Source organism: Bufo gargarizans, chromosome 2 (genome assembly GCF_014858855.1).
Source record: "Bufo gargarizans isolate SCDJY-AF-19 chromosome 2, ASM1485885v1, whole genome shotgun sequence".
Lineage (NCBI taxonomy): Eukaryota > Metazoa > Chordata > Amphibia > Anura > Bufonidae > Bufo > Bufo gargarizans.
The window spans coordinates 343,172,809-343,316,987 of NC_058081.1; the positions used below are offsets into that span (position 1 = coordinate 343,172,809).

Below are 144,179 nucleotides of genomic sequence, written 5' to 3' on the forward strand. Positions count from 1 at the left end.
TTTCCGTATTTCCGTTCCGTTTTAACATAGAACATGTCCTATTATTGCCCGCAAATCACAGTCCGTCGCTCCATTCAAGTCAATGGATCCGCAAAAAAAATCGGAACACATACGGAAATGCATCCGTATGTCTTCCGTTTCCGTTCCGTTTTTTCCTGAACCATCTATTGAAAATGTTATGGCCAACCCAATTTTATCTATGTAATTACTGTATACTGTATATGCCATACGGAAAAACGGAACGGAAAAACGGAACAGAAACGGAAACACAACGGAAACAAAAAACGGAACAGCGGATCCATGAAAAACGGACCGCAAAACACTGAAAAAGCCATACGGTCGTGTGCAATAGGCCTATGACTGCGTCCATGTATGTGGAGAGTGGGTGTATGACTGCGTCCATGTATGTGGAGAGTGGGTGTATGACTGCCTCCATGTATGTGGAGAGTGTGTGTATGACTGCGTCCATGTATGTGGAGAGTGGGTGTATGACTGCGTCCATGTATGTGGAGAGTGGGTGTATGACTGCCTCCATGTATGTGGAGAGTGGGTGTATGACTGCGTCCATGTATGTGGAGAGTGCGTGTATGACTGCGTCCATGTATGTGGAGAGTGGGTGTATGACTGCGTCCATGTAGGTGGAGAGTGTGTGTATGACTGCGTCCATGTATGTGGAGAGTGGGTGTATGACTGCGTCCATGTATGTGGAGAGTGGGTGTATGACTGCCTCCATGTATGTGGAGAGTGGGTGTATGACTGCCTCCATGTATGTGGAGAGTGGGTGTATGACTGCGTCCATGTATGTGGAGAGTGGGTGTATGACTGCCTCAATGTATGTGGAGAGTGCGTGTATGACTGCGTCCATGTATGTGGAGAGTGTGTGTATGACTGCATCCATGTATGTGGAGAGTGGGTGTATGACTGCGTCCATGTATGTGGAGAGTGCGTGTATGACTGCGTCCATGTATGTGGAGAGTGCGTGTATGACTGCGTCCATGTATGTGGAGAGTGTGTGTATGACTGCGTCCATGTATGTGGAGAATGCGTGTATGACTGCGTCCATGTATATGGTGAGTGCGTGTATGACTGCGTCCATGTATGTGGAGAGTGCGTCCGTGTATATGGTGAGTGCGTGTATGACTGCCTCCATGTATGTGGAGAGTGGGTGTATGACTGCGTCCATGTATGTGGAGAGTGGGTGTATGACTGCGTCCATGTATGTGGAGAGTGGGTGTATGACTGCCTCCATGTATGTGGAGAGTGTGTGTATGACTGCGTCCATGTATGTGGAGAGTGGGTGTATGACTGCGTCCATGTATGTGGAGAGTGGGTGTATGACTGCGTCCATGTATGTGGAGAGTGGGTGTATGACTGCCTCCATGTATGTGGAGAGTGTGTGTATGACTGCGTCCATGTATGTGGAGAGTGGGTGTATGACTGCGTCCATGTATGTGGAGAGTGGGTGTATGACTGCCTCCATGTATGTGGAGAGTGGGTGTATGACTGCGTCCATGTATGTGGAGAGTGCGTGTATGACTGCGTCCATGTATGTGGAGAGTGCGTGTATGACTGCGTCCATGTATGTGGAGAGTGGTGTATGACTGCGTCCATGTATGTGGAGAGTGGGTGTATGACTGCGTCCATGTATGTGGAGAGTGGTGTATGACTGCGTCCATGTATGTGGAGAGTGGGTGTATGACTGCCGTCCATGTATGTGGAGAGTGGGTGTATGACTGCCTCCATGTATGTGGAGAGTGGGTGTATGACTGCCTCCATGTATGTGGAGAGTGGGTGTATGACTGCGTCCATGTATGTGGAGAGTGGGTGTATGACTGCGTCCATGTACGTGGAGAGTGCGTGCATGATTGCGTCCATGTATGTGGAGAGTGTGTGTATGACTGCATCCATGTATGTGGAGAGTGCGTGTATGACTGCATCCATGTATGTGGAGAGTGTGTGTATGACTGCGTCCATGTATGTGGAGAGTGGGTGTATGACTGCGTCCATGTATGTGGAGGGTGGGTGTATGACTGCGTCCATGTATGTGGAGAGTGCGTGTATGACTGCGTCCATGTATGTGGAGAGTGTGTGTATGACTGCGTCCATGTATGTGGAGAATGCGTGTATGACTGCGTCCATGTATATGGTGAGTGCGTGTATGACTGCGTCCATGTCTGTTGAGAGTGCGTCCGTGTATATGGTGAGTGCGTGTATGACTGCCTCCATGTATGTGAGAGTGGGTGTATGACTGCGTCCATGTATGTGGAGAGTGCGTGTATGACTGCGTCCATGTATGTGGAGAGTGCGTCCGTGTATATGGTGAGTGCGTGTATGACTGCGTCCATGTATGTGGAGAGTGGGTGTATGACTGCGTCCATGTATGTGGAGAGTGCATGTATGACTGCGTCCATGTATGTGGAGAGTGCGTGTATGACTGCGTCCATGTATGTGGAGAGTGTGTGTATGACTGCGTCCATGTATGTGGAGAGTGTGTGTATGACTGCGTCCATGTATGTGGAGAGTGTGTGTATGACTGCCTCAATGTATGTGGAGAGTGTGTGTATGACTGCGTCCATGTATGTGGAGAGTGCGTGTATGACTGCGTCCATGTATGTGGAGAGTGCGTGTATGACTGCGTCCATGTATGTGGAGAGTGTGTGTATGACTGCGTCCATGTATGTGGAGAATGCGTGTATGACTGCGTCCATGTATATGGTGAGTGCGTGTATGACTGCGTCCATGTATGTGGAGAGTGCGTCCGTGTATATGGTGAGTGCGTGTATGACTGCCTCCATGTATGTGAGAGTGGGTGTATGACTGCGTCCATGTATGTGGAGAGTGCGTGTATGACTGCGTCCATGTATGTGGAGAGTGCGTCCGTGTATATGGTGAGTGCGTGTATGACTGCGTCCATGTATGTGGAGAGTGGGTGTATGACTGCGTCCATGTATGTGGAGAGTGCATGTATGACTGCGTCCATGTATGTGGAGAGTGCGTGTATGACTGCGTCCATGTATGTGGAGAGTGTGTGTATGACTGCGTCCATGTATGTGGAGAGTGGGTGTATGACTGCCTCCATGTATGTGGAGAGTGGGTGTATGACTGCGTCCATGTATGTGGAGAGTGGGTGTATGACTGCGTCCATGTATGTGGAGAGTGGGTGTATGACTGCGTCCATGTATGTGGAGAGTGGTGTATGACTGCGTCCATGTATGTGGAGAGTGCGTGTATGACTGCGTCCATGTATGTGGAGAGTGCGTGTATGACTGCGTCCATGTATGTGGAGAGTGTGTGTATGACTGCGTCCATGGCTGCAGTATGAAAGGTACAGAGGCTAAAATACTTGTGGATATGTAGAGGTAAATCAGACTCGTCCATTACAGTTGCAGCGCAGGTTTTATAGGGGTTGAGTTGACTATAAACTCCGTCAGCAACTGTAAATGTTAAAAAACAAAGTTGTGCTAAAAATGACAGTAAATAAGTCACCAAATAGCCATATAAGAGGGGTTAGCACAGGAGGAGGCGGTTTGTGAAGAAGTGTGTGTGTGGGGGGCCCCGTACAAAAGTTTGCTGTGGGGCCCAGTCAGTTCTAGTTACGCCTCTGCTGTGGTGTGTCAATTAAACCAGGAGGGGGACCAGCCAGCGTGACTTCTTGGGGCAGCAGCTCCGCACCCATAACTCTTTGTTTGCAACTGAATTAATCCTTTCAAGTTATTGTTCTTCATTATGCAGAAGCGGGCAGAAGACAGATTGTTGTCACCATTCCAGGTGACAGGTTGGCAGCGGTATGGTGGAGGACTAGATCTTGGTGACAGGTTCTGTTTAACATGAAAACTTGGTTTAAACAATAGGTCATTTTCTGAAGAACATTTCCCTGGGCTTCAGGCTACATAAGGACCTAAGAGCTGGGATAGCAAATGTGGAACAAGATCGCAGTCTATAGGAATACATCGAGTCGTGTGGGAGTTGCGTGTACAGACATCTTTGAAAATTCCCATGTAGCGATTGTATAATAAAATGTGAAGGAGACTAGATATAGGGTAAAAGTTATTTTATATATATATAGATACAGGGGGTTATTTATCAAACTGGTGTAAAGTAGAACTGGCTTAGCTGCCTATAGCAACCAATACAATTCCACCTTTCATTTTTGACAGCTCCTTTGGAAAATGAAAGGAGGAATCTGATTGGTTGCTATGGGCAACTAAGCGAGGTCTACTTTACACCAGTTTGACCCCAGTAGTTTTTAAGAATAGTTCATTTACAGGTGTATTTACATCCATCCCATTCATTTCTCACACATTGTAATTGAATCATTTTATACACATCTCATGTCAGGTAATAGGTTCAAGTTTAACACATGCATTTTCTTTTTTAAGATTGATTTCCATTAAGGTTTTGCGTCGTTCCTGTTGCAGCCAATAGAGCATTTCTGTTTTGTCCCACTTCATTTTGTCAGCATATGGTCTGCCCTGTAATACAAAAAAATATTAAAATGTGAGATTTCTTAAAGGGTTTTACCACTCGTGGCCTCTCCTCTGGATTCGCCATCAATAGTGTTGCGGAAAGTTGTTGCCAAAACACAGGGTTGCCGATTGTGCTCTGTGCTCACCACATGGTCCATCACCATGGTGATGGATCATGTGATGTATCATGTCATGAGCACAGTGACGTCACCACAGGTCCTTTGACAGGTCCTGAAGAAAGAACAGGAGACCGGCAGCTACGCGATCAATTGGAGGAGGTGAGTTATTTTTTAACCCTCAATTGACCTTCTACTAAACATTCTGTATTAAAGAATGCTATTATTTTCCCTCATAACCATGTTATAAGGGATATAATACAGTGAATTATATCCCTGCACAGTATAGAACATGCTGCGATTTTCACACAAAGCACAAGTGATGCGTGAAAATCACTGCTCATGTGCACAGCCTCATAGAAATTAATGGGTCCGGATTCAGTGCGGGTGCAATGCGTTCACCTCACGCATTGCTTCCATGCGGAAATCTCGCCCGTGTGACCCCAGCCTAACTGCTTTATGGCCACAGTGTGAATTGAAAAATGGTGACTACAAACATGATGGTGTACTGATGTGTATTGAAAAAGTGGTAATAAAAAAATATCACGTGAAATGGAAAACAACAAAAAAAGCAATTCTGCCATGTTTTTTGCGGTTTATATTCATTGCATTTAGGGTCCATTCACACGTCTGCAACTGTTTTGTGGTCTGCAATTTGCAGATCCGCAAAACACAGACACCAGCCATGTGCATTCTGCATTTTGCGGACCGCACATGGACTGCACTATAATATAAATGCCTATTCTTGTCCGTGGCTGCAGACAAGAATAGGACATATTCTATTTCTTTGCGGGGCCGTGGAACGGAAGTGTGGATGCGGACAGCACACCATGCGGACCCATTTTGCGGACGTGTGAATGGACCCTAAGTGCACTAGCAATGATAAGATAAACTTATTCTTAGTACGATCATTTCAGTAGGATTACGGCAATTTATATAGTTTTCTTATGTCTTAAAAAAATAAAGACGATTTTCTTGACATCACCATATTCTGACTCAGCATATTTACTTCTATCTACAAAGTGTGTGAGGACTTGTTTTTTGCAGAGGTAGCTGTAGTTTTTATTGATGCTGTTTTAGGTAGACACAGTACATGATGTGGCTTTCACCGTGCAGGAAAAATATTTTTATACACTTACTAGTTTGCATGTGGACTACACCAATTATGTTTGTTTTTTTATTGTTTTCTTTTATATGTAAAATTAGGAAAGGGGGTTCATTTGAATTATTAATATTTTTGTGCTTTTTAATATTTTATAATTTTTTTTTTTTTTTTACTTAGGACTTAAAGGGAACCTGTCACCGGGATTTTGGGTATAGAGCTGAGGACATGTGTGCTTTTATGGTGTAAAAAAAACAAACGGTTTGATAGATATGCAAATTTACCTGAGATGAGTCCTGTCCCTGACTCATCTGCAGGACAGGACTCATTTCAGGTTAATTTGCATATCTATCAAACCGTTTTTTTTTTACACCATAAAACCACACAGAGCTATGGGGACTGGGTATTGCGGATGTGCTAGCAACCCATGTCCTCAGCTCTTTACATCAAATCCCGGTGACAGGTTCCCTTTAAACATGCAATTGTTTGATTGCTCATACCATAGACTGCAATAGCATACTGTTGCAGCCTATGGGATTTTTCTGGCTTCCTATATCCCTGATGCAGGCAGGGCTTAACAAGCAGTTTACTATGGCAATCTTCACAAGGCCCCAAGCTGCCATAGTAACCATTCATTTTGCCATGCACGGTCCTGTTGGAGGACAGAAGGAGCCCCATCCCTCTGTCTATCAGATGCCATGGTCACTACTGCCTGTTCTTCTGAGGGGTTAAATGACCGGGATCAGAGTTATTTCCAATCCCAGTCATTGTGGCTGGTTACAAGGCTACTTTCACACTAGCGTTTTTGCTGGATCCGGCAGGGTTCCATTACTGATAATACAACCATCTGCAACGGATCCGGTTGTATTATCTGTAACATAGCCAAGACGGATCTGTCATGAACTCCATTGAAAGTCAATGGGGGACGGATCCATTTTCTATTGTGTCAGAGAAAACTGAAACGTCCACATTGACTTGCATTGTGGGTCAGGACGGATCCGTCTTGCTCCGCATCCCATGACGGAAAGAAAACCGCAGTATGTTGCGGTTTGCTCTCCGGTATGAAAATGTAACCAAACGGAACTGAATGCATTTTGGAGCATTCCGTTCTGTTCAGTTACGTTTTGTCCCCATTGACAATGAATGGGGACAAAACTGAAGTGGTTTTTTTCTGGTATTGAGACCCTATGACGGATCTCAATACCGGAAAATAGAAACGCTAGTGTGGAAGTAGCCTTAGCTGTATTACAGGGAGGAGAAGAGAGGGCTCCATACTAACCCTGCATGCAAAAGATGTACAGGTACGTGACTTTACGTTAAGGGGTTAAGGTGCTATGTGGCTCGATGTCACCCCTGCCTGTAATATAATTTTATACCTTAGTTATATCTTCATTTTTTTTGACAGAAAGAAAAAAAACAGCATGGGAAATGCAATCTACAAATCCTGACAATTATTCTTTTGTCACAATGCCCATCATTTCCTTCACCTTAGGGTACTTTCACACTTGCGTTGCTGGATTCTGGCAGGCAGTTCCGTCGGATCCGGCAATATGTATGCAAACGGAAACCATTTGTAGACGGATCCGAATGTGGATCCGTCTCACAAATGCATTGCAATACCGGATCCGTCTCTCTGGTGTCATCCAGTATTTATTTATTTTTTAAGGTCTGCGCATGCGTGGACCGGAAGACCGGATCCGTCAGTGCGGCAATTTTAATGGCACTAATACATTTCAATGGAAAAAAATTCCGGATCCGGCATTCCGTCAAGTGTTCAGAATTTTTGGCCAGAGAGAAAAACACAGCATGCTGCGTTTTTTTCTCCGTCCAAATACCGTAAAAGGACTGAACTGAAAACATCCTGATTGGATTGCTTTTCTTTCAGAATGCATTAGGATAAAACAAATCGTTTTTTTTCCGGTATTGAGCCCCTGGGACGGAACTCAATACCGGAAAACTTTGACGCAAGTGTGAAAGTACCCTAGATAATAGATTCTGACTAAGGAACCTCAGAGGCTTCATTCATATCTGTAGTGCACAGCTCCTATGTAGAACTATGTGTCCCCATGGATACAGATTACAAATAATCTTCCGTCTCCTATTATTATTGTTCTTATTATACACAATAGAAGAGGGACAAGAGTAGCACATGTCTGCAGGATTGACTACATGCAGCGTCTGTATGTAGTCTGTAACTGTGGAGTCACAGCACTCTAAGGGCTCATGCACACGACCGTAATGGCTTTTTCAGTGTGTTGCGGGCCGTTTTTAACGGATCAGTTTTTCAGTTTTTTTGTTTCAATAGTGTTTTCGGTTCCGTTCTGTTTTTCCGTTCCGTTTTTCCGGAATTTACAGAACGGAACTGTATACTGGCATTCACACTATACAGTAATTACATAGAAAAAATTGGACTGGGCATAACATTTTCAATAGATGGTTCTGCAAAAACGGAACAGATACGGAAGACATACAGAGTTCATTCCGTATGTGTTCCGTTTTTTTGGCGGACCCATTGACTTGAATGGAGCCACGGAACGTGATTTGCGGACAATAATAGGACATGTTCTATCTTTGAAGGGAAAAACGTAAACGCACATGGAGACACTTCTGGTTTTTTGCTGACCCATTGAAAGGAATGGTTCATCATAAGTAACGCATACTGAACTACATAAACAGCCAGTATACTGAACGCAAAAAACGTTTGTGTGCATGAGCCCTAAATCACTGGTGTATAAAATGCACTTTAGTAGTACCGGGCAGATAAACTGCCCCTAACGAGCGCAGATCGACGATACACAGGAATTTGCCTTGGTACCGAGGGGGGGCCCAGAGATCACTTTACTGTCTCTGCTGCAGCTGATGCCATCCAAGGTACTGTTTGGAAAAACTCACCTTATAGCTGACTGTGTCACTAAACTTCTTCTTTATAATGTGTAATATTTTACATATTTCAGGCTCTATTTCTGTCATTTGTCTCTGCAACTTTTTCCTTTTTCTAGACTCTTCCATCCTTGCCATCGAAGTTCCTTCATACCCTATATGAAGTACAGTTTTGCAGGTATTTTGGTGAAATCATTAAAAAGCTGCTATTTTACCATAGTATACTCTGCAGAAAGGGGCGGACTAGGAACTTAAAGTGGCCCGGGAAAAAATACTAAAAGTGGCCACGGATCCAAATTGATGGAGGGCAGGACCAGTAATACCATATTGTGGCAGATTATACCACCCCAACAGAGCCAGATACCACAGTCCGTCACAAAATACTGCCAGCAGCACAAATATGTCCCCCAAAAACTTCCACTGGCCGGCTGTCAGGAGGGCTCAGGTCTATGGCCAATCCGCCCCTGTCTGCAGACAGATGTGATATCGCACTCTTATTACCACTTTCCCGCTCTATTAGCTACAGCCACGTAGCCAGTACATTGGCTCAGGAGGACTGCTGGTATCCATTGTATTACCGTGCTCACTATGAATAGCTGCTGTCCTGTTTACGTCGCCCACTGCTTTTTTTTCCAGTGGGTCTGGCCGCAGGTCTGCTCTGTCCCTCCACGCAGGTTATGGACTGCTTCCTCTAAAGGTCCCTTCTCCCCTGCCCATAAGGCACGTGCGTGTTCCCTCTGGCTCTTAAAGGGGCTTTCTGAGAGTTTTTTACTGATCGTGGGGGTCTGACACCCTGGATCCCCGTCGAGCAGCTGTTTGAGAAAGCAGTGGCGTGCGCAGCTTTACCTAGGCATGTGTCATCCCGTTCATCGGTCACGAGGCCTAGGCGCAGCTTGAAGTTAATGGAGCTGATCACGATACCAAGCACAGCCGCTATACAACGTATGGTGCTGTGCTTGGTGAGCAGGGAGAAGGCTATGGTGAGTGCCGGTGCCTTTTCAAACAGCTGTTTGGCAGAGGTCCTGTTTGTCAGACCCCCCACTGATCAGATACTGATGATTTATCCAGATGGTAGGTCATCAGTAAAAAAAAGCTATCGGAAAACTCCTTTAAAGGGCCAGCACGCACACTAATCTTTACCAGCCAATTCCCGTGGTACTTATAGGGAAGCTGTCGCTAGCAACCTCCCTATCAAACCATAGACACATAGCTGTGATTTACCTGATTAATACACTGCATTTATTTTGTTCATCCGAGGCTCTATTCCTGAGTAAGCCTTCATGCACACGACCATATGTATTTTGCAGTTCGCAAAATGCAGATCCGCAAAATAGGGGAAGAGGCCTTCAATAGTATAATCCTGGATTACCCCTTTAACGATAGGTCATCAATATCTGTTTGGCAGGAGTCTGACTCCGGGCACCTGCGCCGATCAGCTGTATGAAGAAGTGGCTGTGCTCTGTGATCGCTTAGGCCTTTTCCTAGGTCATGTGACGTCACATTCATCAGTCACATGGCCTAGGCGCAGCTCAGCCCCATGCAAGTGAATGGGCCTGAGCTCCAATACCAAACACAGCTGCTATCCAATGGACATCACTGTGCTTGCTAAGCGTCGCAACTGCCTCAAACAGCTGATCATCGGGGGTGTCGGAAGTCTAACCCACACTTTCTCATATTGATGACCACAATTCTGAGGATAGGCCGTCATTGTAAAAAAAACTGCAGAACCCCTTTAAGTTTTGACAGCTAGAATATTGCAGCTTGCATCTCTGTTTCTTATAAGTCCAGAACACGTTATCAACAGAAGCCATGAGGCTAATGTGAACACCGCCTGAATGAACACAAATTAAGTTACTGTAACCATACCAGATAAATCCTTCCAAGACTTAGGAAAAAAGGTATAAATCACCACTACACATGGACTGAATGATCAAGACAAGATCAGTTTCACATGTAAAGTCCTCCTCTCCTGCACCTTAAGTAGACACTTTAGTGATACCACAAGAGAGTTTATATTTTGGTGATTCTCCGGCGAATAGGTTCCCTAATCATCCTCATGGCCCAAAAGAAGCCAAGTAGGTGAAGCCCTGGGCTGAGCAATTTACATGGTGTGTGGTTTTTGTTGATGAGTTTGTTTCATCCTTTCGTTTGTCAGTAAAATAAGCCTATCCTTTTTGACCAACATGCATTCCCTTGAGGAACTGGTGAATATTCTTTATTAAAGGAGCCTATGAAGACCTATGCTCAGGATAGGTAATTATCTGATCTGTGGTGGCCCAACACCTCCGCCAATCATCTGTTTGAAGAGTCAGTGGCGCTCCTTGCAGCTTACCGAGCACAACACCTTCCACTGGATATCGGCTTTGCTTGGTATTACTGCTTAGACCCATTTACTTTAATGGGACTGAGCTGCGCCTAGACCAAGTGACTTCACTGTCCTAGGAATAGGCCGTGGAACTCATGGAAGGTTTGCAAGGAGTCAGACCCCCCCCCCCCCCCCCCCCTACTACATCAGTCAGAATAGGCTAATGAAGATAGACCATCGATATTAAACACCAGGAAAACCTCTTAATTGAAGATCTTGGTGCTGTGAGAGTCCTGTGGTAAGGAGGAGGAGGATTAGAAGATCCGTTCACAGGAGAATAACTAACATAGAAACACTCTTGTGGAACTGCATCCAGTTGAGCAATACTAAAGTGTCTACTTCAGGCGGAGGAGAGGAGGACTGATTTTGCCTAATCATTCAGCCCACACTAAGCGGAGAGGTGTAACACTGTTCATATTCAATTCTGGGAAGACTCTCTTGGAGGCTTCATTGTTTGCTGTCACCTACTCTTTTGTGCCTTGTCTGCTGTTCTTCCAGCTTTGCATATCATTTTTTGTATTTTGCTAGGATAAGGTACACATTGGGACAGTAGTTTCAGTATTTGGAGACGAAAAGTATGTGGCAGAGAAAAGCATGAAGCTTACCTCTGTGGAAAAATCTATTAGGATCAGATGCTGCCCTCTCAAACATCTCCAGCTCAGCTAAGATCTTCTCTCTTCTCTTGATAAGTGTTACTGCTTTTTCCCACATTTTTATAGCCTGAAAAAGTGGAAACATTTACATTCATGATGCATGTTAATATTTATGGAACCGCCAGGGGCGTAGCTAGAACTGACTGGGCCCCACAGAAAATTTTTGTACTGGGCCCCTCCCAAACTTAATGGACGCACTCATACACACACTCGCCACATACATGGACGCACTCATACACGCATTCACCACATACATGGATGCACTCATACACGTACTCACCATATACATGGACGCACTCATACAGGCACTCACCATATACATGGACGCACTCATACACGCATTCACCACATACATGGACGCACTCACCACATACATGGACGCACTCATACACGCACTCACTACATACATGGACGCACTCATGCACGCATTCACCACATACATGGACGCACTCATACAGGCACTCACCACATACATGGACTCACTCATACAGGCATTCACCACATACATGGACGCACTCATACAGGCACTCACCACATACATGGACGCACTCATACACGCATTCACCACATACATGGACGCACTCATACACGCACTCACTACATACATGGACGCACTCATGCACGCATTCACCACATACATGGACGCACTCATACAGGCACTCACCACATACATGGACTCACTCATACAGGTACTCACCACATACATGGATGCACTCATACACTCACCACATACATGGACGCACTCATACACGCATTCACCACATACATGGACGCACTCATACAGGCACTCACCACATACATGGACGCACTCATAAAGGCACTCACAACATACATGGACTCACTCATACAGGCACTCACCACATACATGGATGCACTCATACACTCACCACATACATGGACGCACTCATACACGCACTCACCACATAAATGGACGCAGTCATACAGGAACTCACTACATACATGGACGCACATATACAGGCACTCACCACATACATGGAGGCACTCATACACTCACCACATACATGGACGCTCTAATACAGGCACTCACTACATACATGGAGGCACTCACTACATACATGGACAGACTCACATACGCACTCACCACATATATGGACATATATACTGTGTATATATATATATATATATATATATATACACACACACATTACATACACATGAACTTTCAAGTAGTTATACACCTATTTCTACAGACAGACACTTACCTTTCCTGTAGACAGCTGATGTCTGGTCCTCACAGGCAGCCTGGAGAAGTAGGTGCCATCACCCCTCTGTGCCATCCAGTGACAGCAGTAGTAGGTTTTAGGCGGGACCAGTCTCCCTCCATAGTCCCACTCCCAGTCCCTCCTCCCCACAGCAGGACAGGTAAGGGGGTGGGGAAATTCATTCCTTTCCTGCACTGCGGTCTGCGGGCGGCGCTGGTGCCAGGCTGGCTCCGCCTCCGCTACGCCCCCGTTCCGGCCCCCTCCACCGCATCCGCCGGCCTACCTCATGTTGGACCGCCCGCGCCCCGCCCACTACACTGGGCGGGCGGTCGGCCCTGGCTGCCTGTGAGTGCTGTGATGTATAAAAAATAAAATAAAAATGATGCGGTCCGGACGGGCGGGCCCCCAGTGGCGTAGGGCCCCATAGCCACTGCTATGGTTGCTATGGCGATCCCTACGCCACTGGGAACCGCCCATATCCAATCTAGTAATCAGATAGTAATGATATTTCCTATGGCAGTGCCATGAATGTCACATATTGGAATATCCCTTTAAGGCCACATGCACACGGCCGTTGGGCAATTGCGGTCCCCAATGCACGAAAGGGCCGCACAACGGCTGTGTGCATGAGGCCTAAATCAATGGATGGTTTATCATGTCTCATTGTCTCAATATGATTTCCCCGGTTATCACTGCTGATCTTGGAGTTACTAGCACGGGCACTCCTTGCTATCAGATTTGCTCCTAGGCATCTTCAATCTAAAAAGGTCAAAGACAAACAACCCCTTGGGTAACTGCACATGCTGCGGATTACACATGATTACGTGCAGAAAAATAACAGTGTAAGGGTACATTCACACAACCGTATATTTATGGGTCCCCATCTGTTCCGTAATTTTGCGGAACGGATTCAGACCCATTCATTTTAATGGGGCCCCAAAAGATGGGGACAGCACACTGTGTGCTGTCAGCATCCACACTTCCGTTCCGTGGCCCGCAAAAAAGATAGAGCATGTCCTATATACAAGAGTAGGTATTTCTATCATAGGGCTGGTTGTGTGCGTTCCGCAAAATGCAGAACACACACGGCCAGTATCTTGGATTTGCAGACCACAAAACTCATATGGTCATGTGACTGTAATCTAAGGGCTCATGCATACGAACGTATTTTCTTTCCGTGTCTGTTCCGTTTGAGGACCGTATGGGGAACCATTCATTTGAATGTTTCCACAAAAAAAGGAAGTTACTCCGTGTGCATTCTGTTTCCGTATGTCCGTTCCGCAAAATAATAGAACATGTCCATTTATTGGCCGCATTCCGTTTTGCTAAATACGGAATGCACACGGACATCATCCGTATTTTTTGCAAATCCGTTTTTTGAGGACTGTAAAACACATACGGCCGTGTGCACTAGCCCTAACACCGAGTTTAAATATGACTGAGAGTCCAGCTGAAAAATACATTGCGGTTTTTGGTGTGTTTTCCCCAGCAAAAAACACACAAAAAACTACAACAACATAAACCACATGTACCTACAGTTTTTACCACAGAAAAGACAGCAGATTTCACTCTCTCCATTGCAAAGGGTGAAATCCGCTGTATAAATTGACATGCTGTGGATTACAAACATGCAATACCGCAGCTTTTCTGCTGCATTGTTTTCCTGCAGCATGTGGATGAGATAAATCACTTTGCTGGTACCGTACAACACTGCAGATATACCGCACACGCAAATCTGCCATAGCAAATCCAAAGCTAATCAGTCATGTGGGACCCCTGCCTAATACAGTACCAACAACGTGAATGAGATTTGAGAAATCTTTTGTACACTTTTCTTTCTTCTTCCATGCAGAAATGGACCTTGAAATCCATAGAATGACAATGGTTTGAGTGATTGTGCAGCTTATTTGGAGTAGTTTCCCCCCATAGGGGTTAACATACACTGAAAATCATAACAAAATCCACAACAAAAATGCACCAAAATGACAATAAATAGTGGGGATTTATGTGCGTTTTTAATGTGGATTTTCTGCATACAAGTCCAAGTCTGCATGCATATATTATGCTAGTTGCAAAATCGTGTTCTGTTGCATATTAATTCAGGGGATCCAAGTGTCAAGATCGTTATTACAGGTGCGAAGCTGCACCCCTATTACACCCTTGTGAAACTGGGCTAACCCCCAAATTTTGGAAATATGTGCACATTACCTCTTGCAGTCGCTCTCGGTATTCATTGGAACTATATTTAATTGCCATATCCAGTCTCTGGCTTTCTGGAACATGAAGTACAGTCCATATGGCATTTATTTTTTTCTGCATATCTTCATGGCAATGTGTAGGCTCTACCTATAAATATACCACATATATAAAAAGGGAAACGTGCATAAAAGGGGAGTTCATATTTAAATTGTAGTTAGACATGAGAAAGTATGGCTTTTAGGCCCCTTTCACACGGGCGAGTTTTCCACGCAGGTGCAATGCGTGAGGTGAACCCATTGCACCCGCACTGAATCCGGACCCATTCACTTCAATGGGGCTGTGCAGATGATCAGTGATTTTCACACATCACTTGTGGGTTGTGTGAAAATCACAGCATGTTCTATATTGTGTTTTTTTCATGCAACGCAGGCCCCATAGAAATTAATGGGGCTGTGTGAAAATCGCAAGCATCCGCAAGCAAGTACGGATGCGGTGCGATTTTCATGCATGGTTGCTAGGAGATGATAGGGATGAGCAATCCCGGACCCCATTAAAGTAAATTCACTGTATTATTTTCCCTTATAACATGGTTATAAGGGAAAATAATAGCATTCTGAATACAGAATGCAAAGTAAAATGTCTTTCATGACCTGCAAAAGGACCTTTGATGATGTAATCACGCTCACCGGTGACATCAGCGCAGGTCCTGCTGAATGAATATGGAAGATCTTCTATCTTCATTCAGCAGGACCTGCGCTGACGTCACCGCGCTCACCACGTGGTGAGCGTGATTACGTCATCAAAAGTCCTTTTGCAGGTCCTGAAAGAAGACAATGCCGGCTGCGCGAACAAGTGGATAGGGTGAGTTAATTATTTTTTCTTTTTTTACCCCTCAAGCCACATTTTAGTAAGCATTCTGTATTAAGAATGCTATTATTTTCCATTATAACCATGTTATAAGGGAAAATAATAAAATCTACCCAACACCGATCCCAAGCCTGAACTTCTGTGAAGAAGTCTAGGTTCGGGTCTGGGTACAACAGTCAAATTTTTATTACGCGCGTGCAAAACGCATTGCACCTGCGCGATAAAAACTAAACATCACAATCGCAGTCAAAACTGACTGAAATTGCATGCGCACTCGCACGGATTTCCCGCAATGCACACGCGACGCGTCCAAAGCAAATCCGTGAAGCCTGTGTGAAAGAGGCCTTACTGTAACTCCATCACTGTAGCATGGCATTTGTAGACATGGGGATCTGTAGTTTTATTTCTAGTTACAAGGTTAGGGTCCATTCACACGTCCTGTTTTTTTTCATCCTGAAAAACGGTCCGTTTTTTGCGGATCCGTTGTTCCTGAAAATGTTTCCGTATGTCATCCGTTTTTTGCGGATCCGCAAAAAACGGAAACATGTATACATTTCAATAATCAAATAAAGTTGTTTGGATTTCTTTGAAAAAAAATTAAAAAAAATTTGTTATGTGTTTCCAGGAACGGAATCCGCAAAAAACGGATGACATACGGAATGACATCCGAATGTCATCCGTTTTTTGCGGATCCATTGACTTTGTATTGTACCAGGATCTGATTTTTCAGGACAAGAATAGGACATGTTTTATATTTAAACGGACATGCGGAACGGAACAACGGAAACGGACAGCACACATTGTGCTGTCCGATTTTTTCCAGGACCCATTGAAATTGAATGGGTCCAGATCTGGTCCTGATCTGTTCCTGAAAAAACGGAACAGATCAGGAAAGAAAAAACGGACGTGTGAATGGACCCTTAAATTCAGCTCAGCTTACTCGGCTATTTTTGGAAGTCCCATAAGGAGTGAAGGAAGAGAGCTGCACGTATACTGTTCTCTCCATTCCCTATGGCAAGCAGTGAGCCTCATTCTTGAGACAGGGGCAGATCCCAGAGGTAGGAATACCCCACTAAACTTTACCAAAAGACTCTAGGGTTCCTTATGGGTAGAATTTATGGTATAAACATTTCAAATTCACTTTTTGATTTAAAATAACTGTTGTTATAATTAGAGATGAGCGAATTTCATATTTTTAAATTTGTTCACGCTTTGTTTACTGGTAAAAGCAGAATTGCGTTATGAATTCCGTTACCACGGACCATAATGCAGTTCTATGACAGAATGCATAACAGAATGCCTTTAGAGGCATTCCGTTATTCATTCCATCATAATAGAAGTCTATGGGCTGCATAATGGATCCGTCCAGTTTGCGTTATGCAGGAGAGGACTCATCATCAGAGCATAATACATAGTCTGGACTTCCTACATTACACATCACACACAATGCTAACAGACTTCAAAAGGGTTGTGCAGCCAATACATACCGATAACCTATCCGCAGGTCCGACTTCCAGCACCCCCGCTGATCAGTTGTTTGAAGAGGTGGCGGTGCTCATACAAGAGCTGCTTTCTCTTCAAGATTACACTGTGCGTCGTCAGGCTTGCAGCGGCAGCCCAGTAATTACAACGTCTAGTATGTGAATTGAATAAGCACTTGTAATTACACTGTGCCGCAGAGACCTCCGAGACAATGCGCAGTGGAATCTTGAAGAGGAAGTAGCATTCACACGAGCGCCTCCTCTTCAAACAGCTGATCGGAAGGGGTGCCAGGAATTGGTCCTCCACTGATCAGATATTGATGACCTATCCTGAGGATAGGTAATCAATATGTACTGGCTGCACAACCCCTTTAAATCAACAGTGCATTCAGGGGAGAGGATTACAAACCTGCAAAGCTGTACATGCCATAAAAAGCTATTGATATACACATTAATGCCTCCCTGACATCCATCATATACGTAAAGCAGGTTTCAGAGACAGTACCATAACCAGTGGGTAATGACTCCTATTACATACATTTAACCTCTCAGATGCCATGTGCAATTGCGACGATGGTATCTGAGAGGTCTCTCCGACGATCAAACGCCCCTGCTACGTGATAATAGGAAACACACTGTTACTATGGCAGCCAGGAGCCCTGTGTCGCTAAAACATAGGATTATTACCATAGACTGCAATACCATTTTATTGCAGTCTATATAGTATAAGTGATATAATGACTGCATGTTCAAACCCCCAAACAAATAGAGTTAAAAAGTTTTAAAAAATTCAAATCACCTCCTTTCCCTATTTTACAAATAAAAATAGGCAAAACCTATAAGTATCACATGTTCAAAAATGGTGTAACAGAAAAAAAAAATCTATATGCCCAAACTAACATTTTTGGTCACTTCGCCTCTCTTAAAAAATTGAATAAATGGCGATCAAGAAGTCATACATAACCGTAAATTGTAGTTAAAAAATCTACAGGTTGCCCTGCAAACAAAAGGGCTTACAAAGCTCTATAAATTTTGGCTGTTGATGCTAAAAAAAAATATTTTCAAAGTTTTCTATAGTTTTGAAAGTAGTAAAATATAACAAAAACTATAAATGTGGCATCACTAATTTTGTACTGACCCACAGATTAAAGGCAACGTGTCATTTTTACCACACAGTGAATGCGGTGATCACACATTGGAGCCTTCTGTCAGAGGTGTATATGTAGGACCTGTCAGATGGATGGCCAGAGTTGGCTATATGTAAGAATGGCAGGCTATCAGTGCTCTTTATAGAAACAACTGGAATACATCAGCACTTTGTACTCTGCAATGGCGTGAAGTAGTTACATTACATTTCAGCATTACCTCATTTGGAATCTCTATTGATTCATTTATTTCACATTCTGCATCTGCAAGAAAAATGGTAGGACACTTTGAATACAGCGATGAAATACAAGACTGTCTAATGTAGTTGATTTGAAGGAACAGTTGGTCAACAAAAGAAATGATAAAAAGGTGATTTCTGTACATGACTAGTTTGCGATCTGACAACAAAACTTTCCCTATTACCGGCACTATTTTGTGTTCCTGACTACAGTTTTTGATGGCCACACATCTTGTTTAGCCTTCGGACAAATACTAGTGCCTAATCCTACCATACACATGATCACCTGAGTGCCAGTGTATCTCCCTTGAGAAGAATAAAGAAAACTTGCCAGTACTTTTTTCCACTAACATCTGCCACCGGGGTACAATCAGAAAACCAGCATAAACACTAGATGGTCAGTAGGTCCTGTTGTAATCATCTAATGTGTATGAACACCTTACATAGAAAAGCTAGCGGTATATTATCAGTGTTGTTTGACATGATATTCCTACTCTTGAATGACTAATAAAAATGTAAACTAATAAGACTAGATCAGAGAATGGAAACCACAATGTCGAATGAATAACTGTTCTGCCTCACAAAACCTGCCTTCTAAGTTTACATAGGTTAGATCTTGCCTTTTTTGGCTACTAACACTTGAGTCTTGGACCATGTTCTCACTTCACTGCATCACTTCTGCTGCGTAAAGGGGGTGGGTCATGCAAAATATTCTACATTTTTAAACCAGCACCTGGATCTGCATACTTTGATAATTGGATGTAATAAGAAAATTATTATAGAAAGTGAGCTATTCAATCAAATGTATCTTATTATGTTGGCTTGAAAAGCCTGAAACATCCTGTTATTATGTGACATCCTGCTCTTCTGTAACATCCTGCTCTTCTGTAACATCCTGCTATCCTGTACCATACTGTTATCCTGTACCATACTGTTATTCTGTAACATCCTACTCTTCTGTAACATCCTGTTATTCTGTAACATCCTACTCTTCTGTAACATCCTACTCTTCTGTAACATCCTGTTCTTCTGTAACATCCTACTCTTCTGTAACATCCTGTTCTTCTGTAACATCCTGTTATTCGATTGTTTCAGCTTATTATTCTGTTTTATTATTATTCTCCGCCCACCTTTTTCCAACACTACTCCTCCTACAGTTTTGGGGTTACAAACGCCAAACTTTTCACACTTCTTCCACCTATAGTGAGGTAAGTTGCTTGTGCTTTAATAAGCGATCTCACCCTCTGGGCCCCTGCGGCAGACCACCGAAGACTCCTTTTTTACCATTGACTTTGACAGGGAAAATTTTCAAATCGCTCCCACTCGCACAGTTTTGAAGCTACACTCCCCAAACTCGGACCACATATTGTTGGCGTCAACCCAAATAAAAGGGTAAATTTTGAGGTGACACCCCCAAAGTGAGCGGAGCTAGAAACGGCCAATGAAAATTTAACTATTTTCTATACACTACTCCTTCCACAATTTTAGGAGTACAATTACCAAACTTTGCACACTTGTTCGGCACATACCCAAATAGGTTGCTTTTGCTTTGTTAACCGATTTTTTTTACATCAATCATAGAATAACCCCTTTAGTGGGTTGTTCACTCCTTTACTATTGATGGCCTATCATCAGGATAAGCTATCAATATCTAATCAGCAGAGTTACAACATCCTGCACCCCTGACAATCAGCTATTCCATTGTGCAGTGGACAGAGCTTGTAATTCAGTGCTGCCCCTATTCACTTCAATGGGAGCAATGCAACAGTAAGCATCTCCATCCTCTACATAGTGGTCGGAAGAGTGTAGCTTCAACTTCTGTCACCATAGCTACTCTGAAAAAGCTGATTGGCGGAGGGTGGGGGGAGGGTGTTTGACCCCCGCTGATCAGATATTGATGGCCTATTCTGAGGATAGGCCATCAATAGTAAAGGAGTAGACAACAGCTTTCATTTTGCTATACCACAGCAGATGCTGAATTAAGGTAAATAAGATGTGTCTTGAAAAGTGTGGTTTTTTTAGGGCTTTGTCCTTTTTACCACAGTTTTTACACGCATTAAATCAAAGCGATTTTCCATTAAAGCAGATCTTAGGACATAGAACTGTTTCTTTAAACAGCAGCATTATAAACTACTTTTCACTCTAAAGTGTATTTTCATCAATTACTCTAGCTTCCATTTTTCCTTGGATTTTTTTTTTCTTTCCAAATTTACCTAATTTGCAGTTTTCTCTTATCCCCCATGCTTGAATCCTACTTCCTGGTTTGTCAGGTGCCTTAGGGCAGTGAAATGTGTTCTCACATTATCTGATCATGTGACACTAACCACGCCACTTGTTCCACCAACTATGCCGTCTACGTCCTACATTACAATGCTCCTATACAGGACATAACCAACAACTTTAAATCTACACTGATTTGTCATAGCGTGCAATGGTAGGCTAATAACTTTTGAAAAAGGCAGTTTTGATAAATGGTGGTATTTGGAGAAGCGATCTAACAGTGATATGGGTTGGGCTTGAGTGGCACAACCCCTTTAAGTTTGGACTTGGCCAGAAATCAACAGATATACTATCACCTAGGAAGATTAGGTCATAAATGACAGGGGCCATACTTATACTGTGTATGTATATTTGTTGATCAGAAGAGCTCAACATTAGTATACTGAAACATCTGCTTGCCATTGAGCAACCCTTCTCATGTACAATACGGAGATGAGACCCTATATGTCTGATCTACTGATACAGGGAGGGTTTGGTGCTCATTACAGCAACGCAGACTCAAGCAAAACGGACTTCAAAAATTTCCTCAAGATAAACTCCCTAAACCATCATAGCAATGTATAAAAACATATATAGTGCGCACATGGATTTAATAGTACTAGCTTTGTTCTATGATATCCGTCTGCTCTCCAAATCCATATGTCTGTTCCGCAAACTATAGAACATGTCCTATTCTGGTCTGCAAAATGCTTTCCGACCCACTGACGTAAATGGGAGAGATTTATCTAGACTGGCGTACCCATACGCCAGTTTTCATTTCCCTGCGCTGGCCTAATTTATGAAGAGGCAGAAGTCAGAAAATGAAGGCTATGCCAGCCAGGGGCTGGGGCAGACTTCAGCTATGACTTAGGCCAGTTTCTGACGTAAGTTATAGTAAATCCGGTGGACCGTGTGTGTCACGGCTGAGGATGAGGAAAACCCTCAGCCGTGCGATGCCAGAAGATGTTAAGCGCTGCTTGGCCAGGACGGCAGAATTAGGGAGCAGGTCGCCTCCTATCGCGTCCCTAACCTGACCCTGACTCCTAACCATATGAGCCAACCCTGAAGGTGGGAGGGCTCATACACAGGATGCCTTGGGGTCCCTGCTAGCCCTCAGGATTGCCCTGGAACAAGGAGCAGGGTAAGACGACCTGTTCTTCCTAGGCACGGAGGAACAGGAGTCTCACTAGCCAAGCTGCAAAGGGAAAAGAACATAAAACGGCCTATGGATATGGCAGGAGGATGAAAAGCAGTTCCACACCTACCTGCCACAGACACACAGACTGGATCCCGTGCAATACAAGCAAGTGTCCACACTCAAACACCAATGGACACAGCACACACACAAACACACAGGAACCCAGATCCATAGGTGCATAACATAACAAAGGAAAACATCAAGTGGACATCAACATAAACCTAAGAGTCACAGTTTGTTTATGACCACAAGGGTGGCCCCCACTGGCAGATGGAAATACAAGGAGAGTGTCTCCAGCAAAGCATGGCTGAAGCACCCCTCAGCTTCTGATCTCCAACAAGGCTTTATAGCCCAAAGTGGCCACACCTACACAGACACACCCAGTGTTCAAACACACAGAAGAGAATTAACCCTTCCAACACCAGGAAGTGTAGTGAGACCACATAAAAGGAAATACACACAAATACTCACTGCAGCTGTTACCGATGACAACGACATGTGTGGCAAACGTGTCCTGGGAGCCGGCCAAAAGGCCGAGACACTGCCACCACATGTACATCAAACCAAACGTTGCCACGGGCAGTTACAGTGAAGGGGAAATGTCACAGTGCACACCAAACATTCAAAGTGCATAGATACACACACACAACTCCAAGGCAACCGCACACATACCTGTTGTCCGTGGCAACCGCACTTGAGTGCCCCCAGCTGCGGTTGACACAACAAACCATACCGCGGGCAACTGTATGCGGCTCCCAGGGAGTCACGGCCATAAACATGGTCGTGACAGTGTGAAGCTCTGCCCCTTTCGATAAGCCCTGCCCATTTCCGTTTGCCACTTCGGAAAAGTGTCAAGAAGCCTAAAAAGTTGCAAATTATGGTGCACATATGGCGTGCACCATAATGTGCAACTTTTTAATGCCACAATAGTGGCATATAGGGGTTAGTACATATCCCTCAAAGGGTCTGCAAAACAAATGTGGATGGCACATGGATTGTATCGGTATTTTTCAGACTGTACATGAGGCCTTATACTACATTTTTCTAGCAAAATCCCACCGACATAAAACAGTGTTAATCAGTAATTTGTTTCAGGAAATACATTTTATCAATGTACTGTATTTACAAGTAATAGGACTAAGGTAAAAATTAACAGCAGTTTTATGATGGTTTTCCCATCATAAGCATTGATGACAAAGATTAGATATGCCATAAATGTTCCATAGATCGGAACCCATACATTGAGACCCTTGCTGATGTCTAGAAGTCAAGGCCCAATTCACTACCGGAGTTTTTTTTTTGTTGTTTTTTGCGTTTTCATTTTTCTTCCCTATTTTCCTTAAGCCATACCCCATATGTATAGGTTTTGTATGTCTAAATAGTGTAAAAATACATTTCTACTTTTAAACATCACCATATTCTGACCCCCATAACTTTTATATACGTATGTCTACTGATCTGTGTCTGGGCTCATTTTTTGCAGGAAAATCTGTAGTTTATTGATATCATTTTTGAGTGTGTGTGACTTTTTGATCACATTTTATTAATTTTTTTGGGGTACGAGAAGCAATGAAAGAATGGCAAATTGGCCATTTTGACCCTTTTTCCCGTTACGCCATTCGCAGTACTGGAAAATGTTTTTTATATTTTATTAGTACAGTTTTTTTCAGTAGCGGTGATACCCATGGTGTTTACATTTGTTATTTAGTTGTTGTTTTTTATACAGAAAGGGGAGTGATTTAAACTTTTATTTTTTTTTATATATTTAAACTTTTTTTTGTAATGATTTTGAAACTCATATTGGAGCCTATAAATTCTGTTTTTTAATTTTTAATTTTGTACAATCATTTTTTTAAAATTAAGTTTAACTGTCAATTGCTCATTTCTTATGTTGGCCTGCCATCTGGTAGTCAAAATAAAAATTGCCGCATGTATACTATAAACCTCATCAGCGAGTTTCATAGTATTCAGAGCAACTACCGACAGCCCCATTGGCCACGGGTTTTTGATCACGGCATCTAAAGCCTTTAATTACCGTGATCGGCAATACTGCCGGTCACAGTAATTAGCCGCAGGTCTTCAGCGGGCGCCATGTTTACACATCGGTACAGCACTGGTAGCGAAAGGGTTAAATGGCATCTGTCAGCAGATTACTACCTATGAAGCTGGCTGACCTGTTGCATGTGCACTTGGCAGCTGAAGGCACCTGTGTTGGTCTCATGTTCATATGTGCCCGTATTGCTGAGAAAAATTATGTTTTAATATATACACATGAGCCTCTAGGAGCCACAGGGGCGTTACCGTTACACCTAGAGACTCGGCTTTCTCTGCAACTGCCATGACCTCCCCACTTTAATTGACAGGGTCAGGCGGTGACCTGTCCCCTGTCCCTGGAGAGGACATGTCAGTTGCAGAGAGAGCTGAGCCCCTAGGTGTAATGGCGACACCCCCGTTGCTCCTCGATGCTCATTTGCATATATTAAAACATAATGTTTCTCAGCAATGCGGACACATATGAACATGAGACCAACACAGATGTCTTCAGCTGCCAAGTGCACATGTAACAGGTCAGCCAGTGTCCTAGGTCCAAATCTGCTCACAGATGGTTTTTTATATATAAGCAATGGAAATAACTATGTTAATTCAAAGGTAGATAGTAATTAAAAAAAGTGGTTACCCTGTAAAGGTGGTTCTGATCCGAGACCCCCAAGCATGACGCTGTTGACATTCCACATGCCAGGAATGTAGCACTGCTTCTGTTCTCTAAGATCAGCAATCTTTTTGTCCCGTTGCCTATATAGAATATGTTGAATATATGTTATTAGCACTAAGCACACAATGATTTTCCTGTGAATAAAATAAATGCAGCCCTGTTATGAACCCCCACTGTATCTGGCAAATTAATTTGGCACGGGGAATGCAGAAGAGAAAACAACTAAAACGCTACAATCTAAAAGCTTTCCTTTGTTCCACAGGGGTTTTTAATTAACACAAAGTACAAATGTTCTGAACAATCTCAGCCCTGTGGATGTATTAAAAAAGAAAAACCTTTCAGCTGCTGCTATAAAGTGTTCCCATCTGATTAGTAAAGGCTCGGCGGTATAAATAATATTACTCCAGCAGGATAAATCAATCTGCCTTTGAAAGCAAAGCATTACAAATCAGAGTCCCAGTAGTCAACAATCAACGATGTGACAAGAGTCTGTAAAAGACAAGGCAGGAAAAAGAAATGGTTCTGGGGTATCACATATTAGCCATAGTCCATTCACAGAGGTATTTCTTTCTTCCCCTCAGAGACAGGAAATGCTAAAGTGAGTTGTAACAATAATCCGTTGTAGATGCCACTTCAATCCAGAAATTTAAAGGGAAGGTATCATTTATATTTTCTATTATGAATTAAAACCAGATTCTGAAATATATTCTATTTTTCTAATCTGTTTTAATTTTATGATTCGCTGGAATATGACACCAATGTCAGATAGGTGTGGGTCCCAGAGGTGGGACCTGCACCTATCTCTAGAATAGGGCCCCCAAAGTGAATGAGGGCACACCCCCTATTTACTTGTAAGGGAGTTCTGAAAATAGCCGAGTGCCAGCTCAGCTATTTCCGGAACTCCGAGAGAGGTGAACGGAGAGGTGGCTGTGCATGTGCTTTGCGTTCTCCATTCGCTTTTATACGAATGGAAATGGCCGAGCTCACTTGCTTGGCTATTTTCGGAACTACCATAAAAGTGAATGGAGAGCACACCGTGCATGCGTAGTGTACTCTCCTTCGCTTTGGGGGCCCCAATCTAGAGATAGGTGTGGGTCCCAGATGTGGGACACACACCTATCTGACATGTTTGAAACAATAGCTGAATGTATATGAGCTGACATGTAACCTCATGATCTACAGAACCACAATGTTACAGACAATGGTTGTGGAACCACCTTGCCAACCAATAGATTTGGCTTAGCCTAAACCTAAGGGTGTTATCTTGGTGGCTCCCTGGTGTCACTCTTTAACCCCTATGCAGGGATCTTGTCTTCTCTGCAGGGAACAAACCTGGCTACTAACTCTTGGAGTAGCCTCTGTATGATTGGGCTGCTGGCCCACAGGATAGGGACACGGTGCATGGCATGGAGGGATCAGGCAAACTCATAGTCAATAACAGGCTGAGGTGAGGATGGGCAAAGTTTGTGTGAAATAGTTCAAAGGTAAGGTAGGTGGCGCAGGATCTTTACAGGGAACAGGCATGTGTCAGGTCAGGCGGCAGAGAAAGGCAGAATCCGTGAATCAGGCAGTATACAAGAAGACACATAGATTATAGCATCTTTGCAGGATCTAGCAATCTAGAGGAACCTATTGCTCAGGCAAGGGTGGAATGTTGCCCATACCGGCCCAGGAGTGCATGACAGCAGCGGCTACAAACCGCTATTGTAACGCAAACACACAAATTAGCCTGGAAAAGGTCATGTGGTTCCATACAAATAAAACTTGAGTTCCTCAATGAAGTGCTATGCAATAATAATTTACACTTTAATAATCTACTTCCTGGGCTTATTTTCTCCTGAGATCTTAACAAGTCAAAGGATACCTCAAACATTAGTAAACATCCAATATGATTTTCTGACTTGAAAAGCTGACATTGAAGTTTGTGATCTTGGACTACCTTGCTCTCAGGGATCACCATCACTGCGTGAGTTCTAAGTAATGCCAAATGGCTAGGGGCAACTGACAGATTAGACAGTACTGCCTTACATTTACCATAATTTGCATAATTTATGGACATTTAAACAGGAAAACCACAATATTTGTGTTGTCTTGTAAAACATGAGAAATGTGGTGTTTTTTGTCTCTAAACATATATTACATATTGCTTCTGGTCAGCATCTATACTGCACATCTATGCTAGAGGTGACAAATGACCATATAGATAAAGCTTAAATTAACCTTGAACACCATGCTTGGTTTTTAATCTAATTATGTTACGACTTACAGTAAAATAGTACAATTCTAGAAGGAGCTATGGAGCTCTACTGTTCATAGATTGATATAAATTATAAAAACAGTATGCAGTAAATTCTCACTAGTAATTTTTGGAGAAACGCAATTATTCTCGGGGTTCTTTGGCCTTTTTTCAGTTAGGGTAAAAAGCATTTTTCAGCCATATCACCAACAGGTGAAATTAAAAACATTACAAACCTTTTCCTTTCTTCCCTCTTTATTTTTGCTGTAATTTTAGCCTGCTCTTCATCCTCAGAATCACTGTTATACAGATGGTATACCACCTTCAAGTAATCCACATCCTGAAAAAACACCTCAAAAGTTCATATATGTAGTGCTGAACGAACTGTGCAGGCTCCATGCACTGCAGGACAGGTCCTACACCAGTGTGCAGGAGCCCGAAATCTAGAGCTTCTCCACATTGGCATCTAATATATAAAGCTGAGTGTATATATGTATGTGTATAAAGGAATCCGCACCGTCACATTTACAATCACAAAATTTTGCACAGTCGCCTCCTGTGACTCGGGCAACGTCATAGACTTATGTTTTGAGTGGAAATTTTCACCCCACACTTTCCAATTATTTGCCAAACAATACACTTAGTAACCTAACCGCCAAACTACAGGAGCCGTTGTCTGTTGTGGCAGTTAGCCTGGATATTCATCAGGTTGCATATAGCAACCAATCACAGCTCAGCTTCTATTTTGCTACAGGTCATTAATATGAGCTCTGATTGGTTGCTATAGGCAACAAAGGACATTCTTAGTATAAAACAGCTGATGTTTGAGTTAATATGATTTCCATTGCGACGCTTAGCCAACATTGTGGTAGAGGCTGATGTAACTCACATGACCTTAAGGCTTCATTCACACGTCCGTGGTGTGTTGCGGACCCGCAAATTGCGGATCCGCAACACACCCGCCCGGCACCCCTATAGAAATGCCTATTCTAGTCCGCAAGCTGCGGACAAGAATAGGACATGTTCTATCTTTTGCGGAGCTGCGGACCTGAAGATCGGGGCCGCGCTCTGCAAATGCGGATGCTGACAGCACACTGTGTGCTGTCCGCATCCATTCCGTCCCCGTAGAAAATGAATGGGTCCGCACCCGTTCCGCAAAATTGCGGAACGAATGCGGACCCATTTGCGGACGTGTGAATGGAGCCTAAGTGTATACTAATTCTGTGGGGTTTTATATACTGTCAATTAAAGACAATAATCCCTGCTGTGGAGGTATTTGTTAGGGGGGCGGGTGGGGTGTTGTGGAGGTCACTGTTAGGGCTCGGTCACACGAGCGTTGTGGAGATCACATTTGTGGAGGTCACATTTTAAGGAGGTGGGGCACTGTGGGGGGGTTAGTGTTTAGGGGTGGGGGGCTGTAGAGGTCACTGTTATGGGGGATACTGTCGATATCTTTTTATGACACACAGAAACATTAAAAGAAATAGATTAAATATAGCCGTGCAAAGCCGGGTCCTTCTGCTAGTAATTTATATAGTTGAAATCTCAGTATATGTACAAACAGCACAAGATGTGCCAACTGAATTAGTTTTCAGTCAGACTAACATATGAAATGCAAGTCTCTGCCCCATGTGTTTAAAATACAATCAATGTAGTGATCAGACAGCATATAACAATGTATTACTTGTGTACCCTGTAAGTCATCTACTTATATCTAATGTATGCATAGATTTTACAGGTACAACTAGTCCATCCCTTAGGGCTCATGCACACGAACGTATGCGTTGCGCAAAAAAATAGAACATGTCCTATTATTGTCCGCATTATGGACAAGGATCGTACTGTTCTATTAGGGGCCAGCTGTTCCGTGGTGTGCATGAGGCCTTATGTGTCTCTATAGGTCCTGTCTCCATGACCACAGTTATCTTGGGCTTTTCTGAGACTTTAAAAGCCTTACTAAAACTGTTCTGCATACCTGTATGGATAGGTATTTCATGTAGTCATCAGTGTTAACAATGGACTTCCACCAAACAAGCCAGGAATTGCAAATTCTGGAAGCATCTTTGTCAGTCGGTATGTGCTGAACCACACTTAATACCAGAAGAGAAGGAACATAATTAGACATGAGATAGATGAACATAGACGACCCTTCTGCTGCATGTGTTATCCTATTAATAGCCACAGCTGCATTCACTATTGCAGACTGCTGAGCTCAACTCTCTCAGCCTAACCTGCTTGTTCAGTGACTGTAGTGATTTGCATTTCAGAAGATGCTGTCTTAACACTAGGCACTGTACAGCCATCAGATGTAGGTAAAAAATATTTTTCTCGAAAATGCATTGAAACAGAGTGCTTATAAAATGTTAGTTAAAGAGGACCTTTCACCACTCCTGACATGCCTGTTTTAGTAGCTTCATGCATTCCACATGTAATGACAATTCTGGAGCATCTATTCTTATGGCTCTATGTTGTGCCATTCCTTTATTATTTCTACTAGAAGTTATGGATGAATTACTAGCAGTCTGCAGTAAGGGTACAGAGGGGAGGTAACCAGTTGGGGGGGTCCCTGCACAGACCGAAAATAGCAGCACTGATTGGATAGAGTCAGTCTGTGCAGGGACCCCCCCCAACTTGTTACCACCCCTCTGTACCCTTACTGCAGACTGCTAGCAATTCATTCAGTAACTTCTAGTAGAAATAATAAAGAAATAGCACAACATACAGACGTAAGAATAGATGCTCCAGAACTGTTATTACATGGGGAATGTATGAAACTATTAAAACAGGCATGGCAGGGGTGGTACAGGTCCTCTTTAAAGGCTATGTACACCTTTAGGGGGAATTTTTTTTATTGCATTATACTTATTTTGAGCTAAAAATCATTTCTTCGATTGGTCTTTATTAACAATATGGAATGCTTTTTTTCTGTACAGAGCTCAGATGTTCTACTAGCTGTAGATTTTCTGCCTTTTCCATCATCTGAGGAGCAGACAGAGGACTCCTTATCTCTGCTCCTACATTAAAAACACTCCTTATAGCTCATTCCTTATCTTACTGATAAGAATGTGGCCTAAAGGGTAATTGTCATTTTTTATTTTTTTATTTGCTAGTTCATTAGAGCTAGGCATGTATACCTGAGTTAGTCTGTCAATGATTGTCAAAAGATCTGTAATTACCTTATAATACCAGCTTTCATTAATGTCCTCTGTCCCTTTCCACTGCTCCCTTAAAAGATTGTTGCTAGGGCTTGTCTGTCTTCCCTTTAGTGTAAACAGAAGACAGAAGGGCGGTCCTTTACACTGCATGCCTGCATTAGGCTTCAGAGTGAGGAGGCGTGTCTCTCAGTAATCCAATCTGATTGGCTGGAAGGGAGCTGCTGGCTACATCAAGTGTGTATGGGAAGTGAGGGAAAGCAGTTTTGGCCTCAGAGAACTGGCAGAGGAGCCATCTTGAGAAGAATCTCATATTGTAAATGTTTAAACAGCTGTAACTAAAAGAAAAACTCAAGGAAAACAGTGGTATGTGAAGAAACTATAGATTGCTTTATGCATAATGCTGCTACAGCAGTAACATATGCTAAAATAGATTTTTTGATGCAAACATGACAGTTACCCTAAGTGTTCATGACCTCTCAGTAGTTTAGCGATAAGGCTTATTAGATGACCTGCACAAAGTGAAAGTAGCAGTCATACAGTTAGAAAAATAGTTAACTCTTTCTGACTGAACAGCTCAATATATTTAATAGAGGCCAATTGGAAATATGAATTTTAGACAAAAATAAGTTAAATGCAATCAGAAAAAATAATTGACTCCAAAGGTGTACATAGCCTTTAAGGCTTTGTTCATATCACATTTATAATGTACATTTAGCAAGTATGCTGGAAAAGCTCCCATTGCATGTGCTACTCTGGGTGCTGAGACCTTCACCAATTGCTGAAGTATAGGGACAGAAGCATTAGGCTACATTCACACGTCAGTATTTTCCTATATCCCGATTTTCGGTCCGTTTTTTGCGAATCCGTTGTTCCTGAAAATGTTTCCGTATGTCATCCGTTTTTTGCGGATCCGCAAAAAACGGAAACATGTATAAATTTCAATAATCAAATAAAGTTGTTTGGATTTCTTTGAAAAAAAATTGAAAAAAATAAATAAAAGTTGTTATGTGTTTCCAGGAACGGATTCCGCATAAAACGGATGACATACGGAATGACATCCGAATGTCTTCCGTTTTTTGCGGATCCATTGACTTTGTATTGTACCAGGATCCGAATTTTGCGGAAAAGAATAGGACATGTTTTATATTTAAACGGACATGCGGAACGGAACAACGGAAACGGACAGCACACATTGTGCTGTCCGATTTTTTCCAGAACCCATTGAAAATGAATGGGTCCAGATCTGGTCCTGATCTGTTCCGCAAAAAACAGATCTGTTCCGCAAAAAACAGATCTGTTCCGGAACAGATCAGGAAAGTGAATGTGAATGGACCCTTAGGCCTCTTTAACACTACAGTATGTTGAATTCAGTGTTTTGCGTTCCGTTTTTCACGGATCCGTTGTTCCGTTTTTTGCTTCCGTTGTGGTTCCGTTTCCGTTCCGTGTTCCGTTCCGTTTTTCCGTATGGCAAATACAGTATACAGTAATTTCATATTAAAAATTGGGCTGGGCATAACATTTTCAATAGATGGTTCCGCAAAAAACGGAACGGATACGGAAGACATACGGATGCATTTCCGTATGTGTTCCGTTTTTTTTGCGGACCCATTGACTTGAATGGAGCCACGGACTGTGATTTGCGGCCAAATATAGGACATGTTCTATCTTTTCAACGGAACGGAAAAACGGAAATACGGAAACGGAATGCATACGGAACACATTCCGTTTTTTTGCGGAACCATTGAAATGAATGTTTCCGTATACGGACCGTATACGGAACGCAAAAAACGGACCGTATACGGAACGCAAAAAACTGTAGTGTGAAAGAGGCCTCAAGCTGAGTATTAGGCCCATTGATTCTGCATGGGTCTCCTCAGAGGTGAATGGGCTCAAAGACAATCTACGTATTCGTACACCACTTGCTTAGCTCTCCGAGACCCCTACGGTTATAAAACTCATAGCTATACATTAATCATAGTCTGCTCCTTGAATATCAGGAGAAATCTTAAGTCATACTTTACCTTTCACACTTATCACTGGAACCAAGTGAGTCCAGTTCCTTGTTAATGATACGCTGGCTTGTCTTCTTTGTCAGTGTTGAGGAAGCTGCACATACGGAGATATCCACCTTTGTTGCATAAGGTTGAAGGTCTAAATCCTTAAATTTAAAATACAGAACATGGCAGATCGGCTTGGCACCCACAGAACCTGCACTCTGGAGGTAGATGGAGGGAAACGTGGCAATACCTCTAACAAAACTGTTATAAACCTTGTTAGAAAAATGATACTAGATGTTTAAAGGCTCGGGGGTTGTCCAGGACAGGAAATCTGTCACCAGTTTTGTGGTGCCCTAACTGGGAAATCACCAGTGCTCCAGAGCCACCAGTCTTTGTTGCTGTTCTGCAATGGTGACTTTCTGATCACTGCAGCAATAATGTGTGGGTGGTCGCAACATCATCACTGCAGAACATCCATCAGTGGGAGCACTGAAGTCAAGGTGGGCTTTCCAGGTAATACTTATTTTGTTATTTTTGTCCTGAACAACCCCTTTTACTTTGCACCTCACTGAGGGCAGCATAATGTAGTGACAGACCCACTGTGATGGCATTCAGTACTTTTATTGTACTGACCTGCCAAAGCTGCAAAAGAGAGGAGCCCGATGAAAGAAACCTGTAAATCATCGTTCGGAGGTGTGGGGGGGCAGTAAGCAGCATTAAACTCGTCTCCCTTGCAGTGCACTGCTGTCTTTTGGCAGGTCAATACTATAAAAGTACTGAAGACCATCACAGCAGTGAAAGACCACTGCAATCAACAGGTCTGTCCCTACATTATGCAGCATAGTGCAGCTGACAGGTTCCCTTTAAGGTGGACACAAACATTAAAGGTGAAGAGGGATCAGGAATGTTGAATTTTAACATGGCGTATCTTATGTTCTCACGGGACAGAGGTGTCCCTCTCCACATAGAGAACATACACAAACATGTGTATGGGGGGTTTGGAGGAGTAGTTATTGGCCATGTTAAAGTTGCTTGTGTGCACCCAGCCTTGAATTAAATATTTAACAATCTTATTGATGTGCCCACACTATTCAATATGACAGTAATCTACTAAATATGGGTCCATTCACACGTCAGTATTTTTACCTTTCCAGATAAACGTTCCTTTTTTTGCGGATCTGTTTTTCAGTACAACCTTCAGTTTTTTTACTAACGTGCTTCCGAATCCGTTCCGTGTTTCCGTTATTCCGTTTTTTTCCCCATCCATTTTCCTGTCAACGGATCCGCAAAATCAGATGACATTCGGATGGTTTTGTGCATGTCACCCGCATTTATGCGGATCCATTGACTTGAATGGACAACAGACCCGAAAAATGGACAGAAAGTAGGACAAGCTTAATTTTTTTTTAGGATCCGCATACTCGAAAATAGGAAAACGGAACGGATTCCGTGATTCGGACAGCACTATGATTGGTGTCCACATTTTTGCAGAGGCAATTGAAATTAATGGATCCGAAAAAACGTTCCGATTTAATTCGGAACGGAAACAGGAGTGTTATGACGGACGTGTGAATGGACCCTAAATTTGCTTTGCTCTTTTTACGCAAAGGCTTTTGGAAATGTACATAAAATAGGCATTTTCATGCTGTTCTAAAGCAGGTGGAATTTGAGATCTCAACGCTTAGAGGCATGGATAAACTACACTTGTTTTCTGATGTTTCTTCAGTCATATAACATGAATGAAATACCTGGTCAAACCTCAGGTGATCTGTCGAAATATTCTTAGCTAATTCTGTATAAACTTCTTGAAGTTCTTGTCCAACAGACAGGTTTTTGTCCAACCTCTTCACAGTAGCGGCCTCAATCTGTAACAGGAAACCTTTTAAGATTACAAATTGGAAACCTATGATTCTTTTTCATCAGTGTAATGAGCCTGTTTTTCTTGTGTGACTGCATAGAAAATGAATTTTGACAAGTGGAAGTGCTCCCAGTGAGGAACCATAAGTGGACCTTGGAACAGCGTGCAGATTTTAAAAGCAGAGACGTGGGGACAAGAGTGGGAAACATGGGGCATATGTATGAATGTCCCTGTCAGTTTTACATGAACACAAAGCGGCATATCAAATGTACTGCAATGCAAGATACTGTATATAGGGGTTAGTTCAGACGTGGAGGATCTGCAGCACATTACAGTACAATACAGGGAGTGCAGAATTATTAGGCAAATGAGTATTTTGACCACATCATCCTCTTTATGCATGTTGTCTTACTCCAAGCTGTATAGGCTCGAAAGCCTACTACCAATTAAGCATATTAGGTGATGTGCATCTCTGTAATGAGAAGGGGTGTGGTCTAATGACATCAACACCCTATATCAGGTGTGCATAATTATTAGGCAACTTCCTTTCCTTTGGCAAAATGGGTCAAAAGAAGGACTTGACAGGCTCAGAAAAGGCAAAAATAGTGAGATATCTTGCAGAGGGATGCAGCACTCTTAAATTGCAAAGCTTCTGAAGCGTGATCATCGAACAATCAAGCGTTTCATTCAAAATAGTCAACAGGGTCGCAAGAAGCGTGTGGAAAAACCAAGGCGCAAAATAACTGCCCATGAACTGAGAAAAGTCAAGCGTGCAGCTGCCAAGATGCCACTTGCCACCAGTTTGGCCATATTTCAGAGCTGCAACATCACTGGAGTGCCCAAAAGCACAAGGTGTGCAATACTCAGAGACATGGCCAAGGTAAGAAAGGCTGAAAGACGACCACCACTGAACAAGACACACAAGCTGAAACGTCAAGACTGGGCCAAGAAATATCTCAAGACTGATTTTTCTAAGGTTTTATGGACTGGTGAAATGAGAGTGAGTCTTGATGGGCCAGATGGATGGGCCCGTGGCTGGATTGGTAAAGGGCAGAGAGCTCCAGTCCGACTCAGACGCCAGCAAGGTGGAGGTGGAGTACTGGTTTGGGCTGGTATCATCAAAGATGAGCTTGTGGGGCCTTTTCGGGTTGAGGATGGAGTCAAGCTCAACTCCCAGTCCTACTGCCAGTTTCTGGAAGACACCTTCTTCAAGCAGTGGTACAGGAAGAAGTCTGCATCCTTCAAGAAAAACATGATTTTTATGCAGGACAATGCTCCATCACACGCGTCCAAGTACTCCACAGCGTGGCTGGCAAGAAAGGGTATAAAAGAAGAAAATCTAATGACATGGCCTCCTTGTTCACCTGATCTGAACCCCATTGAGAACCTGTGGTCCATCATCAAATGTGAGATTTACAAGGAGGGAAAACAGTACACCTCTCTGAACAGTGTCTGGGAGGCTGTGGTTGCTGCTGCACGCAATGTTGATGGTGAACAGATCAAAACACTGACAGAATCCATGGATGGCAGGCTTTTGAGTGTCCTTGCAAAGAAAGGTGGCTATATTGGTCACTGATTTATTTTTGTTTTGTTTTTGAATGTCAGAAATGTATATTTGTGAATGTTAAGATGTTATATTGGTTTCACTGGTAAAAATAAATAATTGAAATGGGTATATATTTGTTTTTTGTTAAGTTGCCTAATAATTATGCACAGTAATAGTCACCTGCACACACAGATATCCCCCTAAAATAGCTAAAACTAAAAACAAACTAAAAACTACTTCCAAAAATATTCAGCTTTGATATTAATGAGTTTTTTGGGTTCATTGAGAACATGGTTGCAGTTCAATAATAAAATTAATCCTCAAAAATACAACTTGCCTAATAATTCTGCACTCCCTGTACATGCGGGTTTCTGAAAATGGCATCCACATGTAGCAGAAATTGTGTGCAAGGAAAAACGAGCATGCGGCAGTTTTTTAAATCCACAGTCTGGTCATTTATTACTGTGAATATTACCCCTTCAATGTATAGTGGTGAAAGCCAGTTTTTGACTCAGCAGCAAAATCTGCATACAAATTTTGCTGTGTACTTGATGACGATTTTTGTCAAAAGATGTGGCGGAATTTGGTAGAAATGGCAACTGATAAATTTGCTATCTAGGAAACTACACCAAGCATATTATTTGTTATGGTCAACACTAATGGTTTCCATTAGTTTCAAAACATATTTCCCATTTCAAGATCAGCAGTTATTTCACGTATTTCATGTATTACTACTGCCACCTACAGGTACTTGAATGAATTGCAAATGTGAAGATGCTTGTGCAAATTTACTGTATTTAGAAAATGGAATGTGAAGTCAATATTTATAATAAAAAAAACTAGAAATAAAGAAATTCTTATATCATTTTCATCCACAAGGCCAGGCTTCTTGTGTTCATAATACATTATTTTTCAATCACATGTACATTTTAGAGGAAATTATAACATAAAATATACCATTGGTGGTGGAGAATATTGCACCACCCTAGTTGCAAACAAAACACACGGCTTCAAATGGAGCATGCCATGTTTTTTTTCTGTGAGATCTCCACAAATCCGACAGAAAGAAACTCCATATTGGAGATATTTGGAGAGCACAGTAAGACCCCATGCACCAATATGGATGTCCTTTTACATCTCCATACAAAACTATTGGATGCAGAAAATCACATAACAAAATAAGTATCACTCACCTGGAAAATCGCCGGTGCTCCAGTACAACTGTCTGACAGTTTTTTTACTACCTTCTAGAGATTTATTCAGAAGAACAAGAGTACTTACCTCTGATGCAAAATCATTGTACAGTGGGGGGTATTTTGGAATTTCGGTTAAATCCGTATATATCCTGTCAGAGGCCTGAACATCTGCTTTTCTTATGAGTGGTCTGTTAGGAATCTGCACGTCAATTGTGAAAAGCTGAGGATGCAGACAATTTTCTGTCTTACTCTCTTTATGTTGTTCTGAGTCCTTGTTTAAATCCTAATGAGAAGATAATGTAGCTTTCAGTATAAGAAATAAAACAGATCAAGCATTTTTACATTTAAAAGGGGTGTCCCCTGAAAAATATTCTGCAGTTTTCAAACCAGTATCTGAATGCCTTTGTAACTGCATTAATTAAAAACTTAGTATAGCCTCTGAGCTATTCAATAAAATATATCTGTATAGCGCCACCTGCTGTTTGTTATTTTTCTTATTTCTCTGTCCACCTTGCTGAGGTGGCCACACATGCTCAGCTCCATCCTTCAACTGCCTCCTGAGCTGTGATAGGTAGAGAGTTGCAGCTTGAAAGAAAACTAGTAGAACCACTGGAAAAATGAATGAGGAGATCTCTGGATTCATGTGAGATCCAGGTCTGGTTCTAGCTTTGTTAGAAAGAGATTGTCATGTACTATATTATGTCTGATTTTAATTGTATATATTAAAGGAGTTTTAATCCTCAGTATAGGTCATCAGTTTCTAATCAGTGGGGATCTGACACCCAGGACCCCCGCCGATCAGCTGTTTGAGAAGGCAACCTTGCTTGCAGTGGCACTGCTGCCTTCTTTCAGCTCACCAAGCAGAGCACCGTACAGCCCCATTCACTTTAATGGGACTAAGCTGCGCCTAGACCACGTGACTTTAAGAACTTGACATCTCTTGACCTAGGCAAAGCTGCAAGAAGGCTGCATCGCAACTGTGAGCACCACTGCCTTCTCAAAGATCTGATCATAGAAACATAGAATGTGTCGGCAGATAAGAACCATTTGGCCCATCTAGTCTGCCCAATATACTAAATACTATGAATAGCCCTTGGCCCTATCTTATATGAAGGATGGCCTTATGCCTATCCCATGCATGTTTAAACTCCTTCACTGTATTTGCAGCTACCACTTCTGCAGGAAGGCTATTCCATGCATCCACTACTCTCAGTAAAGTAATACTTCCTGATATTACTTTTAAACCTTTGCCCCTCTAATTTAAAACTATGTCCTCTTGTGGCAGTTTTTCTTCTTTTAAATATTCTCTCCTCTCTTACCTTGTTGATTCCCTTTATGTATTTAAAAGTTTCTATCATATCCCCTCTGTCTCGTCTTTCTTCCAAGCTATACATGTTAAGGTCCTTTAATCTTTCCTGGTAAGTTTTATCCTGCAATCCATGTACCTAGTTTAGTAGCTCTTCTCTGAACTCTCTCCAAAGTATCAATATTCTTCTGGAGATATGGTCTCCAGTACTGAGCACAATACTCCAAATGAGGTCTCACTAGTGCTCTGTAGAGCGGCATGAGGACCTCCCTCTTTCTACTGGTAATTCCTCTCCCCATACACCCAAGCATTCTGCTAGCATTTCCTGCTGCTCTATGACATTGTCTGCCTACCTTTAAGTCTTCTGAAATTATGACCCCTAAATCCCTTTCCTCAGATACTAAGGTTAGGACTGTATCACTGATTTTATATTCTGCTCTTGGGTTTTTACGCCCCAGGTGCATTATCTTGCACTTATCAACATTAAATTTTAGTTGCCAGATTTTTGACCATTCCTCTAGTTTTCCTAAATCCTTTTCCATTTAGTGTATCCCTCCAGGAACATCAACCCTGTTACAAATCTTTGTGTCATCAGCAAAAAGACACACCTTACCATCGAGGCCTTCTGCAATTTCGCTGATAAAGATATTAAACAATATGGGTCCCAGAACAGATCCCTGAGGTACCCCACTGGTAACAAGACCTTGGTCTGAATATACTCCATTGACTACAACCCTCTGTTGCCTGTCCTTCAGCCACTGCCTAATCCATTCAACAATATGGGAGTCCAAGCCCAAAGACTGCAATTTATTGATAAGCCTTCTATGTGGGACAGTATCAAAAGCCTTACTAAAGTCCAGATAAGCGATGTCTACTGCACCTCCGCCATCTATTATTTTAGTCACCCAATCAAAAAAATCAATAAGATTAGTTTGACATGATCTCCCTAAAGTAAACCCATGCTGTTTTTCATCTTTCAATCCATGGGATTTTAGATGTTCCACAATCCTCTCCTTAAGTATGTTTCCATTAATTTCCCCACTATTGATATCAGGCTTACTGGCCTATAGTTGCCCGATTCCTCCCTACTACCTTTCTTGTGAATGGATACAACATTTGCTAATTTCCAATCTTCTGGGACGACTCCTGTTGCCAGTGATTGGTTAAATAAATCTGTTAATGGTTTTGCTAGTTCACAGCTGAGCTCTTTTAATAGCTTTGGGTGTATCCCATCAGGCCCCTGTGACTTATTTGTATTAATTTAAGCGGGGGTCCTGGGTGTTAGACCTCCACTGATCAGACACTGAAGACCTATCCAGAGGATTGTAGTACCTACTATTATATGGGGCTTTTTCCATAAACACGAACACCATGTGAACTATACCGGAGTGCCAACTAACTTTCACACAGCATACTATCCAGAGGATAGGTCATCAATTAAAAAAATCTCAGAAAACGCATTTAATTGTGAGATAACCAAACTGTATATTGACTAAAGTACCCTGCACATGACCATGGATCTTACTTTTGGAAAGGCTTTCAAATAATTAGTCATATTTCTTCTCTGTGTGCAAAATCACAAATCCTTAACCCAATTTCATGTTCATATACCTCCATATGTAATACATCTGTACTTGCACATCTTGTAGCTTCCTTATTAATTCTGTATTTCACATCATAGTTAGCATTTTCTATTTTAAGTTAAAGGTCATCTGTCAGCTGGAACTATCTATAATGTCTGCTTTGGCCTAAAGAGTGTAAAAAATGGTAACTTTCTTTTTGCCTACCATTGCTGCATTCTTGAGAAGACACACTTGATATATAGAGCCACCACTGTTCTTTTCCAGCTCATCCCTTTCATGGTTGATTGACAGGACCAGGCGTTTGAATCCCCCTCTGTCCTGATAATCTCATGCCTACAGTATGTAATTGGCACATGTGCAGTAGGGCATGCTCTTCCCGCCCGGCAGAAAACAACTGTACTGCACGAGCTGATTATGTACAGCATGGCACAGGCACAAGATTACAAGGCTGGGCGAGAGGAGGATTCAATCTTGTCAATCAATGAGAGGGAGCAGCTGGAAGGCAACAGTGGCAGTGCTAAGGTGCACCAAGGGGCTCAGGCCCACCCTCGGTGCACGTAACAGTTCATTCGCGTATGAATCAAAGCTCTTTTTCTTTGGAATGCAGCAACAGAGGATAAAAAGATACAATTTTATTATACTCAGCATACCAGCCATTAAAGCAGATAAAAGTATTGTGTCAATTTTATTTAACCATGTGAAATGTGCTACAGATTAATATTAGCTCCCCAATACAAACCATATAACTATGGATATGACACAAATATACAGTGTTTAACATGAAGTATGGGCACTTAAATAACGAAGACAAATTTCCACAAGAATATAGAATACAAATAACTGAAATGAAGCTGGATATTTAGAAACCAGTACTGAGCCTCCATGTGATTACAGGATGAATCTCAAGTTGGGTAGTGATTGGATTGTTGTTACCCTAATAAATGCAACTGTTTGGGAAGCCTAATAAGGTCTAAGACGGTATAGCACTATGTCTGCTTCTTAGATTGACGCTGGGTTCAGACCTGAGCGTACTTGAACGTACGCTCTGTATGCGCGATTGTACGGGCGTTTGCAATCGCGCATACAGAGACAAGCGAACGCCCATTGTCGCGCGTTCCCGCTGAAGTCTATGCACGGGAACGCGCGACAAGACGCCCCAAAGAAGCTCCTATACTTCTTGGGGCGTCGGGCGTTTTACAGCGCGATCGTACGCGCTGTAAAACGCTCAGGTGAGAACCATTCCCATAGGGAATCATTGGTTCATGCCTGTTGAGCGTTTTACAGCGCGTAGGAACGCGCTGTAAAACGCTCAGGTCTGAACCCAGCCTTACTGAATGGTGAAAGTCATGGACTGGTACTGGTTTTGTAAGTCTGCACTGGGCCTTTGAAAATATGGATGATCACATGCTGTCTAAAGTGGAGGTAGAATACAACTAACTTAACCACTGTCCATGAGAATACCAGTCAAGTGCAACAAGTGATATTAGACTGTAAGATCTCATGCACACGGCCGTTGTTTTTTGCGTCCACAAATTGCGGCATCCGTTTTTTTGGAAGGATCCGTTTTTTTTCCACAGATCCCTTGTAATAAATGCCTATCCTTGTCCGCAAAAGTAGGACATGCACTATTTTTTTTTTTTTTTGCTGAAGGGAAACACGGACAATGGACGCGGAACACAAACGGATGAACTATCAGCATTTTTTTGCTGACCCATTGAAATGAATGGGTCCCCATCCTATCCGCCCCAAAAAACGGAACGGAGGCCGAGAAAAACAACTGACGTGTACATGAGGCCTAAGGCTTCATGCACACAACCATCATTTCCTACAGTGTGCTATCTGTATTTTTTGCGGCTAGCACACTGACCCATGCATTTCTATTTGGTATCTGTACTTTGTGGATCCATTTTTTTTTTTGCAGGCTGAAATAAGAACACGGTCGTGTGCATAAAGCCTAACTGGAGGAATCAGCCATTTTATAATTGTTTGCAACACTTCGTATTAGTGAATAGGGTATGCCTGTAAATCCACTAATACTCTAAATAGTTTGATCATTCTCCCTTCAGGATCCACTCCTACTTTTGACTGCAAAGTGTGAACTAGATTCACCATCTGTTTAAGGAAAATTGACGTTGATATGGCTCAGATAATATAAAACTAAAATATATGCTGATCACTGCATATAAACTATAGCGAGTAAAACGTGTGAACCCACCTGTAATGCAGCTTCCATTTTCTGGCGTTTAGCTGCATTCGTGTTTCCAGGAGCTACAGCTCTTATTAAGGGAGGGATCTCCTCTTCAGTACAGGAGCTTTCTCCTTGGTCAGACGTCTGCAATACGGAGTCTTCTGTTAACCTTAAAGACATAAATATCAACAACACTTTTCATCATTAAAGCCAGTTATAAATAAAGGGGTAAAACATAGTAATTGTAAAATTATTTGAACTTTAAAAAGAAAACCCCAGTGTGGAGATGAGTATTATTATGGTACATCAATACTCAAAAATCAAAACTTAGAAGTAGGGCTAGATATGTACTTTGTTCTATCACTATCTGCTGTGTCTTTCTCCTTGTGTTAAACATTTTACTGCACTGGTGATCTGAGATCAGTTATACAGAGATGCAGGGTGGCCAAAGGTCTGTAGCCACAATACGGATGCGGCAATGGGAGCCTATTGCAATTACATGAAAAGCCTTTCTATCAGAGAGATTCTTGACAGTGCAGAGGGCGTGGCAGTTGCAGAGAGAGCTGAGCCTCTAGGTATAGCAGCAACACCCCTGTTGCTCCTAGAGGCTCATTTGCATATATTAAAACATAATTTTTTTATAAAAAAAATGCAAGCACATATGAACATGGGATCAACACTGATGATTAACACAAAAATGTAAGTACCTTCTGAGATCGTCTTTTATGGGATCGTCCTTGACTACCACTTCTTCCGCTGCACCAAGAATCTCTGGACATTCAGCTGCACCTTGTTTAAAGATTATCCTCAACTCATCAGCCAGGAGATGGCCAGTCCTCAAATTAGGGCAGGAAGCTGATTTCTACAATATATTGATGCAACATTTTACAATTTAACACTTAACTGCACAAATAAGGGCCCATGCGTACAGCTGCATTATGTCTCTGTACGAAGCCATAATAGAGCATACATAAAAGTCTACGGGGCCTACTGTATGTCAGTATGAATCCCATTTCATATGTAAGCATGCTTTATCACATGCCATATTACAAAGGCATTGTCCCCTCGAGGCAATGATTTTCGAGACCAATAGCTGTATATGGCCTCAAATGGGGTTCCGTTGTTCCGTGATCCGTGTCTGTTTTTGGTTCCGTGTGTCTTTCTTTATTTTTGGAGGATCACCAGACATAAAGGAAAGTAAAAAAAAAGTCTAAGACAGGTTTGCCATGCAAATGATAGGAAAAAAACGGACGCGGACGACAATCTTGTATTGCCTCCGCGTTTTTTAAGCGGTCCTATTGACTTGAATGGGTCTGCGAACCATTTTCCACGAAAATAATAGGACAGATTATATTTTTTTGACGGACTGGAACCACGAATCACGGACGCGGATGGCAAACGGGGCATTAGCCAAGTTTTCAACTGACCCATTGAAAATCACAAAAAACGGCACAACGGACATGGAATAAAACACTGGTCGTGTGCATGAGGCCTAATGCTGTGCCGTAAGGCACATGGCCTCTTTATAGGTCCAATGTACCCATCTCTGCCTTATTATTAAGCCTAACCCTAAGGGTTGCGGCCCACAGTACGCGGGGCACCGACCGTGTGCACCCCGCATCATGGATGTGGAGCAATTCCTTGAATTAGTCCGCAAACCTGGAGATGCGGAAGCACGGATCAGAACCCCATGGAAGCACTATGGAGTGCTTCCGTGGTGTTTCTGGCCGTGCCTCCGCACCGCAAAAAAGCGGACCGCAAATTGCAGCCCACAGCACGAGCCCAGCCAGCACACGGTCGTGTGCATGAGCCCTAACTGAGTGAAAGCCATTAATATGTCAAACATCCAGAGATTTCAAAAAGTCATCTTGCCCTAGAAGCACCTGACACATTGTACTGCACCGCACAGGGTAACAAACCAGAGAAAACAGTAGAACAACCTTCAGACTTGTGCGCCTTGTATGACTGCGCCTGTCTTTTACTACATCATCTTCTTCATGTAGAAACAGACAAGGGGTGGTTATCGCTTCACCTGTGCGAAAACAAGCAGACATGGCATTGTTACCAGGGACCATATTCCACATTACACTAATGTGTCACAATCTGATATTGTACTTGGCTCCGGTGAAGATGGAAGAAATGGAAGAACTGAAATGGATAGTATAGTCAATTTATTTGGTTGACAAAAGCCCAGAACAACTACCTGAAAGTGAATCAATAATTCTAACACTATGGACATAGAGTAATACCATGTGTATACTGAATATCAGTGCTACTCACAGTGGATATTTTTAGTAAATCGGTAGTCGTCTTCTCTAGGAATCAGCATGTACACTTTTTTTAAGTCCAGTCGCTTTATGTTTGCAAGCTGCAAAGATTAAACATATTTTCTATATAAAAATATACAAAGATATGAAAATTTGCCATATATTAGGAAATCAGAATTTAGAACAGTGGCCAACAGATGGGAATTCAGTTTGTTTTAGGTACAGGCATAAAGTTCTTTTTCTTTCTTCGTTGCAGCACCTATTTTTCAAAAGTGACAACATGGAGTGCAGCCATATTGGTTACTGGTCTGAATCAGTGTTTCAAAATCTGAATGGACACGCTATTAAAATTTACATTTTACCTTCAATTTAAAGGGGACAACCGATATGGCTGCTCCGTTGTCACTTTCACAAAAATGCCTGATATAATGAAACAGAATAATGACATCAATGCAACCTAAAGAAATGATTTCCCAAATTTAAAATACAGGTCACAATCGAACCAGGTCCACAAATACACCACCAACCATGGATAAAAGGTGCTAAACCAAATATTCAAAAAAAAAATCCATCTTTATCAGAAAACTTGCTAAAAAGACATATAGCACAAAAATTAGCCACATACATGAAAAAATATCTACATAGGGTGAGCCAGACGCCGTCACAGATAACAATGGTGATGAAAGCATATACAAGACTAATCCACAAAACAGTAAGTAAACACGCATGTAATGGGTTACCCTCAAATTCAGCTCACCCACCACACCTGATGTGTGGTTCACCGACGCCTTTGTCTGGGTTCGTTGACGAAACGCACATCAGCTCTGGTGGGTGAACTCAATTTGAGGGTGCACTGTTTCCTGTATGGTTTGTGGATTAGTCTTGTATATATGCCTTATTTGCTACTGTTATTTGTGATATCTGCAGGCTTACTCTACGTGGATGTTTTTTATCATGTATTTGGCTCATTTGTGGGCTATACGTGTTTTCTAATAAAGATGAATTTTTAAACTTAAATCTTGAATCAATTATTTGGTCCATAGCACCTTTTTCCCAAGGTGTATAGTGAATACAGTACCTCCTTTAAAGAGTGATTTTTATACCCCCAAATCAGCGACAAATATGCTGTATTTGAGCTACAGGTATTTTAATTATTGGTGTTTACTAGCAATGAGAAATGTCAAAGGTTTTCCAAAATTAAAGGTGTTGCCTGAGTTAAAAAAAAGTTTTTGTAAAGGAAGCTATTAAAATAGCTTCCTTTAGCGCCATCGACTTGATCCTCCTATGAAGGCTGCTACATCAGTTTTGTGACATCAAATTGATGCATGTTTTGGCACATGCACAATTTGCACAAAATTTTGCAGCTTTTGGTCCCCCCACCCACCCCCCACACTTTCCGAAGTGGAGTGAGAAGTTGGTTTGTTTCATAAAATAGAACATTTTTAAAGGGAATCTGTTGGCTCTAAAACACCCCCAAACTATAGTAAGCGGTGTATGGTGTAAGTGATGCTGAGTCCGGTTATGTCAGTTTTCATCTTTATACTCACTTGCATTCTGATGCTATGCTCCCAGCAGTAAAATGCATTGAGACGACTCCCATGCTGATGCGAGGAGTCCTCTCAATGCATTTTATTGCTAGTTTGTGGGAGTCAGAATGCAAGTGAGTATGAAGATAAAAATTACATAACCGGAGTCACTTACACTGTACACCGCTTAGCGGTAAAGAGATCCGGTAGATTGTTCTGGTAGGGAACAGCCTGCCAAAGTTCTCTGGGTCCAACATTGCCGGATGCGACCTAAATGGGGACAAGCAGAGATCTGGCTGCAACCTGGCAAATATGCAGTGAATCGGCCAGACAAAAACTGCTGCGGGTTATAGCCTTGTAAGACAATTATATATGTATATTTTTATACACAGTATATCTTTTATACACAGTATATCTTTTATACACAGTATATTTTTTTATACACAGTATATCTTTTATACACAGTATATTTTCATACACAGTATATTTTTATACACAGTATATTTTTATACACAGTATATCTTTTATACACGTTACCTGCATCAGGTCTGTTTCTCTTTTCTCTTTATGCACTGTAACCTCAGGTCTGCCCAGCCTTATGAAATATTCCATAGTAAAATTCGATCTGTACTTCTTATATTGACATTTCTTCCGATCCGCATACTCTTGACCGTAGAAAGCTTCACTGGTGTCAATATGCAATATCTGTTTGTCTTCTAATTCCTTTATCTCAGTAATTAGGTAATGTTTGACTGAAAACACATTCATACTAAAAGAAAAGGAAATCTGCATAAGGATTTTAGTGGTTACTTTGATTACAAACAAACACTTTTACGGGTCCATAGATGGCGCTGCAGTATTGACTGCTTGTCCCCTTTCTGATGTGTCAAGTGCAATGTCTAAATCAATATACTTTTTGTGTTTGGAAATGATTGGACGTGGTCATCTGAGCCACACAACACCTCCATGACAGCACCAAACCTTCAACTTTATCAACTGTTTAAAGTATACTGAAGGGACTTTTCTCCATATAGGTGTCACCACCAGATCTTTGAGAAGTTCTGATAGACGTTCTTCAGTACCTCCTGCATGATCTTCTTTTGTTTTGCTTTCGTTTTGACATCTCTCCTCCCTCTCCCAGCTGTCATCTATTAGCAGTAATCGCCTCCCTATATATCTCCTCCCCATACTGCCTTACCTTGCGGTTTATATTACATCCTGGATTGTGTTCTCTGCTAGAAGTTGCTGCAGCTGGGTTTTCAGATAAGTCTATTTCTGTATTTGTTGTTTTCCTGTTGGCTTGGTTCTAGGTGACCCTGACTCCCTCCGTATTAAGTGTAGGGAGCTGGTGGTCGTGTCCCCTCACTATTATAGGGTTTGCAGGTGTCATTCAGTCTAGGTATGTGGACATGCAACCTTCTATCACTGAGATCTTTGCATGGGCTGAGAAGACAGGGAGAGCTTCAGGGCTTTAATAGGGGTCACCCTTTTGTTCCTTATTTTTGGATCAAGCCAGTTGGATCCTTATTTGTAACTTCATGTTTTCTGTTACACCATCCGTGACAATAGGCCTCCTTTAAAATGTTCAAACAGATGGCGAGGCACAGCTGCCCAGTCATACAGAACAAATGCAGTGAGGATACAAGATGCAGCCTAAATTCTACAGAAGAAATCATTATGTAGTGTGACCTTGATTTTCACTTGAGAAAGTTTTAAGAGAAGTTTGGAAATGCTGCACCCACAAAGCTGGGTAGAGACCTCCTACAAATGCTCCCTCCTGATAATTGCCCTGTATAGATGTGCTATAGATCACTCGTAGCAATCATTCATCCCCATAAGGAGGGGACGGATGTTGCATCTAAGTGTACATCTGGGCGATGATTGGGAATGGATGATTTGTTCCCGATCTTTCCGATCATTGCCATGTTTATTAGCCCATGGAAATGGGCCCTTAAATGTTAACAAAAGGCATTTATTAGAAGCATCATAGTAATCATATTTATGTTATTCCCCATTAACATGGGCTGATACACAGGGCAATGATCAAGAATGAACTGTTCACTCCCTTCTGTATGGGGGATAAATGATCGCTACCATGATCATTCATCCCCATATAGATTATTTGCTTGTTGGCAGCATATCGCTGTTTACACATGGTGATATGCTACCTACAAGCCATGATTTTATATCCCGCATAAATGACAACTCACCTGACAAACAAGCATTTTGTTCAGGTGTTGGGTGATCAGCAGCAGATTTACACAGTGCAACTATTGAGAATGCGCTTTTGTAGAATGGTCTATTCCTAATAATCGATCGTCTGCCCAAGTAAATGGGCCTTTATTTCCTCTAGGTCAAGGTAGTTCATAGATATTAGATAAGATTCTGATAATGCTAAGGCAAAATTGTGGCTATCTATTACTTTTTCAAAGGTAACCACCATCAGAGGACTAGAAAATTTGAATTTTTCAATTGAATATTTTTGTGAATTACCTCAAGGCCATCATTTGTTTACAGGCTTGCTAAGAGACCAGTATCTAAGGGCTCAACTGTATCTAAGGGAAGGGTCTTCTATCTATAGGCCATAATGTGTATGTAAAGGGTGTATTAGACACTCCAATGCTGCAAGCGATTGTCGGGAGGGAAGCGTTCCAGATAGCTAGCAGAGGACACCGCTACTAATACATGCAGCGATGTCCGCCGCAGCATGGGGGAAGAAATCGATATGCCATCGCTCGTCCCCATGCAGGACAGTCTCCATGTGGTTACACAGCGCGATCTGCCGCTGGCAAATCCAGATCTGTCAGCATGCTGAAAGATCTGAATTGCCCGATGAACGTTTGCTCATTCATCGGGCAATCGGAGACAGTATTGCTAACAGTCGTTACTATGAACGCTCGTTAACGATTATCAGGCAGAAAATATGCCCGTATAATATATCCTTTAGCTAAAACTCACTGAGGGATTTATCAAAACTGGAATTCTCTCCAAAAGATTTATCAATAGGAAAACTGGCTTAGTTTCACCTTTCATTTTTCACAACTCCTTTGGAAAATAAAAGATGGAATCTGATTGGTTGCTCTGGGCATCTAAGCCAGTTCTGCTTTACACCAGTTTGATAAATCTCCTCCATTGTCTGTTAGCCTGTAAGTGAAAATATCTAGCATGTGCTGACTGAACCATCTTAATAAATAACAGTTACCACCAGTTAGTTGGAAAATATCCAGCATGTGCTGATTGAACCATCTAGATATATGACATCACCAGTTCTCTAAACTGAAATCTTTAAATGGGTTGTCCACCAGAATAAATGTTTTTAGATAAGGGACAAAAATGGTTAAAAAAAGTAAGAGAAGCATTGCTTACCTCACTGATCCTCTGCCACTGCAGTGACCCGCCTTAAAAGGCACCTGTCAGCAGACTGTTCATATGTGCTCGCATTACTGAGAAACATTATGTTTTAATATATGCAAATTAGCCTCTAGGAGCAGTGGGGGCATTGTCATTACACCTAACAGGCTCTGCTCTCTCTGCAACTGCTGCACCTTCACCACTCAGATTGACTTTAGGAGAAGTCAGGGCCAGGTGTGATTACGTCCTCACTGCCTGCCCCTGTCAATCAAAGTGCTGATGATGCGGTTGCAGAGAGAGCTAAGTCTCTAGGAGTAAAGGCAACACCCCCATTGCTATATATTTGCATATATTAAAACTTCATAATGCCGCTACATATGAAGATGGGACCAACACAGGTGCCTTCAGCTGCCAAGTGCACATGTAACAGGTCAGCCAGTGTCATAGGTACAAACCTGCTGACAGATGTCCTTTAAGCCAGGACCAGGAAGCATAGATCAGCAGAGACCCAGTAAACATCAGAAAGGCCGCAGCGGGAGATCGGTGAGGAAAGCTTCTTTTCTTTTTGTATCCCATTCTCCCTCTAATTAAAAAAAAGAACATCATTCTGCCAGACAGCCCTTTAAATACATGTTTTGATTATATCCTTAGAATTTTACAATAGGATATAGCTGCTTAGTGGGACGTACAATTTGGAGCAATCCAGTAACAGTTGTGCTTTGAACCGTGTAAGATTGGCTTCTTCAGAAAACACAGAGTGGGATTTGTTCCGCTCCATTTTGTGCAAGTAGTACAAGAATAGCTCCTCAGAGACAAGCATGATATGGGCGATGAGGCGCCTGTGAAGTCGCCGCTTCTCTTTCTGCGTCAATAATCCACTGCACAGAACATCTGGAATGTTGGCCCAGGAAACCTTTACCTCACTGAGAATGATGTCCTCCTATAAGCGAGGGGGGGAGCAAATAGTTAAAAGTTTAAAATAATTATAAAGATAAAATAATAATAAAAGTTTTCTATCAATAGGGTAAGGCTTTGTTCACATCACCGGTCAGCCTTTCCGTCCTGCATGCACAACTTTTGTCTCCGCTTCAAAATCATCTTCTGAGCGGAAACATAACGGACCCCATTATAGTCTATGGGGTCCTAAGGGCTCAGTTTGACTCAGTTTGGCGTCAGTTATGTGCCTTTTCCTAAACGGAGCAGGAGAACGGAAAGGCTGAACGGTGATGTGAACGAAGCCTTTTGGCATTTTTCATATGAAATAATATTTACAGGAACACTAAACATAAAGAACACAAATAAGCCAATATCAGCCAACATGTCCGCTAATTTGCATATTTCTTTCCCATGAAGCATTGCCTGAAAAATAAGTCTCCTCAATGAGAAACATAACTCCACTCTGAGCTAGACTAAAGCACTAATGACATGTAAAGGCCCTCATTCACATTACAGCTAGTTTGGCCACTGGTTTAGGGTCCATTCACACGTCCGTATGTGTCTTGCGGATACGCAAAACACGGACTCCGGCAATGTGCGTTCTGCATTTTGTGGACTGCACATCGCCGGCACTCTCATAGAAAATGCCTTTTCTTGTCCGCAATCAGGCAAAGTGAGCATTTTCCCCGATCCTTTTGTTCTCATGTAAAATAAGCCACCACCAGAAGAGTCTGGCGTGTCTCTCAGCATTGATTGCATACACATACATGTTCAGCAAAGCCAAACCTGTATGTGTATGGCGGAGTCAGGAGAGAACGGCAGCTGAACACGTAATCACCACACATAGATACATACACATAAGATCTCCCTGATCCTCTTTTTTAGCGTATAAAACTCCCAAACCTTGTGTTTGCAACTTTTTAAATGTCACTTGAGACAAATTTTGGCATTTATACGCTGCCCTCACCACTTTTGGAAAACGGAGGAGGCACGGGAGGAGCCAGCGGGGCCACCACATTTTTCCTCATTTGCGCCTGTTTTGAAAATAGAAATGGACCTCAGCTCTGAGCTGCCGTAGATTTCATTCTGGCGCATTGACACTTGGAGTGGCCTGCTCCTCATCAGAAATTAGGCTCATTTTATGCCAGTCTTTGATAAATCTCCCCCATAGGATCCTAAGGGGCCTGTACAGTATACATATGGAGAAAGTTGACGAAAATGCAGCAATTGTCAAAACTGGCAAAAATATAACAATATAACATTTATATTTAATGTATATTTGGTGATTCCACTCTATTAGGCTTTCACATTAGCGTTTTTTGTGGATTCGTCATGTATCTGCAAAAACGCTTCCGTTACAATAATACAACTGCCTGCATCCGTCATGAATGGATCTGGTTGTATTATGTCTTATATAGCCATGACAGATCTGTCATGAACACCATTGAAAGTCCATGGGGGACAGATCCGTTTTCTATTGTGTCCGAGAAAACGGATCCGTCCCCATTGACTTACATTGTGTGTCAGAATGGACCCGTCTTGCTCCGCACCACATATCGGACAGAAAAACGCTGCTTACAGCGTTATGCTGTCTACGATGGGAGAGCAACCAAACGGAACGGAATGCATTTTGGTGCAATCCGTTTCATTCAGTTCAGTTTTGTCCCCATTGACAATGAATGGGGACAAAACTGAAGCGTTTTCTTCCGCTACTGAGATCCTATGATGGTTCTCAATAGCGGAATTGAAAACGCTAATGTGAAAGTAGCCTTATTCGAGGATGTGCAGAACTACTGCAGCGTGCAATACACAACTGATAACATTTTTTGTAAACATTATAGTACATACAAAATTGTGCCTAACTTCTGTGGAGACAACATTCACTGCTGAGATCTGATGTAACCTTCTTCTAATAATTTGGCTCAGAACATCTGCAGAAGCGGTGCACACATCCTTCATGAAAGGAGCGACTGAAGGTCCGTACACGTCATCTGCATAAGCATAAAGGACATGAATTAGGGTCATTTACCAGAATACAGTTCAGGAAACCAATTCTGCTACTACTGACTACATAAACATTGCACCTGACGTGTTTAATAACCGGATCATGTACTAACGTTCTACGCCAGTTTTTTGGCATCTTGTGACAAAATTTAAGACTTTTTAGCTTTTTTTTCAACATCCTCTCCAAATTTCCAAAAGGTGTGCAGGACAGAAGCTCTACAGCTTGACTCATTTAGCAACTTGTGGGCCAAAAAACTGGCGCACATTACACCAGAAATCTACTACTGCAGGGATATTTTTACGGCACAATATTCATGGCAGATCCCAAACAGCTCGATGAATCCTATTCCATTTGGTGCTGTCGGTATATGGCATATGCCAGATCCAGCAATTCATGTATTCTGTTCCTATACTGGATCCAGGGGCCTTCTCACTGTTTACCGCTGGCCCAGTGACGTAACGACATGTATCACTGGCCTGGTCGCGGCTAAGCTCTGTTCACTTGAATGGATGAAGTGATACTAGTCATGACCAAATGATACCCCTCATGTCCAGCAGCTATTTAAGTCTCGATGGTATTGACATAGCAGTATATTGGTGATCGAGGTAGCACTCCGTCCCCGTACCTTATGACTGTCACAGTGATCCAGTAAATAACCTGAATATTTTCGGAGAAATCTAGTAGGTTATTATTCTTGGGGATGCTCTGATTTGCACACAGAGCCCAGGAATCCAGTGAGCAATGGTGCTTTGTAATTGTCTCTCATAATTAATGGTTTAAAGGGCCTCTGTCACCCCCCAAAAGTAATTTTCTCGCGCCTGCGCCGTACTGGTCTTCAGTCGGAGAGGCGGACGCTCGCTCAGCCGCTCCTTCCTCAGTGCGCCTGCGCCGATGACGTCACATCTACACCCGGCGCACTGAGGAAGGAGCGGCCGAGCGAGCGTCCTCCTCTCAGTGCGCCTGCGCCGACTGAAGACCGGTACGCCGCAGGCGCGAGATTTAGAACGCAGATAGGGCCAGCCAGGGGATGAGAGCGCTCGCTGGCCCTGTCAATCAACAGGAGGAGGGGGCGTTTTTTTTAAAGGATGATGCGCCTGCTACCAGCAAGTAACCACCCTACTTGCTGGTAGAGAGGTAAGTTACATATTTTCAAAGTGCGGTTTTTAAAGAAACTAGAGAACGAAAAAGGGTAAGAGCACTATATATTGAAAAATCGCAGTATAAGGATTTTAAGTAGCCAAAAAACGAAAAATGACTTTTGGGGGTGACAGAAGCCCTTTAATGTCACTGGTGTACAGTCCTTTAACTCCTTCCTGACGCAGACATTTTCTGTTCTCTTGTTTTTGTGTTTTAGTCCAGAAGCCATAACTTTTATATATTTCCATACACATAGCCTTATAAGGGGCTTGATTTTTTATTTGACGAGCTGTAATTTCAAATGGCCCCATTAAATATTGCATACAATGTAGCGGGAAGCTGGAAAAAAATCGAAATAGGGTGGAAACAGAAAAAAAAAAAGCACAATTCCTTGATAGTTTTAATGGTTTCATTTTTACATCATTAATTATGAGGTAAAAGTAACCTGTTAACTTTATTCTGTGGGTCAGTACTATTATCCATCACATTTTACATTACTCGTTTCTATGGTTACGACCACCCTGCAATCCATCAGTGATGACCATGCCTGCACACTATAGAAAAATGTGCTAGCCCCCTGGTGGGCCGGACCATGAGCGTACATATAAGCTGGTGCTTTTTTCTATACTGTGTAAGAACGACCACCGCTGCTGGATTGCAGGGTGGTCGTAACCATGGAAACGAGCAGTGTATAATGTGATGGAAAAAGGAATCCAGCCAGCAAAGGAAGCAATATGGATAATAACAATATATTAGTAAGTGTCTTGTATTAACTTCATCTACATGATAAATACTATTTACTGAAGGGAGACAACCCCCTTTAAAGCCAAGCACGGACTCTGAATCCAGGTGTCTGCTGCGCACATAAAAACATAGGGGAGAGTGATCAAAACTGGGGTAAAGGAAAACTGGCTTAGTTGCCCATAGCAACCAATTAGATTGGTTGCTATGGGTATTCTGAAAAATGAAAGATGAAATCTGATTGGTTGCTATGGGTATTCTGAAAAATGAAAGGTGGAATATGATTGGTTGCTATGGGCAACTAAGCCAGTTTTCCTTTACACCAGTTTTGACAAATCTCCCCCATAATGTGACATAATAATGTTGAAAAGGATGTGACTGCCCTAAATCACATAACCAGTAAGGTTAAAAGGAGAAAAAATAGATGAGAGAGGCGGCCATCATATGTTGGCACGTTCAATACACAGTGGATGGACCTGTCCACTTTTCTGTTTCCGGTGGCTGCCAGAAACAGCTGGTCGACATGGGGTGCCGGGTGTCGGAATCCATTGATCTAATGTTGATGCCTTATCCAGAGAATAGGTCATCAATATCCAAAGAGTGGAAAGCCCCTTTAAGCTGAGTCTAGGATTCATATGGAGCTTACCATTGAAAATAGTGCTTTCAATGTTCTCCTTTAGGTTATTCTTCTTCTCTATTAAACATTTGTGTTCCTGACTGGTATCTGTAATAGGAAAAGCAAGAAATGCTATTTACATGATAGAAACAATTGAACAAGATCATTAAATATAAAATATGTGCTGGCTTGTATGCTATGTAGCATTTTCTGACTATCAAAAAAGTTTAATTTGTATTCGAATGATATTAAGATATCAAATTTGTCTTTATGTGCAAATCTCAAGAACCCTAGCGAGTGGGTCTACGGTGCTGATAAATGAGATATCTCTGTATACTGTGATCTGCCATACTGGTGAAGTGATGGCATTGCTGATAAGGAAGAACAGAACTGTTTAACTGGTGCCCACTAGCCTAATGTATCCTAGTCCAGCCTACCCTATCTATCTCATATCTATCTATCCCATATCTATCTATTTATCTGTCTATCTATCTATCTATCTATCTATCTATCTATCTATCTATCCCATATCTATCTATCTATCCCATATCTATCTATCTATCTATCTCATATCTATTTATCTATCCCATATCTATCTATCCCATATCTATCTATCTATCCCATATCTATCTATCTATCTATCTATCTATCTATCTATCTATCTATCCCATATCTATATATCTATCTATCTATCTATCCCATATCTATCTATCTATCCCATATCCATCTATCTATCTATCTATCTATCCCATATCTATCTATCTATCTATCTATCTATCTATCTATCTATCCCATATCTATCTATCTATCTATCCCATATCTATATATCTATTTATCTATCCCATATCTATCTATCTATCCCATATCCATCTATCCATCTATCTATCCCATATCTATCTATCTATCTATCTATCTATCTATCCCATATCTATCTATCTATCTATCTATCTATCTATCTATCTATCTATCTATCCCATATCTATCTATCTATCTATCTATCTATCTCATATCTACAGACGTGGACAAAATTGTTGGTACCCTTTGGTCAATGAAAGAAAAAGTCACAATGGTCACAGAAATAACTTTAATCTGACAAAAGTAATAATAAATTAAAATTCTATAAATGTTAACCAATGAAAGTCAGACATTGTTTTTCAACCATGCTTCAACAGAATTATGTAAAAAAATAAACTCATGAAACAGGCATGGACAAAAATGATGGTACCCCTAACTTAATATTTTGTTGCGCAACCTTTTGAGGCAATCACTGCAATCAAACGCTTCCTGTAACTGTCAATGAGACATCTGCACCTCTCAGCAGGTATTTTGGCCCACTCCTCATGAGCAAACTGCTCCAGTTGTGTCCGGTTTGAAGGGTGCCTTTTCCAGACTGCATGTTTCAGCTCCTTCCAAAGATGCTCAATAGGATTGAGGTCAGGGCTCATAGAAGGCCACTTTAGAATAGTCCAATTTTTTCCTCTTAGCCATTCTTGGGTGTTTTTAGCGGTGTGTTTTGGGTCATTGTCCTGTTGCAAGACCCATGACCTGCGACTGAGACCAAGCTTTCTGACACTGGCTAGTACATTTCTCTCTAGAATTCCTTGATAGTCTTGAGATTTCATTGTACCCTGCACAGATTCAAGACACCCTGTGCCAGACGCAGCAAAGCAGCCCCAGAACATAACAGAGCCTCCTCCATGTTTCACAGTAGGGACAGTGTTCTTTTCTTGATATGCTTCATTTTTTCGTCTGTGAACATACAGCTGATGTGCCTTGGCAAAAACTTCGATTTTTGTCTCATCTGTCCACAGGACATTCTCCCAGAAGCTTTGTGGCTTGTCAACATGTAGTTTGGCATATTCCAGTCTTGCTTTTTTATGATTCGTTTTCAACAATGGTGTCCTCCTTGGTCGTCTCCCATGTAGTCCACTTTGGCTCAAACAACGACGGATGGTGCGATCTGACACTGATGTTCCTTGAGCATGAAGTTCACCTTGAATCTCTTTAGAAGTCTTTCTAGGCTCTTTTGTTACCATTCGGATTATCCGTCTCTTAGATTTGTCATCAATTTTCCTCCTGCGGCCACGTCCAGGGAGGTTGGCTACAGTCCCATGGATCTTAAACTTATGAATAATATGTGCAACTGTACTCACAGGAACATCTAGTTGCTTGGAGATGGTCTTATAGCCTTTACCTTTAACATGCTTGTCTATAATTTTCTTTCTGATCTCTTGAGACAGCTCTTTCCTTTGCTTCCTCTGGTCCATGTCGAGTGTGGTACACACCATATCACCAAACAACACAGTGATTACCTGGAGCCATATATATAGGCCCAATGGCTGATTACAAGGTTGTAGACACCTGTGATGCTAATTAGTGGACACCCCTTGAATTAACATGTCCCTTTGGTCACATTATGTTCTGTGTTTTCTAGGGGTACCATCATTTTTGTCCATGCCTGTTTCATGAGTTTATTTTTTTACATAATTCTGTTGAAGCATGGTTGAAAAACAATGTCTGACTTTCATTGGTTAACATTTATAGAATTTTAATTTATTATTACTTTTGTCAGATTAAAGTTATTTCTGTGACCATTGTGACTTTTTCTTTCATTGACCAAAGGGTACCAACAATTTTGTCCACGTCTGTATCTATCCCATATCTATCTATCTATCTATCTATCTATCTATCTCATATCTACCTATCTATCTATCTATCCCATATCCATCTATCTATCTCTCTATCCCATATCTATATATCTATCTCATATCTATCTATCTATCTATCTATCTATCCCATATCCATCTATCTATCTCTCTATCCCATATCTATCTATCTATCTATCTCATATCTATCTATCTCATATCTATCTATCTAGCTATCTATCTAACAACAACAAAAGCAGCAGCACAGTCAGACCAAAACAGAAGTTGGGTGCAAAATCCTCCGGGACGTCCAGCATACACAGTCATCCACTGATGAATATCTCCCAAAAATGAGGCAGCACTCCAAAATAGTGACCCAGTTTATTCCCAAGGCAACGTTTCATCCCACACAATGAGGCCTTTGTCAAGCAGCTTCACTGTGTGGGCTGAAACGTTGCCTTGGGAATAAACTGGGTCACTATTTTGGAGTGCTGCCTCATTTTTTGGAGATATCTATCTATCTATTTATTTATTATGTATATATCTCATAACTATCTATCTATGTATCTCATATCTATTCTTTCTATCTATCTATCTATCCCATATCTATTCTTTCTATCTATCTATCTATCTATCTATCTATCTATCTCATATCTACAGTTGCAAGAAAAAGTATGTGAACCCTTTGGAATGATATGGATTTCTGCACAAATTGGTCATAAAATGTGATCTGATATTCATCTAAGTCACAGCAATAGACAATCACAGTCTGCTTAATCAAATAACACACAAAGAATTAAATGTTACCATGTTTTTATTAAACACACCATGTAAACATTCACAGTACAGGTGGAAAAAGTATGTGAACCCCTAGACTAATGACATCCCCAAGAGCTAATTGCAGTGAGGTGTCAGCCAACTGGAGTCCAATCAATGAGATGAGATTGGAGGTGTTGGTTACAGCTGCCCTGCCCTATAAAAAACACACACCAGTTCTGGGTTTGAGTTTTACAAGAAGCATTGCCTGATGAGAATGATGCCTTGCACAAAAGAGCTCTCAGAAGACCTACGATTAAGAATTGTTGACTTGCATAAAGCTGGAAAGGGTTATAAAAGTGTCTCCAAAAGCCTTGCTGTTCATCAGTCCACGGTAAGACAAATTGTCTATAAATGGAGAAAGTTCAGCACTGGTGCTACTCTCCCTAGGAGTGGCTATCCTGTAAAGATGACTGCAAGAGCACAGCGCAGACTGCTCAATGAGGTGAAGAAGAATCCTACAGTGTCAGCTAAAGACTTACAAAAGTCTCTGGCATATGCTAACATCCCTGTTAGCGAATCTACGATACGTAGAACACTAGACAAGAATGGATTTCATGGGAGGATACCACAGAGGAAGCCACTGCTGTCCCAAAAAACATTACTGCACGTTTACAGTTCGCACAAGAGCACCTGGATGTTCCACAGCAGTACTGGCAAAATATTCTGTGGACAGATGAAACCAAAGTTAAGTTGTTTGGAAGAAACACACAACACTATGTGTGGAGAAAAAGAGGCACCGCACACCAACATCAAAACCTCATCCCAACTGTGAAGTATGGTGGTGGGGGCATCATGGTTTGGGGCTGCTTTGCTGCATCAGGGCCTAGACGGATTGCTATCATCGAAGGAAAAATGAATTCCCAAGTTTATCAAGACATTTTGCAGGAGAACTTAAGGCCAGGGGTCGAGTGGAGGGGGAACGCATGGGAACGGCGTTCCTGCACTTTTTTCATGGCAGGAACGCCGTTCCCTTTCAGCCTCAAGCCAGGAGAACACGGCTGAATCAGATTCACAGGGGGAGACGGAGCGCACTGTGCAGGGCAGGTTAAGGGAGGAGGGGCGGCTTCAGTTGAGAGGAAGCTGTCTGTGCGGTGCCGCTGCCTGCGACTCCTCTCATGGCGCCCCGCCCCCTAATGACATCATCTCCTTCACTACGAGATCATTTAGAATGTCTTTTAGAAAAGTTTGTCCTGGGATTCGAACTCACAACCTCTACACATCAGAGGAAGGCATTTACCCTCACAGCCATGAAAGCCGTCTAGGTAAATGCTTAAAAAAAAAATATAAGACTTCTAATTATACCTAGTGTACTGATATCTAGTGTACAACCATACACATGACAGCTGCCCACTGTGTATGGATGTAGCAGAGCTGGGTGTGTTGGGGCAGCTGTCATGTGTATGGTTGTACACTAGGTATCAGTACACTAGGTATAAGTAGAAGTCTTATTTTTTTTTTTTTAAACAGCTACCTTGACAGCTTTTATGGCTGTGAGGGTAAATGCCTTGCCTCTGATGTGTAGAGGTCATGAGTTCGAATCCCAGGACAAACTTTTCTAAAAGTGTTTTTTTTTTTTTTATAAGACTTCTACTGATACCTAGTTTACTGATACCAAGTGTACAACCATACACATGACAGCTGCCCACTGTGTATGGATGTAGCAGGGCTGGGTGTGTTGGGGCAGCTGTCATGTGTATGGTTGTACACTAGGTATCAGTACACTAGGTATAAGTAGAAGTCTTAGTTTTTTTTTTTTTAAGCAACTACCTCAACAGCTTTTATGGCTGTGAGGGTAAATGCCTTGCCTGTAATGTGTAGAGGTCATGAGTTCGAATCCCAGGACAAACTAAAAGTGTTTTTTTTTTCTTTTTCTGATACTTCTACTGATACCTTGTGTACTGATACCTAGTGTACAACCATACACATGACAGCTGCCCCAACACACCCAGCTCTGCTACATCCATACACAGTGGGCAAAGTTACCTACAGTAGAAGTCTTATATATATTTTTTTTTAAGTAGCAAGCTAGACAGCTTTCATAGCTGTGAGGGCATATGCCTTGCTTCTGCTGTGTAGAGGTCATGAGATCGAATCCCAGGACAAACTTTTCTAAAAGTGCTATTTTTTTAATTTATTTTTTAGTCCGCAGCGACACAAATTACAGCATGCTAGATTTTCTGTGCTTTTTTATTTTTTGGAGGGGGGGGGGGGGGTTGCAGTGGATCTTGGGTGAGTTCCCACACTTTTTTTCCCAGGACTTGACCCCTGCTTAAGGCCATCTGTCCACCAGCTGAAGCTCAACAGAAGATGGGTGTTGCAACAGGACAACGACCCAAAGCATAGAAGTAAATCAACAACAGAATGGCTTAAACAGAAGAAAATACGCCTTCTGGAGTGGCCCAGTCAGAGTCCTGACCTCAACCCTATTGAGATGCTGTGGCATGACCTCAAGAAAGCGATTTACACCAGACATCCCAAGAATATTGCTGAACTGAAACAGTTCTGTAAAGAGGAATGGTCAAGAATTACTCCTGACCGTTGTGCCCGTCTGATCTGCAACTACAGGAAACGTTTGGTTGAAGTTATTGCTCCCAAAGGAGGTTCAACCGGTTATTAAATCCAAGGGTTCACATACTTTTTCCACCTGCACTGTGAATGTTTACATGGTGTGTGCAATAAAAACACGGTAACATTTAATTATTTGTGTGTTATTAGTTTAAGCAGACTGTGATTGTCTATTGTTGTGACTTAGATAAAGATCAGGTCACATTTTATGACCAATTTGTGGAGAAATCCATATCATTCCAAAGGGTTCACATACTTTTTCTTGCAACTGTATCTATCTATCTATCTATCTAGTATGTATATATTTCATATCTATCTGATATCTATGTATCTATCCCATATCTATTATTTCTATCTATCTATCTAATAATCTATTATGTATATATCTCATGTCTATCTCATATCTATCTATCTATTATGTATATATCTCATATCTATCTATCTATCCCATATCTATCTATTATGTATATATCTCATATCTATCTCATATCTATCTATCCCATATCTATTCTTTGTCTCTATCTATCTATCTATCTATCTATCTATTATGTATATATCTCATATCTATCTATTATGTATATATCTTATCTATCTATCTATCTATTTATCTACTATCATCGAGCTATCTGTGATATTTGTCATTCAAATCCTGCCTGAAATGATAGTGAGATGACTGCTGAAAAATGATCTGTACAGACCAAGAAGTGGTGCCTATAATTAGACTTATTGGTCACTGCAAAAACTGCAGGATGTTAGGATTATTTTAAACATAGATAGTGACATGGAAAATGAAATATAAGGTCATCTAAAAATGACACTATGTTAATGGGTAGACATTCACTTTAAAGCCCCATGCACACGACTGTATCCATTTTGTGGTCTGCAAATCACGGTTCCACAAAACACGCATCCAGGCCGTTCTGCAAATTCAGGCTTATGCTAAAAAAAATAATAATAATTGCCTGCAAAATGGACAGGAATAGGCTGTGTTCTATTTTTTTTTTGCAGCATGGCGGAACGGACATATGGATGAGGACAGCACACGGTATGCTGTCTGCATTTCTAGCTGGCCCACTGAAATGAGTGGGTCTGCATCCAATCCACAAAAAAATGTGAGTCCAATACAGTCATGTGTGTGAGGCCTAAGGGTACTTTCACACTAGCGTTTTTCTTTTCCGCCACTAGGGGCTCAGTACCGGCTTAAGTTTTGTCCTAATGCATTCTGAATGGAGAGTAATCCGTTCAGTATGCATCAGGATGTCTTCAGTTCAGTCACTGAACGGCGTTTTGGACGGAGGAAATACCGCAGCATGCTGCGGTGTTATCTCCGTCCAAAATTCTGGATCAGTTGCCGGATCCGTCCTTCCGATCTGTGCATGCGCAGACCTTTAAAAATGTAAAAATAAATTAAAACGGATCCGATCTTGCAACGCATTTGTGAAACGGATCCGCATCCGGATCCGTCTACAAATGGTGTCCGTTTCCATGCAGATTGCCGGATACGGCAGGCAGTTCCGGGGACGTTACTGCTTGCCGGATCATTCTGCCGCTAGTGTGAAAGTAGCCTAAGTCAGAAGCCACACAAACTGCCTGGCACATAAAAGACATACAGTATGCCATGTAAACATTCCTGTGACTACAGATTGATACAAATCACATCCTCAACCGTTGTGGAATTAGTCTGCTGCTACTTTTCACTGTCCTAAGTCAGACATGATGATGGAAATCGTGCGCTTCTCTCATGGTCGCTCATCATTTCCAAATCTTGTGACTGAAATCACACAAGTGGACTTGGAAGACATGGAAGAACAAACCTTTCTTCTCCGGGACTGCCTGCTCTGTCTGACCGGAGAATAGGGTGAGAGGCTGCAGGGCGTCATTGTATAACTGATACAGTTTCTTGGCGTCCAGGTTCTCATTTGGGCTTGAGAGGTGTATTTCCTTCTTCCACAGAGGTTTGAGATTCCCAGCATCTTCCACCATGTTACAGGTCTATAGAGAGCACAGAGCGGAGACAAATCTAAGTATGCCAAGGTCCTATGCTTTCTGCATCTGAGCACCCCTGATGACTTTGTGCCATTCTCACAGATACATTCAGAATATTAAAGGGGTGATCCGACAGGATACAGGATGATGTTATATATATATATTGCTGAAAAACAGAGCTGCACTCCAAGATTGCGGTAAATATGTGATATGTTTATTCACCCATTAGTGACGCAACGTTTCAGCTCCAACATGAAGGCTTGAGAAAGGCTTCACTAATGGGTGAATAAACATATCACATTTTTTTACCGCAATCTTGGGGTGCAGCTCTGTTTTTCAGCAACACATTTCGGGTAAGCCTTTCCTTTTGAGCTAGCACCCACTTCCATTATTGGTTGGTGCTGCCATATTTTTACTTTTGTGTATATATATATATACATATAAAAACAAACAAACAAGAAGCCTTATTCACCTGACAGTCCCTCGCCACTGCTGCGCCAACACTTACAGGGTGCCCGACAGAGTGTCTGCATCCTGACTCAACATGCAGGAAATGCCTTGAAATGCCTCCGCCAATCACTGTCTTAGGGTACTTTCACACTTGCGTTAGAGGAATCCGGCAGGCAGTTTCGTTGATGGAACTGCCTGCCGGATCCAGAAATCCGTGTGCAAACGGATATCATTTGTTTCCGGATCCGTCTGACAAATGCATTAAAATACCGGATCCGTCTCTCTGGTGTCATCCAGAAAAACGGATCGGGTATTTTTTTTGTTGCATTTTTAAAGGTCGGCGCATGCGCAGACCGGAAAACCAGATCCGTTTTTCTGGAACACTTGGTAACGGATCCAGCATTAATACATTTCAATAGAAATGAATGCCGGATCCAGCATTCCATCAAGAATTCCGGAATTTTGGCCAGAGAAAATACTGCAGCATGCTGCGGTATTTTCTCCGGCCATATACCGTGAAAGGACTGAACTGATGCATCCTGATGCAAACTGAACGGATTCCTTTCTATTCAGAATGCATTAGGATAAAACGGAAGTGTTTTTTTCCAGTATTGAGCCCCTAGGACGGAAATCAGTACCGGAAAACTTTAACGCTAGTGTGAAAGTACCCTAAGGCGGCTCACCGCAGAAACCCGGTAAACGTCAGCACAGCAGCGGCAGGGATTCTGACCCTTAGGCCTCTTACACACACATTTTTTTTCCGTTTCTGTTCTGTTTTTGCGGGTTGTGTTTGCGGTCCGTATGCAGAACCATTCACTTCAATGGGTCAAACAAAAACAACGGAAGGAACTCCGTACGCATTCCGTTTCTGTATTTCTGTTCCGTTCAAAGATAGAACATGTCTTATTATTGCCGGCAAATCACGCTCCGTGGCTCCATTTAAGTCAATGGTTCCGCAAATTTAATGCATCCGTATGTCTTCCGTATCCATTTCGTTTTTGAGGAACTATCAATTTTTTTATGTACTTACTGTTTAAACATCATTGTATGCTTACATTTCCGTTTGCGATACGCAAAAAACGGATCACAAACGGAAACCAAACGGAAAAACAGAACAGCAAAACGGAACGGAAGCGGAAACACTAATGAAACAAAAAAACGGATCTGTTTAAACTGGACCGCAAAATACTGAAAAAGCCATATGGTCGTGTGCAAGAGGCCTTATATAAAACAATTTATCTGGACAACTCCTTTCATTTCTAATATACCCTGCTTAGTGTTCAAGGGCAAAGCCTGTCAAAATGCTCACAGTCATGTCATATACTTGTCAGGACTTGACAAATGCCAGGACCAATGCAATTTGCTGCCAGGGTGCCTAACTTTTTGGGTTGTTGAGTTCTATTGACGTTCTTATTGGTTGGTTACTACACTGTTGCAATGGTACTAGCCTCTAGAATTCTATGGTAACTTGTCCATTCACATCATGGAGACCTGTAAGAAGATCACATTGGTGAAGTCTGACCACTGCGACCACTGCTGATTTACAGAATTAATTTTCTTCCAGGGGTTGAAAATGATACTCACCTAAGGCCTCTTGCACACGAACGTGTGCGCCCCGTGACCGTGCTGCGGCCCGCAAATTGCAGGCTGCAATGCATGAACACCCACCGTGGGGCAGCCGCAGCAGATCGCGGACCCATTCACTTTAATGGGTCCGCGATCCGGCCGTTCCGCAAAAAGATAGGACATGTTCTATCTTTTTGCGGAACGGAAGTACGGGACGAAACCCCACGGAAGCACTCCGTAGTGCTTCCGTAATGTGCTTCCATTCTGCACCATTCCACATCTCCGGATTTGCAGACCTATTGAAGTGAATTGGTCCGCATCCGTGATGCGGAATGCACAGGGAACGGTGCTCGCGTATTGCGGATCCGCAAATGAGGTCCGCAATACGGCCACAGAGCGCACACGGTCGTGTGCAATAAGCCTAATAGTAATAGCTGAAATGTTCCTACAACTGAATCCAGTCAATGCAGCCTTCTGAGAATTGAATACATCAGATGATCACTTGCTACAATGTATCAGGACAAATGTAGGATTCCAAGCAGTTTATTAGTATTGACGTCAATGGCCATATACGTTACGTTAATATTGGCTGAATTATGATCTATTGTGTACGGAGGCCTTCCAACTCTCCTCCGGCTACAGATGGGGCTGTGCACATGAGCGGGGATTTTCACGCATCACTTGTGCGTTGCGTGAAAATCGCAGCAAGCTCTATTTTGTGCGTTTTTCACGCAACGCAGGCCCCATAGAAGTGAATGGGGCTGTGTGAAAATTGCAAGCATCTGCAAAACAAGTGCGGATGCGGTGCGATTTTCATGCACGGTTGCTAGGAGACGATCAGCATGGAGACCCAATCATTATTATTTTCCCTTATAACATGGTTATAAGGGAAAATAATAGCATTCTAAATACAGAATGCATAGTACAATAGCGCTGAAGGGGTTAAAAAAAATATAATAATGTAACTCACCTTAATCCACTTGATCGCGCAGCCCGGCTTCTCTTCTGTCTTCATCTTAGCTGTGTGCAGTAACAGGACCTGTGGTGAAGTCACTCCGGTCATCACATGGTCCGTCACATGATCCATCACCATGGTAAAAAAAGATCATGTGATGTACCATGTGATGAGCGCAGTGATGTCACCACAGGAGCTTTTTCTGCACGTAGCAAAAAAGAAGACAGAAGGAGATGCCGGCTGCGCAATCAAGTGGATTAAGGTGAGTTAAATTATTTTTTAACCCCTCCAGCGCTATTGTACTATGCATTCTGTATTCAGAATGCTATTATTTTCCCTTATAACCATGTTATAAGGGAAAATATTACAATCTACACAACCCCGATCCCAAGCCCGAACTTCTGTGAAGAAGTTCGGGTCTGGGTACCAAACATGCCAATTTTTCTCACGCGCGTGCAAAACGCATTACAATGTTTTGCACTTGCGTTGAAAAATCGCGCGTGTTCCCGCAACGCACCCGCACATTTTCCGCAACGCCCGTCTGAAAGAGGCCTTAGTCAATACACATCTAAGGCCAAGTTCACACTAGTGGAGGCCCGCAGTGTCCGTTTTTTATAAATCAGTCGTGAGCAGTCCCAGTAGGACCTGAGTCCGCTCAATACAATACAGTGCAGAAAGAAAGCTGTCAATCATCCGCTGGAGCTGCTTGTCGTTGGTTTTTAGAAAATGTCTGGGGGACAAAAAGTAAGTGACCCTGCGTTTGAATCAGGACATCTGATTCAGCACAAACCTGGTGACAGAGTGCCTTTAAATAATAAGTTGGTGTTCCTTTTCTGATACTTAAAGGGGTTATCCTATAATTCATCTAAAAACTGAAAATGCGATATCATATAGTACATGGCAATGTCTTTCCAACAAACTTAGAACCAGCCGTGTACCCAGATCCTGGATCCAGAAATTATCCCCGATCATTGCTCCAATTAGGCTCCATTCACACGTCCGCAATTCTGTGGAACAGGTGCGGACCCATTGATTCTCTATGGGGCGGGAATGGATGCGGAGAGCACACTACCTGCTCTCCGCATCCCCATTTCATAAGCGCGCCGCCAATCTTCCGGTCCGCGGCTCCGGAAAAAAATAGAACATGTCCTATTCTTGTCTGCAATTGCGGACAAGAATAGGCATTTCTATGGGGGTGCCAGCTGGGTGTATAGCGGATCCGCAATGCACCATGGACGTGTGAATGGACCCTTACTCTACGCTAAATTTACTTTAAGCTGACAGCTCAGGGGGCGTGTCCTTTCTCAGGGGGAGCGTCCTTTCTGCTGCAGCTGGCGGCAGTTGAAGGATGGAACAAAGCATGTGCTTCCATTTCCGTGAGCTGGACAGAGAAATTAGAAGAAGGCCTCATGCACACGACAGTTTTTTTTCACGGCCCGCAAAAACGGGGTCCGTGGGTCCGTGATCCGTGACCGTTTTTTCGTCCGTGGGTCTTCCTTGATTTTTGGAGGATCCACGGACATGAAAAAAAAGTCGTTTTGGTGTCCGCCTGGCCGTGCGGAGCCAAACGGATCCGTCCTGAATTACAATGCAAGTCAATGGGGACGGATCCGTTTGATGTTGACACAATATGGTGCCATTTCAAACGGATCCGTCCCCATTGACTTTCAATGTAAAGTCTGGAGTTCTTTTATACCATCGGATTGGAGTTTTCTCCAATCCGATGGTATATTTTAACTTGAAGCGTCCCCATCACCATGGGAACGCCTCAATGTTAGAATATACTGTCGGATATGAGCTACTTCGTGAACCTCAAATCCGACAGTATATTCTAACACAGAGGCGTTCCCATGGTGATGGGGACGCTTCAGGTTAGAATACACTACAAACTTTGTACAAGACTGCCCCCTGCTGCCTGGCAGCACCGATCTCTTACTGGGGGATATGATAGCACAATTAACCCCTTTAGGTGCGGCACCTAAAGGGGTTAATTGTACTATCATATTCCCCTGTAAGAGATCAGGGCTGCTAGGCAGCAGGGGGCAGCCCCCCCCCCCTCCCCAGTTTGAATATCGTTGGTGGCACAGTGTGCCCCCACCATCGCCCCCCCCTCCCTCCCTCTATTGTATTAAATCGTTGGTGGCACAGTGTGCCAACCACCATCGGCCCCCCTCCCTCCCTCTATTGTATTAAATCGTTGGTGGCACAGTGTGCCAACCACCATCGGCCCCCCTCCCTCCCTCTATTGTATTAAATCGTTGGTGGCACAGTGTGCCAACCACCATCGGCCCCCCTCCCTCCCTCTATTGTATTAAATCGTTGGTGGCACAGTGTGCCAACCACCATCGCCCCCCCCCCCCTCCCTCTATAGCAGTAACATTGGTGGCAGTGCGCGGTCTCAACAGTAGAAGATTCATACTTACCTGCTTGCTGCTGCGATGTCTGTGTCCGGCCGGGAGCTCCTCCTACTGGTAAGTGAAAGGTCTGTGCGGCGCATTGCTAAAGAACTGTCACTTACCAGTAGGAGGAGCTCCCGGCCGGACACAGACATCGCAGCAGCAAGAAGCAGGTAAGTATGAATGTTCTACTGTTGAGACCGCACACTGCCACCAATGTTACTGCTATAGAGGGGGGGGGCGATGGTGGTTGGCACACTGTGCCACCAACGTTTTAATACAATAGAGGGAGGGAGGGGGGCCGATGGTGGTTGGCACACTGTGCCACCAACGATTTAATACAATAGAGGGAGGGAGCCGATGGTGGTTGGCACACTGTGCCACCAACGATTTAATACAATAGAGGGAGGGAGGGGGGCCGATGGTGGTTGGCACACTGTGCCACCAACGATATTCAAACTGGGGAGGGGGGGGTCTGCCCCCTGCTGCCTGGCAGCCCTGATCTCTTACAGGGGAATATGATAGTACAATTAACCCCTTTAGGTGCCGCACCTGAAGGGGTTAATTGTGCTATCATATCCCCCTGTAAGAGATCGGGTGCTGCCAGGCAGCAGGGGGCAGTCTTGTACAAAGTTTGCAGTGTATTCTAACTAGAAGCGTCCCCATCACCATGGGAACGCTTCTGTGTTAGAATATACTGTCGGAAATGAGTTTTCACGAAGTGAAAACTTAGATCAGAAAAAGCTTTTATGCAGACGGATCTTCGGATCCGTCTGTATGAAAGCAACCTACGGCCACGGATCACGGACACGGATACCAATCTTGTGTGCATCCGTGTTCTTTCACGGACCCATTGACTTGAATGGGTCCGTGAACCGTTGTCCGTCAAAAAAATAGGACAGGTCATATTTTTTTGACGGACAGGATACACGGATCATGGCCTCGGCTGCAAAATGGTGCATTTTCCGATTTTTCCACGGACCCATTGAAAGTCAATGGGTCCGCGAAAAAAAACGGAAAACGGCACAACGGCCACGGATGCACACAACGGTCATGTGCATGAGGCCGAACAAACAGCAGGTGGCGCTATACCGATAGATTTCAGTGAATAACTCAGCAGCTATAGTACATTTTAAATTATAAGCTGGTTTGAAAAATGTAGAATATTTTTCATGGGACAACCCCTTTAAGCCACTTTAAAAAATCATTTAAAAAGCTGTCGGTCATATCACTAGCGTATGCAAAAAAAAACGAAGCCATTTGAATTTTTTCTTTTTATTTCTAAGGTTGCGTCCTTGGTATGTGGGCCGGTATGGGGGCTTATAAGGGACTGGCACTTGTATGGTCTTGGTGGCTCTGGGTGACACTTATGGGGCACTTTGCCATGCAGAAATCTGCGGCGTTGTGTACTGATCTTATATTTCAGTACATTGCAGGTTATATGGTGTTCTCTGCAGATATGTACAGATCCACACTTCAGCCCCAGTTCCCTTTTTAATGCAGCCTCAATGATCAGTCCTACCAGCAGATCCGACAGAGGGATTTTGGTTATAAAGGAGTGCCCCCTCACATGTACACGGCACACACTGTCTGACCCTCCCGGTACCGAGCCGTTCACGATCGTACCTGCTGTACTGTGCCGGAGGCCCGGTTCTGCCGGTCACCGCTCATCCAGACTTGGCCGCGACTTGTTGCCATGCGACGCCTAACACAGAGGGGGAGGGGCTTCCTCGGTGCTGCAGCCACAATCCCTATGCTGTACAGTCTGTGCCAGGGCTTTCTGCTGTATACAGATACACCGTGTTGTCAGTTGGGGTTCATACCCCATTTATACGACCTCCAATGCACTACATTCAGAGGGTGCATTACATTGCGTGCAACAGTGGGGAGATAAATCTCCAATAGATGTTAGCCTCACACCTATCTCCAAAATGGGGGTCCTCCCCGTCCTGCCTAATGATGTGGAGAGTCCAGGGTCGGACTGGTCCACCTCAGTACCAGAGCATCCTCCTGTGGGCTTTAAGGTCGTGTATGTATAGTGTGTGGACCCTCAGGATAATTCCTCTGGGGGGCCCAAGGGACTTTAGTCGGACACTGGGAGAGTCTGCTCCTGAGACTCCCATAGAATTGACTGGAATGAGCGTGGTCACCTCATGCAACACCTGAATGTGGCGGCCAAGTAGCCCCTAATCTGGAAATAAGTGCAGGCTCCAGTGGTGGGACTTTCACCTAGTGTTGAGCGAAGTGAGCTTCGGACACTTCATCTGAAGTCGCTTTGTTCAAAACTTCGGATCCGACTTTGAAAATCAACTACCGAAGTTATTCAACAAAGTCACGCACGACTTCACAAATAACTGACTTCGGCTCATCGGAGCCCATACATTCTAATACTGCATAGAGACAAATCTCTGTATTATTCCGAAGTTTTTAACAAAGTGACTTCAGATGAAGCATCCAAAGCTCGCTTCGCTCATCACTAGAAAGCACCTATCAGTCATTTACGGCATATTTTGAGGATACGCTGTAAACGTAGAAGGTGGGAACACGTCTTTAATATATACAAGCCCAGTCCATGAATGTGGCATGGGCAGAGGGGTAAGCTCCCATTACAGGGGCCCCACCTGCCATGTATAATGCTGGTTCCTTCTTGGGTTTAAGGCTGGGTTCACACCTGAGCGTTTTACAGTGCGTTCCTACGCGCTGTAAAACGCTCAACAAGGAGAGACCAATGCTTCCCTATCGGCATGGTTCTCACCTGGGTGTTTTAAAGCGCGTACGATTGCGCTGTACAACGCCCGACGCCCCAAGAAGTACATGAGCTTCTTTGGGGCGTCTTGTTGCGCGTTCCCGTACATAGACTTTCGGGAACGCGCGACAATGGGCGTTCGCTTGTCTCTGTATGCGCGATTGCAAACGCCGGTACAATCGCGCATACAGAGCGCTCCATCGCGAACGCTCAGGTCTGAACCCAGCGTCAGTCGCTACACCCCTGGATATGGGCTGAACATGCCAGAACAAGCTTGGTTTTCTTTCCTCCAGTTTTAGAATTGTGTCAGAAAATATTGCTAATGAGTAGCTTGTGGGCTTCATAAATATGACGTTTGGCCCAGCACCATAGTTTCTCTATGGTTTTATGGCAGAAAAGTATACATCGATAAATTTGCTGTTAGGTCTCTTGCACACGAACGTGTGCGCCCCGTGGACGTGCTGCGGTCCACAATGCACAAACACCCACCGTGGGGCAGCTGCAGCAAAAAGATAGAACATGTTCTATCTTTTTGCAGAACAGAAGTATGGGACAAAACCCCACGGAAGCCCTCCGTAGTGCTCCCGTAGGTTTCCGTTCCATGCTTCTGTTCCGCACCATTCCGCATCTCTGGATTTGCAGACCCATTGAAGTGAATGTACATGAAACGGTGCCCGTGTATTGCGGATCCGCAAATGCGGTCCGCAATACGGCCACGGAGTGCACACATTCGTGTGCAGCCTTAGGCCTCATGCACACGACAGTTGTTTTTTGCATCCGCTAAAAAAAAAGGATGTGGCATCCTTTTTTTTGGAGGATCCGTTTTTTTCCACAGATCCCTTGTAATAAATGCCCATCCTTGTCCGCAAATGTGAAAAACGTAGGACATGCGCTATTTTTTTTGCTGAAGGGAAACACGGACAACGGACGCGGAGCACAAACAGATCAGCTATCAGCATTTTTTTGCTGACCCATTGAAATTAGTAGGTCCCCATCCTATCTGCAAAAAAAACAGAACGGAGGCAGAGAAAAACCACTGTTGTGTGCATGAGGCCTTAGGAAAACCTTAAAAAAAGGCCCAGGTTCACACAATCAAAGTTTGTGCAGTTTTTATGTTATTTTTGCATGGGGTTTAAGACTCTGGATGTAAGAATGTAACTGCTCTTAGCTCTGGCCAAGAGAGGAGGATCCTGAAAAGAGGACCCCCCACCACCTTATAAGGGTACTTTCACACTAGCAGCAGGACGGATCCGACAGGCTGTTCACCCTGTCGGATCCGTCCTGCCGCTATTTCGCCGTGCCGCCGGACTAACACTCCGTCCCCATTGACTATAAGGGAGATGGGGGCGGAGCTCCGGTGCAGCACAGCAGTGCGCGGTGAGAGGCCGCCAGTACTAATAAGTCGGATATGCAGAATATAGAAAATGCTGCATTTTTCACACAATGCAGAAGTGATGCATGAAAACCATCGCTCATGTACATAGACCCATTGAAATGAATGGGTCCGGATTCCGTGCTGGCGCAATGCTCGTGTGAAAGGGGCCTTACACGTGTAAGAAGAAAAAGAGGCAGCAAAGTGTTGGGGTACCAATATCCAAATCAGCAATTTCTACAGGAGATGAATAAATGAGTGAACAGACAAGAGGAGAGCAGAGAAGGCGGTCTTGGGAAGATTAGAGATTCTGAATGAGGGAAAGGCCGTATACGCAATTGCCCTCTCCCCATGGTGTCACAGAGTTCTATATAGGTATAGTTGCTGCCCCCCTTTTCTCCCTCTTTTGTTGAATGATCCCGCTGAACCCTGTCATTTAAGTGAAATTGTGGGGCTCCAATCGGTTAACATGGCAGCCTGGACCCTGCTGAAGCCTTCCAGGCCTGCTTATGGTAAGCTACCTGCTGCTCTGTGCTCGAAGCACAGCTCAGCAGGGACAGTGTAAAAATCCTATTCACCCTAATAGATCTCTATTAGGTTGAATAGGACAAGGAATAAAAAGATCCAAGGTTCTGGCGAACGAAAAAAAAAACAAAAAAAAAAAACACCAGAAACACCAAAATATTCAAAGTTTAACTCACCCCCCCTTTCCCAATTTTACATATAAAATCTATCAACAATAAAAAAAATAAACATATTAGGTCCAAAAATTTCTGAACTATTAAAATATTTTTAAAATTTCCTGTGCGGTGAACACCATAAAAATGAAAAACATGCGATTCGAATTTTTTTTATCATCTCTCCCCCCCAAAAAAACTGTGATCAAAAAGTCGTACGTACCACAAATATAGTACCAATAAAAACTACAGTTCGTTACGCAAAATACAAGAGCTCTGTAGACCGAAGTATTAAAAAATGATGGTGCTCAGAATATGGCAATGCAAAGAAATGTTTCAATTATTTCCAAAGGTTTTTATTTGTTTAAAAGTAATTACAAAAAAAAAAACTATACAAGTCTGGTATCGTCGCAATCATATTGAGCCACAGAGTAAGGATGTCATGTCATTTTTAGCACATAGTGAACGCTGTTATGTCAAACCCCCAAAAACCTTGGCGGAATTTTTTATTTTTTCAATTTTACCCCACAAAGAATTTTTTTCGTCTTTTACAATACAAGATATGGTGAATAAAATGGCAGCATTAAAAAATGCATCTTGTCCTAAAAAAATAAGCCCTCATATGGCTATGTGAACGGAAACATTTAAAAAAAATAATGGCTATTGGAACGAGGGGAGGAAAAATACAAAAAGGTAAAAATAAAAATAGGCTCAGTCTTTAAGGAGTTAACTTATACACGGATTGGCTGAAGGGATGTTTCGGTAGGAATCTGGCATATTTATATAGGACACTTACACTCTGTCAGTGTTGGAGATTTCAAGAAGGAAGATCTCGCCCCACCCACCCTCTGTTTATTAAGCCTCATTCACACGTCAGTGTTTGGTCAGATATTTCCATCAGTGATTGTGAGCCCAAACCAGGATTGGAGGCTCTACAGACATGAGATATAACCCTGGGTTCACACCTGAGCGTTTTTGAGACTCGCGTTTTACGCGTGTATTTGTCGCGCGTTTTTTGCAATAGTAGACGCGCGTTTGTGTGATTGACTGCAGTGTTGTCCAATGAGTCTATGGCCAAAATGCGCGACAAACGCCCAAAAAAAAGCTCAAGAACTTGTTTATGCGACGTCAAGTGTGAACCAGGGCCATAGGGAAGCATTGGTTTTCACGTGTTGAGCGTTTTACAGCGCGTTTGAACGCGCTGTAAAACGCTCAGGTGTGAACTTAGGGTAAGGCCTCATGCACACGAACAGATTTTCTTTCCATGTCCATTTCGTTTTTCTGCGGACCATATACGGAACCATTCATTTCAATGGGTCCGCAAAAAAAACTAAGTTACTCCGTGTGCATTCCATTTCCGTATGTCCATATTTCCGTTCCGCAAAAAAACAGAACATGTGCTATTCTTGTCCACATTATGGACAAGAATAGGACTGTTCTATTAGGAGCCAGCTGTTCCGTTCTGCAAAATAAGGAATGCACACGGACATCATCTGTATTTTTGCGGATTCGTTTTTTGCGGACCAGAAAATACATACGGTCGTGTGCATGAGGCCTAAGGGAAAGATCTGTTCCTGTTCTGTGTTTAGAGCCGCACCTGGTTTTAGCTCAGAATCACTGATCAAACACTGACTGTGTGAATGAGGCATTAGTCGTGTTTGTCGCTCAGCTTTGCTGGGTGGACATGGGCCTGTATTACACCTGCCTGATATTTAGGCAGATAATCGATGATTCTTGCGATTGCTCATTAGAGATCATATGGCAGTGTAATACTGGCGCCAATTGCCCAAAGAATCATCGGGCAACCCAAATCTTTTGCCATATTAAAAAATTATCGTTTGCAGGCGGCAGGTCGTGCTGTCTAATAACGATCTGCCGCCGGCACACAACTAGACAGAATGGGGACGAGCGATTGCTCCTCCCCATGCTGCGGAGGAAATCGCTGCATGTAATAGCAGCAGTCTCCTCTGCTAGTTCGAAGGCGATTGCCGGGAGGGAACGCTTCCTTCCCAGCAATCATCTCCCACATGGGGCTGTGTAATACAGCCTTTAGGCTGTCCGCAAAAAATACGGATGACATCGGTGTGCATTCCGTATTTTGCAGATGGGAACAGCTGGCCCCTAATAGAACAGCACTATCTTTGTCCGTAATGCGGACAATAATAGGACATGTTCTATTTTTTTGCGGAACGGAAAAACGGAATGCACATGGAGTACCTTCCATTTTGTTGGTGGACCTATTGAAATGAATGGTTCCGTATACGGTCCACAAAAAAACAAAAAAACGGACACGGAATGAAAATACATTCGTGTGCATCAGGCCTTACACTGAACTTTAATTTAACGCTAATGGAGAATTCTAAAATGAGTTATTAAGATTTATTTAGCGATTGGTGGTTAACCTCTTGATAAAGACCACGGCCATTTTTAATCCATAATTTGGGTATGTTTTTATTTAACATTGGTACTGTTGTTTGAGTTATGTGTGACGAATGTGACACCATGTGCGGGAAGGTAGCAGTAGACAGGGGGGATTGGCAATGGAACCCACCAAGTTCGGTGGCGTCTGGTCTTACTTTTCACATGTGACTTTTAGCGGCCCAGCCCCAATTAACATCGCAGAGCACCAGGTTGGTGAGGTATGAGGAGATCCAGAAGAGGCCCACGTCAGTGATGCCAATGGATGAGAGCGCTTGTAACAAGATGGTCGACTGTGTCAGAGGATGCAGAGTGCAGGAAGGCGTACTGCTCTTTCTATGCATTGTGCACACGGTGCAATTTGTTTTTAACCAAAATGAATATTGAATCCAAAAAAATAAGTTGTCCTTTAAACTTTTTCCCTCCTTTAGGTCTATTGCTGACACTTTCCAGCTCTGCTGTTTTGTGAAACAGCTCCTGTGCAGATCTCAAACGTTGTGTATACAGTGTCGTCTGATCGGGCAGCCCCATTGTTACTTTACTCCCTCTTCTTGCTAACCTAGTATTGTAGAGGAGATGGAAAGGAGCAAAACATGACGGCAGGTTTACACTATGCCATTCTGTAGGTCAACCATTGCATACATAAAAGAACAATACTAGGGGTCTGTGCCCCAAACCAATATCCCTCTTTCACAAACCCTTACAGTTGGCACCACAGATTCCAGCAGTAAGTGTTCTATTAGCATTCACCGCATTCACCTATTAAATGACAATTAGAGATGAGCGAATTTCACGTTATGAAATTCGTTCAGTGGTAAAAGCAGAATTGCGTTATGGATTCCGTTACCACGGACCATAACGCAATTCTATGACGGAATGCCTTTAGAGGCATTCAGTTATTCTTTCCGTCATAATAGAAGTCTATGGGCTGCATAACGGATCCGTCCTGTTTCTGTTATGCATTCCGTCCGTGGTAACGGAATCCATAACGCAATTCTGCTCTTACCACCAAAGCGTGAAAGAATTTCAAAAGAAGAAATTCGCACATCTCTGATGACAATCCACGTACTGTATTGTTGCTGTAAAGTCCATTAGACCTGCTCTAGAGTAGAATGGCTTTTCTGGTATAATTCATATACTACCTTTATTTTCCATGTTCCACAGGCTGGAAAATAGACCAGCCCCTAGGCTAGTTAGTCCATGAGATACATTTACGTCAAGTTGTGCAAAGTTTGTGTATTACGGAGTATTCTATCAGAAATCTGCCAATTTTGAAAACAAGCCATAAGAAGTCCTGTTTGCAGTTTGCCACAAGCCATGTACGGGACAAAGTGAATATACCTAATATACCTAAATCCCATTGGGAATCCTTGGCAAGACTTGAAAATTGCTGTTGACAGAGGCTCTCCGTCCAATCTGCTAAGCTTGCAGGGGTGGCCGAATACAAATCCACACCACACTTTCCAGATTCTTATTTATTACAATTTTGTGAAAAACATATTTTCTTTTCACTTCACACATACTTGCTACTTTGTGTTGGTCTATCACATAAAATCCCAATAAAATACATTTAAGGAAAAGTTCACATCTCAGTTTCATTTTCCGTTCTTCTGATCTGTCAGAAGAGGAGAAAAAAATACGGATCCTGTTTCATCAGTTTGAGCCATTTCTGTGTGCGATCCGTGCATGCAGGACTTTTTTCCATCTAAAAAAACGGATCTCTGATGGAAATGGCTCGGCCAGAAGCCAACTGATGCAACAGGATCAGTCTTTTTTTTTGTTTTTTTTACAGGATCCCGTTTTCTTTTTGTTTCTTCTGATAAATCAGGAGAACAGAAAATGAAACGGTCATGTGTACTTCCTCCTAAGTGCATGGGTGTAACGTGAAAATACATTTTTGCAAAAGTTCAAGGGGTATGAATAATTTTTCAAGGCACTTTATATGCTGCTTGGTCCTTCTGCTTGCAGATCTGACAGAGAGAACATTGTGGCTACTGGTGAAATGGTTACCCCGACTTAATATCCAAACCCTGGTGAACGACTATTTGTCAGTGTACACAGACCAAAGAATTAACATGTAACCGTCAATATGGGATTAACACTTTATTGCATCATTTCTAAATATATACAAACATTAAAACACGTGGTAACATAATACATGAACAAAAAGACAGAAACCAGATTTCATTCTCTCCTTGTATCAATTTTTGGCTTAAGAATGTGTTGGATATTCAGTTCCAATATTGTGTTAGGCTACTTTCACACTAGCGGTTTTCTTTTCCGGCACTGAGTTCCGTCCTAGGGGAGCGTCCAATACCGGAAAATAACTGATCAGTTTTATCCTAATGCATTCTGAATGGAGAGTAATCTTACAGTATGCATCAGGATGCATCAGTTCAGTCCCTCTTACGTTTTTTGGCTGGAGAAAATACCGCAGCATGCTGCAGTGTTCTCTCCGGCCAAAAATCCTGAACACTTGCCGGAATGCCGAATCCGGCATTAATTTCCCTTGAAATGTATTCGTGCCGGATACGACATTAAAATTGCCACATTGATGGATCTGTTCTACCGGTCCACGCATGCGCAGACCTTTAAATCTGTGAAAATAAATAAATACCGGATCCGTTTTTCCAGACGACACCGGAGAGACGGATCCAGTATTTCAATGCATTTGCAAGTGTGAAAGTAGCCTTACTCCTAAGAACATTGAAATGCATCTGGAAGCTGGTTGATACCACATTTACTGTCTTGAAATTGCCATTTTCAAGCCTGAATGTTTGGCTAGTTTTCAGCAAATGGAATAACCATACATTTTTTTAATTCACAGAATCCCATCTAAAAGGGGTTTTCTAGTTTTATGTAAATAATGAAATGATATACGATGCTCTAATATACTTGTGCTTCCATTCTTCACCATTTTCATGATTCTTGTTTACATCCAGAAGGCTGAAAACTTCTACAGACCCAGATCTACTCCCCTGTATGGCAGTGTATTTATTCTCGACAACGATCTGTGCAGAATCAGCACAAACCTCTTTAGCTGCATTGTATTAGTGTTGATCTGACATTGCCTAGGGTACATTCTGTTGGGGTAAGAGCATGGTCTCTGTATCCACAACTGCATTAAGCCAAGTTCACATCTGCTTCATATTTGCCAGAAAAATACCTAGCTCTATTTTTTGGGTAAAATGATGGACAACAGAAAACTGTGGAAGTGAATCCAATGAATGCAAACAAAAATATTTCCATTTTATTAGATCTTGGAAAAGGTGAGAAACTAAAAACACAAAGTATAAAGGGTCTACACAAAGGTCCATGTTATGTGATGAGTAATTATTGCACAAGATGGAAATAAAAACTGTATATGTTTCCCATAGCCAGGAGGTGTACACAGATATCACATGGCCTCATAGCAAACATTATGGGCACCCTAGTGAGATTTCTGATATATATATTTTATATATATATTTTTTTAATTTATGGAGGAATCTTTTAATAAAAAAAAAAAAAAAAAAAAAGGTACTCTCGACCACTTTAGAAAAACAGAGCATGTGCTCATTCTGAACACCATATTGTGTCAATGTATTCATAACAGAATTTATACAGCTATCACTGAAATCAATAGAAGCTGTAAAATATCTATGAACCAAGCTCCCCTAGTGGTCGCTGCAATACAATACCATGGGGTTTATGCTGGAAACCCCTTTAAAGGAGTTGTGCCACAAAAAAAATATTCTACATTTTTCAAACCAGCACCTGGATCGGAATACTTTTCTAATTGCATGTAATTAAAAATTTAGTATAGCCACTGAGTTATTCAATAAAATGTATCTGTGTAGCGCCACAGGCTTGTTCTTGTCCATATCTCTCAATCCACCGCTCATGCGCTCAGTGTAAATCTTCAACTGCCACCTGCCATATTTTCTGCTAGAAGCTGTGGCAGATACAGAGAAAGATCTACAGGAGAAAGGGCACCCCTCAAGAGAAGGACATCCCATGAGCTGCCAGCCTGAAGACAATCTAGCAGAATAATCAAAGCAATGAGAATGGTGAGATCTCTGGATCCATGTGAGGTACAGGGATGGTTTGCCATGTACTAGATGATTTCAGATTTTCATTTTTTACGTCAGTCATGGCATAACCCCTTGACCATATGCTGGAAGAAGCTTAACAAGCACTTACAGGTGAAACTCGAAAAATTTGAATATCGTGTAAAGTCCACTTATTTCAGTAATGCTACTTAAAAAGGTGAAACGAACATAGACTCATTACATGCAAAGCGAGATATTTCAAGCCTTTATTTGGTATAATTTGGATGATTACTGGCTTACAGCTTATGAAACCCCAAAGTCACAATCTCAGGTACCCTTTGCTCAGGGGTATGGATTAATTAGCTGACTAGAGTGTGACACTTTGAGCCTAGAATATTGAACCTTTTCACAAAATTCTAATTTTAAGCTGCATTACTGAAATAAATGACTTTTGCACGATATTCTAATTTTTCGAGTTTCACCTGTAGAACTGGGGAGGAACTACTGTTGCACCAATTTTCATTGAGAAAATAGAAAGAATAATGAATGCCAAGGAGATTTTTGCAAGCACTTGTAATCCTTAGAAGAGCTCAGCAGCTGGCCATGTGCAGCCCAGTGCCTGGCCATAGTCCACCATATCACAATGTGTATGGCCCGTTATATAGAACACAATAGGTTGCTTATTAAGCCCGGTCTGAAGAAAGGGAAAACCAAAATAAAATCACAACCTTGCAGAGTTCTGCAATTATGCTGAGCATATAGAAAAGGGATATGAAGAGAAAATGTAATTTGAAAAGGTTATGAAGCTGAACAAAAGATTCACATCAATGGTTATAAATGATGAAAGAATTACCGTATGTACTGTATGTTCCCACAATAAATAAAAAATACTGCAAAATCAAACCAAGCCAAATGATAAGGACACATGCAGAAAATAATTAGTACACAAGCTTACATGTGAATACGCAGGTAAGCTCTGACCTTTCAGATAAAGCAGATTACACATGAAGCCATATATAGTGGTACAGTACAAATGCTGTATAAATAGGAATATGATAAGGGAGATATACTGGTAAGAAAAAACAATATAAGTACTACATGAAATGGTAAGGGAAAACCAAGTCAGTGCCGGGAAAACCATCACAGCTTCACTGCACGGTCACAACAACAAAAAGATTATATGTCATCTCTGTACAATAAAAGCTTTCACTACCAAGGCAGAAGAATGCGCTGCGACTGCTCTAGCAAGATTACAACCTACTGTATACATCATAATCACCCACAGCACTAATGTATAAAAGAAAGTCACACCAAGCGTGGCAGCAGTGCTACACATCCAGGCATCTGGAATATTAGAAATAGGGGATGTATTTACTACATCACAGCAAAGGTTTGCTTAGGGAACATGAAATTAGCAAACGTTATGGAGAAAGGAAATTTATATGCTGTGTAATATATATATATACACACACACACACACACACACACACATCCTCAGATCAGAAATATGCAGTAATTACAATGGTAGCTAGCAGTGTTTAGGACCAGGACTGTAGAGGACCAGTGACAACAGATGGGTCCCAGCCGTAAAATATCCACTTTCCTGTATTCTAATGTACAGTGCCTTGCAAAAAGTATTCACCCCCCTGACTTTTTTCGTATTTTGTTACAATACAGCCTTAAGTTCAATGTTTTGTTAATCTGAATTGTAGGTGATGGGTCAGAACACAAAAGTCTAAGTTGGTGAAGTGAAATGAGAAAAATATATAAATTTAACTACTGTTCAGAAATAGAAAACAGAAAATTGGCATGTGCGTATGTATTTACCCCCTTGTTAGGAAGCCCATAAAATGGTGCAACCTATTGCCTTCAGAAGTCACATAATTAGTGACATGATGTCCACCTGTGTGCAATTTAAGTGTCACATCATCTGTCATTACATATACACACCTGTTTTGAAAGGCCTCAGAGGCTGCAACACCTAAGCAAGAGGCATCACTAACCAAACACTGCCATGAAGACCAAGGAACTCTCCAAACAAGAAAGGGACAATGTTGTTGGGAAGTACAAGTCGGGGTTAGGTTCTAAATAAGAAAAAATAAAAAAATAAATAAAAATCCAAATCTTTGATGATCCCCAGGAGCACCATCAAATCTATCATAACCAAATGGAAAGAACATGGTACAACAGCAAACCTGCCAAGAGACGGCCGTCCACCCGAACTCACAGACCGGGCAAGGAGGGCAGCACAGAGACCTAAGGTAACCCTGGAGGAGCTGCAGACTTCCACAGCAGAGACTGGAGTATCTACATAGGACGACAATATGCCGTACGCTCCATAGAGTTGGGCTTTATGGCAGAGTGGTCAGAAGAAAGACATTACTTTCAGCTAAAATCAAAAAGGCACGTTGTGAGTTTGCGGAAAGACATGTGGGAGACTCCCAAAATGTATTGAGGAAGGTGCTCTGGTCTGATGAAACTAAAATTGAACTTTTCGGCCATCAAAGAAAACGCTATGTCTGGCGCAAACCCAACACATCACCCAAAGAACACCATCCCCACAGTGAAACATGGTGGTGGCACCATTATGCTGTGGGGATGTTTTTCAGCAGCCGGGACTGGGAAACTGGTCAGAGTTGAGGGAAAGATGGTGCTAAATACAACAATATTCTTGAGCAAAACCTGTACCACTCAGTGTGTGATTTGAGGCTAGGATGGAGGTTCACCTTCCAGCATGGACAATGCCCCCAAACACACTGCTAAAGTACCACGAGTGGTTTATGGGGTAAACATATAAATGTGTTGGAATGGCCTAGTCAAAGCCCAGATCTCAAGCCAATAGAAAATCTGTGGTCAGACTTAAAGATTGCTGTTCACAAGCGCAAACCATCCAACTTTAAGGAGCTGGAGCAGTCTTGCAAGGAGAAATGGGCAAATATCCCAGTGGTAAGATGTGGCAACTGCTCATAGAGACTTATCCAAAGCGACTTGGAGCTGTGATTGCCCAAAAGGTGACTCTACAAAGTATTGACTTTAGGGGTAGTGAATAGTTATGCACATTGACTTTTTGTTTGTTATTTTGTCCTATTTGTTGTTTGCTTCACAGTAAAAGAAAAAAAATCATCTTCAAAGTTGTCGGCATGTTCTGTAAATTAAATGATGCAAATCCTCAAACAATTCATGTTAATTACAGGTTGTGAGGCACCAAAATACGAAAAAAGTCAAAGGGGGTGAATACTTTTGCAAGGCACTGTAAAAGCCAAAAGCAGAAAGTGTAACTTATAGAATTCAACTGAACTGCAGAAACATATTACTATAAAATAATAAAAATCAGGGTAATGGAAGGAACTCAGGTGTTGGCAAATTTAGTATATTAAACACCATTTCTGAGCACAGCAGTGCCAGATTGGCACCTTTACCAGGTCTGGTCATATGTGACGCAGGGGTCTGTCTTGCACCATATGAAGCGGCAATCATCAATGTCTGATTAAAGTCCAGCAACATAACGGATAGCAGTCGTCCTAATAAACTAAATATATCAACATCAGAGGTCACTCTGTTTGCAGCACTTCTAGACCATTATTATTATATTATTTTTTTTAGCAATAGGTAGGGGCTGAGGAGAGCAGTAAAAACATACCTACTGTGGCGTTCTTATCATCAGGAATAGTGAGAATATGAAAGTTTTATTCAGCTAGATTCTGCTACAGACAGTGCACAGGGAATAGCCTACCTGTGAAGCGCTCTCTGCATTAGGGTGCATTCAAACAACCGTGCCATGTTTTGTGGTCCACACATGGAGTACTGTGTACAGTTCTGGGCTCCTGTAAACAAGGCAGACATAGCAGAGCTGGAGAAGGTCCAGAGGAGGGCAACTAAAGTAATAACTGGAATGGGGCAACTACAGTACCCTGAAAGATTATCAACATTAGGGTTATTCACTTTAGAAAAAAGACGACTGAGGGAGATCTAATTAATATGAGGGGAGATCTATCCCATCATCTATTTATCCCTAGGACTGTGACGAGGGGACATCCTCTGCGTCTGGAGGAAAGATGGTTTGTACACAAACATAGAAGAGGATTCTTTACGGTAAGAGCAGTGAGACTATGGAGCTCTCTGCCTGAGGAGGTGGTGATGGTGAGTTCACTAAAAGGGTTCAAGAGGGGCCTGGATGTATTTCTGGAGTAGAATAATATTACAGGCTATAGCTACTAGAGAGGAGTCACTGATCCAGGGAGTTACTCTGATTGCCTGATTGGAGTCGGGAAGGAATTTTTTATTCCCCTAAAGTGGGGAAAATTGGCTTCTACCTCAGTTTTTTTTTTTTGCCTTCCTCTGGATCAACTTGCAGGATGACAGGCTGAACTGGATGGACAGATGTCTTTTTTTCGGCCTTATGTACTAGGTTACAAATTGCGGATCTGCAAAGCATGGATATCGGTCGTGTGTGTTCCACATTTTGTGGAACGCGCAAGGCCGGCGCTAAATAGAAAATGGCTATTCTTGTCCAAGAATAGGAGATGCTTAATATTTTTTGCGGGACCGCGGAACGGAACTACGGATGCGAACAGCACACTGTGTGCTATCTGCATCTTTTGCGACCCCATTGAAATGAATGGGTCAGCGCCTGTTCTGCACAACTGCGGACCCATTCATATGGTCGTGTGAATGAGCCCTTAAGCGGATTTACAGCCCCTCCTAGTTGTGAATCTGCTCTGAGTGACAACTGTAGTGGTCTCCTAGTTTGATACTCTACATGTCACTCAGAGGGGAATGGCTGTGAAGCACCTCAATGCAGAGAGCAATTCACGGTGAAGCTCCACCTCCTGGGCACTTGCAACAGGAGGATCTTACACAATAAAACTTCACATTCTCACTACTCCTGATAATGAAAATTCCACAAAAAGTATGTTTGTACTGGTCTCTCCAGTCCCTAACTAGTGCTGTTAATAGTTTAGCATGGTAAAAACTGAAGACCAATCACCTTTAACTGGTGGTGTTGGAACAGGCACAATATCAGCTGTTGCTTCTCTTTTACTGGACCAAAAGGTAACTAAGGCCACAGCAAAAAAAAAAGAAAGAAAGAAAAACGGGTCTAGAAGTGCGGCTGATGAACAGAGTGAACTAAGACATTTATCAGCAGTTTAGCATGGTCAAAAGCGCTGACAGACTTCCTTTAAGTGGAGTCCTTTGTGACATTTGGAAGCGGGATAATTCCTGAACCAATCCTGCTGCACTTCCAGTTGCCACATTTGTGCAGGAACATGTAACGGACTACTGCACATAAGAAGACCTGAGAAGCCAGGCATTGCAGTATTTCATATGTCATGTATAAAGTTGGGATCTACTGCATCTAGGATACCAGTTAACAATAGAAATAATAAACTGTAATGAAAGAGTTAAGGACATATTAAAAGTTTTAAAGGGACACTGACAGGCCCAATTAGCATATTGAGTTATATATATCACAGTACAGATCATATAAAGTGTATTAGAATCATGTAAGTATCCCCCCTGCCCACCTTATAAATACGGAAATATAAAGTTTTATAACCTGCTTGTCCGGTCTCCAATCTGCCCAAGGGGCGGCGTTTCATCTGAAAATGCGCCCAGCCAGCCGCTCCCAACTGCCGTTCTGAAGCCCCGCCCAGCTCATCAATATTCACTTCGCTGGGCGGCGGCTACAACTCTCCAGGTCTCGATCCTGCGCATGGGCAATCGAATCCTCCTGGCATTGTTCGTGTCTAATCTTCTGCGCCTGCGCCCCGCCGTGGTTAGATCGCGCCTGCGTACACACCCTGCCTGCGTCCCCGAGCCTCTGCCTCATGCGCATGCGCCAGACACTGTTCATAGCAGCAGCGCTTCAGGCGCATGAGGCTCGGGGACGCAGGCAGGGTGTGTACGCAGGCGCGATCTAACCACGGTGGGGCGCAGGCGCAGAAGATTACACACGAACGATGCCAGGAGGATTCGATTGCCCATGCGCAGGATCGAGACCTGGAGAGTTGTAGCCGCCGCCCAGCAAAGTGAATATTGATGAGCTAGGAGGGGCTTCAGAACGGCAGTTGGGAGCGGCTAGCTGGGCGCATTTTCAGATGAAACGCCGCCCCTTGGGCAGATTGGAGACCGGACAAGCAGGTTATAAAACTTTATATTTCCGTATTTATAAGGTGGGCAGGGGGGATACTCACATGATTCTAATACACTTTATATGACCTGAACTGTGATATATATAACTCAATATGCTAATTGGGCCTGTCAGTGTCCCTTTAATCCCTGGGGGTCTGAGTGCCTCACCAATCTGTAGAATGAGGAGACAGAATCACAATATACCATTCTAATCTGCCTCTTTCTAGAGATTGGTGGGGGTCCCAGCACGATTAGAACTTTTGCTATGTTTTTATGAAATTGAAATTTTTGGGGAAAGTTAGTGACACTTCAATTATTCTTTTGTAAAACTGCATGTTTCAACTCGTTGTTTATGACACTAGTGTCTTATGAAGCAGTATTAGCATATGACAAATGTACAAGTGTGGGCTGAGTGGCGTCAGAGTCCGCCTATAATCCGCCCTAATTGTCTGCTCCACAAAGGTTCCAGTCCATAGAAGCTCAGCAATATACAAATATATACATTTCTATCTACCAATTATAGGGGTTGCCAGGGACATTTAAAAGAATGTCTTGTCCTTTGATTGATAACACTGACTGGAGTTGGATCCACATGTCACAGAAGTTTGTTTCCCAACCCCAGCAATTCCCTTTACCTCTTTCTTATCCCCAGAGATGTATCTTTATAGGATCAGTGACTGCGTTTTTAATTCAGATTGAGTCTGTTGATTTCATTACAAATAACTGGACCTGTCCTATACATTAATATGTTCTCCTGTATCTGCTTTTTTGACTGTACCCAGATGCTTCTTGGGGATAGTTTGATACCCCAAGTTTTCAGCGTTTGTAATATTACTGGGAAAAAAAAAAAAAACACAACACATGCCAGAATGGACTCTTGCCACACGGTAATCTTATGTTCAGTTGCTGTCCTGCAGTGATGATGGTGAGCACAGTGACTGGCTGCAGCGGTTACATGTGGGAGTCTCAACATTGTCACTTCAGGACAGCAGCAGAGACAGGCAGGAGCCCCGGAGCGGCGGAGGATTTTCCAGGTGTGTAATGCTCATATTGTTATTTTAGCACATCTACATTTAGGCACCGTTTTAAATGTCCCAAACAACCCCTTGAACACGGTTATCCAGGTCTAAATATAAAGCCATAGTCAGTTGTATAAGAGACCCAGGAGATTTAGAATAACCAATATGACCCAATGTCACTCCCAGATACAAATAAACATGACCTATTCCTTCATCTGCCCCCAAGCTTCGGCTTTTTTAATAGTCTAAAAAAATACTGCCAGTATTTTTTACTTTCTTTAAAAACATAAAACTTTTGTTTTCAGTAGTTTCTACTGAATAATTCATGTTAAAACTCTTTATAAAAGCATCTTATTTTCATTGCCCAAGTTCTCTATTAAGGAACCACTATTTATACAAGGGGTGGAGTTATTTAATGGTTGTCCTGTCTACTCCTGGGCCTCTACTTTCCCTCCTTGTGGCTGACTGAAAAGCAGCTTCCGAAAGATATTTGCGTAGAACGGTCCATACGCCTGCTTGTTGAAATTCACAATGCTCGCATAGTGGAATCCAATGAACTCCATCTCCTTACGGACAGGTGTAAGACCACCAGGAAGTACAGGAACATGTTTGTATGGGTAGGGAAGACAAAGAAATGTGGTCAAGTACTCTTGGATCCGTTTTTCTGGAAATTGAAAAGAAGGGATAAAAGAATGAATTGAAATAATACCTATACAAATCTATATGACCTGTGTGTACAATGTAAGTAACATTTAGAAATTGGTCAAAGTTATTTCAAAGGGTTGTACAGGATTAGATTAAAGGTGGTCGGTCGTGCAATTTCACATTTTTTATTAATTTTATATATATTTTTTTAAACCAGACCTCAAAACCAGACCTCAGAGTTGCCGGACCCACAATGGTGATCCATACTTACTGGTCCTTACCACTGGGCTCTTGCTCATGACCACATTTCCCATGCGGTACATCACTGGGTCACTTGCCACATGGGTGATTGGCTGCAGCAGTCACCAGACCTCCATCAACAGGATGTTGATTATGAGAGACCCGGGACCTGAGGGAGGCAGCCGAGGAGTAATGGAGCCGGAACCGTGCAGCAGGACCTAGGTAAGTATGATCAGGTTCTTCTACAGGTTCTACAACCTACAGTTTACAAAGTTAAAGTGACCCTAGATTTAATAAATGATACCTCAGAGACAATAAAGAAGAATGGAATAGCTCCTCAGTAACAGAATATAAAGCTCCAGGAGCAAGTAATATATATTGTAATAATATATCACTACCACAAGAGGGGTTTATGACCTGGCTGGATACTGTTTAGTTACTGAATTCAATGCAATACACCTTCATGCTCCCTCTAGTGGGGGTTGCAGGTAGTTATGGTGCTAGGCTTTATAGCTACTGTATAGAAAGAAATTAAGTGCAGAATTTTGCTTCTATTCACATTAATAGATCAAAATGGTATGTTAGGGTGGTCATTCACATGAAGGCATCTATACTCGGTTTAGGTCAGATCACACCATGCTCAGTATTCTGCAGGAGATGAAGTCTAGGTTACTGAGACTATGGTCACTTCAACAAAACCAGATTGCTGTCAAAAGTAAGGGCAATGTGTTAGGCTGGGTTCAGACCTGAGCGTTCTGAAACGAGCGCTCTGTATGCGCGATTGTACGGGCGTTTACAATCGCGCATACAGAGACAGGCGTGCACACATTGTCGCGCGTTCCCGAATATCTATGTGCGGGAACGCGCGACAAACGCCCAAAAAAAAGCTCAAGCACTTGTTTGAGCGTCGGGCGTTTTACAGCGCGATCGTACGCGCTGTAAAACGCCCAGGTGAGAACCATTCCCATAGGGAATCATTGGTTCTTGCCTGTTGTGCGTTTTACAGCGCGTAGGAACGCGCTGTAAAACGCTCAGGTGTGAACCCAGCCTTAAAGAGGTTTTCCAGGAGTTTTACAGTGATGGTCTATTCTCAGGACAGATCATCAATATCGGATTGGTGGGGGTCTGACCTCTGGCATTCCCACTGACCAGCTTTTTAAAGAGGCCATGACAGTTCAGTGAGCGTTGTGGTCTTTTTCTAGGAAACCCCTTGAATTTTGAGCACTGGAGGAAAATGAATTTATTATTTATTTATTAACTAATGTATTTTTCTTCCGTTTCCATTCCCTTCTTTTACAGGTCCGTATACAGAACCATTCCTTTCAATGGGGCTTATAAAAAAATAAATGACTGTGTGCATTTCGTTTCCGTATGTCCGTTCTGCGAAAAAATAGAACGTGTGCCATTCTTGTCCGTTTTGCGGACAAGGACAGGCATTGTTACAACGGATGTCATCTGTTTTTTTTTGCGGATCCGTGTTCTGCGGACCGCAAAATACTTAGTCGTGAGCATGAGCCCTTAGAAACCCCATGTAATAAATCAGATTGCCAAGCTTACTATGTACCATAGTTCCGTACGTACCAACTATGTTGTAGATAGGGTGGCTTTTCTCAGTAAGGCTGCAGATTTGTCCTTCCAGGTTACTTTTAGCCTCAGCGCTAAGTGCAGGTAATTCTCTTTCCGTCAGTGATTTGTTCATCTGAAAGGATATTTTCGTGCTCATTGCAGTAAGAGCCTCCTTCAAATTAGTTGTTCTGAAAGCATTGAGGGAAAAATAGTAATGTAAAGGGAACCTGTCGCATTGAACATGTTATATCAGCTGAAGGCAGCATGTTAATATAGAGCATGAGGAGCTGAGCAGATGGATATAGAGTTCTGTGGGAAAGATTCAGTACAACTTGGATTTCATTCATTTAAATTCCTGCTCATTCTAGGCTTTGAAGTGACAGACGGTTCCTATCAGTGACTGACAGCTATCTCTGTATACATAGTCATAGAGGGAAGGCTGTCATCACTGATAGGACCGAATCCTTGTCTTCAGTCAGTGACTGACAGCTCTCTCTGTATACACAGTCATAGAGGGAAGGCTGTCATCACTGATAGGACCTAATCCTTGTCTTCAGTCAGTGACTGACAGCTCTCTCTGTATACACAGTCATAGAGGAAAGGCTGTCAGTCACTGATAGGACTGAATCCTTGTCTTCAGTCAGTGACTGACAGCTATCTCTGTATACACAGTCATAGAGGGAAGGCTGTCAGTCACTGATAGGACCGAATCCTTGTCTTCAGTCAGTGACTGACAGCTATCTCTGTATACACAGTCATAGAGGGAAGGCTGTCTTTCACTGATAGGACCGAATCCTTGTCTTCAGTCAGTGACTGACAGCTATCTCTGTATACATAGTCATAGAGGGAAGGCTGTCATCACTGATAGGACCGAATCCTTGTCTTCAGTCAGTGACTGACAGCTCTCTCTGTATACATAGTCATAGAGGGAAGGCTGTCATCACTGATAGGACCTAATCCTTGTCTTCAGTCAGTGACTGACAGCTATCTCTGTATACACAGTCATAGAGGGAAGGCTGTCATCACTGATAGGACCGAATCCTTGTCTTCAGTCAGTGACTGACAGCTATCTCTGTATACACAGTCATAGAGGGAAGGCTGTCTTTCACTGATAGGACCGAATCCTTGTCTTCAGTCAGTGACTGACAGCTATCTCTGTATACATAGTCATAGAGGGAAGTTGTCAGTCACTGATAGGACCGAACCCTTGTCTTCAGTCAGTGACTGACAGCTATCTCTGTATACACAGTCATAGAGGGAAGGCTATCATCACTGATAGGACCGAATCCTTGTCTTCAGTCAGTGACTGACAGCTCTCTCTGTATACATAGTCATAGAGGGAAGGCTGTCATCACTGATAGGACCGAATCCTTGTCTTCAGTCAGTGACTGACAGCTATCTCTGTATATACAGTCATAGAGGGAAGGCTGTCATCACTGATAGGACCGAATCCTTGTCTTCAGTCAGTGACTGACAGCTATCTCTGTATACATAGTCATAGAGGGAAGGCTGTCATCACTGATAGGACCGAATCCTTGTCTTCAATCCTTGTATACACCTGCCGCATATCACCACCTGAGCGCCACCTCAACATCCCATCTGACTCTGGCTTCCTCATCCATGGACTCGACATATGGACCCCTAATCGTTTAAGGGAACGCAAGTACCATGTGCTTTAATAGCACTGTTTGCCTGTTATCTTGCACTGCTACTTTCTATGGTACCTACTGCACATCGCCTATACCACATCGTGGTTTAATTACCTATTTTTGTCCAGACTCTCTATGTGTGGTGTCCACTCTTATCATTATAACCAATTTGCAGCTAGTCAGGGGGACCTTTATTCGGATTATACATTATATATATAAAATGATATACCGTCACGTAGCCACTCTCTGGAATTCTTGAGAATTGGGGATCTGTAGAGTTCATCAATCCAGACCCCCACCTCTCGATCCACCACCGGCTACTTAGGGATCCCCTGTATCAAATATTCTGTTATCTTACTGACAGGTGTCACTATTCTTATTAGAGCCAGCGGTTTATATTGTTATTATCTAAAATAGTTCAAAAAATCAAAAATAAATTTTCTTGTACATAATATTACCTTAGTACCTTTTGGTGTCGGTTCTCCGTGAGCAATTTTGTCCCCTGATGAGCCTGACAACAACCAGGCGAAACGCGTAGGGACGGTATTGGACTTTTTTTTACCTTATATATATTCACCTTTTCTTTTGGATTGATGACTGCCACATTTAATCTTCTCGGGTACTTTTTCTTTTTTCTATTTATTATTTTGTGTAACTTAGTATAGGTCTTCTATCAAGTTTATTAATTCTTGTGTCCCTTCTCCCGCTAGGGTTCTTTAGGGTTTTTTAGGAGGTACGAGAGACGGGATCGCCCTTATCAGGGCGGCTATTCCGTATATAGGCAGGATCATCTACATCAGGGCCAGCATCAGGGACTTTTTTCCCTATAGGCCCAACATAACTGCTCTACCACCTCCCTATCAGCCTTAGACGGGTTATACCATCAGACCTACTTTTTGATTTCTTTTTTGTATTTACTTATTTTCTAATTTCTGTATAGATAAGGGTGTATTGACTTTTATTTAAATACAATTAAAGGTTATATTTTAGAATGGTGGTAATTCTGTGACTCCCTGATATATAACCTCATTCTACTACTGATTCCCCTGAACAGGATTATGTTCAAACTGTGAATGCTTCAGTCAGTGACTGACAGCTATCTCTGTATACATAGTCATAGAGGGAAGGCTGTCATCACTGATAGGACCGAATCCTTGTCTTTAGTCAGTGACTGACAGCTATCTCTGTATACATAGTCATAGAGGGAAGGCTGTCAGTCACTGATAGGACCGTCTCCTTGTCTTCAGTCAGTGACTGACAGCTATATCTGTATACACAGTCATAGAGGGAAGGCTGTCGGTCACTGATAGGACCGAATCCTTGTCTTCACTCAGTGACTGACAGCTATCTCTGTATAGTCATAGAGGGAAGGCTGTCAGTCACTGATAGGACCATCTCCTTGTCTTTAGTCAGTTACTGACAGCTATCTCTGTATACACAGTCATAGAGGGAAGGCTGTCAATCACTGATAGGACCGAATCCTTGTCTTCAGTCAGTGACTGACAGCTATCTCTGTATACACAGTCATAGAGGGAAGGCTGTCTTTCACTGATAGGACCGAATCCTTGTCTTCAGTCAGTGACTGACAGCTATCTCTGTATACATAGTCATAGAGGGAAGGCTGTCATCACTGATAGGACCGAATCCTTGTCTTCAGTCAGTGACTGACAGCTATCTCTGTATACACAGTCATAGAGGGAAGGCTGTCTTTCACTGATAGGACTGAATCCTTGTCTTCAGTCAGTGACTGACAGCTATCTCTGTATACATAGTCATAGAGGGAAGGCTGTCATCACTGATAGGACCGAATCCTTGTCTTCAGTCAGTGACTGACAGCTATCTCTGTATACACAGTCATAGAGGGAAGGCTGTCTTTCACTGATAGGACCGAATCCTTGACTTCAGTCAGTGACTGACAGCTATCTCTGTATACACAGTCATAGAGGGAAGGCTGTCAGTCACTGATAGGACCGAATCCTTGTGTTCAGTCAGTGACTGACAGCTATCTCTGTATACACAGTCATAGAGGGAAGGCTGTCATCACTGATAGGACCGAATCCTTGTCTTTAGTCAGTGACTGACAGCTACCTCTGTATACACAGTCATAGAGGGAAGGCTGTCATCACTGATAAAACCGAATGCTTGTCTTCAAATCCTAGAATGAGCAGGAATTGAAATGAATAAAATACAAGTTTTACGTAATCTTTTTCCATCAAACTATACATCAATCTGCTGACCTCTTCCTGTTCTAACATGCTGCCTTCAGCTCCGACACCATACACAACATGACATGTTCCCTTTAATTTTATTGCAAATATAAAATGTGCATAAAGAGGAAGGTCCTGTGATAGGACTGAAATGTTGCTGCCGGGTGAATAAATCACTTTTTCATTTTTGCATACATCTGGAGTGTTGCGGTCTATTTTTGCTTGTAGTTAAATGCGTAAAAATAGAAACATGAGTATGACAGCTCTAAAATACCACTTACTTGTTTAGGTCTTGAAGGAGAATGGCTGCGATTTCTTTCACTTCTTCAATAAATCCAGTAGTGCTTACAGGGCCCATTGCATTTTGGGTAATAAGACATACACATGCTACCAGTTTAACTTGATGCAGCTTGTTCTTTAAGTCTACAATACGCAGGTCATCCGTGATGACTGTCTGGAAAGGTGAAAGCCAATATGTAAACACTGGTCAGTATTCTCATAGAAACTGGAGGATTTATAGAGCACCCTGTAGTCCTCCAAGGACAGCGAGCCGCAGTGAGGAAAGTAGTGGTGGTGGTTATGGCCCGAGAGAGGGGTAGTAGTACTCACAGTTCCCTGTGGCAATCCCCATTCTAGCACTCCCTAGAGCCATGCAGTGACTATAGGGCACACGCTTTCTTCCTTCGGGGCACACCCTGGCATTTGGGCTCCGGCATGGCCTGGCGGTAGCTGGCGTGCCCTTCATGGTGAACAGTTGGCAGGATGCATGGTGGAGTCAATAACCAGGCCCATTGATTGTAATTAATAAGATCTTTCTTTACTGAACTGATGATAGGAGTTGTAGTAGCACAAAGGTCAAGGTTCCAAAGCATATCACAGTGTAGTCTTTCTCCCAATAGTGGAGTATAGGCGGCAACAATGATGTAGGTAGTAGTACTCCCTGACTCACTCGCTCTAAAGGGCACTTGCAGTCTCTCCAAAATAACCAAAGGCATGGAATTAGGTTCTTATTAACATTTTGCAATTCCCAGACTGAAGGGTGCAGATCTTAGACATGGATGCACAGTCCGTCTCAAAGTGTGGCAAGTGCTGAAGGTAATAGTTCTTTCCACAACAGCAAAGCCTTTCTACCAAAAACGAGCGAATACCTTACTGACATTATCTTGCACACCCTGAATGGTTTTGGGCCTTCTATAAAGTATGGTCTCATTCCTTCAGGGGTACTCTGGTAGTAGAGTTGCTCCTTTGGCGGCTGTAGCCTCAGAGATATAGGTTCTCTGGACTCACACACATCCTTCCTGTAGCTCTGCTCAGACTAGACTCCTCAACTAGCTAACCAGGGGATGGGCTAGGTCCATCACCCTGGTAACCTAAGCAGCCTGCCAATATGTTAGGATCACACAGTGCATAAAGAAGTGACTGCTTTAACAATAATTCACAACATTTAACTTGGCGACATTAAATTAACTCTTTTCACAATAATTAACCCCTTGCAGCAGTCCTCTGGGGTACTGCACAAAAACAACCTACCTCTGGCACAAAGCTGTTGTAGTCCATATGTAGAAGTTTTACAAAACCACTGTTCAGCACCAAGGTAGGGCTCAGGTTGTCCACAGACACTCCATTTGCACTGGATGTGCCCTCTTCAGCTTTTGCCTCTACTGCATCTTTCATAGACTGCTCAATCCATTTGATGGTTTGATTCAGTGCATCTACATTAAGATATAATCAGATTAGGTTATCCAACAAGCGTAAACCACTGGACCAGGGGTTTGGTTTGATGTCTATTTATTTAGGCATCTGCTCTGGGGTCAGATTTAGAGATGTGGTGTATGATGCCTCCAATACCACCATCCTCATTTTCTGATTATGTGTTTGATGTGTTTGATGTGTTTGATGTGTCAGCACCCACATCTTATTTAAAGTAAAAGAGGAGGCTATAGTGTGGCTACCAGCACTGGACAGTGAGGGACTGAGAATATACCATGTGTTGGAGGATGGTGGCAGATCAGAGACTTCCCCCACCCCCTCAAGTAAGGGTCCATTCACACGTCCGCAAAATGGGTCCGCATCCGTTCCGCAAACCCATTCATTTTCAATAGGGATGCAAAAGATGCGGACAGCACACAGTGTTCTGTCTGCGTCCGCATCCGCACTTCCATTCTGCGGCCCCGCAAAAAAATAGAACATGTCCTATTCTTGTCCGCAGACACAGACAATAAAAGGCAATTCTATTATAGTGCCGGCCATGTGCGGTCTGAAAAATGCGGAACGCACATGGCTGGTGTCCATGTTTTGCGTATCCGCAATTTGCGGGCTGCAAAACAGTTGCGAACGTGTGAATGGACCCTAAAGCTTCTGGGTGTGCCCCTGACCATAGTATCCGGTTATATAACTATTTGCTATGGAATAGTGATCCCTACATTGACATATTGATCTATGGTGTATTAGAAACCTATTGGAGGCCAATTCAACAAATACAAAAGGGAATATTGGTCTCAAATTTTAACTGAGTGTAATGCTCACAGCAGGACTGACTTTTATTTATAATAACAATTTTTTATTTGAAAATGTTTAATATTTATTATCCTGTAGTATTCATACACTTATATTAGGGATGGAATTGGGGAGCCTCAGAGTCCACACAAATGGATGACCCTCAAAGAGCATAAAAGGGCTAAGCAACCCAATGTTGTGCCATGAAAGAATTTAGAGAAGATCATACATACCGGGGGATTTTTCAAGTATTTCCTGGAATTTGACTCTCTCATATTCTGCTAACTGGCGTTGAAGCTGTGGTCTAATGTTATGGATAGTGTAATTCACCATGTCCATTTTCATGAGGTCTAGCACATGGAAGACATCCCTGAGGATAAAACGGTGAAATAAGGCGAGACATGAAGTGAGTATTCAGAGCAAGGACACCAAGTATAGCCTGGCCTTCGCTGTGCATGAATTCATGGCAAGCCAGGTATACTCCATACCCATATATTAAAAAGATTAAAGTCATATAAACATCTGATGTAAATAGTTTTTTATTTTTGGTGAAATTCTTGCTTCTAGCAGAAATGCTTTGTCGCCTGCTGTTTGTAAAAGGATGGCAGCAACTGTATTCGGTTTATAGATATTGTTAATGGTCAGATAACATAGCTGAACCCGATTTAAGGGGGTTTTCTAGGTTCAGAGCTGAACCCGGACATATGCCCCTAGGATATCAGCATCAGAGCATTTCATGCTCTGCACCCGGACGACCCCTTTAATATCAGGGAATTGCATACATAAAAATGCACTGGTCAGAAAGGCTACCTTGGCATCTTTTCTCACACAGGACAAAGTTTGGGGAATAGGATTCCCACTGCCATGTTCTATCATAAGAGTAGCCCTGCTCATAAAGGTTCTGAAAATAGAAGTATATTAAGGAATTGACGTCTAAGTAATTCCATGGTGTACAGTAAAAGTTGAGATGTGACTATAGCAGTAAACAACTCCCGTCTCTGTCCCTTTAGTTTGTCAAATATAGAGAGGGAAACACGGACAGTGTACTTGATTCACACAAGACAGAATTACACTAGCAGCCCCTGTGGCGATCCTTAAATAAACTGATGAGTAGAACACTATTAATAGCTTTGCACGTCCAGATTCGACCTTCAGACAGTCGAAAAGTCCAGCTTCTAGATCAGGCATGCTTAACCTGCGGCCCTCCAGCTGTTGCAAAACTACAACTCCCAGCATGCCTGAACAGCCTACAGCAGGGCATTGTGGGAGTTGTAGTTTTACAAAAGCTGGAGGGCTGCAGGCTGAGCATGCCTGGTCTAGATGTATGGACATGGAGTCACTAACCCAGAAGGAAATTTACTTTCCCTGCACTGGCACAGCAGTGGAACTCAGTGAACACTTGATTTCTGAACTATAAATGTATTTTCTAATGCAAATATATTATTTTAAATGCTTAAAATTTAGTGAGAAGGGACACGGAAGTGCCCCCCCCCCCCCCAAATGCTAAGAATGTAATTAGTCTTGAGCGAATTAAGCTTCGATCCAAAGTCAATTTGTTCAATAACTTTGACTTTAATGCTGTCGCCATACAGCATTAAAGGGTTTCTGTCATCAGAAAAATCGTTATGTAGCTGGCTGACATTAGCGATGTGCTAATGTCAGCAGAACATAACTATGTGACTTATATCTCCCTGCCTGCCGCCGTTCACGCTAAATAATTACTTTTATAATATGCCAGTGCTAGTGGGGCGTTGCTGCAACACCTAGAAGCTCCGTCCTCTCACCGTTTGGCACGCCATTGTAAAGGTGATTGGCATCTTCTGTCTCCTCGCCCCGCAAATCCCACACCTGTGCCGTCCAGTTTAGTATTCGGCGCAGACGCAGTGAGGAGACTGGCAGCAGGCGAGCGTCCTTCACTGCCTGCGCCTAATACTAAAATGGACGGCGCAGGTGCGGGATTTTACGGGCACAGAGGAGACAGAGGATGTCAATCACCTTTACAAGGGCGTACCAAACGGATCCTCTAGGTGCTGCAGCAACGCCCCACTAGCACCTAGAGGCTCATTAGCATATTATAAAAGTCATTATTTAGCGCTAACGGCAGCAGGCAGGGAGTTATAAAACATACAGTTATGTTCTGCTGACATTAGCACATCGCTAATGTCAGCCAGCTACATAACGATTTTTCCCATGACAGAAACCCTTTAAAATGTATTAGCTCCTTAAGGCCAAATTTTGTTTCACCCAACGTTACGCAGGACTTCGGTGAATTAATTCGGTATTTATTTTTGCATCTTTTTTTTAATTTAATTTTTTTATTGTTTTTATTGACATTTTTTGTCGCAATGCAGAATATCCATGCATTTGCATCAATAGGATCAAAAAAGACATGTATCAACTGTACAAATATATCAGGAATAAACATTACGACTCTTTAAACTGTCAAACGCGTGTGTTTTATTAGTTTATAGTAGGTCATAATGTATCTAGTAAGTTAGCCTATTTCTGCATCTTTAAAAACATTTAAAATTAGGAATTGAAAGTCAGCTTTGGTACTGAGGTAACAGCCGGTACCAAATCAGACTTCGGACTTCTAATTTTAAAATGTTTTTAAAGACGCAGAAGAGATTACCAAAATAATTCACCAAAGTCTTGCGCGACTTCAGAGGCAATATATTTTAATGCTTTATGGAGACACCATTAAAAACGAAGTTTGACCGAATCAACTTTGGATCTACATCATGTACATAAAGTCAGTGGCATAGCTTAGGTCGTAAAAAGTAACATTTTCAGTTTTTTTTTTGTTTTTTTGTTTTATTTTTTAAAAACAGAAAATAAATATATACTAACCTCAGCATTTGTACAATGTCTCCGCTGGCTTTCAGCTTTTTAACGTCATCATCTCTAACAGGGGCACATAACTTCGACATTATATTGATGATATAACTGCCAAGCTTTGGAATATCAACAGCATTGTGTTCAGCCTGTTGTCTTAGCAGGTCCACGTCTAGAACTTCACAGATTTGGGTCCGAAGTCTGTTTGTACCAGGAGTTAAGAAGGAAAGGAGAATCTGAAGTGCAAAGGGACATGGAAAAAAAAGGACATTGAATATATAGTGCTGTAATCAAACGTGTGCACATGTATACACAAAACCACAAGACCTAAGATCATGCTCCAGGATTTTGATACTGAGCCATAGGTCATCAATATCGGATCGCACCCTCTCAGATCAGCTGTTTCCTTGCAGCCTTAGGCTACTTTCACACTAGCGTCATTCTTTTCCGGCATAGAGTTCCGTCCTAGGGGCTCAATACCGGGAAAGAACTGATCAGTTTTATCCCAATGCATTCTGAATGGAGAGCAATCTGTTCAGGATGCATCAGGATGTCTTCAGTTAAGTCTTTTTGACTGTTCAGGACGGAGATAAAACCGCAGCATGCTAGGGTTTTATCTTCGGCCCAAAAAAACTGAATGCTGGATCCGGCATTTTTTCCCATAGGAATGTATTAGTGCCGCATCCGTCCTTCTGGTCTGCGCATGTGCAGACCGAAAAAATGTGAAAAAAATAAATGCCGGATCTGTTTTTCCAGGTGACCCTGGAAAGACGGATCCGGCATTTCAATGCATTTGTAAGACGGATCAGGATCCTCATCAGTCTTACAAATGCCATCATTTGGAATACGTTTTGACGGATCCGGCAGGCAGTTCTGGCGACGGAACTGCTTGCAGGATCCCTCTGCCGCAAGAGTGAAAGTACCCTTAGCTGCATAAGTCAGCTCCATTCACTGTGCAGAGGATGAGGGTGGTAACTCCAATCGATGTCAATGGGAGTAGCATTACCTTTATCAGCTCCATCAACTACACAGTGGACTGAGTTCTGTAGTAAAAACTGTGGGGTGTCAGAAATATGAATGAACTCGCCTGATGATGGGCCCATCAATATCAAAATTCTGGACCAAAAATATGTTTACCTCTTTTATCTCATCAAAAAGCTTGATGGCATGTTCATACACTGGAGGATCCTCCTTAAGATCTGACTCCAAGCAATCCCAGAATGCTTTGTGGACAATCTGCTTTACGCGTCCTTCCAAACTATGAAACATAACAATAATGGTAAAGATACTTATTTATGTGTGTATTCGTGTACATTTAGTGTCCAAGACTGTTGCATATTATGCCATATTTCTTAGTGTCTCCTCCTTCTGTATGGGTAACAATCATGTGGTCAACAAGATTAAATTGGGTAACATATTTCCACAGCCCAATTGTGTTTAAGAGATGCTGCTTATACATTGTGTGCAATTTTCTATATTTTTTTTTAGCAACTTCTCTACAAGCAGAGACATTGCAATCAAATTATATACAAAGAGAAATCAGAACCTTTTAGACCTTTATTATACAAATCTCTCTTCTTACTGTCTGCCTATAACCAATAATGTACACTATAAAGAAACAATTCTTACTTCTTGTATATAACCAATAATGTACACTATAAAGCAGGCATGCTCAACCTGCGGCCCTCCAGCTGTTGTAAAACTACAACTCCCACGATGCCCTTCTGTAGGATGATAGCTGTAGGCTGTCAGGGAATGATGGGAGTTGAAGTTTTGCAACAGCTGGAGGGCCGCAGGTTGAGCATGCCTGCTATAAAGAAACAATTCTTACTTCTTGTATATAACCAATAATATATACACTATATTTGAAAGACTGGATGAGCTTGGACTTCAGTAAATACGTTTTCATGAACAGTTAAACTTGTCAGACTTGTTTATTTTCAGCACATACTGTAGGGACTAGTAGTCTTATCACTAAAGATAATTTACCAGTGGTGGAGGGGACAACATTGTCCTCAAGCACAATGGCATACATAGAGAAGTAGGCGCCAGAAGGATCAAACCAGGCCCCCCACACAGGACAGAAGGGTTTCCACCTAAACACCTTTCAATTGGGCCATTTTTTCCACTGCCTCATTTGCTAAAAGTTGTTCCTTTAGAGGGTAGAGTCCTGACCAAGTTTTCACCCCAATAGAAGAGGAGATGATCCCAACTAAGACTGGGCCCCCTCTAGCCCTGGGCCCCATAGCAGTCGCCTGGTCTGCCGCTATGGTAGTTACGCCCCTGCTCAAGCACTTTTTGGAAGTTTCTCCATAGAAACTCACTGCATAACCATTATAAAAAAAGAGTATATGGGTACAAATTAATTAAAAGCATTATTTCAATGTACTATTGTGCTATAATTATGTGTCTAGCTAATACTGCTATAATTAAATTTCAAATAATTGAACCGACATTTAAAATTTTCAATGAGTAGGGTAGACTTTGCCTGGTGTATGTGCATCTATTCAAGCACATCTGTAAAATATGGTATAGAAACTGCTTCCATTGTGAAGATAAGCACCAGATCTCCTTTCTAAAAGGAAAATGTTCTTATATCATAAGCAGAATGGGAAATGGTTGATTTTAGAGGGGTGGGTATTCTATGGTATTCGCAGTTACAAAACTGGTTTTACTTGCTAGGTGAAGAGGAAAAATATGGTAAATACTGATTCCAGAAAAACAAACCAGTTTGCATCTCTATAGGGAGTTAAAGGGCAGGCAAAATGTGGTGTAGCCGAGGGTTAACCAGATAAGTGGTAAAAGTCCCACTATACATAAAGTACCTCAAATTTAGCAGGTATCGCAGCTCAGCCCTATTCGCTGTAACGGGGCTGAGCTGTCCCTAGGCCATGTGACGTCAATGTGGCATAAGCAAAGCTGTGTGAAGCACCGATACATTCTCAAACAGCTGATCGGTGGGGTTCCAGAGTACAAAATCATCAATAGAAAAGTCTCGGAAAACCCTTTTAACTCCATATGCCAATCTTATGGAAGCATAAAGGGTTAAACTGGACTGCAGCTGTATGCTGTTCCTGGAACCTAGCTGAAAGGGACATTTGGAAGTAGTATTGTGAGCTGTTGTCTTTCACTCAGCCAATCATATTCACCAAGAGTCCTCAAAACTGCTTAAAGGGACACTGACAGGCCCAATAAACATATTTAGTTATTCCTATGCAGTCATAGATCTATTAAAGTGTATTCTAATGATATAAGAGTACCCCCTGTCCGCATTGTAAACCATGTAAAAACAACTTTATATTCATCTGTCAATCACATTTCTTTATGGCCAAGGGGCGTTTTTACTCCTACCTTTGTGCCCAGCCGCGCCCCAACTGTCGTTTCCTACCACTGCCTAGCTCATTATTATTCACTGCGCTGGGCGGCTCTTACATTCCCCGATCCTGTCAGTTCCCGCGCATGCCCGATAGATTCTTAAGGGCATCGGCCTCAATCGGACCATCTGTGCATGCGTCGGCACACTCCCAAGCCTGTAATTGAATGCGCCTGCGTCCGATCTCTCCTCCAAGGCACTCGTATCCAGCGCTTCAGAGCGCTGATGTCCTCAGAAATTTAGATGGTTAATGCGCCTGCGCCGGCCAAGAAACTCTTCTCTCGGGAGACAGGATCAGGGAATGTCAGAGCCGCCCAGCGCAGTGAATAATAATGAGCTGGGCGGCGCTAGGAAGCGACAGTTGGGGCGCGGCGGGGCACAAAGGTATGAGAAAAAACGCCCCTTGGGCATAAAGAAACGTGATTGACAGATGAATATAAAGTTGTTTTTACATGGTTTACAATGCGGACAGGGGGTACTCTTATGTGATATACACTTTAATAGATCTATGACTGCAAAGGAATAACTAAATATGTTTATAGGGCCTGTCAGTGTCCCTTTAAAGTGCATCTTCTCATGCCGGAGAAATCATGAATATGTATATAATTTTAACTTTTACTCCAGGGCATAAAAACGTGAAAGCAGTAACTATGATTAATCGACTAAGCCAGAATTAATGCAGCCTACAGCTGGCTTCAGCAGTCACGTGTAGCACATGCTAACATCACCACTAAGACAAATGATTGGCTGCAGTAGTCATCACCCAGTATAGCATGTCATCACTATAGGAAAATGAGAACTGGATCATCAATACTTGAGTGGCAAAGGAGTTAGCAGGTAAATGTTATATATTTCTGCAACTAGTTTAATTTGTTTAACTCTCGGATAACCTCCATAAACCACATCTATAACCCCCACATGAAAATAAGCTCAAATATCATGAAAATAAAAAATACCTACCTATTTTTGGGGGGATCTATGGTATCAAGATTAAAGTTTTTATTAGCCACAATTTCATGGGCTAATAATAAGTTGGACAAGTTCCTTGTGGTTGACATAACTTCATCAAAGGATGTTGTTCTTGGTGGGCTTGCTAATAAACAGAAAAAATAACACAATTGTGAATAATAAGAAGCAGTCATGAAATGTCCAAGAAAGAGAACAGACAGAGAAATATCCACTAATGGTAGCTGAAACAAACAAAGTATCCGTCACTGCTGGTAGCTAAGTCTGGGAGAATCATCAAATATCACTGAACTGGATTTAAAGGAAACGTGTCACCTGTCAGTTAAAATCAGATAGTAACATGTTTTTTTTTTTTCTAATTTGTTTTTTTTTTTTACTGTAAATTTTTTTATTTCAGTTTCTGAACAGGATTATAGGGGCTTGCCTGAGCTGTTCTTAAAAGCATTATGGCAGACCCAGGTCCATAGACACAATGGACAGGAGGAGACCTCATCTACTTCTATGGGAGAGTTTTCTTGTGTAGCTTGTGTTTCGATGCCCAGGCTTTCATAGTTTTCACTTTCCAGCAGTACCTTATTACTAGCAAACCACTAGAGAAACCTGCCTGGGGGTGGCATTGCACTTAAGGCGCCCATACATCTTCAGTAGGTGACTGAAGAACAACTCTCTCCTGGCTTTGGCTGAAAGCTTCTAAAGTTTCAATGGGCAGAGAGGAGAAAGCTGCTGCTGAACACCCCTGGTGGTGGCTTATCTCCTTGGAGAACAAAAAGATTGGGTGTTGAAATTCAATACATTCCCTGACATCATCTGGGCATGGACATTAGATTGTCAGGTGATCCTGCTGTTTTTGGTGGGTTTGGCAGATAACAGTTTAACGGTTATGCTACCACACAGATTGAGAAAGGGATCCTTCATGGTGACTGACCAAGTCAACGTATACGCAACTTCTAAGTGTATGAAGTGACCTGTTCAAAAGGTCTGCTTCCTAGGACTATTCTAGAATAATGTCCTAGACTTGTCCAGTCAACCTCGGAGAGGTGTAGAACAGCTGCCATATGTTGGAGCACCACAACAACATGTGCACATTCCTTTTAAGTGTATACGCAGAAAGCGGCTATGCATTATACAAATACAAGGTATGAAACTATGAATACAATTCATGCATCATAATGAATACCATCCACAACTGACTTACACACAGGAGAAGCGTGCTTGCTGGACGTGTCGCTGGTAAAACTTTCCCTGGGAGAATCGCTGTCACTGGAGGAACAAGCCATACTTTCCGACAGGCGTGATCCATCAGAATCGCTCATCCGGTCCTCATTTCCAAAGGATTTATCATCACTAAATGGCATTTTAGTATCTGCAAAGACAGCATATTTTACCTTTGACAATAATCACATAGCATTAACAAGATGAACAGGTTGAATGACTAAGTGCTAGCAATGGATTCGGACTCAAGTGTCATATACCCTGATGATCCTCCATTAAAGGGGTAATCACAGACTTTACTATTGATAGGTAACACTATCAATTAGTCTGCAGGTAAATTTGAAAACCATGACAATCTATAGGTTGGTATGGTTCCAACTGCAATGCATCTGCAACATTTGAACCCATCCTTACTATGACCAGTTAAAAAATAAATAAATAAAAATGTAAAAGTTCCCTAATGAAATACTCAAGCTACTTCAAAATAATCAGTAATTTTTTTTATTACAGAGTAAAGGCCTCTTATGATTTGTTGTGCGGCAAGGGCAAGTGATCATTTCAGTAAATTGGGCAGACTAGATGGGCCAAATGGTTCGACACATTCTATGTTTCTATGAAGAAAAAAAGTGCGTAGTCTTACTAGCTAGAGAACATAGTTAAGCATCTTTTCGGTGAAGTTTTTAAAAGACGTTGCCTGGGATGTAAAAAAACAAACAAAAAAAAACACAGGAAGCAATGTGACAAAATAAAATATAGATATAGTAAGCCACGGCACTCAGTTGTATTGCAAAATAGTGAAGATTCTTTATTCCATCCAAAATTGATAAGAAGCCATTGTCCAAAGTTTCGGTCTAACCTAGACCTTGTTCACGGCCGTAATATTGGCAGCCAAGTACGGTAGTTGTAGGGAAGATGACGTGTCATCACGCCATCCTCCATACAACTACTTGGCTGCCAATATTACGGCCGTGAACAAGGTCTAGGTTAGACCGAAACTTTGGTCAATGGCTTCTTATCAATTTTGGATGTTGCAATACAACTGAGTGCCGTGGTTTACTAGATCTGACTTTGAACACCATTAACCACTGAGCACCACCTTCAGCGACTAGCAGTGCCGATCAAATCTTTCTCTATAAAATAAAATATAACCATCACTCACTTTTTAACATACTCTGCTGTACATATCTAGCATAATCCCTAAGCTACGTCATTGCTACCACCGTTGTTACCCACAGTGCATTAACTGCTTATTTACATGTGGATAACATGTGCTCCAGAATGAAAGGTATCTTTACATTGAGCTAGTTCTGCAACACATTCTGGGAGATTTATCAAAACTGGTGTAAAGTTTAGCAACCAATCAGATTCCACCTTTCATTCAGGAGCTCTGAAAGTTTTGATAAATCTCCCGCACTGTGCCTGGCTTTACGGAGAATGTCCTAGAGAAAGACTCCCTTTAACTGGCAAGTAATGGATATTTTTTCTATTATCACATGGTCTACGATTAGCCTACTTTTTTAGAATTTCAGATAGCCCAATGTTTGTTTGGCTACTCTTATCTTTTTCCCATCATGCAACTTAACACAGTCAACAAATGAGGCTCTCAAGCTAAAAAAGGAACCTTCAGAGTAAACCCAGAGAAGTATAACTTGTGTAGGAGGCACCTCCAAAACTAGGTAGTACAAAAGTATCTGTGCTGAGCGTTCCGGTCAGTTGTGTGAGAATAAAATAACGTGTGGTCTCCTAGCAGTCAGAAGTGGGCAAGATAAGCTGCTGGTTTATTATGGTAACAGGTCCTAGCAGTGCGAAGGAAGAGACCACCCATCTGTGGTAAGTGTAGGAGGTTCTGTCTGTACTCTCAGGAAGGGTGGTGTCACATACAGCTCACTTGTCCTGGCTTAGCATCATTTACAAGACTTTCTCTTCCATCGAGTCTAGCTCCACTCTATGCCTGGCACTGTGGTCCCTCAAAAGTGTAGAAGCCTAAAGTTTATACTGAAAGTTGAGATCTACATATTCTAAAATATGCTTTTTTATGGTATCAGCCGCACTCTTCCCATTCCACCCAGGTGGTTCAACTAGCAGGAGACTGCATAAGGGTTAATACCTAGCTGGTCTCAGTTTGGTTTCTGAGACCACATGAAAAGGTGATCATTTGAGATCTGTTCATATGGGGCAGTGCTGCATGGTGGCTTTTGTTGCTGTGAGGCTGTGCCTGTGGGCCAGTGTGGCTCAGTGCCAAGTGACATGTTGGGGTAAATTAATGTAGGGACCCACTCGACAGAGGTCACCTTGATGTGGTGCGTGGGCTTATTATGCATTCTGATCAAAAAGTATACAAAGTGCCTTATGTACAGATAATACATTTTGCTGAGAAGCAATAGACCAAAGCATATAGCATGTGGATGTGTAATCCAAGTTTTCTCTTTATAAAAGGAGACCTATACATGTAGGGTTGTCACTGTCAATACCATTAAAGGGGTTGTTCCACCATAAGAACACATCCTGTATCCTGTGAATAGATCTGATTGATGGAGGTTTGACTGCTGGGGTTGCCACCGATTTTCCAATTGTCCATATTGCCTTCTACGCTGGCTTGATTCATTTTCCCATCACATTATACTCTGCTCATATCCAGGAGTTGTGACCACCCAGCAATCTACTATAGGAAAAGCGCTGGTCTCTCTGGTGGCCTGGACCATGGGACCAATACGCATGCACAGTTCCCGTCCGGCCACCTCAGCGGTGGCTATAACCCCTGGCAATGAGCAGTGTTGAAGTGATGGAAAAATCGCTCCGTTTGCCCACCTCTTTTCACGCCCCTTCTTCTCTTGATTGACAGGGCCAGGGCAGCGCTGCTCTCCTCCCGCCGGCCGTGTCTGCAGTGTAAATCTCGCGCTGTTCAGTATTCGGCGCAGTGAGAAAGCCAGCAGCCGCCAAGCGTCCTTCCCTCACTGCGCCTGCGCCGAATACTGAACAGCGCGAGATTAACACTGCAGACACAGCCGGAGGGAGGAGAGCAGCGCTGCCTGGCCCTGTCAATCAAGAGAAGAAGGGCGTGAAAAGAGGTGGGCAAACGGAGCCCCCCCCTCTTAGAGGCTAATACGCACATTATAAAAGTTTGTTTTTCTCAATAAAGCCTTCAGGCAGTGAGATGGTACTAATATAGTTATGTTCAGCTGACATTAGCGATGTGCTAATGTCAGCCAGCTTAATACCCATTTTTCAGGTGACAGAAACCCTTTAAAGAGAAACTGTTCGGTATGGATCTCTTCTGGTTCAGGTGTAGGAGAAGCCGGTCAGACAGAGGACTTCCCTCAGCAAATCCTGCGGATTCTGACAGGATCCTCCAAACCGGATCTAACGCCAAGTCTGAAGAATGTGGCCCTGTCCCCTGTAAGGGGCACCAAGGTTCTATGTGGGATTTACACCTGTTAGGTTCTATGGACAGGCAGCATCAGATGGGGGTCTTGTTTGCCCCTCATCTCACTTCTCTACTGATACAGCGTTGAAGTTAGGCCTGTCTTACACCAACAGGTTAGAGGACAGATTTCCTGACCAATCATTGGTCAGATCCAGTTACACACACAGATCTGCTGTTATACACACCAACTATTGGACAGATCATGAGTCCAGCTAATTTCTCTCAGTGATGGGAAGCAGCTGCAGGCAGGAACACTGCCCTGGTCATCAGTGCAATATACAGACATGGCTATAGTGGGAGGACTGCCTCTTCTGAGCCACCCAGGTCTCTGCCTGTTGTGCTGGGACTTGTAGTCCTACTGCAAGCTGCAGCACTCCCACCTGTTTACCCACCTGTCACTTTACAGAGCAACAATCCGAGGGCACTGGCTGGTAATCAGGACGGGTGTCAGTCAGGTGTTCGAGTGCTGGCCGGTTCCGAAGGTCCTAAAGAAGTATATTCTCCCCTGAGTGCAGCGCCCCCTGGCGGCGAGGGTAAGAGCTCCGGTGTCCTGTCCCCGCACTGTACCGCAGCACAGGTTCACTTCCAGCAGTTCTGATGTTTTTGTTCAGCTCACAGCTGATCGATGGGGGAGGTGTGGAACGTACCAAACAAAGAACATGGGCGACTGTGAATAGAGAACGGCTCCTTCGTGTTCTCCCCGTCGACTATCACCTGGAAACGTATGGGTTCGTAGTACGGGCAGTCTCTTATACAAGTGTTTCCGTGTGGGAACGTTAAACAGATGAAAATGAATATAAAAAATCTGAAAACATACAATGGTACGGCCCTGGTATGACGTCACGTATTTACGGAAGTAGCCAGCCACTGGCGATACGCTCCTCCCCCTCTCAGTTCGGTTGCTAGGGTAATGTTTTGCTGTTCTTTAAACTCAGACACGCCCCTTTGAGTGTTAACCCAATAATGCCGTTAGCATATAAAGAAGTTAATGCCCGGGGGTGGGGGATCGCGCTGCCGTTGTGTGGTGATAATACAGGCCATGACCTGGGGACAGGCTCTAGAAAAGCGCGCAATAAATGCCCGCCAATGCCCGCCTGGTGCTACCCGTAGTGCAGCGGGTGTTCCCTAGGATCCCATTTACTGCCGTCCCTGAATCCTGTAGATGCCCATGAAAGCCACTAGCGAAAATCCACACACAAGGGCCAATAAAACCGCGTTATTTATTGCGTTTTTGTGTTGCAGATTTTCTGTGTATGTAAACAACTCCACTGAAGTCTATGGGGACATGCTGTAAATGTTAACCCTTAGGATACTGGAGGTTTTTGCGGTTTCATTTTTCTTCCCTATTTTCCCCTGAGCCATAACTTTTTTATATCCGGTCACATAGCTGTATGAATGCTTATTTTTGCATTACAAGTTGTGCTTTCTAAGGTTTTGTTCCCACAGTGTATCTAACCCATGCCCTTCATCATCTGGGTCAGTACGATTATAATCATACCCTATGTAAAGGTTTTTTAATGCCTAATTAGTGTAAAAATAAATGTAAATTTGTAATTTGTTTTTTTTTTAACATCACCATATTCTGACCCCCATAGACTTTTTATACTTCTGTCTACTGAGCTGTGTAAGGGCCCATTTTTTGTGGGACAATCTGTAGTTTTAATTGATACCATTTTGGAGTGTGTGACTTTTTGATCACATTTTATTCCATTTTTTGGGGGTAAGAGAAGCAATGTAAAAATGGCAAACTGGCCATTTGGACCCTTTTTTTCCGTTATGCAATTTGCCGTATTGGAAAAATATTTTTATATTTTGAATAGGATCTGTGTTTTTGATCTTGGTGATACCCATGTTTATATTTTTTGCTATTTAGGTATTTTTTTATTATCCGGAAACCCCCTTATTTAAACTTTTTATATATATATATATTTTTATATATTTAACAAAAAAAATTAATGATTTTGAACCTCATTTGAGCCTATAAAATCAGTTTTTTAAATTTTGAACAATCAGGGATTTTTAAAATGAGTATTACTGTATATTGCTCATTTGTTATGTTGGCCCGCCATCTAGTGGACAAAATAAGAATTGCGCAGAAAAGGGGGTTAGTCGGCACCTCCCAATGCGCAGGTGCACACTGCCATGGCTGAAAACAGAAAAAAGACCATGCAGCAGCACCCTGCAAATCAGATAAAGTACAATAATGCCATAGTCACAAAAAATATAATAGTGCTAATGCTACACTTATTTATAAAGTGAGATGCTTGGCCAATGCATTTTGTACAAAACCATCTGAGCCCGGCTGACGTACGTCAAGGTGATCTCTGTAAGACGGGTCCTAACCCTAAATACCACCTGTTATGCGCCATAATGGCCGCCATAAAGTTCAGGAAGTGTTAGTTCAGGAAGTGCACATGGCCGTGGAACACGATAAGAGTGTATTACTGTAGTGCAGCGGCGGCATGAAGCGCATGGCTTCATAGCAACCAATGACGCCGTGCGCTCTTGCTCTCAGCAGGATGCCAGGCCAGGATACCACGGACCGCTCACGGCCGTGTGCATTCGGCCTTATACTGAAACTAATAAAAATCAGCCTATGGGGCGGACAGGCTGATCAGGAGTGCACGACTCGCCGGAGTGCCACACCTCCAGCGCTGTAGATCTGCAAAGAAAAGGGGGTTAGTCAGCACCTCCCAGTGCGCAGGTGCACGCTGCCATGGCTAGAAACGTAGAGAAAAAAGACAATGCAGCAGCACCCTGCAAAGCAGATAAAGTACAATAGTGCCATAGTCACAAAAACATTCAAGTGCTAATGCTACGCTTATTTATAAAGTGAGATGCTTGGCAAATGCATTTTGTACAAAACCATTTGAGCCCGTCTGCCAAACGTCAAGGCGATCTCTGTAAGACGAATGTTTTTTGTGACTATGGCATTATTGGACTTTATCTGGTTTGTAGAGTGCTGTTGCATTGTCTTTTTTTCTCTACAAAATAAGAATTGCAGCATGAATGCTGTGCGTCTTGTCAGTGAGGCTCAGAGCATTCAAAGCAACTATCACATGGGATGTCGACACATTAGATGCCGTGATCTCATTGACCACGGCATCTAAAGCCTTTAGGCTGGGTTCACACGGGCGTGTCCGGATGCGTCCCGGTGTATTGCGGCAAACCCGCGCGATTGGGTACGCAATTGCAGTCAGTTTTGACTGCGATTGCGTTCCGATGTTCAGTTTTTATCACGCGGGTGCAATGTGTTTTGCACTCGCGTGATAAAAAACCGACTGTGGTACCCAGACCCGAACTTCTTCACAGAAGTTCAGGTTTGGGTTAGTTGTAGTGTAGATTGTATTATTTTCCCTTATAACATGGTTATAAGGGAAAATAATAGCATTCTGAATACAGAATGCTTAGTACAAGGTCAATTGAGGGTTAAAAAAAAAGAAAAGAAATTAACTCACCTTGTCCTCTTCATCGCGCAGTTCCCGGTCTCTTCTGATGAGCTGTCGGCTAAAGGACCTTTGGTGACGTCAGATCACATGCTCCAATCACATGGTACATCACCACGGTGTGCAAAACACATTGCACCACGGTGATGTACCATGTGATTGGAGCATGTGATCTGACGTCACCAAAGGTCCTTTAGCCGACAGCTCATCAGAAGAGACCGGGAACTGCGCGATGAAGAGGACAAGGTGAGTTAATTTCTTTTCTTTTTTTTTTAACCCTCAATTGACCTTGTACTAAGCATTCTGTATTCAGAATGCTATTATTTTCCCTTATAACCATGTTAGAAGGGAAAATAATACAGTGAATAGACGGTCACCTAGCAACCATGAGTGAAAATCGCACCGCATCCGCACTTGCTTGCGGATGCTTGCGATTTTCACTCAGCCCCATTCATTTCTATGGGGCCTGTCCTGCGTTACAAATGCAGAATATAGAGCATGCTGCGATTTTAAAGCATTGCAGAAGTGATGCGTGAAAAAAATCGCTCATGTGCACAGCCCCATAGAAATGAATGGTGCCGGATTCAGTGCGGGTGCAATACGTTCACCTACCGCATTGCACCCGCGCGGAAATCTCGCCCGTGTGAACTCAGCCTTAATTACCGCGATCTGCATTATTGCCGGTCACGGTAATTAGCCGCAGGTCTCTGCTGTTAGAAACAGCAGAGACCAGCCGGCCATGACGCCAGCTGCACGTGCGAGCAGGCGACATATTTACACGTTGCTCCAGCACCGTACATGTATGGCGCTGGTAGCAAAAAGGGTTAAAATCCACACAACAGGTCAGTTTCCACACGTAAGAAAAAAACTAAGTGAATGAGATGTCACACACATCTTCACTTTTTGGTGAGGTCATCTATGCACATTGTGGAATCTGTGCGTTTTTTCCGCACAGATTCCCGTGTAGAAAAACCGCAGCGTAATACAGTACTAGTGAAGTGTACGACATTACATAAACCTCATGTACATGTGGATTTTTTCCATGCGGAAATTGACCTGCATTGCGGACTATCAGATCTGCAGCATGTCAATTGTGTTTGCGGTATTAGCTGCGGATTTCGCCCTTTTTAATAGTGCGGTGAGCTCTGTGGCAAAACTGCATCTAATCCGCACCAAAATCTGCAATTAGACATTGCGGATTTTGGTGCAGATATGCTGTCGAAATGCACATAAATCCACATGGAAATTTGTGTGGATCTTATGTGCGTTAACCCCTCCTCATATGCATCTGGCCTTACTGAATTACGCTGCTATTATGCACAGAAAAACTGCACGTAATCCGCATCATGTGCGGGTGGCTGCACACTGTGCGGATTACATGCGTTTGTACTGCGTGGATTTTGGGCAGAAAAACAAGCATAAGGCCTTAGGCTACATGCACACGACCGTATGTGTTTTGTAGTCCGCCCCAAAAAAACGGATGACATCCATATGCCATTAGTTTTTATTTTGGGCGGATCCATTGTAAAAATGCCTAAAACGGACTAGAACATGTTCTATTTTTTTTTTTGCGGGGCTACGGAATAGACATACTGATGCGGACCGCATTGAAATGAATGGGTCTGCATCCTATTCGCAAAAAAAAAACGGACACGGAAACAAACAACATTCGTGTGCATGTAGCCTTAGTCACACGTCAGTGTTTGGTCAGTGATTGTGAGCCAAAACCAGGATTGGAGCCTTTACAGATATAAGGTATAAGGCCTCTTGCACACGAACGTAAGGGTGCCCGTGCTGCGTGGCGCATACGGTGCTTCCGCAATACACGAGTCACCAGCCGTGTGCATTCTGCATTACGGATGCAGACCCATTCACTTGAATGGGTCTGCAAATCCAAAGATGCGGTGAGGCACGGAACGGAACCCCACGGAGGCACTACGGAGTGTTTCTGTGGTGTTCCGTTCTGCAAAGAGATAGAACTTGTTCTATCTTTTTGCGGAACGAACGAATCACGAACCCTATTTAAGTGAATAGGTCTGCGATCCGCATGCTGCTGCCCCACGGTCGGAGCCCTTACGTTCGTGTGAACAAGCCCTAAGGGAAAGATCTTCACCTGTTCTGTGTTTAGAGCCGCACCTGGTTTTGGCTCGAAATCACTGATGAAAATCACTGACCAAAACACTGATGTGTGAAAAAAAGGCCTAATACAGTACCAGTATAGTGAATGAGATGTGACATATCTCATGTTCACTCTGCTGTTTTTCTTAACCCCTTCCCAACACATGATGTACTATTATGTCTTGGAAGCCACTGCGTTCCCGCAATTTGACATAATAGTACGTTATGGTGATTGTAACGGATCTCCTGGCACCCCGACCGGGTACCTCCGTCGATAGATGCTCCTAGTGCTTTCCGAGGACTCCAAGCACTCCACTTGACACCGTACGCACTGCAGACCCCACGAACCGCCGAAGCTTGGTTGAGGTCTCACCGTCTTCTACCCACCCTGGACCTACGACAAGGCTCTAGGCTCCAGTGGGTGAACCTCTCCTAAAACCAGAGAGCAGGAACAGCTCTTACAAGAGCTAGTAGTAAAGCTAGGGGAGTATAGCAAATCTTCAGCGTATAGCAATCCCCCAGTGTTGATCAGTTATCCAAACACTAGCCTCAACATGATGAAGGATAAAACAGGCACCCTTTATTGAGGGCTACCGGCCCGTATTTATGCAGGTCCCCATCTGGTGGACACTCCCCTAGAGGGACCAGATGGAAGACTGTGACAGGACAGATATGCAGCAATTCAGGATACACAGACACAATACATCCCCACAATGCATCATGGTTTCCTCCTCTCTGCCCTGGAGACACCCGAGGAGCAATTCAATTATCTCTCAGGACAAAGGGAAATCGCCAATACACATGTGGAGACAACAGGACAGAAATCACCATTTAAACATACAATGTCACACCCTTACAGTAAACACAGACATTTAACACATCCCCAGATAGCTCAAGTCTGAGTGCATATTATTAGGTGAATGGCACTCAGACTACACAAATACAATAAAATTAGCTATCTGGGTACCCTCACATAACATAAAATACAATTCCAAAGACAGATTTAAGCTGTGCGGCCGGTCTGTCTTCTCCTTTAAAGTTAGTATGGGCCATAATCCTGAGGCAAGAGGCTGGTAAACAGGCCCCTCCAAAACCCAGTGGCGAGGTTGGTTTCGCCACATATCTCCCCCTCCCAGGGAAGACTAACCAGATACCAGACCTCACGGTCAGTACCTGAGTTAGTCTGGCAGTTCAACCACAACCCAATACTTGACCTGTTGAATCTTGGGGCCTGGCTCTGTTCTGTATGTCCCCAGCTGTTGAGGGGTCATCTGCGACTCCTTGCTTCCTTGTGGTTCTTTAGCTTGGAGCTATAGGTACTTGGTGGGCAGAGGCTGACTGCGCTCTGCCCAGATGCCAGCTCTTTCGCTGGGGTAGCCTGTGGGAAGTCCGGCTCTGAAGAAGAGGATAGGGGAGGGCAGAGGCCAAATGTGTTCAGCCCCGATAGGCACGCAAGGAAGAAAAAATGTTTTTCACCCCTTTAGACTGCGCCACCGTCCCTTAGATGAGAGATATGTATTGAAATATCCGCTTAATAATAAGTTATTAGGATTTAAGTTTGCTATGTTATTAAAATTCCTATATTCAAAGGCTCAAATAGCGGCTATGATGTCATATTATAAATAATTGATAAAAAATAAATAAATAAAAACAATTTTAACTCACTTCACCCAGGAGGTCCCGGATGGGATAAACTCAAAACACCCACCGGATCACCTCCTGCGCCTGGGTCGCCTGTAGAATCTCACGAAATGACAGCAGTCCAGTCGAGCTTCTTGTCAAACGTCTTTATTTGAACCACAGGGTGGGGTGAAGGAAATCTTGCTCTACGCGTTTCGGGGTATAAGAGACCCCTTCATCAGGAGCATATGACATCAACCATCCTTTGAGGAGTATATATACATAAAATGTGTGCATAAAGGCGCCAAAAAACGATGAGGAACGTCACTTCCGGTTTGCGTTCCAGCGTGGAACGCACCGGAAATGACGTCTCCCACTGCATGCAGATAATACAAGTCACAAAATGAGATAAAATTTGATAAAATTCGGTTGTAGAATAGGGCCTAATTGTCAGGGTATATATTGTTAGAGTTTCGCCTGGCTTGTAGTTAGTGCCTGGTCGTCACTTCCGGTTTGCGTTCCCTCCAGGAACGAACCGGGGGTGGCGCCTCTCTATTTGGGTAGGTTTGGGGCTGAAATGCTCCCATCTCAGCGGCCAGTATTTAGTGATTAGCTGATTACCGAGTTCTTGGTTGTAAAATAATTCTCGGCCGGCATCGGGGCGTCACTTCCGGTTTGCGTTCCAACGTGGAACGAACCGGAAGTGACGCTCTCCCCGTTATCGTCCAGACAGATGGAGCTGCTTCTGGATTTTTTCTGATTTTATAGGATGAGGGGTAAAAGAAGATTGAATTTTACTCAGTCCTCTCTCTATATATCTTGCGATTTAGAATAAAATAAAATAAAATCAACTTCCGATTTTGTGTCTTATTATTCTGCCATTTGAAGACATAATTATTTATATATTAGGATCTATGTTTCCATATTTCTATTTGCATTTTCCAGGCACAGGAATAAATTGGGGGTTATCTATCAAGAACAGTATAGGCCAGAAACAATGGTTAGGTGTTACAGAGAAACCATGTATATATGTATATGCAAACACGCACGTCTGGCCCATATCTATATACATGCGCACCGCACATATACAGAGATACATCAGCAACAGGAAATGCACTTATATAAATTATAAAATATACAAAGAACATATATATGTAGATTATATACATGTATATAAAAATGTAAATATATAAATATGTAAAAGCATAAAAAAAAAAAAAAAAAGAAAGTAGATAAAAATTAAAAAAATGCATATATGTATATATACACATTCGAAAAGTGCTACGATTATTTCTATAAAACCTATTTTCCTAAAATGTGCTAAAAATATCTTGGATGCCAGTAGATATTTTTAGATGGCAATATAAAATAATTTTCTATGGTGTTTTAATAGTTCGAGTATTCAAGGGTCTCATTAAGTCCAAAGGGGACAAGGGTATTAAGTTTGTATATCCAGTGCATTTCTTTGCGACAAAGTTGCTGATAGGTATATGTCTGTTCTAAAATTGATACTCTTAGGCTCGATGGGTCACTGTTGTGTGTCTCTGTGTAGTGTCGCGAGACACTGTGGGTGAGGATGCTACGTCTAATGTTTGAGCGATGCTCATTCATCCTTTCTCTAGCTGTCTGTGTGGTCCTTCCAATGTACTTTAGACCACAAAGACAGTGGAGAAGGTAGATTATGTTTTTTGACCCACAATTTAGTTCCTTTTTGATGATCCAAAAGGACTCATCTTTGGTTTTGGGATTAGGAATACTGACTGTTTTAACTCCATGTGTAATCATAGGGCAACAGAGACATTTTTTTGAGGCACATTTCCATATTCCCGTTTTGTCTGTAGGGTCGGTATGAGTGGTCTTTGGATTCATGGTGAGTTTAGGACACGAAGGTGCAATTAGATTTTTTAGGGTTTTGGCTTTCCTAAATGTAATGGAGGGTTGTTTTGGTAGGATGTTTTTCAGGATAGGGTCTTTGAGGAGGATGCCCCAATGTTTATTGAGGGTTTGTCGGATCTTACTGTGATGGATATTATATCGAGTGATGAGGTTGTATTGATATCTATCGTCTTTGATGATTTTCACTGGGGCAGGTTGTAGCGCTGTATCTTGGCTTATAGAAACAGCTCGTCTGGCGGAGCTGTTGATCAATCCTTTTGGATAACCCTTATCCCTAAATCTCTCTTTCAGGGTATTTATTTGCTTTTCCATTGTTTTTGTATCTGAGCAGTTTCTCCTAACCCGTTTCATTTGTCCATATGGTATATTGTTTCTCCATTTTGAATAGTGACAGCTTGAATAATCTAAATAACTGTTTGAATCTACTTTTTTAAAATGGGTTCTGGTAGTGATTTTATTTGCTATAATTTTAATGCTGATATCAAGGAAAGTTGCCTCTTTTGAATGGTATTCTGATGTGAATTTTAGGCCCCAATTATTCTGATTAATATCTTCGATGAATTTTATTAGATCTTCTGTGCTGTTGTCCCATATAAATATGATGTCATCTATGTATCTTTTAAATATTACAATATTTTTATTTGACATTAGTCCTATTTTTTGTTCAAAGTGTCCCACAAACAGATTGGCGTATGATGGGGCAAATTTTGTCCCCATAGCTGTTCCCTTCTTTTGAGTATAAAATTGTTCGTTAAAAATAAAATAATTATGTTTCAAGATAAAAGAAATTGATTCTAAGATAAACTCTTTTTGTATTGAGGACATCTCTACGTCGTTATCTAAAAAGTGTTGTGTTGCTTCCAAGCCTAGGGTGTGTTGAATATTGCTATACAATGAAGCTATATCGAGTGTAACCCAAATGTAGTGGGGCTTCCATACAACCTCGTCCAATATATTAATCAGGTGGGAGGAGTCTCTGAGGTAGGACGGGAGTTTCAAAACATATTTTTGGAGAAATTTGTCTATGTATGCTGAAAGGTTGGAGGTGAGAGAGTCAATTCCTGAAATGATTGGCCTACCAGGTGGACAGGTGATGGATTTATGGATTTTTGGAAGAAAATAAAACCGGGCTATTGTGGGATGGGGGTTGGAAACAAAGGATTTTTCATTTTTGTTAAGGATTCCTGTGCTGTGTCCTGAATCAATCAGGGTTTGCAATTCCTTTTTAAAAAATGGGGTGGGATCTTCTTTGATTATACTATAGTATTCACTATTCGATAGGGTTCTCATCGATTCTTCTAGATAGTAATTTTGGTCCATGATGACTATACCTCCTCCCTTATCAGCACTTTTTATTACCACTTCTTTATTTTGTTTGAGATTTTTGAGGGCTTTATTTTCACGTCTAGTGAGATTAAGTATTGGTTTGTCTGTTTGTGTATCTGTAATGGTTTTTAGGTCCTCGAGCACTATATTAAAAAAGCTCTCTAGATGTGGACCCCTACTTTCTAAGGGATAAAAGGATGATTTCAATTTTAGGTTGGATGGGATCGGTGCTGGTTCAGATGTTTCTATAGAGAGGGAGTTTGTTGATGGTAAAGTGTTGATGTTAGGAATGGGGCTTATACCGTTTTCTTTGTTCAGATTTTTTATGGTGAAGTATCTTTTTAAAGTTAGTTTGCGTATGTATTGGTTGAGGTCCACGAACAACTCGAAAGGATCAGGATATTGAGTGGGGCAAAACGATAGGCCTTTGCTCAAAACTGATATTTCATCAGATGTTAGGTTATATTTGGAAAGGTTAAAGATGCCTTTCTTTTTAGCTATTATATTGGGCTCTTCGGTTTGTGTTGATATCTCTAAAGAGGAAGTGGTAAGTCCTACAGATTCGGTGTGGTCTGGAGGGGAGGAGTGTGATTGGGTTTTTTCTTTTTTGGTGTTCTTAGATTTTCCTCCTCTGCACCCTCTTCTTCTTTTTTGGGTCTTTTTCTTGTTAGTGGTATGGGACTGAAAAATTGTGTGATTTTTTGGGGACGGTGGTTTGGGACTGGTGTTGGACCTGTCGGAGTGAAGAATGGACTGAGGATCTGAATGCTGAATGTGTTGTTTCTCAATGGGGTATTCGAAGGTGTTATGGGCCGTACAGGTGAAAGCTTCCCTAAAAAAGGACTCTCAGATAGGTTGGAAGGTAGTGTTAAAAACGTCTCGGATTGGTCGCTGGAATGAGAGTGTATTGATGCATTAAGAATGGATTCTGAAATACTACTGTTCTTGTTTTTATCATTTTTGTCATTTTCATATTTTTTATCTTTTTCTTCTAGGGGAGGGATTATTACTGTATAGGTCTGAGTTGGAATGGAATCCAACTGAGTACGGTTTTGTGCTGCATGTCTTTTTGGGATGATGTTGTACGCGGAATGTTGCTCTGTTTCTCGATTTACTGCTATGTTTTTCTGTATTTTACCATTTGTGATGGATAGATTGGTTGGTTGTATAGAGTTACCGGTAGTGGATGAACTGGTGTTAGGGTTAGTGGGTTTATGTGTATTTGATGGTGTTCCTAGTGAAGGTTTCGATTGTTTTTGATATTTGCTATTATAGAAGAATCTTCCTGGACCAGCATGTTTGAGTGGTTGATTCTGTAATGTTGTTCCTAGCCAGGAAGAATGGGTGGGAACTGGGGTCTTAGCCGGAGCTTGGTGCGATTTTCTTTGATATTGGTTTTTACGCTCCCATGATCTGATCTTTTCCAGTTTATAATCATTTATATCTCTCAAGAGTTTTCTACATTTTTTTGTTACTTCGTTATATTCGAAGATTCTTGCTACATTTGTAATATAATTTATATCTAGATTATGAGCTTGATTTTTAAAAAGGATTTTTAGTGATAAGCCTAGTTCTTGACAGATTGTGCCCCGATGCCAGCTCTTCCGCTGGGGAAGCCTGTGTGGAGTCAGCCTCTGGAGAAGAGGATAGGGGAGGGCAGAGGCTGACTGCGCTCTGCCCAGATGCCAGCTCTTCTGCTGGGATGTCGTCAGGGAATTCTATCCACAGGACCTTGTTGCAGATCGGCTGTGGAGAGGAGGAATCGCTTACCTCCTCCTCCTGGCATTCCTGCAGGGTTGGTGGGGGATCTGAACTGGCCATCCAGCATTCCGGTAGGCCTGGTGCAGAGACCGCGGTCCCATCTGTACCATCGGTTAGGGGTGCTGTCCCCCTGTGGTTGGGGAGAGAGACCGGTTGCCTCTTCTCTCTTTACAACACACTGCTGCTGGGGAGTCAGACCGACTGTCTCAACTCTCTGTAACGCTGCCTGGTGCTGGGTAGTGGGTGCGACCATCTCCACTCCTAGTAATGCTGGTTGCTACAGGGACGGGAGACTGACAATCTCCTCTCCCTGTGATCCTGTCTGCCGCTGAGGAGAGAGACCGGTTGTCATCTCTCCCTGTAAGTTAAGCTGCCAATGGGGAGTCAGACCGACTGTCTGGACTCTGGGTAACGCTGGCTGTAGTTGGGGATCTGGGCCGGCTACCCAGCATCCCTGTAGGGCCGGTGGAGAGACTTCGGTCCCATCTCTACCTGCCGTCGGGAGGTCTTCCCAGAACCAGTCGATGAAGTTCCCTACTTTGGGAGTTGGTAGGGAAGCAGGGGGTATCGCCGGCAAGTCTTACCAGTTGTAGGAGGGCAGATCTGGCTCTGCTTGTCAAGTAGGTTGGGGATGAACGGAGCTGAGCAGGTGTTGGTAGGTCTGCTTCAGCTCCCACTCCCTTGTTACCAGGTGGGTCATGTCTTTGCTCACCTCCCTTCCGTCAGCATAAACATGCATGCCCATCCGGTAGTCGTAGATGTCCCAAAACCTAGACTCCTCCGTCCTGCCAAGATCAATGTCCTCCTCCAAGGCATCCCATAGTAACCCAGGTCCATCAGAATCCTCACCCTCGGGTCTGTCGTGGTCAGCCATCCAGGGGGAATGTTGAATGACATGCCACCTTAGGGCCTGGTAAGCGTCCTCTAGCCAAAGCTCCTTACATACCAGGTTCTGGAGCTCTGTTACCCAGTCATCCAGGGGCTGCTCTCCCAACAGACCCATCCGCATCGCCACACGCTTCTGTAGCCGCTGCTCATAACTGGGGAGACTCTCACCTAGCCACCGCTGGGCATTTTCCAGGGCATCATACCAGACTTCCTTTCTGTCTGCATCCCTGTAGTCTGCGGCTGCCTCCTCCTCCTCATCATAGAACGCTGTCCGAAGACTAGCCGATTCCATCTTGCTGTAGCCAGGGGCGCTGTACGGATACTAGCGTTGCCCTCAATATACTCCACGAACGGTGTCTCCGAGCTGCTTCTCCTCACACTAGGACGCCATCCCACTGCTTGCCACCAAATGTAACCGATCTCCTGGCACCCCGACCGGGTACCTCCGTTGATAGATGCTCCTAGTGCTTTCCGAGAACTCCAAGCACTCCACTTGACACCGTACGCACTGCTGACCCCACGAACCGCCGAAGCTTGGTTGAGGTCTCACCGTCTCCTACCCACCCTGGACCTACGACAAGGCTCCAGGCTCCAGTGGGTGAACCTCTTCTAAAACCAGAGAGCAGGAACAGCTCTTACAAGAGCTAGTAGTAAAGCCAGGAGAGTATAGAAAAATCTTCAGTGTATAGCAATCCCCCAGTGTTGATCAGTTATCCAAACACCAGCCTCAACATGATGAAGGATAAAACAGGCACTTTATTGAGGGCTACCCGCCCGTATTTATGCAGGTCCCCATCTGGTGGACACGCCCCTAGGGGACCAGATTGAAGACTGTGACACAGGACAGATATGCAACAATTCAGGATACACAGACACAATACATCCCCACAATGCATCATGGTTTCTTCCTCTCTGCTCTGGAGACACCCGAGGAGCAATTCAATTATCTCTCAGGACAAAGGGAAATCGCCAATACACATGTGGAGACAACAGGACAGAAATCACCATTTAAACATACAATGTCACACCCTTACAGTAAACACAGACATTTAACACATCCCCAGATAGCTCAAGTCTGAGTGCATATTATTAGGTGAATGACACTCGGACTACACGAATACAATAAAATTAGCTATCTGGGTACCCTCACATAACATAAAATACAATTCCAAAGACAGATTTAAGCTGTGCGGCCGGTCTGTCTTCTCTTTTAAAGTTAGTATGGGCCATAATCCTGAGGCAAGAGGCTGGTAAAAAGACCCTCCAAAACCCAGTGGCGAGGTTGGTTTCGCCACAGTGATCAGGCGGGTGTCGGAGCGGTGCGCGCGCGATCACTGCAGGGGCCCGTCAGTCCCTGGTAGCCGGGCCCCTGCTGTATCCGCTGGCATCGCTGTAAAAGCCGATGGCGGCAGATTAACCCCTTCTATGCCGCGGTCCGCGTTGACCGCGACATAGAAGGGGTTTGTGTCGGGTGAGGGAGCGCATCGAGTCCCCGCGCTGCCGTGGCGGGGACTCTATGTGGATGCCGTGCAGAGGCTGCACAATGCCTTACACGGCATCGGGACCTGCCTTCTACGGGTGCGAGGAGAACCAGCCTTAGGCTGGGTCTCCTAGGCAACCTGTTCGTGTACTACTCACTGTAGTACACGAACAGGCAATGCATTACAATACAGATGTATTGTAATACATTGCAGAGGGGATCAGACCCCCAAAAGTGAACATCGGAAATAAAGTAAAGAAAAAAAGTAAAACATTTTTTTTTAAATGAAATTAATAACGTTTTTAAATAGAAAAAGAAAAACGCCCCTTTCCCCTTCCCCATGTATGCAGCAGCTCCTGTCCTGACCTCCCAGCCCCACCGGGGTTGCATAGCATTATATTTATTTATGATTCTATATAACCCTTAGGCCTCCTCTACATTTCTGTTTTTCACTGACGTGTTCTGTCCGCATTTTCCATGCAGAGCACCCATTGATTTAAATGTGCCTGTTCACATCTCAGTATTTTTTTTACTGACCGTGGATCAGTAAAGAAAATAAATCACGGGGGCATGCACTACTTTGATCCGCGATGAAGACCGAGCACGCCCATAGAAGTCTATGGGTACGTGAAAATTGTTGACACCATGGATGGCATACGTGGTGTGTCCGTTTTTCACTGAAGACTAATAGATTCTTTCCATCTGAACAACGTCAGTGAATTACGGATGGTAAAAATTGACATATGGACCAACCACGGATCATTCACGGATGAAACACAGGTTTTTTTCACGGACGTGTGGACGAGGCCTTAGAGTTCTGGAACTTATAGGATTAAATGCTGGAAGGTCAGGACGCTTAAAATACAGGATCCGTTTTTTTTTTGTGTTCTTCTGACGGATCAGAAGAATGGAAAGTGAAATGGTGATGTGAATGCAGGGGCGCAACAACCAATGGGTCCAGGTGAGGCGATTGCCTCAGGCAGCACCAGGTAGGGGCAGCAGAAGGGCCATAGGCAATGAGCACTTTTATTGTGGCAAAGGGGTTAGGTTAAGAAATTGGCAGGGGGAGACGCCGTTTCCGTTTTCGCCTCAGGCAGCAGAAAGGCTATGTGCACACCTGTGTGAACCCAGCCTTACCTATACACGGTGCAGAAAATCTGCATGAAATCAGCTGTCAGCATTTGTAAACTATCCAATCATATTCTTGTCCATTTTGCGGACAAGAATAGGCCTTTTTACAGTGGGTCCCGTGGAAACTGTGGGATACACACGGAGCACACCCCTATTTTGCGGATTAGTATTCAGGAGGCCTTAGGGCTCTTTAACACGAGCGGCTGCCGTGTGGGTAATCCGCTGCGTGAAAGAGAACCAAGCCCCATTCTGGACAGCAGAGACACGGAGCAGTAACATGACTGATAATGCTCTGTGCCTCTCTGTGACCTTTTTACTACAAAATCATGGGGACAACTTTATCTCACTGTGATTTTGTATAAAAAAATTCACAGAGAGGCACAGAGCATTATCAATCATGTTACTGCTCCGTGTCTCTGCTGTCCGGAACGGGGCTTGTCCGGAAGTGGTAGAGAGGTTTGGGGAGAAAGAGCCTTATGGGTAACTTGCTAAAGGACTGGCAAAGGGTGTGTAAAGCTGTACCTTGTGAACTGTGGAGGGAATCCAACTTTAGCTTGTGCCATTCTGCGATATATGCTTTTAGTATTCCTTCACAATCGGGCGTTTCACATAGATTGGTGGCTTGCCCGAAATGTGCCTTACAAGGGGCAGATCTATGGCATTGTGTTTGGAATTCTCCCATGGTCCAATCTTATTGGCAAGACATAATAGGCTGCATATAAACCACTCGGGGAAGGTGGATATCTTTTTCCCCAAAGATAATATTGTTTCATGTCTTCCCTGGGGATAGTAAACCACCATAGATAGTTGATAGGGTGGTGCTGGTAGCAATGTTAGAATCCTGGCTAAAACCAACATTACCATCGTTGTCCAAGATTATCTCTCAGATGTCCTTCTATATGTTGAAGGATAAGATTTAAAAAAAAAAAAAGTTTCTTTCGCAAATGGAAACTCTTTATTTGTACAAATCTCACCCACGAAAAGCTTGTGATGCAGTCTTTCCAATATACTCAGTGATGTGTTAGAGAACGACTGAGGGGTAGTTTAGGCAAATTGCTGATACCGACACAGAATCAAGACTGACACCTCATGGTCATGGATGGTTACATACCAGGTATCCCACGATCTGTGGACTGTAAGACCTCTTTCACAAGAGCGAGTTTTCCACGCTGGTGCGATACGTGATATGAACGCGTAGCACCCGCATTGAATCCTGACCTATTCATTTCAATGGGTCTGTGTACATGAGCATTTTTTCACGCATAAGTTCTGTGTTGCGTGAAAAACGCAGCATGTTCTATATTCTGTGTTTTTGTATATTTTTTTTAGGATTACAGGCATGCCAAATACTATTTTGTGATAATTTATAGTAATTATTTTACAAAAACACACTTATGGTGATGGTTTTTGCTGTTTAGTAGCTAAAAATCCATCTTCTTTAACCCCCTTCCCGACATCTGCCATAATAGTATAGCGGACAAGATTATAAACTACAGGGACCCAAGCCCTCAGAGAGAAGAGGACTATCAGGAAGCTGCTGCATGTAGATGGAGGGGAAAGGGCCTGAGGAGGTACTTTCATCAGCCATTGATCAGTAAACTTCTGACTCCTCCTCCTGAACAGTGCAGGACTTGCTGCTGGAGGTACTTTTTTTTTGGGGAAGTTGCTTGGGGCGTTTCCAAATTTTGTGCCTATTTACGCCCTTGTACCACTTGCATATTACTCTGGTGTCAATGGGTGGCCATATTTAAATGGACTCTACAATTTAGACAACCCCTTCGTAATCACCAGTGTGGGCACAACACAAAAATACACATCTTATATACTGGAGAACGTCTTATGAGAAGGACAAGGCCTTATCCAAGCAGTCAACAGTGGACAAGAATCTCTTCCTTACTTTTCAGAAAATAAGTTCTGCAGCATCTGCATCTCAGATTCTATAATTTTATTTAACCCCTTAAGGACTCAGCCCTATTTCAAACTTCAGGAACAGGCCGTTTTTTGCAAATCTGACCAGTGTCACTTTAAGTGCTGATAACTTTAAAACGCTTTGACTTATCCAGGCCATTCTGAGATTGTTTTTTCGTCACATATTGTACTTCATGACACTGGTAAAATGAAGTAAAAAAAAATATAATTTTTATTTATAAAAAATACCAAATTTACCAAAAATGTGTAAAAAATAGCAAATTTCCAAGTTTCAATTTCTCTACTTCTATAATACATAGTAATACCTCCAAAAATAGTTATTACTTTACATTCCCCATATGTCTACTTCATGTTTGGATCATTTTGGGAATGATATTTTATTTTTTGGGGATGTTACAAGGCTTAGAAGTTTAGAAGCAAATCTTGCAATTTTTCAGAAATTTTAAAAAACCCAATTTTTAGGGACCAGTTCAGGTCTGAAGTCACTTTGCGAGGCAGATTTTCCATTTTAATAATTTTTTTTCAGTTACAAAGCAAGAGTTAACAGCCAAACAAAACTCAATATTTATGGCTCTGATTCTGTAGTTTACAGAAACACCCCATATGTGGTAGTAAAAAGCTGTACGGGCACACCGCAGGGCGCAGAAGGAAAGGAATGCCAGACGGTTTTTGAAAGGCAGGTTTTGCTGGACTGTTTTTTTTTTTTTTACACCATGTCCCATTTGAAGCCCCCCTGATGCACCCCTAGAGTAGAAACTCCAAAAAAGTGGCCCCATTTTAGAAACTACGGGATAGGGTGGTAGTATTGTTGGTACTAGTTTAGGATACATATGATTTTTGGTTGCTCTATATTACACTTTTTGTGAGGCAAGCTAACAAGAAATAGCTGTTTTGGCACAGTTTTTATTTTTTATTTACAACATTCATCTGACAGGTTAGATCATGTGATATTTTTATAGACCAGGTTGTCACGGATGCAGCGATACCTAATATGTATACATTTTTTATTTATGTAAGTTTTACACAATAATATAATTTTTGAAACAAAAAAAATCATGTTTTAGTGTCTCCATATTCTGAGAGCCATATTTTTTTCAGTTTTTGGGCGTTTATCTTAGGTAGGGTCTCAATTTTTTGCGGGATGAAATGACGGCTTGATTGGCACTATTTTGGGGTGCATATGACTTTTTGATCGCTTGCGATACCTAATATGTATACTTTTTCCCCCCTATTTTTTTAACTTTATTTGGGGAAAATTACGTTTTTGTTTATTTATACATAAAACTTAAAATTTTGGGGGGAAAACTTTATTTTTTCAACTTTTTTTCACTTTATTTTTTGTCCCACTTTGGGACTTGAACTTTTGGGGGTATATTCCTTTACAATGCATTCCAAAACTTCTGTATTGAAATGCATTGGCTGTATGAGTAATACTGTGTGTATTACTCATACAGCTTCCGGGGCCTGTGAGATCCAGGGGGCTGGATCTCACAGGCTCTTCACCGGAAGGCAGCCAGATGCCTCAGGAAGGCATTGCGCTGCCTTCCATGCCATCGGGTCCCCCCCACAGCCCCATGGGGACCCGATGGCACCGCCACCGCACCAGGTAAAAGCCGCAAACCGCAGGTGCCTGCTCCATGATCTTTTACCATGGTGATGGATCATGTGATGGACCATGTGATGACCGGAGTGACGTCACCACAGGTCCTGTTCCTGCACACAGCAAAGAAAGAAGACAGAAAAGATGCCGGCTGCGCGATCAAGTGGATTAAGGTGAGTTAAATTGTTTTTTAAAATTTTTAACCCCTTCAGATAAAGTTGGAAGATTGTTCCTTGATGGAAGTTTATTCAAGTAATGCCTCATGCACACGGCTGTTGTTTTTGTCCGCATATGAGCCGCCCTTTTGGCGGATCCGCAAAACACACCACAGTCGTGTGCATGAGGCCTAAAGTTGTGTTCAACTAAATTTCTTTCATCATCCTCACCACCTACCCATTTTAGTTGCACCGCTGAAGACGACTACGCCTGTGGTTCCAGGTTATCCAGGTAGGAGAACCGTGACAAGTGCAAAAGCCACAACACCAAAGGGACATTTTAGGCAACCCTCATACCACTATGGCATTCCTACACTGGGTTCCACCACCACCCTCTACTTACGGGGACCTAGTCCCTCGTTGCTGAAATTCAACTGGCGTCACAACAAACTTTCAACCCATCTATGACATCTTAAAAGGGACCCCTTGGTTGACATTGCACCCAGTAGCACGCTGCATATAGGCGTCCGCGCTATGTTGATTGGCGGCTCCTGGTCAACTCTCTCATCCTGCATGTCGATGGCTAATTCCTTCTAACCCAATTTAGAAAATTTTATAAAAAAAATTGAGAACTCTGATGAGGAACTCCAGCTTCCTGGTCAAGAAATCAATCATCATGACAGGTCAGGAGCTTCTTTAGGTCAGTGGCCTTAAGACATAAAAACCACGCCATCCACCATAACACATTTGAGAAGACATTAACAATTTTATTGCTGATCCAAAAGTTGCACATGAGGGGCCCCTACTATAAGGCATGTCCCTGGGAGTAAAACCAGAAAGTGGGGAATCCCCACAAAAAAGACCCCGGGATGCTGATGCTGTGGAGCTATTCCTTGTCCACAAAGTACCACCTAAAAAACACCAAAGGGCTGTAAGCGACGATGTAATAGAAAGACACAGCAGTCATGATGTCTCTTTAAATTTTAGACCCTTAAAACATTAGACAAGAAATAGGCGAGTCTGCTGAAGACATCAGCAGACATCGTGAAGCTTCTAACGCCAGTCTTAAAAGGAAAGCATCAACCTCCAATCCGGGACATTTCTAACAGCCAAAAGTGCTGCAGCAGAAAAAAACATCTGCTCCATCTACTATAGCTGTAGGCAGTGTCGGACTGGGATACCTAGGGCCCACCAGTAAAATTTATTTTGGGGGCCCATCGTACGGATACATTCAAATATAATAAATAATCTAACAAGTTTTTTATATGAACATAAGCTGGTTGAGGTGCTGTAAATTGAATATATGTATGTAGTGCAGTAAATCTAATGTGTTATGTGCCAGTTGTGCAGGGGGTGGGAGACTAGGGGCCCACCTTGCTCAGGGGCCCACCTGGGGATTCCGTTGTACCCCTGTGGGCCAGTCCGAGCCTGGATGTAGGAAGCCCAGAGCTGGGAACACCACAAGTGGAGATGGCCTATACCAGGAGAGCACAGAACAACTTGTCTCTAAAGCACTTATCCATCCTGAAGAACAGCGGCCAGGAAGGCATGCTGGACGATGACATTATTAACAAGGCCCAGGGTCTCCTGCAGAATCAGTTTGGGGACTTTGATGGCCCGCAGCCCACCGCTGCTATTCTCTTTCCAGGGTACAGTGTGCCTGAAGTCCGTACAAATCCACTACGACGAGGACAGGGTACACTGGCAGACCACCTGCTTCAAAAATGGCAACATCCTAGTGGCCGACAGCATCAAGACCAGCAATTTGCCTCTGTTTGCAAGCAGATTAATAACATCTACAGTGTAGTGGTCAATAAGCCCCTGAAACATTTAAAATGTCTCAACGTGGATTAGCAGAGAAGCACCCATGACTGTGGGGTGTTCGCCATAGCATAATGCCTTTGAGTTTCTGTTAGACAATGTTGAACCCACGGCAATCTTTCAGCACAACGTGATGAAAGACCATCTAATATTCTTCCTGCAGAATGGCAGTATCTCAGGCTTTCCCAAAAAAGTCAATTAGTGACTCCATGTCTTTTATGACATCTCGAGTCTATGATGGGTCAAGAGATTGCCCTGACCAGAAGCCTGATATTAAAAAAACAGACCTGGATCCTCTAGGTCACCAAAGCTGCAGTCTCTATCCAACCCCAGATTACAACCGCTGACCCCGGTACAGGTCTAGAACCCACAGACTTTTTGGCATCGGTAAGTAACCAGTGACTTTTCTAAGTTTGATCATTTTCATAAACGGATTGTAATAAGGTCTTCTCATGTGATAATATATGTATGTGTACTAAGTACTTTGACAACCACCAAAGGTTCGGGATAATCACACCCCACAAACATTGGCCTTTTAGCCTTAGGGCCCGATAACTTTGCTGCATCTATAGTTATACCGCTTAATGAGGGGCTATCCTAATTAATTATTTTAACTCGGTCCTAGAGACCTGATTATCAGGAAATTGTGTCCCGGGAACATATGTCAAACTATCAGATGGATAGGGACAGCATCCATGAGAAGACCTTGTATCTTCATTGGGCATATTGATTTGTGATTTTTCTGCTTCTTGATAATTATGGTGTTTTCTGTATAACTTGGACACAGCGGTATCCACTGGTCACCACTGGAAATAAAAACAGCCTAGGGTGAGGAAGGCAATTGCAGCAGATTGGATCACCAGAGGTCTGAGACAAAATGAGGCGCAGAATAAACCATCTCATGATCTTCACCAGTGACCCCTGCTAGAAGGCATTATTCTTAAGAACCAAAAAGATCCCTAAATACGGTAAGATCCGTGTTACAGGAGTCATAAAATGTAATGTGATTTATGACAGGAGCTCATAATAATAACAACATACATGATGCCAAGTTCTGGAGATACCAGAGTGATAACATAATTTAGGGTTTAGATTCTCCACGAGGATGAGCAGAGAATTGGCCATTAGTGGAAAATCATCCAAATTGCCTGATACATGGCATATAAGTATGATAAAATTCAGAATGCCTGCAGTCACCACTAGGGGAAAGCGCTCATTGACCGTTTTATGTAGATCATCTTCAGCAATGGCTCCCAGAATATAAACTATGGAAGTGTGTAAGAAAGGGGTTTTAATGATTTGTATTAGGAAAACTGAGCTCAAAACCCTATAAAAAATATATGAAAATAAATCATCCCACGATTATAAAGGTGTATTCTGTTTATAATGGATACAGCAGTGGGTCCCAGAACAAGCATAACAGCCATGACAGTCAATTATATTTTTAAGCGTTGGTATCGCTGTTAGAAACGTGGGCCCAAGTTTAATACAGTCAAAGGGATTACAATGACCCACAGTGATCGGGAGTAAATTGTGTCACTTACATGTACTTTTCTGCTGCTCCATGTTCAGTCATAATTAGTTATATTTCTTGAATCTGCAGATCACCATACCAGAGCGGGGGTCTCACTGTGTCCCTGCAATGAATATAGGACACAGATGGAGGTGATGACTCTACCACAAGTCAGCGACATGGTGGCCATCGTAAATCAAGAAAATGGAAAACCGCGCTGCTCGATACACCTCCTCCCTTCTTGGTACGGGTTACAAAAGGCATGGGGAAGGATCTGAAAGGGGTATACCCTGCAAAATGGTATACCCCTTTCAGATCCTTCCCCTAAAGCGTGACAGCGAAACCCGGGTCGGGTGATACTGAAGTGTGCATACCATTGTTTTATGCGTTTTATCAGAGATACTGTTGCAAGCACAAAAAAATCTTTGCACATCACGGTAGCAGTCTGGGCTTCACTATTGTTGCGACCTTTAATTACCCACAGGAGTGTTAGAGAGGAGGGATCCTCGGGTATACCCCTTTCAGATCCCTTCCCTGTGCCGTTTGTAACCCGTACCAAGAAGGGAGGAGGTGTATCAAGCAGCGCGGTTTTCCACTTTCTTGATTTACTTGCTTCTGTGATCTTCCCACATCGCATTGAAAACCTGCAGCGCAAGATTACAGATACAGATCCGTATACTAGTGACTTTTTTTACTGTGAAAGGGTGGCCACTAGGCCTGCACAATATATCGCCAAAGCAATCGCAATTAATCGCCATATCGCAATCGCCAATTTGCCGACCCAAAAATGCTGCAATTATATTACCATATTTTTCGCTTTATAAGACAAACTTTTTCCCCCCCAAAAGTGTGGGGGGGGGGGGGGGAATGGCAGTGCGCCTTATAAAGCGATGGTTGACTTTTTAGGTGGTTGACACGAATGTATCTCCGGCCGCTATGCTGCACAGCGCGGCCGGCGATACATCAGTTACAGTATATAGTAACTTGTATATAGTGATATGGACCATGCTGGTATAACCTGGGTATCTTCTGTATATAATTATATATGTACAGCTGGTATAAGTTATACATCTTCTTGTATATAGTGATATGGAGGTGCTTCAGCAGCTACAACTACCTCCTTGGGCCTGGTGCAAGCAGGGCGCAGGCTGAAGAGACTGTTACAATGCTAATCCGTGTGGACAGTGTGGTGCAAGCTGCAGCCACCTATACCCCCAGAAAGCAGAGGCATGCTCAGGCTGGGAAGCCACTGCCAGTAAAGTAGTGTGGTGGGGGAAAAATAAACACTCATAACAGGGTAAGTTGGTGATAGTACTATCATAAAAATTAATATGAACAAATAGTTGGCTCTATTACTGTGTGGGGCAATACACATTGGGAGTTTGTAAAGAGGTGGGGATGATGCTGGAATAAGAAGCCTAAAATATTTGTCTTGCAGATTCTGCGGAGATGAGTGGTGGCCAGAAAAAGAGACCAATTCCAGTCAAAGAAGACGTCACCTTTGATTCACTCTGAGTCAATAAAGAAGCACTTTTAATCACTTATGGTTTGCAGAATCTGTGTAGTGCTAGTATTTTCCACTATATGGTCCTATTGGTCTTTGTTTAGTGGATTTTAGTGGATTTTATTTAGTTACAGTGTGGTGTTAGTATCCAGTCACTATGTGGGGGTAATTGTAGTGGTCCTAGTGCAACGGTATACCTTGTATACTGGTATTATTGGAAATAATGGTCAGTGTACAGGTCAGTAACAGTATGATGGTAATATGTATGGTGATAATATTTCTTCTTGTATACTGGTATTAGTGGTAACATTGGTCTCAGTATACAGGATTTGATCAGTAACAGTATAATGGTGATATATATGTGTAAAAATTTGTCAAATGTTAACACTTTTAGTGCTGTTGGGGGGGTTAATCAGACACTTAAGCATGTCTACTAGTGACTCATGACTTTTTGTAGTCTTGGTAATACGCTACATCAGTATTCCCTAACTTTTGGCTCTCTGGCTTTTGCAAAACTACAACTCTCTTTTAGGGCATGATAGGAGTTGTAGTTTTGTGATGTATTGTCATATAGGGAAAATACATTTGTAAAGGGGTGAAGTTAATAAAGATAGCCACGACCTAGGGGGCCCCAAGAAATAATTTTGCATGACCCTAGGATCAGCCATGTTTGGCCACTCAGAGCCAAAAACTCCTGGGCAAGCCTATAAAATTCTTGTGGGTTGGCCTGGCCATACCTGCAGTCAGTCAGTATGAGTAGAAACCTGGCATTTGATTTGCCAGTCATCTGTAAAATAAATATGCCCAGGTTGTGCCCTGAGGTCAAAGGGCACAGCTGTACCATACATGACAGAAGCCTGGTAAATCAAATACCAGGCTTCTACTACACAAGCTCTTAGCACTACAGCCTGCCAGGGAAGCCTGACATTTGATTTGCCAGACTTTCATGTTGCAGACTTGACGCTGTGCCCTTTGATTCAAACTTTGAGTCAAAGGCCACAACATCAAGTTTGTAACAGTACGGAAGCCTGGTAAAAGAAATGTCAGGCGTCGCTATCCCCTAGTATGATGCTGAGTTCATACACACGTTTGTGTGAAAAGTATCTCTTTTTTAGTGATTGCCATATTGCTATGGATAAGACAGGCGAAGAGGAAACAGAAAGGAGGTGCAGAAAAAAAACAAAAACTTTAGAACAAGATGCAAGCCAATGTCAAAAAGTTAGTAGCTTGTTTAAGATAGTGGCAAAAAAACAGGATCTACCTGCATCTCCACATGAAGACAGTGATGGTAGCTGTAGCATAGCACTATGCAAAGCAGTGTAAGTCCAGATATTAATACTGATGAAGGTGAATATATTCACCACTGGATTGGAGCTGCTATTGCGCTAGAAACTGATGAAGAACTTGAAGAATTAATTGCTAGAAAATCATTAGGAGGGGAAGAAATTCCAGAAGTAGTGGTCGGTTAGGAGAGCGTGCCTGACACAGTTGATGACAAAATGTGGTTTATCAGACCTTCTTATCGTTTCATCCATGTCAACCAGATATACTTCCCTTTACCTCAAAAAGTTATATCAGAGGAGAGATGGACAGAAGCGTTACTGGTTGACATATTCACATAGATATGGTGCTTTCAGTAGAAAGACCAACAGCAGTGCTTTTGTTGATGGTTGCATAGAGGAAAAGCACATGTATCAGAGAATTGAAGAGCACGAAAGATGCAACCTCCACAATAATAGTGCTGAATCTTTATTGATGAGATCAAAGAATATGGACATATCCAGTCCTTTCTTTGAAAAACAAACAACAGCCAGAAAAGAGGAAGTAAAGCGAAAACGTGCCATCCTTGAAAGAGTGATTGAAACCATCAAGCTGATTGGGAAAAGAGGCCTAAGCTATCGTGCAACAACTGGAGCAGCATATACTTTAGATGATGAAAAGTTGGACCATGGAAATTTCTTAGAGATTTTGCTACTCCTAAGCAAAATTGATTCCTTGCTAAAAAAATCATCTTGATGTAGTCATCAAAAAAAGTAAAAAGCAGCATGAAAGTGCAACGAGTAGCAAAGGCCGTGGCGGATTTGTTACACTCATTTCAAAAACTACAGTGGACAATATCATCAGTGTAATTTCGGCACTATAAAAAAAAAGGTATTGCCCAAGAGATCAGAGATGCTGGCATGTTCTCAATACAGCTGGATACAGTGTTCAATAATAATTCGCTATGTCACAAATGTGGTCCATGAACGTCTGGTCGCTGTGGTGAATTGCACATCCACTATAGGGAAGGCTTTGTGTGAAATGGTCAGCAATGTATTGGAATCCTTGGATATTGATATTACCAACTGTGTTGGGAACTCAACAGATGGAGCTACTAATATGCAGGGCCGGTACTATGGGTTCAGCACATGGTTGAGTAAGAAAGCACCTGGCCAGATTCATGTGTGGTGCTATGCACATGTACTAAATCTGGCGATGATGGATGCCACAAAGATATCTGTTCAGGCAATATCATTGTTTGGCTTGTTGAATTCATGTGCTGTCTTTCTCCGCAAATTCTACCTCAAGATGAATGTATGGCGGGAAAAGTGTCATGAAGAACGATTTTGATCGCTTTCTGTGATAGGAGAAACAAGATGGTGGTCCAGAGATGCAGTACTTGGTTAATTTAATGATTCAAGTCAAGCCCTGTATGTAGATTTGATCCAGACCATGACAGAGAGATCACATTCTGATCAGTTTACTGCTGACATAAGATACAAGGCTGGAACTTACTTGGACTCCCTTAAGAAATTCAACATAGTTGCAACAGCACAGCTGTACTTATTTATTTTCAAAAATACCACTCCACTATCCCTGTACCTGCAGACACAGGGTATGGATTTACTGCAGGCATACCGGATGGTGACAGAAACCGTAGATATGTTAAAAGAACATGATCATGATTTCAAAATTATTAAAGATGCTGCAAAGAAGTTTGTAGTCTGGGCTAACAACAGGTTGGATACAACTGACTGCAAAGTTGAGATTGAGGAAGACTTTCCACCACTGCGAAGGATACAACGGAAGAAAAGAAGGCTGGTGAGCTTGCAGTAGATGAATCAATCTTGTTGGCGGATGATCAGTTCAGGGTGGAGGTGTACAATGTGACCGTAGACAAGATTATTAATAGTTTGCAGAGCCAAATTACTACACATGGTCAGCTGTTTGCAGATTTGGCATGTTTGGATCCCAAGCATTTTGAAGACATTTTAGCACACCTTCCCAACAATGCACCCGAACGACTGGGCAGCCTTGTAATTAGATTTGACTCTATGGCAACTAAAGGGAAACTGCAAAGTGAGCTTTTTGATTTTGCATCAAAGTGGTACCGATGAAAAAAAGGTCTCTTGATGAAGAGTACACAGATGCCAACAATGAAGGTCAAGATGAAGATGCCATCCATTCTCATCTTATCTCTGAAACTGAGGAACAACTATACTCAAATGTTGGTGAGAAAAGTGGAAGACTTGTAAGAGCTGTATAGCCTGCTGCTACAATGTGTTACTGCATTTCAACTTATACAGTCTACAGTTTTAATGCATCCTAATTGACCCTGACACTTTCCTCTTCCCAAGTAGTATGTGAAAGGTTGTTTTCAAAACTTAAGTTTATCTTAAACAGGTTTCGAAATTCCCTCTCCCAGCCATATTTGGAGGCCTTTATGCTGATGTCTGTGGAAAAAGATGCCTTGGTTGGACTAAACAATGACACCATCATTGATGTTGTGGCTTCAAAAAGTAGCTTGCTTCAAGGGATATACCAAAGCCAGTTTTTAATGACCGAGTCTCCAGATACTTGGCAATACTGATTTCTAGATGCTGGAATCTGAGTGATTCCAGCACATACAGGGCTTATACTAAATACCTATTTACTGAGAGAGTTAGTAAAAACCCTCTACATGCTGGAATCACTTAGATTTCCACATGTACTGGCTGCCTGGGCATGATATAAGTGATTGCCTGAAGCACTAACACTTTATATCATGCCCAGGCAGCCAGTACATGCGGAAATCTAACCGATTCCAGCATATATAGGCTTGTCTGAGGCTGACAGTGATAGGAGTGCTATTGTTTTTTTTGAGTAATGTTTATATGTTTCTTTCTGAAAAGTGTTGGGTTGCTTACCATGATACTGATAAATCTTTAAAAAGTTTTGTTCTTTTCTAAAATGGGGACGTTATTATGACTTCTATAGGAAGTTTTTTGCACATTTTGTACTGTTAAAGAATTAACAGCTACATATTTGCACTTTTTTTGTCAGAAACATTATTGGAACTGTTAAACTATATAATTATTGTTTAGTATAACATTTTGCACTTTTTACCTCAAAAGGTTTATTTGCACTTTTTTCCCCCTCAAGTTTTTTTTGTTGCACTATTCATCAACTACTGGTTTTGTGTGTGTTGAGTAACTAATATAAAGTAAGACTTTGAAACTGTGTCTTCCATTCTTTAAAGTAAAGTTCTTTGATTATTCTTAATTCTGACCCAATTGGATGGGATAATGGTCTACTGTAGTGTTTCCCTACCAGGATGCCTCTAGCTGTTTCAAAACTACATCTCCCATCATGCCCTGACAGTCAAACAATGTCTGGACATGCTGAGAATTGTAGTTTTGCAACAGCTGGAGGCATCCTGGTTGGGAAAAGCTGGTCTACTGTGATAATATGAACAATGGGGGGGGGGGGGGGGGGGTTCTACAAAAGAGCTATTGTGGGGCAAAGTTCATATTCGTGTTTACATATGTGTTTTAAAATGAATGCTTTTCTCTTTTATAAACAAGTAAAAAATGACAATGCTGTGGGGCTGGTTTTTACCCCTAGTCCGGCCCTGGTGTTAGGATCAGATGACCTGCGCTTCAGCAAGAGGCAGATTTCAGGCTCGGTCTCTGCACTCACCCACCGGACTTTCTGCAGTCAGACGTATTCACCAAAGAAGTGAGTTTACTGCTGCATCAAAAGACAGATTCCAGGCTTGGTTTCTGCAGAAGTCAATTCACTTGACATCCACCATTTATTCAAGGAAAAATCTACCGTCCTTGTCACGTGCCATCATTTTTCTCCTCCGCCTAGGGGAAGGGCAGTCCTTCAGCCATGGTTCCCTAGAGGTTTCCTCCACTGTTTTTTTTTTCCTCTCCTGAGAGCTGGAGGCCCGACTCTTCACGAGTCAAAGGCCCATCATCAACAAGGCCACATTTAAGACCAGTGCTCTGACTTCTTTGATCAGATATATTTTTATAATTTTTCTTTCAGGTAAGCAAATAAAATATACATTATGTTCACAGCTACAAGCATAATTTAAACATAAGCAAGTATCACTTAGTCTTTTTTTTCCTTTTGGTTTTAATGTAACAAACTGAAGTGACCATCAAACAATAGTCGACTATAACACCCCAACTACTGATTTCCCCCCCCCTACGAGACCATCAAAATGGCAATTAAATTGTAAAAAAATCCTTGAAAAAAGGATAGAAACTAAATCCCACACGTGACTCCCTGAGCAAGATGAACTACAAATGGACAGCTGCTATTCCCCCGGGACAGCGGCACACCCCAGCCCCCATTCTGAGTTACATCTTCCCCAACTCCCAAACTTAGAGACCCACATTACTAGAGATGCATAATCCCCTAGCAAGCGCCAGCCATGGACTACAAAGACCGGATCTGTCAATCCAAAGTCCCCAGATAGCCTCAAATTTTGAGAGGTTATTACGCTTAAAGAGTACCTTTCATTATGATAAAAAATCTAAACTAAGTACACAGACATGGAGAGCGGCGCACAGGGATCTCCCTGCACTTACTATTATCCCTGGGCGCCGCTCCGTTCTCCTGGTATAGGCTCCGGTATCTTCAGATTTTTGGCTCAACTGGGAGGAGCCTGCTCTTGTTCTCCTGGGCGTCTCCTCCTCCTAGGCTGTAGCGCTGGCCAATCGCAGCGCCCAGCTCATAGCCTGGCTCCTCCCAGTTGAGCCAAAAATCTGAAGATACCGGAGCCTATACCGGGAGAACTGAGCGGCGCCCAGGGATAATAGTAAGTGCAGGGAGATCCCTGGGTGCTGCTCTCCATGTCTGTGTACTTAGTTTAGATTTTTTATCGTAATGAAAGGTCCTCTTTAAGGTAGACTCCTCTTTCCAATCTAACAATTGTATTCAGTCTAGCTACATACTCAGTAATAATAGGAGGTGAAGTCTGAATCCATTTCGCTGCCAAAGTTTTACGTGCTTGATATAGCATCCTATTGATTCCAGTATTTATAGGAGTCTGTATATGCTCAGAGTCATACCTAGTAAGCACATCTTCTGGTCAGGAGAGAAATTTGCACAATACACCTTAGGCTACTTTCACACTCGCGTTTGGTGCAGATCCGCCTGGTATCTGCACAAGCGGATCCGCACCAATAATGCAAACGCTTGTATCCGTTCATAACGGATCCGTTTGCATTATTCATAAATAAATAAAAGTCTAAACAGATCCGTCTTAACTTACATTAAAAGTCAATGGGAGACGGATCAGTTTTCAATTGCACCATATTGTGTCAGTGAAAAACGGATCCGTCCCCATTGACTTACATTGTATGTCAGGACGGATCTGTTTGGCTCTGCATTGTCAGACGGTTACCAAAACACTGCAAGCTGTGGTTTAGTGACCGTCTAAAAAAACGCAACGGAGACCAAACGCAGCCAAATTGATGCTTTCAGAACGGATCCTTATTCTTTCAGAATGCATTGGGGCTTAACTGATCTGTTTCTGTTTTGGGCCGCTTGCGAGAGCCCTGAAACGGATCCCACAAGCGGACCCAGAAACGCCAGTATGAAAGTAGCCTTATTAATGACTTTATTTCTCTCCAGTATGTCGCCAATGACTTACATTTTCATAGCATATGGAACAGTCCAGGTTCTGGCTCATTACATTTTGGACAGTTGGAATTTTCCCTATAACCAATTTTAAATAGGAATATCAGAGTTTTGTACACCCTGTGGATTAAAAACTATTGGGATAGCCTGGCAGCTTCACTAAGGGATAGATTTGAGGTAAGCGCCGTTTCCTCCCATTGGGTATCCGTAATGATCCCAACGTCCCTTTCCCATTGCGTCTTAATTTTAAGGGGTCAGGCCTTCAAAAATTCCCAATGCAGCGATCTGCAGTAGCGTCCTGGTTGCCATGGTTACCGATCGGAGCCCCAGCGATTAAACTGGGACTCCGATCGGAACTCTCCGCTGCCACCAATGATAGGGGGAGGGGGGTGGGGGGGGGCCGTTATGCACACTGGCCACCAATGATATTCAAACTGGGGAGGGAGGGGGGTCTGCCCCCTGCTGCCTGGCAGCCCCTGATCTCTTACAAGGGGATATGATACGCACAATTAACCCCTTCAGGTGCGGCACCTGAGGGGTTAATTGTGCTGATCACGGCCCCCTGTAAGAGATCGGGTGCTGCCAGGCAGCAGTCATGTACACAGTTCGTAGTATATTCTAACTATAAGCGTCCCCATCACCATGGGAACGCCTCTGTGTTAGAATATACTGTCGGATATGAGTTTTCACGATGTAACTCAAATCCGATGGTATATTCTAACATAGAGGCGTTCCCATAGTGATGGGGACGCTTCAAGTTAAAATATACCATCGGATTGGAGAAAACTCCGATCCGATGGTATAATAGGGACTCCTGACTTTACATTTTTCCTTCATGTCCGTGGATCCTACAAAAATCAAGGAAGACCCACGGAAGGAAAAACGGACACGGATAACGGACCTACGGACCCCGTTTTTGCGGACCTTAAAAAAAAAACGGTCGTGTGCATGAGGCCTTAGACAGAGACTCTGGGGAAACGGGGACAGCGGAAATAACACTGATTTGTTCCAGTTGATAAGCAACCCAGATTGCCTACCAAATTCAGAGATTATGGATATAATAGGGTCAATTGATGAGGCTAGATCACCCACATACAACGTATCATCTCCGTACAATGAGATTTGTTCCTCCACCTCACCTCTTTTGAACCCTTGCATGAGCGGCGTGGTTCTTAACAAGCATGCCAGGGGCTCTATAGTCAGGGCAAACAGGAGAGGAGACAGAGGGCACCTTTGCCTCGTCCCTCTCTTCAAGGCTATTGACGGGGACAGTCCTCCATTAACCCGAATTTTAGCCCTAGGCCCATTATACAGCAATTTCACCCATCCCAAGAATCCCAGGCCAAACCCTATCTTAGTCATGACCACCCAAAAGTATTCCCACTCGACACTGTCAAAAGGTTTGGCAGCGTTGAGCGAGAACACAGCACCGCACCCATGTTCCTCACCCCCTCCCAACTGAAGGTCAAGAAATAGGCGCCTGAGATTTTGAGACGTGGACAGGTGGTGAAGAGCACTCCACAGTATGTCCTGCAGCTCCATGCGGATCAGCCACTTGTTCAGTATCCAGTGCTGGGGGACATGTGGATGGTGCCGAAGTGCAGACAAACTTTTTCAGCCGCGCAGCTACCGGCGCCATGTTGTTTAAGCGGCATGGTGATACTGCACTCCTTTCCCTCCTTCTCCTTAGCTTTCTGGAGCATCATAGGGCCGTCAAAGGGTGCTAGACAGCGGAGGAATCAGTTCCACACAAGCTGCCTCCAAGTTGTTCGTCAATGTAGCAGGCAAACTGAGTATTTTCAGGAGATTTAGCCAGGAGCTCCACAGCGTGCGTCTGCCTACATGCCCGGTCGGGCCACGTCCCCGTACTCTGACTTCTAATGAGAACATTTACAGTACATTTGATTCCTTGCAGTTAATAAAGAAGTCAGTGTATATTAAGTAGTAGTGTGTCTGAGCCTCTTTATGAATCTTCATAGTCAACTGGATGGGGGTGCAGGGTGTCAGACGCTTGATGATCAGATAGTGACGGCCTTTATTGGTTTTACAGCTCAGCTTATTCTTTTATCCCCTACCTACAGGATAGGGGATAAGTATCTGATCAGTGGGGACTGATGAGTCCCCCATGATAATGAGGATCTTGTGTCTGCAAAGTAATGGAATGTTCCCTTCTGCTTCATTCAATGTCTATGGGACTTCTGGAAATAGCTGAGCATTGTACTTGGCTATCTGCAGCAGCCCCATAGAGTGGATGTTCGACCTGCTACTTCATTCATAAGGGGACACAGGATCCAGTTCTCGTGATCAGTGGTGGTCCCAGATATTTTGTGGCTAGGGGAAAGTTGTGTATTGACAGAAACCATCTCCGGACCACATAACCATTGACGTCATCAGGTTTGCAAAAAATGTGCATGTAACATGGACCACATCAATATTTTTTGCGTATCTGCAGACCACAAAAGGGATATGGTTGTGTGCATCGGGCCTTATACAGATTCTACAGAAAAAAAATTAAGAGGTACAGTCAGCAGTGTACCTCCAACAGAGGCAGACCACGCAGCTGCTATGGGGCAACTGGAGGAAGGGGACAGGTCTTGAACAAAAGGCCTGCCTCCTAATTACACTTAACTCTCGCTCTTGTCTTGAGTCCCTGTTCGGGGCTCAGGCTCCGTTTCCAGCTCCCTGCTTTCTCTGACCTGTCGTCCGGGCCCCCCCTTTATTCAGCACATCATCAGTGGCTAGCGCTGCACCTACTGGAGTCGTGACTTGCGTTCTATGTTGTCTCACTGCTGGGCTGGCAAATCAGCATTAGCAGTGCTTGCAGAGCCTGCTGCTGATTGGCTTGTCTAGCGCCCAGCAGAGAGACTTTAGTGTCCTGTGCCCCAGGAGTTGGGATTTCATTCTTCTGCAAGCAACTTGCAAGTGACAGTGTAGAGGATGATGAGAGTATCTTCTGCAGAAACGATGACTTTAGGTGAGAAGTGACTGTGCTGTCAGAAATGTGTGTTTTGGCTGTGAAGTGAACCCCTCATTTCCATGCTGAACCCCCAGTTCTGATGCAGAATTGTACTCTCTCAGCTCTGCAGATGAGCGCGAATCTTCACCCTCTCAGTCACCGACACAGTGTAACACCGCCACGCGCTGCGCACTCAGGTACAGTAAGGCCTCTTTCACACGAGCGAGTTTTCCGCGTGGGTGCGATGCATGACGTGAACGCGTAGAACCCGCACGGAATCCGGACCCATTCATTTCAATGGGTCTGTGTATATGAGCGTTTGTTTTGTCATGCATCAGTTCTGCGTTGCGTGAAAAACGCTGCATGTTCTATATTCTGCGTTTTTCACGCAGCCCTGGCCCCATAGAAGTGAATGGGATTTCAGTGAAAAAGCATTGGATTTGCAAGCAAGTGCGGATGCGATGCGTTTTTCACTGATGGTTGCTAAGAAATGTTATTTGTAAACCTTCCGTTTTTTTTATCACGCACGTGAAAAAGCATCGAAATGCATTGCACTCGCGCAGAAAAAAACTGAACAATTGAATGAAATCGCAGACAAAACTGACTGAATTTGCTTGCAAAATGGTGCGAGTTTCACTGAACGCACCCGGAGCCAATCAGTTACACTCGTGTGAAAGAGGCCTAAGGCCACTTGCAGACAAGCAAGTATTCCGCGCGGGTGCAATGTGTGATGTGAACGCATTGCGCCCGCATGGAATCTGGACCCATTCATTTTTATGGGGCTGTGTACATGTGCATTGGTTTTCACGCATCACTTGTGCGTTGCACGAAAATCGCAGCATGTTCTATATTCACGCTGGCTCAATAGAAGTAAATGGGGCTGCGAGAAAATCGCATCTGTAAGTGCGGATGCGATGCGTTTTTCACAGATGGTTGCTAAGAGATGTTGTTTGTATACCTTCAGTTTTTTATCACGTGCGTGCAAAATGCATTAAATCGCATTGCACCCGAGCGATAAAAAATGAACGCACTCGCAGGCAAAACTGAATTACTTTGCTTGCGAAATCGCACATTTTTCACTGAACGCATTCGCAGTGCGTCCGGACCTAATCCGAACACGCTCGTCTGCAAGGGGCCTAAGTGTCTCTGTGTCATGTACTGATGTAGAGACACATTCTTTGTCCTGCTTTACACTGCAGCTTAGCCCCATAAGTACATTACTATGATCAGTGTCGGACTTGGGTGGCTAGGGCCCACCAGTAAAATTTATTTTGGGGGCCCACGGTACGGATACATTCAAGTATTACCTACTCATACAGCAGCAAGATGCTACCAGATGATTGAATATGTGGGTCCCTGCAGCAACTTTGAGAAGGTAGGTCCTGGGGAGAAGAGGACACTGGCAGCTTTCCTCTATACCTAGAAGTCACCTAAGCTATCTGGTTGTGTCTATAATAATAATAATAATAAACTGGGGAGTTTTTTATATGAACATAGGCTGGTTGAGTTGCTGTACGTTGAATATATGTATGTAGTGCTGTAAGTCTACTGTGTTATGTGCCACTTGTGCAGGGGATGGGAGACTAGGGGCCCACCGGGGGATTCACCTGTACCCCTTTGGGCCAGTCCGAGCCTGCTAATGACCTATCTTCAGGATAGGTCCAAGAAAAGAAGATGGAGGCAGCATGTCAGGTATAAAAAATCCCTTTAATGGGAACCGCCAAGTGAACAACGTGCAATAGGTTGTGACGTTTCAGCTGATCCACAGCCTTTATCAAACACGGCTGTTGCATACCAGATGACCTCAAGATCTGGTGAGTGCGATTCCATTATTATTTTTTGTCACTATCTTCAGGATAGGTCATCAGTATCTGATTCATCACTTGGGACCCTCGCTGGTCAATTGTTTGAGGAGGCCTAGGGTGCCAAACCTTGTATAGTGGATGTGCTTGGCATCACAGCTTAACCCAATTCACTTGAATGAGCTGCTCCTATGCATATGCCCTGACGAATATGAAATCACTGGCCTAGAGTTATCTGCGAGAAGGCCATGGTGTTTACTGGAGAGCCACAGCCTCCTCAAACAGCTGAACAGCGGAAGTGCCGTGTGTCACACCCCTACCAATCAGATACTGAGGACTTGTCCTGAGGATAGGTCATGAGTAGTGTTGAGCGAAGCGAGCTTTGGATGTTACATCCGAAGTCGCTTTGTTCAGAACTTTGGATTCATGCTGTACAGAGATCCGTCTCTGTACAGCATTAAAATGGATGGGCTCCGATGAGCAGAAAACTGTTATTTGCAAAGTCGCAAGACACTTCGTTGAATAACTTCGGTAGTTGATTTTTAAAGTTGAAAACCACTTTAAAACTTGGATTCGAACCTGGCTTCAGTTCTGACTGGTACCAAGTTCGGTCCCAAGTTTTAAAGTGGTTTTCTGCTTTAAAAAATTAACTACCAAAGTTTAGCAACAAAGTCTCGCACCGACTTTGGCTCATCAGAGCCCATACATTTTAATACTGTATGGAGGCAGATCAAGGGGGCATTCTATTGTGTGGTGGCATAATTACTGTGTGGAAGCAATAAGTGGGCATAACCAGTGTGGGGGTACTAAGGGGACATAAATAGTGTGGGGGGGGGGCACTAAGAGGGCCATGATTACTGTGAGGGGGCACAGAGGAGGCATAACTACTCTTTGAGGATACAATCTACAAACAGAATCACCAAAGCTCAAATGAAACACACTTTTTATTGAGACACAATCTATAAATACTTAAAAAAGGATGAATCACAACAGAAAAATGATGATTACCAGGGACAGGAAACCTACAGAATAAAAAGGTGGAGCCTCTCTACCCTGTCAGTGGATTTCAGAGCAAGAGAGGGACTCCTACTTATATTAAACAATTAATCAAACAATAACATCAATATAACCAAACATTTTTTTCTCAAGACAGGGAGGGAATAAGTAAGGGTGCTGTCATGGGGTCTAGAAAATCTGATTACTGGTAAGTGTAATCATAATTTTTCCCCTCCCCCACAACAGCACCACAGAGAGAATTACAAAGGAGAACGCCTTTCCTTAGGGAGGGACCACCGCTTGTAAAAGCTTCCTACCAAAAGAAAGATCAGAGGAAGAGTTCAGATCCAATAGATAGTGTTGGAAAAAAGTACAGGGAGAAGACCAGATTACAGCCCTGCAG

The 144,179-nt window shown here is 42.9% G+C and overlaps 2 protein-coding genes across 2 annotated transcripts; both read right to left on the minus strand.

Annotated features, from left to right (window-relative positions):
* Nucleotides 1-4,261: 4,261 nt before the first annotated feature.
* On the minus strand, nt 4,262-69,608 carry CCDC87 (coiled-coil domain containing 87). Its single transcript, XM_044277374.1, has 21 exons — nt 69,559-69,608; nt 62,394-62,571; nt 54,581-54,658; nt 51,900-52,042; nt 49,805-50,055; nt 46,302-46,533; nt 44,252-44,339; nt 43,912-44,003; nt 42,679-42,833; nt 41,999-42,140; nt 36,980-37,177; nt 34,043-34,159; nt 32,319-32,455; nt 29,118-29,232; nt 27,379-27,482; nt 24,871-24,986; nt 18,718-18,761; nt 15,014-15,151; nt 11,535-11,649; nt 8,577-8,719; nt 4,262-4,472 (listed from the first exon to the last, which is right to left on the minus strand). Exons 1-21 carry the CDS (start codon nt 69,601-69,603, stop codon nt 4,335-4,337), a joined length of 2,769 nt encoding a protein of 922 aa, XP_044133309.1. The 5' UTR covers nt 69,604-69,608; the 3' UTR covers nt 4,262-4,334.
* A 17,114-nt stretch (nt 69,609-86,722) lies between these two features.
* On the minus strand, nt 86,723-107,746 carry TCP11L2 (t-complex 11 like 2). Its single transcript, XM_044277375.1, has 10 exons — nt 107,333-107,746; nt 103,500-103,667; nt 102,299-102,431; nt 99,103-99,223; nt 97,981-98,201; nt 95,364-95,500; nt 94,165-94,346; nt 92,916-93,088; nt 88,794-88,966; nt 86,723-86,991 (listed from the first exon to the last, which is right to left on the minus strand). The coding sequence occupies exons 2-10, from the start codon at nt 103,657-103,659 to the stop codon at nt 86,756-86,758; spliced, it is 1,536 nt and encodes a 511-aa protein (XP_044133310.1). The 5' UTR covers nt 103,660-103,667; nt 107,333-107,746; the 3' UTR covers nt 86,723-86,755.
* Between the last annotated feature and the right edge of the window lie 36,433 nt (nt 107,747-144,179).

Bases quoted from the DNA above. Each gene is read 5' to 3' on its own strand.
- CCDC87 (XM_044277374.1), bottom strand. From the start codon at position 69,603: ATGAGCGGTGACCGGCAGAACCGGGCCTCCGGCACAGTACAGCAG. The intron at 54,659-62,393 runs GTTTGTTCTTCC...TTCCTATTACAG, and splicing joins GGCAGTCCCGGAGAAGAAAG to ATACCAGTCAGGAACACAAA. The intron at 27,483-29,117 runs GTATGCAGAACA...GTGTTTTTTCAG, and splicing joins TGAAATACCTATCCATACAG to GATGTGGATTACTTGAAGGT.
- TCP11L2 (XM_044277375.1), bottom strand. From the start codon at position 103,659: ATGCCATTTAGTGATGATAAATCCTTTGGAAATGAGGACCGGATGAGC. The intron at 94,347-95,363 runs GTATGTATGATC...ATCTTAATGTAG, and splicing joins AATACTTGAAAAATCCCCCG to ATGCACTGAATCAAACCATC. The intron at 88,967-92,915 runs GTAAGTGGTATT...CAATGCTTTCAG, and splicing joins CTCCTTCAAGACCTAAACAA to AACAACTAATTTGAAGGAGG.